This window comes from Panulirus ornatus, chromosome 11, assembly GCF_036320965.1.
Source record: "Panulirus ornatus isolate Po-2019 chromosome 11, ASM3632096v1, whole genome shotgun sequence".
NCBI classification, from domain to species: Eukaryota; Metazoa; Arthropoda; class Malacostraca; order Decapoda; family Palinuridae; genus Panulirus; species Panulirus ornatus.
The window spans coordinates 13,816,787-13,937,328 of NC_092234.1; the positions used below are offsets into that span (position 1 = coordinate 13,816,787).

The 120,542-nt window shown below is 40.7% G+C and overlaps 1 protein-coding gene across 2 annotated transcripts; it reads right to left on the reverse strand.

Annotated features, from left to right (window-relative positions):
• Positions 1–7,018: 7,018 nt before the first annotated feature.
• LOC139751287 (glycine receptor subunit alpha-4-like) lies at positions 7,019–62,991 on the reverse strand. Of its 2 annotated transcripts, none has more exons than XM_071666610.1 (11): positions 62,453–62,991; positions 42,995–43,160; positions 41,253–41,387; positions 40,075–40,161; positions 39,095–39,225; positions 38,742–38,824; positions 36,167–36,298; positions 30,114–30,251; positions 26,788–26,865; positions 11,391–11,563; positions 7,019–8,904 (listed from the first exon to the last, which is right to left on the reverse strand). In XM_071666610.1, the coding sequence occupies exons 1-11, from the start codon at positions 62,530–62,532 to the stop codon at positions 8,713–8,715; spliced, it is 1,395 nt and encodes a 464-aa protein (XP_071522711.1). In that variant the 5' UTR covers positions 62,533–62,991; the 3' UTR covers positions 7,019–8,712. The 2 variants fall into 2 exon arrangements, with proteins under 2 accessions (XP_071522711.1, XP_071522710.1); XM_071666609.1 differs by having other exon boundaries at positions 30,102–30,251.
• Positions 62,992–120,542: the final 57,551 nt, after the last annotated feature.

A 120,542-nucleotide genomic window follows, 5' to 3' on the forward strand; every position in this document is an offset into this window, starting at 1 on the left:
TATTTGTTCAGCAACGCTATTACAGATTATGTCTATTGATAGATTTATAGGTTATCAATTACCATACAGTCATTAAGCTAAATTTCGAACAATATTTGTCATTAATACAAAGGTAACCATAAAATATGACCATTGTATACAGGAATTCAGTGCCTTGTTAGCACATCAGTAAATGTGAACAATATTAACCATTTCGATTTACAAACTCAGAAAAAACCTAAACTCGAAAGTAACCTTACAATTTAGGTATACGAGTGAACTTCCAGTCAAAAGGTCATTTTACCTGCACATGTTAGAGGCTGTGAACAGACCCACGCTCTTCCATACAAAAAAGAATAACTCAGCCATATGGGAACGAGGGAGGATATATTGTATGGATTTATATATCAATTTATACTTCCAAGGAACTATGAGCACAACAGTAACATGTACCACAGGAGTAACATAAATGAATGAAATGTAGTAATGCATTAATATGCCCTGATAGATCATTACTAATAGATGAAATATGACTATGAGCTATCGATGAAAATTGTGAATTTTTTTCCCCTATTTTAAGCATCAAAATTAGAAATATTACTTGATTTCTCTTCCAAACTGGGTCACAGCCAGCCACTCAAGAGGTAGGAACATTCGTAAGGCCATTATAAATCTCTTAAGGTCTTTGGATTTGACATTGAAACTCTTAAATTCCTTAACTTTACTAAATATGTGTACGTTGTGACTTTAGTTTTACATCTGAATTTATCAAATGGTTTAAATTGTACTGCTTTTACGTTAATCAAAGCTTGCGTTAAGCTTTAACGTTTTCACAAGATGTTCATGAATTTCGGAAATTGCACGATTTCAAAATGTGGACGAAATTAGAATGAGGACACACTATTCTACATAATACCTTCATTGTACAATTGGCTAAACCCGTTCGGTTATATAGCAAATAATGACAATCTGTATGAAATCAACTGGAGATCCGGTTACACACATACCTACAATGGTATTGGCATAACACTTTGATGACAGAATGGTCTAGTGTCGTCAGTCCTGGTTTCATGTATTAAACTGTTCTTATTACATTTCTTAACTTATATTTAGGCATATTGTGGCTGATGAATATATGCAAGACGGAACATTATATGCATGTTCCTCAATCGTCTTTTAGTTTACTTTCCAGACAACATCAGACATTACATCCACCTTGCCAGACGAACGATGCATAATAACTACTTTCTATGTTTCATATATATATATATATATATATATATATATATATATATATATATATATATATATATATATATATATTACGAACTTTGGTTCAATGAACTCTGTATCCCTTTACATCAAATATGTGAGGTTCCCTTACTGAAGCCGAGTAATGGTTCATATATTTAATGCATCTTTCTTCAAATGAGTCCTGAATCAAAGGAATATAGACTGTTTCCAAGAAGTAAATGCAGCTAAGTGTTTTGGGAGCAGCTGAGTGTGTCAGCAATATTGATGTAAGAGACCAGGGTATTTGTAATGGGTGATTTAAAGGCGAAGGTAAGTAATGTGGCAATCAATGGTATAATTGAGAGGCATGTGTTCAGTATTATGATTAAAAATGGTGAGCAGCTTGTGGAGTAGTGTGCTGAAGAAGGACTGTTGACTGGGAATCTCTGGTTTAAAAAGAGGGCTTTACAGCCAAGTAGCATGTATGTGAGTAGGAAATAGGGTCAGAGAGCATTATTGGATTACATATTAATGGACTGGCATGTAAAAGAGAAACGTTTGGGTATAACTGTCTTGATAGGGGCAGCTGGTGGAATGTCTGATCACTATCTTGTGGAGGAAAGGGTGAAGATTTGTAGATGTTTTAGGGAAAGAGGAAACAAAATCGGTGAGAAGAGAATGATGAATGTAAGTGAGCTTGGAAGAAAGACTTGTGTGCAGAAATACCAGGAGGAAGTTAGAGTAGAGTGGCAAAAGGTGAGAGTAAATGAGGCAATGGAAGTGGGTGAGGAATGGGAGGTATTTAGGGAAGCAGTGCCAGCATGTGTGAGAAATGCATGTGGCATGCAAAAGGTGTGAGGTGGGCAGATGGGAAAGGGTAGAGTGGTCGGATGAAGATGTAAAGTTGCTAGCAAAAGTGAAAAGAGAAGCATTTGGGTGGTACTTTCAGGGAAGGAGTGCAAATGATCGGGGGATATATAAGAGAAAGTGGCATGAAGTCAAGAGGAAGGAGCAGGGGTTGAAAAAGAGGGCAAATGAGAGTTAAGGTGAGCGAGTATCAGTAAACTTAAGGAAGGGGGGAGGGGAGTAAGATGTTTAGGAAAGAGGTAAATAATATGTTAAAGACAAGAGAACAAATGGGAACAACGGTGAAGATGGCGAAAGAGGAAATGATAACAAATAGTGATGAAGAGAGATGGTGTGAGAATTTTGGAGGACTTAAATCTGTTCCTGGTGCTACCTCGCTAATGTGGAAAATGACGATTAAGCAAGAAAGAAATTATGAAAAGAAAAAAGATATATATATATATATATATATATATATATATATATATATATATATATATATATATATATATATATATATATATATTATCTTTTTATACTTTGTCGCTGTCTCCCTCATTAGCGAGGTAGCGCAAGGAAACAGACGAAAGAACGGTCCAACCAACCCACATACACATGTACATACCTATACATTTCAACGTATACATATACACATATACATACACAGACATATTCATATATATACATACACAGACATATACATATATACACATGTACATAATTCATACTTGCTGCCTTTATTCATTCCCCCTAGGAATAGGGTAGAAAGAATACTTCCCACGTATTCCCTGCGTGTCGTAGAAGGCAACTAAAAGGGGAGGGAGTGGGTGGCTGGAAATCCTCCCTTCTAATTTTTATTTAATTTTCCAAAAGAAGGAACAGAGAAGGGGGCCAGGTGAGGATATTCCCTTAAAGGCCCAGTCCTCTGTTCTTAACGCTACCTCGCTAAGGCGGGATATGGCAAATGGTGTGAAAGTGAAAGAAATCATATATATATATATATATATATATATATATATATATATATATATATATATATATATATATATATATATATATATATATATATTATCCCTGGGGATAGGGGATAAAGAATACTTTCCATGTGTTCCCTACATGTAGTAGAAGGCGACTAAAAGGGAAGAGAGCGGTGGGCTGGAAATCCTCCCCTCTCATGTTTGATTTTCCAAAAGAAGGAACAGAGAAGGGGGCCAAGTGAGGATATTCCCTCAAAGGCTCAGTCCTCTGGGAGCCTTCTCGCTAACGCGGGAGACAGCGACAAAGCAAAATGAATAAATAAATAAATATATATATATATATATATATATATATATATATATATATATATATATATATATATATATATATATGTATATATATTTTTTTTTTTTTTTATACTTTGTCGCTGTCTCCCGCGTTTGCGAGGTAGCGCAAGGAAACAGACGAAAGAAATGGCCCAACCCCCCCCCCATACACATGTACATACGTCCACACACGCAAATATACATACCTACACAGCTTTCCATGGTTTACCCCAGACGCTTCACATGCCTTGATTCAATCCACTGACAGCACGTCAACCCCTGTATACCACATCGCTCCAATTCACTCTATTCCTTGCCCTCCTTTCACCCTCCTGCATGTTCAGGCCCCGATCACACAAAATCTTTTTCACTCCATCTTTCCACCTCCAATTTGGTCTCCCTCTTCTCCTCGTTCCCTCCACCTCCGACACATATATCCTCTTGGTCAATCTTTCCTCACTCATTCTCTCCATGTGCCCAAACCATTTCAAAACACCCTCTTCTGCTCTCTCAACCACGCTCTTTTTATTTCCACACATCTCTCTTACCCTTACGTTACTCACTCGATCAAACCACCTCACACCACACATTGTCCTCAAACATCTCATTTCCAGCACATCCATCCTCCTGCGCACATCTCTATCCATAGCCCACGCCTCGCAACCATACAACATTGTTGGAACCACTATTCCTTCAAACATACCCATTTTTGCTTTCCGAGATAATGTTCTCGACTTCCACACATTTTTCAAGGCTCCCAAAATTTTCGCCCCCTCCCCCACCCTATGATCCACTTCCGCTTCCATGGTTCCATCCGCTGACAGATCCACTCCCAGATATCTATATATATATATATATATATATATATATATATATATATATATATATATATATTAATTTGTTTATGGATGAGGTGGTTAAGGAGGTAAGTGCTAGAGTTTTGGAGAAAGGGGCTAGTATGCAGTCTGTTGGGGATGAGAGGGCCTGGGAAGTGAGTCAGTTGTTGTTCGCCAATGATACAGCTCTGATGGCTGATTTGAGTGAGAAACTGCAAAGGATGGTGACTGAGTTTGGAAAAGTGTGTGAAAGGAGAAAGTTGAGATTAGATGTGAATAAGAGCAAGAATATTAGGTTCAGTAGGGTTGAGGGACAAGTTAACTGGGTTGTAAGTTTAAAGGGAGAAAAATTTGAGGAAGTGAAGTGTTTTAGATATCTGAGAGTGGACTTAGGAGTGAATGTAACCATGGAAGCGGAAGTGAGTCACAGGGTGGGGGAGAGGGCGAAGGTTCTGGGAGCGATGAAGAATATGTGGAAGGTGAGAATGTTATCTTGGAGAGCAAAAATGGGTATGCTTCAAGAAATAGTAGCTCCAAAAATGTCATATGGTTACGAGGCATGGGATATAAATAGGGTTGTACAAAGGAGGGTGGATGTGCTGGAAATGAGATGTTTGAGGACAATGTGTGGTGAGAGATGGTTTGATCGACTAAGTGATGAAAGGGTGAGAGAGATGTGTGGAAATAGAAATAGTGTGGTTGAGAAAGCAGAAGAGGGTGTGTTGAAGTGTTTGGACACGGATAGAATGAGTGAGGAAAGATTGACAAAGAGGATATATGTGTCAGAGGTTGAGGGAACAAGGAAAAACGGGAGATCAAATTGGAGGTGGAAGGAAGGAGTGAAAAAGATTTTGAGTGGTTAGGGCCTAAACATACAGGAGGGTGAGAGGTGTGCAAGGAACAGAGTGAATTGGAATGTTGTGGCATACCGGGGTCAACGTGCTACCATATGGACTGAACCAGGATATGTGAAACGTCTGAGGTAAACCATGAAAAGGTCTGTGGGGCCTGGATGTTGATAGAGAGCTGTGGTTTTGGTGCATTACACATGACAGCTAGAGACTGTATGTGAACAAATGTGACCTATTTTGTCTGTTTTCCTGGCAACAGTATAACATTGTTGGAACTACTGTTCCTTCAAACATACCCATTTTGCTCCCTGAGATAATGTTCTCTCCTTCCACACATTCTTCACCGTTCCAGAACCTTCATCCCTCCCCCACCCTGTGACTCACTTCTGCTTCCATGGATCCATTCACTGCTAAGTCCACTCCCAGATATTTAAAGCACTTCACTTCCTCCAATCTTTTTATATCCTTTATTCAACCTTCAGGAACTATTTATTACTCTGTGGCTATAATATCCATTCTGCAGTGAACCAGTTACAATCTGAAGCACTCTTAATATGATATAAATAATAGAAAAAATGGACAAGAAGCCTGCTTTTGGCCTAAAAGTATTCTGAAGGACCTTGTTTTTAGGCAAATGTATCTCAGATTATAAGAACTCTTCAATGGAGACATATCATGGAACTGTTCCCCCTACATTATAGACAATGAAAATTTTACCACTACCTCAGTATATACTTTGCAACCAGTGCAATATAATGCAGTACCTTTCTCTTTATATCTAATACTAAAAAATATGCGCTTTCTGCTTAACAGCACTCCTATCATATTCCTCACCTACTTAAATATTTATTGACAGTTCTGTTCCACACAATTCTTTAAACATACTGAAACTGAAAAGTAAAATTTCTCCAGTCATTGCAAGTATAACTTAGGATATTAGTCTGTGTATAAGTAGGCAAGTTAGATACTTCATCTGGGGATAATCACAGAAATTAAAACAATAATCTTGTGCACAGCTCCTGAATAACCATCAACAGCCAAACCAGTAATTACAACTCCTCCTGCCTTCTCATGGTGGCACTGATTAAACATAAAAAATTTTCGATCATGGTCTCAGAAACAAAATGTTATAGGTTGTCTTAAGTTTCAGTCTAAAGAAAAATTGCTTCAACTCTTTGCATCTTGAGAGCCTCAATAGTCAGTCTTAGCACTGTGGAGATTGCTATTTTGAAAAATTTCTTCAACTCCTTGCATCTTGAGAGCCTCAATAATCAGTCTTAGCACTGTGCAGATTGCTATTTTGAAAAATGCTTCCACTGTGTCTTGCTACTTTTAGCACATGCTTTTGAATTTTGCTCAACCTGACATTATTGAAATCACGGAGTTCTTGATAACATTGGTAGATTCTTGTCCTACTCCTGACTGGAACCTTTTCTGATGGTTCTTCCTGAAATTCAGTACCTTTTACAAACCCAAGTCTATACAAGATAGTATTTGGTGTGCTGTTTAATGGATGGGGCCAAAACTCCATCTGTGTAAGTACATTTTTTATTGCATAATTGTTATGCTCCAGGTTAAAGGGTGGTTCACTGCTTATTTACACATACATGCAGTAGAGGATGTCATTTTGGGGGACTTCCCATCATGAATTCAGCATGTTATTAAAGGCAAAAGATCTCCATTCCAAATATCCATACCAGTAGTCTGAAAATATCCAAAATCTGAATGACTGCATATCTAAGATTCCAATCAAAATGGCCTATGAGTTTCCAGAGTCTGAATATGAGGCAGTAGAGCTCCACTGTTTTATTCATTCATTTCTTTGGTTTTTCCCCTTAGAATATCATTGGATAAGTGCTCAACCTCCAGCACTTCATTCCTTAAGTAATCATCAAACTCCAACTTTGTCTACTTTACACTTGTCAGATGTGGAGACATGAAAGTTTTTTGGGTAAGTACAACAATGAAATATTTTTCAAATGTTTTATACAGTATATATTTACATATTCTACACGCAAATTATATTCAAAAACTGGAAAATCCCACAATAAGGATCGTTGTCTACAATCTGAATACGTCTGGATATCTTCTATCTGTACGAATTTCTTTCATGTGTCACTGTAGTTACTACATGAATTTACAGGTCACTTACAGAGACAGACTTTTTAAGGTGGTGTTAATTTTGAGACCCATCTTAAAACAAATATGCAAAAATTTAGGCTTCAAATGCAGGGCTATTTGGTGATGAGTGGCTTGTCCTAGTAAAGGCAACATGTTTTCAAGTATGTTCATATTTTGCTCAATTAATAGTCTACAGCACTCCAGTAATAACTTCTAGCACCCTCTTAAGAACTTAAGGTCATATAGAAAAAATTTTACTGGATTAACTTATACAAACCTCTTAAGAATCTCGAGCATTATATGAAACAAATTTTATGAGACTAATTTTAAACATCCTCTTAAGACTCAAGAGCATCTTAGGAAATTAAACTTGACTAGATTCACTTCCAGCACCCTCTTAAGAATCTAGAGCATTACAGGAAAAAAAAATTTGATCAGATTAAACTACAGCATTATAGGAAATGAATTTGATTAGATTAATTCTTAACACACTTTAGAATCTAGAGTGTTATAGAAACAAAACTTACTAGATTATCTTGCAACACCCAATGAAAGAGGCTAAAGATTTGCAGTAAAAAGAAACTTGGCTGGATTATATTATAGTATCCATGTCTCAACTGGAAATGTTACTTAAAATTTAAACTTCATATATTCTATCATATCTTGATCATCACATCTATACCCATCAATCTTTCTCAAGATTATGATGGATGTGATCATCTTGTGAGGTTGCAATGTCCCATTTAACATTCTAGTAACTCTAATCTGGATAATTACCATTACAACTAGGATTTGATAAAAAAAAATGCATTTAGAACACTGTAGCCTCAATTTGACAATGATTAATGCATACACTTAGACTAGATATGTGTCATTAGTATCTCCATAGCATAAATGATAAAAGAATATATTCTGACTTTTATCACCAAAGCTGATGTCAGAGATAAATTGAGTGCAAAAGAAAAACAATGTGAAAGGGGAAAAAATGCTGCCCATAACAGGTACAAGTAACATGTCTGCTGCCTGTCTGTCATGTTTGCTTCCATCGTCCTGGGTATGTATACATCCAAGAGGTGCTTGAAAGCCTATATGAGAGGAGAGGAAATAACTGGAGTAGGTATTAAAGACACTTTGGCTGTTCATGGCTATTCTAAAGCTAATGTGCTTATTTGATGTTCTGTTATTTCATATTGTCATGCATATGACATCCTCTTTGCCTTTTTTAATGTTTAAATCACTGTCACTATAACCAAAGGTAAAACTAATATTCGTGTTCTTCATATATGTTTTCATATATGTTCAAAATTGTTTTTCTACTCATTTAATGAAGTATACAATTTTGTCTCATTAAAACAGGTTGGTCTTCATTTTCCATTACTGTTATCAGTACTAACTCTCGTCTCCACAAACAATCATGGTTATGAAAGAGAAGCACACCTCACTTCTGATTTCATAGCTGTGAGTAAACTCTGTTGCTGTGCTGTGCAGGTGATGAGGATGGATATGAGGGGAGCAGTCCCTACTCCAGTGTCCTCCAAGTGACTACGACTGGCCATCAGATAGTGAACCCTGGTCTTGAGAGCCTGTCAGAAGCACAAAGTATCCAATGACGAAGGAGAAGTAGGTAACAGGGAAGAGGACCCTGGAGGCCTCGTCAATAGCAGTGTCTCCCTTCCAAAACTCCCGCCACGTCTCTGTCCACCTTTGTAACCTGGGACTTGCTAGACTTAGGCCCTGTGGATGGTAAGTGTAAAGTATATATGGCTGGTAATGGTCACTGCAAGTGAAATTTCCAACAAACAAGAGAGGAAACCATTTACATAAAAGGTAGTGGTTACTGAAGTGTGAAAGTTTCAGTACAGGAAAAGGATGCTAACAACTGAAAGTGTTTTTCATGGATGTGAAACTCACTATTCAAACACAAAAATTCCATTATACAAAAGGGATCCCATTTAAATTTTTGGCAGTACCTTTCTTCAAACATTTCTAATTGGAAGACTTATCATTTGTGTTACAAGAGAGAATTACAAGGTCCTGTGATACTTAAATCATAATCAGTGGCTCTTAGCATATGAAACTTTTTGTGATTCCTGCTAAAGGGATGAAAGATTAATAAATAATGAGATATATTGTTTGTACATGAAAAACTCATGAATGTAATGAAGGTAATGGTAAACCCACTTGTACTTGGTATTACGTGTAAATTGTCTACAGATCATTGAAAAAAATTTGTGCTGTATATGCCATGAACATTTCTATATGGCTGTTTCTGAAAAACACAAGATTGAAAAGATTAAAGAGTGGTTATCAAAAGATCTGTTTTCAATACAATTAAACAACACTCCATCAATAAACATCCCCTATGGGAGGAGTGGCTGTGTCTCCATTATTTGGAATACTTTTTGTTTTAAGAATGATATACAAGTGTTGCAAGTAGCTCCATATTCTTGAAAACAAGAGAATATTAGAATAACACACAATGTCTATTTATATATCTAATTTTAAATGTAAGCATTATGGACATACAATGATGGATCATTTGTGACAAATTCATCCAAGATATCTTAAGAACTAAAAACTTATGACCAGGTGTCTGCCTGATGAGTTTGTAACAAACTTACCTAATGCCAACTAACTGAAGAATATCTAGACTGACTAATGACCAACCACCTAAGACATACTAATTCATGACCTTCAGGACTGACATGGGACCAGCCACCGACAATGTACAAAACCATACCATCTGGCCTAACAACTTTCAAAATGTTCTGTCAAAACTACCCTTTGACTCAGATTATGACTTCTGATCAACTCGGGTAAGACCAATTAACTTACATTCATGTAGATAATGACACAGTGACCTGTCTGCTCCTAAACCACATAACATTCTAACTTGTATCCTTCTGCACTGAGTCACTGCCCTATCACAAACTGATACTGAACTATATGACCTATGACTTCCTTAACAATAACCTACTTAACTCTGACCTACTGTCTGTGATTTATCACCTGTAAACTACTAACTCATATCTCAAAGACCTGCACTTACTGCCTGTGATAAACTGTTATGACCAAATATTCTATAATTCACAAACCTATAAGTTACTCTCCTATGATTTTCAACTAGCTGATCTGTGACTTGATGACCTATTACCAACTGAGTTATGACCAAATGACTTGTGCCCATCTACTCTGAGAACTACTAACCTGTGACCCATAACTCAGTGATCTAAAGAACTAAAACTTACTTGTGACCTACCATTATGTGGCTTACTGACCTACCTAACTAGCTTGTAATTAACTGACCTGTGAATACTATTCTGTAGTCCTTTGATTTATCACTTAACAATTTGGAACAATAACATTTTGTGGCTTAATGATTCATGACTTCTTAACCTCTAATCTACCATTCCATTGCTTACGGATCAATGATTTAGTACCTTGACATACGGATCTGTGACAAACTAGCTTAATCCTATTTTTTAACTGACATACTGATATGGGTCAATCTGTGACCTAGGCTGACCTATCTACTTATGACTACTTACATGTGATTCAGAGAAATGTGATCCACTGTCATGTCTCTCCACCTTACAACTAACCTGTAATGACTAGTAAATTCCATGTAACTAATTAAACAGTATACTCCTGAATTATTAAACTTATTAGTTGGATGCCTAATTAGTTCTAATTTGATATGTAGCTATCTTTGTCCTACCATCCTGTGGTTTACTGACTTTTCATGTCATAATCTTTGATTACCTGCAAAATACTAAGACCAACACATCTGAAAGCTAATTGCCAAAGTTTCAGCTGAAAGTGAATTCCGTCCAATAAGAAATGGACCTATAATTTAATAGAGCTATATTTATCCTTCGGAAAGCTTCTAAAGTGAAACCTGTTGTTCTCTTAACTGACTTTTGCCATAATGAATCTGAACTTAATGTTCTTCCAAATGTTGCCCTATGATTTAATGACAGGTGACTGACAAATCTATCACCTCACCTTTGGCCTACTTACCTATGACATGCCATTTTCTATAGTCAGCCCCTCAAAAACCTTTATTTGATTGGCTCAGGCTTTCTGCTGTGTGAAATGCTGTTGCTTCATAAATTCATGCAACATCCTGTTGCATAACTTACTGGTTTGTGAACTAATGTTTTCTAATTTTCATACCTGTTATTACTAGCCTGTGTCCCATTAGCTTAATGACAACCAACCTGTGTGACTTGTGAGGGCCCATTAGTAGTACTAGTGGGGGTGGTGAGGCCAGGGACCTTGTTGATGGTGCGGAGGTAGTGTACATGGTAGACTATGGCAAATTCCAAGAGGGCAGCAAACACATACACCATGCATGTGATCATCCAGATGTCCAGTGATTTGATGTATGATACTGCCAGCACAAAAAAGGAGTAAAATAATGATGATAATAATTCCTTTTTTCATGCCTAATTCCCCTTCCTGTCTTATTGAGGTAGCACCAAGAACAAAAGAACATAATCATATGAACATATCCACTTTCTAGCTGTCATATATAGTGTATTAATGCTGGAGACTACCATCCACAGCCAAGCTTCACAGATAATTCCACAGTTTACTTCAACTTCTTCCTATGTCCTGGTTCAGGCTACAGGTTATACCTCTTTAATCCACCAACCTTGGGACCTGGCCATTGCTGGATCACAGAAAATGCCAGAAAATAGAAACTGACCCCTTTAGAGGCCCTCAGGTGAACACTCTTACCAATAACCACTGGCTTGGATTTATGTGTTCCTACAGCATTGCTGTAGCCAAGAATTATCTTTGGAATCCTTAACCCCAGATGGAGACTCCTCAATATCTTGAGCAAGGGTTTTTCATGGCATACAATGGCAATACAGGGAAGATTCTTCAGCATCCTACACTTGTTCTCGGGCTACAAGAAATCAACAGGACTGTTGATTAGCTTGGCTGCAGTGTAAACAGATTTTGGCACCTTAGCGCTGTTAACAGTACTGCCCTGGTGGCAGATCCACAAACTAATGGTGGCAGATTCAAAACATGCTGGACCATGGGAGTTACCGGACCACAGAGCACCAGATTAGAGAGGTACAACCTGCATTAACAAGTTGTACACCATGAATTGTCTTCAGGCTTTATATTCCCAACACATCCACCCTTCTGTCTCTTGCATTCAAGGCTCAAGACTCACATCCTTTCTACAATGTCGTGCTTACTACTTCTGTAATAGTGCTCATCTTTGTCCTATCCGACAGTGACCTCTCTTTCCACAGGCTCCTTAATGCATTCAAGGCCTCAGCCCTCCATTCCAGCCTAAGACTCACTTGATCCCCTACAGTTCCCTCTGCTGCTATATCCACTCCCATGTACCTAAAACACTCCACTTCCTCCAGGTCCTCCCAAATCAAATTCACATTCAAACCATCCTGATTTAACCCCATGCTGCACATCCTACCTTGCTTTTGTTCACATTTATTCTTAAATGTCCTATTTTTCACAATCTCCCAAACTCTGTTACTATCTTCTGGAGTCTCTCTCTGATGCCTGCCACCAGAACAGTCATCTGCAAACAGCAACAGATTCAGCTCCCATGACCCCCAGTGCAATTTATCCTTGCCACTTCCTCCAAAATCCTGGCATTTACTGCTCTCATCAGCCTATCCATAAAACATCTCAAACCACCACATTATCATTATACAATCAAGATGTAGACCCACCTTCAACATGAACCACTCACCCTCCTCTCTTCCTACTCTTCTTTACTTTCTCAGTACTTTCTTTATCTCCAAGTATTTCTAACACAAATTCTTCAAAGGAAACATCTGGTCCACACATCCACATCTCTCCTGAAGTCACACTGATCCTCCCCAGTCATACCAGGTATACTCGATAATAATAATACTAAATAAATAAAGGCAGCAAGTATGAATTATGTACATGTGTATATATGTATATGTCTGTGTATGTATACATATGTATACGATGAAATGTATAGGTATATTTATGTGCTTGTGTGGACGTGTACGCATATGCATGTGTATGTGGGTGGGTTGGGCCATTCTTTCGTCTGTTTCCTTGCACTACCTCTCTAATGCGGGAGACAGCGACATAGTATAATAAAAAAAAAATAATAATAATAATAATGATAATAATTAACCATGGAAAGTTTTGTGAGGCCTGGATGTGGAAAGGGAGCTGTGGTTTCTGTGCATTACACATGACAGCTTGAGACAGAGTGTGAATGAATGTGGCCTTTGATGTCCTTTCCTAGTGCTACTTCGCGTGCATGCGGGGGGAAGGGGGTGCTGTTTCATGTGTGGCAGAGTGGTGACAGGAATGGATGAAGGCAGCAAGTATGAATATGTACATGTGTATATATGTATATGTCTGTGTATGTATATGAATGTATATGTTGATATGTATAGGTATGTATATGTGTGTGTGTGGGCATTTATGTATATACATGTGTATGTGGGTGGGTTGGGCCATTCTTTCGTCTGTTTCCTTGCACTACCTCGCTAACATGGGGGACAGTGACTAAGTATAATAAAATAAAAAAAATATAAATAATAATAATAATAATAATAATAATAATGAAAATAATATATATTTTTTTCATAATATTCGCCATTTCCCGCGTTAGCAAGGTAGCGTTACGAACAGAGAACTAGGCCTTTGAGGGAAATCCTCACTTGGCCCCCTTCTCTGTTCCTTCTTTTGGAAAATTAAAAATGAGAAGGGAGGATTTCCAGCCCCCCACTCCCTTCCCTTTTAGTCGCCTTCTACACACGCAGGGAATAAGTGGGAACATTCTTTCTCCCCTATCCCCAGGGATAATGATAATAATAATAATAATAAGTATAAAAAAAAAAAAAAAAAAAAAAAAAAAAAATAATAATATATTTTTTTTTTTTTTTGCTTTGTTGCTGTCTCCCGCGTTTGCGAGGCAGCGCAAGGAAACAGACGAAAGAAATGGCCCAACCCACCCTCATACACATGTATATACATACGTCCACACACGCAAATATACATACCTACACAGCTTTCCATGGTTTACCCCAGATGCTTCACATGCCCTGATTCAATCCACTGACAGCACGTCAACCCCGGTATACCACATCGATCCAATTCACTCTATTCCTTGCCCTCCTTTCACCCTCCTGCATGTTCAGGCCCCGATCACACAAAATCTTTTTCACTCCATCTTTCCACCTCCAATTTGGTCTCCCACTTCTCCTCGTTCCCTCCACCTCCGACACATATATCCTCTTGGTCAATCTTTCCTCACTCATTCTCTCCATGTGCCCAAACCATTTCAAAACACCCTCTTCTGCTCTCTCAACCACGCTCTTTTTATTTCCACACATCTCTCTTACCCTTACGTTACTTACTCGATCAAACCACCTCACACCACACATTGTCCTCAAACATCTCATTTCCAGCACATCCATCCTCCTGCGCACAACTCTATCCATAGTCCACGCCTCGCAACCATACAACATTGTTGGAACCACTATTCCTTCAAACATACCCATCTTTGCTTTCCGAGATAATGTTCTCGACTTCCACACATTCTTCAAGGCTCCCAGAATTTTCGCCCCCTCCCCCACCCTATGATCCACTTCCGCTTTCATGGTTCCATCCACTGCCAGATCCACTCCCAGATATCTACAACACTTCACTTCCTCCAGTTTTTCTCCATTCAAACTCACCTCCCAATTGACTTGACCCTCAACCCTACAGTACCTAATAACCTTGCTCTTATTCACATTTACTCTTAACTTTCTTCTTTCACACACTTTACCAAACTCAGTCACCAGCTTCTGCAGTTTCTCACATGAATCAGCCACCAGCGCTGTATCATCAGCGAACAACAACTGACTCACTTCCCAAGCTCTCTCATCCCCAACAGACTTCATACTTGCCCCTCTTTCCAAAACTCTTGCATTCACCTCCCTAACAACCCCATCCATAAACAAATTAAACAACCATGGAGACATCACACACCCCTGCCGCAAACCTACATTCACTGAGAACCAATCACTTTCCTCTCATCCTACACGTACACATGCCTTACATCCTCGATAAAAACTTTTCACTGCTTCTAACAACTTGCCTCCCACACCATATATTCTTAATACCTTCCACATATATATATATATATATATATATATATCCCTGGGGATAGGGGAGAAAGAATACTTCCCATGTATTCCCTGCGTGTCGTAGAAGGCGACTAAAAGGGGAGGGAGCGGGTGGCTGGAAATCCTCCCCTCTCGATTTTTTTTTTAATTTTCCAAAAGAAGGAACAGAGAAGGGGGCCAGGTGAGGATTTTCCCTCTAAGGCCCAGTCCTCTGTTCTTAACGCTACCTCGCAAACGCGGGAAATGGCGAATCATATGAAAAAAAAAAAAAATATATATATATATATATATATATATATATATATATATATATATATATATATATATATATTTTTTTTTTTTCTATTTTCATACTATTCGCCATTTCCCGCGATAGCAAGGTAGCGTTAAGAACAGAGGACTGGGCCTTTGAGGGAATATCCTCACCTGGCCCCCTTCTCTGTTCCTTCTTTTGGAAAATTAAAAAAAAACGAGAGGGGAGGATTTCCAGCCCCCCGCTCCCTTCCCTTTTAGTCGCCTTCTACGACACGCAGGGAATACGTGGGAAGTATTCTTTCTCCCCTATCCCCTATCCCCAGGGATATCCATATATATATATATATATATATATATATATATATATATATATATATATATATATATATATATATATATATTTTTTTTTTTTCATACGATTCACCATTTCCCGCATTTGCGAGGTAGCGTTAAGAACAGAGGACTGGGCCTTAGAGGGAAAATCCTCACCTGGCCCCCTTCTCTGTTCCTTCTTTTGGAAAATTAAAAAAAAAAAAAAAAAAAAACGAGAGGGGAGGATTTCCAGCCACCCGCTCCCTCCCCTTTTAGTCGCCTTCTACGACACGCAGGGAATACATGGGAAGTATTCCTTCTCCCCTATCCCTAGGGATAATATATATATATATATATATATATATATATATATATATATATATATATATATACATATATATGTATATATGTATATATGTATATATATGTATTAATGTATATATATGTGTTAATTGACAGGCGTGCGAAAGAGAGACTTTTGGATGTTAATGTGCTGAGAGGTGCAACTGGAGGGATGTCTGATCATTATCTTGTGGAGGCTAAGGTGAAGATTAGTATGGGTTTTCAGAAAAGAGGAGTGAATGTTGGGGTGAAGAAGGTGGTGAGAGTAAGTGAGCTTGGGAAGGAGACCTGTGTGGGGAAGTACCAGGAGAGACTGTGTACAGAATGGAAAAAGGTGAGAACAATGGAAGTAAGGGGAGTGGGGGAGGAATGGGATGTATTTAGGGAATCAGTGATGGATTGCGCAAAAGATGCTTGTGGCATGAGAAGAGTGGGAGGTGGGCTGTTTAGAAAGGGTAGTGAGTGGTGGGATGAAGAAGTAAGAGTATTAGTGAAAGAGAAGAGAGAGGCATTTGGACGATTTTTGCAGGGAAAAAATGCAATTGAGTGGGAGAAGTATAAAAGAAAGAGACAGGAGGTCAAGAGAAAGGTGCAAGAGGTGAAAAAAAGGGCAACTGAGAGTTGGGGTGAGAGACTATCAGTAAATTTTAGGGAGAATAAAAAGATGTTCTGGAAGGAGGTAAATAGGGTGCGTAAGACAAGGGAGCAAATGGGAACTTCAGTGAAGGGCGTAAATGGGGAGGTGATAACAAGTAGCGGTGATGTGAGAAGGAGATGGAATGAGTATTTTGAAGGTTTGTTGAATGTGTCTGATGACAGAGTGGCAGATATAGGGTGTTTTGGTCGAGGTGGTGTGCAAAGTGAGAGGGTTAGGGAAAATGATTTGGTAAACAGGGAAGAGGTAGTAAAAGCTTTGCGGAAGATGAAAGCCGGCAAGGCAGCAGGTTTGGATGGTATTGCAGTGGAATTTATTAAGAAAGGGGGTGACTGTATTGTTGACTGGTTGGTAAGGTTATTTAATGTATGTATGACTCATGGTGAGGTGCCTGAGGATTGGCGGAATGCGTGCGTAGTGCCATTGTACAAAGGCAAAGGGGATAAGAGTGAGTGCTCAAATTACAGAGGTATAAGTTTGTTGAGTATTCCTGGTAAATTATATGGGAGGGTATTGATTGAGAGGGTGAAGGCATGTACAGAGCATCAGATTGGGGAAGAGCAGTGCGGTTTCAGAAGTGGTAGAGGATGTGTGGACCAGGTGTTTGCTTTGAAGAATGTATGTGAGAAATACTTAGAAAAGCAAATGGATTTGTATGTAGCATTTATGGATCTGGAGAAGGCATATGATAGAGTTGATAGAGATGCTCTGTGGAAGGTATTAAGAATATATGGTGTGGGAGGCAAGTTGTTAGAAGCAGTGAAAAGTTTTTATCGAGGATGTAAGGCATGTGTACGTGTAGGAAGAGAGGAAAGTGATTGGTTCTCAGTGAATGTAGGTTTGCGGCAGGGGTGTGTGATGTCTCCATGGTTGTTTAATTTGTTTATGGATGGGGTTGTAAGGGAGGTAAATGCAAGAGTCCTGGAGAGAGGGGCAAGTATGAAGTCTGTTGGGGATGAGAGAGCTTGGGAAGTGAGTCAGTTGTTGTTCGCTGATGATACAGCGCTGGTGGCTGATTCATGTGAGAAACTGCAGAAGCTGGTGACTGAGTTTGGTAAAGTGTGTGGAAGAAGAAAGTTGAGAGTAAATGTGAATAAGAGCAAGGTTATTAGGTACAGTAGGGGTGAGGGTCAAGTCAATTGGGAGGTGAGTTTGAATGGAGAAAAACTGGAGGAAGTGAAGTGTTTTAGATATCTGGGAGTGGATCTGTCAGCGGATGGAACCATGGAAGCGGAAGTGGATCATAGGGTGGGGGAGGGGGCGAAAATTTTGGGAGCCTTGAAAAATGTGTGGAAGTCGAGAACATTATCTCGGAAAGCAAAAATGGGTATGTTTGAGGGAATAGTGGTTCCAACAATGTTGTATGGTTGCGAGGCGTGGGCTATGGATAGAGATGTGCGCAGGAGGATGGATGTGCTGGAAATGAGATGTTTGAGGACAATGTGTGGTGTGAGGTGGTTTGATCGAGTAAGTAACGTAAGGGTAAGAGAGATGTGTGGAAATAAAAAGAGCGTGGTTGAGAGAGCAGAAGAGGGTGTTTTGAAATGGTTTGGGCACATGGAGAGAATGAGTGAGGAAAGATTGACCAAGAGGATATATGTGTCGGAGGTGGAGGGAACGAGGAGAAGAGGGAGACCAAATTGGAGGTGGAAAGATGGAGTGAAAAGGATTTTGTGTGATCGGGGCCTGAACATGCAGGAGGGTGAAAGGAGGGCAAGGAATAGAGTGAATTGGAGCCATGTGGTATACAGGGGTTGACGTGCTGTCAGTGGATTGAATCAAGGCATGTGAAGCGTCTGGGGTAAACCATGGAAAGCTGTGTAGGTATGTATATTTGCGTGTGTGGACGTGTGTATGTACATGTGTATGGGGGGGGGGGGGTTGGGCCATTTCTTTCGTCTGTTTCCTTGCGCTACCTCGCAAACGCGGGAGACAGCGACAAAGTATAAAAAAAAAAAAAAAAAAAAAAAAAAAAAAAAAAAAAAAAATATATATATATATATATATATATATATATATATATATATATATATAATTTGTTTATGGATGGGGTTGTTAGGGAGGTGAATGCAAGAGTTTTGGAAAGAGGGGCAAGTATGAAGTCTGTTGGGGATGAGAGAGCTTGGGAAGTGAGTCAGTTGTTGTTCGCTGATGATACAGCGCTGGTGGCTGATTCATGTGAGAAACTGCAGAAGCTGGTGAATGAGTTTGGTAAAGTGTGTGAAAGAAGAAAGTTAAGAGTAAATGTGAATAAGAGCAAGGTTATTAGGTACAGTAGGGTTGAGGGTCAATTCAATTGGGAGGTGAGTTTGAATGGAGAAAAACTGGAGGAAGTGAAGTGTTTTAGAGATCTGGGAGTGGATCTGGCAGCAGATGGAACCATGGAAGCGGAAGTGGATCATAGGGTGGGGGAAGGGGCGAAAATTCTGGGAGCCTTGAAGAATGTGTGGAAGTCGAGAACATTATCTCGGAAAGCAAAAATGGGTATGTTTGAAGGAATAGTGGTTCCAACAATGTTGTATGGTTGCGAGGCGTGGACTATGGATAGAGTTGTGCGCAGGGGGATGGATGTGCTGGAAATGAGATGTTTGAGGACAATGTGTGGTGTGAGGTGGTTTGATCGAATAAGTAACGTAAGGGTAAGAGAGATGTGTGGAAATAAAAAGAGCGTGGTTGAGAGAGCAGAAGAGGGTGTTTTGAAATGGTTTGGTCACATGGAGAGAATGAGTGAGGAAAGATTGACCAAGAGGATATATGAGGTGGAGGGAACGAGGAGAAGAGGGAGACCAAATTGGAGGTGGAAAGATGGAGTGAAAAAGATTTTGTGTGATCGGGGCCTGAACATGCAGGAGGGTGAAAGGAGGGCAAAGAATAGAGTGAATTGGAGCGATGTGGTATACCGGGGTTGACGTGCTGTCAGTGGATTGAATCAAGGCATGTGTATGGGGGTGGGTTGGGCCATTTCTTTCGTCTGTTTCCTTGCGCTACCTCACAAACGCGGGAGACAGCAGCAAAAAGAAAAAAAATATATATATATATATATATATATATATATATATATATATATATATATATATATATATATATATATATAATATATATATATATATATGAGTGGATGGGCCATTCTTCATCTGTTTCCTGGTGCTACCTCACTGATGCGGGAAACAGAGATTCAGCATGATAAATTTAATAATATATATAAATAACAGTAATAATAATAATGATAACAATAATAATGATAATGAGAATAATAATATCAAGTATAATAATAATAATAATAATAATAATAATAATAATAATAATAATAATAATAATAAAGGGGATAAGAGTGAGTGCTCGAATTACAGAGGTATAAGTTTGTTGAGTATTCCTGGTAAATTATATGGGAGGGTGTTGATTGAGAGGGTGAAGGCATGTACAGAGCATCAGACTGGGGAAGAGCAGTGTGGTTTCAGAAGTGGTAGAGGATGTGTGGATCAGGTGTTTGCTTTGAAGAATGTATGTGAGAAATACTTAGAAAAGCAAATGGATTTGTATGTAGCATTTATGGATCTGGAGAAGGCATATGAGTTGATAGAGATGCTCTGTGGAAGGTATTAAGAATATATGGTGTGGGAGGCAAGTTGTTAGAAGCAGTGAAAAGTTTTTATCGAGGATGTGGGGCATGTGTACGTGTAGGAAGAGAGGAAAGTGATTGGTTCTCAGTGAATGTAGGTTTGCGGCAGGGGTGTGTGATGTCTCCGTGGTTGTTTAATTTGTTTATGGATGGGGTTGTTAGGGAGGTGAATGCAAGAGTTTTGGAAAGAGGGGCAAGTATGAAGTCTGTTGTGGATGAGAGAGCTTGGGAAGTGAGTCAGTTGTTGTTCGCTGATGATACAGCGCTGGTGGCTGATTCATGTGAGAAACTGCAGAAGCTGGTGACTGAGTTTGGTAAAGTGTGTGAAAGAAGAACGTTAAGAGTAAATGTGAATAAGAGCAAGGTAATTAGGTACAGTAGGGTTGAGGGTCAAGTCAATTGGGAGGTAAGTTTGAATGGAGAAAAACTGGAGGAAGTAAAGTGTTCTAGATATCTGGGAGTGGATCTGGCAGCGGATGGAACCATGGAAGCGGAAGTGGATCATAGGGTGGGGGAGGGGGCGAAAATCTTGGGAGCCTTGAAGAATGTGTGGAAGTCGAGAACATTATCTCGGAAAGCAAAAATGGGTATGTTTGAAGGAATAGTGGTTCCAACAATGTTGTATGGTTGCGAGGCGTGGGCTATGGATAGAGTTGTGGGCAGGAGGATGGATGTGCTGGAAATGAGATGTTTGAGGACAATGTGTGGTGTAAGGTGGTTTGATCGAGTAAGTAACGTAAGGGTAAGAGAGATGTGTGGAAATAAAAAGAGCGTGGTTGAGAGAGCAGAAGAGGGTGTTTTGAAGTGGTTTGGGCACATGGAGAGAATGAGTGAGGAAAGATTGACCAAGGGGATACATGTGTCGGAGGTGGAGGGAACGAGGAGAAGTGGGAGACCAAATTGGAGGTGGAAAGATGGAGTGAAGAAGATTTTGTGTGATCAGGGCCTGAACATGCAGGAGGGTGAGAGGCGGGCAAGGAATAGAGTGAATTGGATCGATGTGGTATACCGGAGTTGACGTGCTGCCAGTGGATTGAATCAGGGCATGTGAAGCGTCTGGGGTAAACCATGGAAAGCTGTGTAGGTATGTATATTTGCGTGTGTGGACGTATGTATATACAAGTGTATGGGAGTGGGTTGGGCCATTTCTTTCGTCTGTTTCCTTGCGCTACCTCGCAAACGCGGGAGACAGCGACAAAGCAAAAAAAAAAAAAAAAAAAAAATAATAATAATAATAATAATAATAATAACAATAACACTGAAAAAGGGTGAATAAGCATAGTAGAAGAAAATCAATAATAATAATAATAATGACAACAATAATGGTATTATCAAAACTAAAAATCCATTCTGCAGAATGAAAATATTGTATAAGTAGATAAAACCAGTACAAAATATATTCCAAACCTTTTGAAGTTATCTTGAACATTGTTAAGGACAATCAAGAAGTCAATGATGAAAAATGTGATTTCTCCTCATAAATTTCTAATCTAGACTTATACTCAGTCATGTATATATATGTATATATGTGTGTGTTTGTGAGTGGATGAACCATTCTTCATCTGTTTCCTGTAGCTACCTCACTGACGCGGGAAATAGTGATCAAGTATATTAAAAGAGAAAAATAATGTATAATGTTAAAAGAGGCTGTCTTTCGTTTATTGATACAGTTTCTTACTTCAAAAAAGAAAAAAGATCATCATACACAACAAAATTACAGATTTGTTGTCCTGTAAATGCAAGTTCCTTCAAGCAAGTGCGTAGCTTTTATTTTTCACACTTTTATTATAAACAATATAAATGAAAGTCACATAAGTAACGTACTAAAATATATTAGCATCCTTATGGAAGAGACTGTAAAGATATTGCTGTAGTACTCATGAGATGCACTATGCTGGATAGGCAATACTCTATGTACTATGCCTTTCTTCATAGCGTTATAATGCACTAATTATCTATCAATGTACAGAAACTAGAGGGCTGTAAAGTATTATGCTGACATTGCTAATTTCCTTACTGCTGCTTTATTACTGGATTCATCAGCTTTTTCTACTAAAGAAATTTTTTTAAATACCCTGTATTGGAATTCATATAAAGAGTGAAAAGTTAATTCTAATCTAATTCATTCTGTCCATCATCAGAGAACTTGTACCCATGACCATCCTGAAATGCAGGGAAGATGCTGGGTTAAAGCAGTCGAACAAATCAACCTTGTCTAATACCCAGCCAGGAAGCTATGCCCCCGGGACCCCCAACTCAAGCCTCCCTCATCATAAACCTATCCTACCTCAGTGTAACCCAGAAAAGGATAACAGTTGGAATTATGTTGACAAAATAACTAAAAGGTACAGTATAACAGAATGATAAAACATGTACAGGATACCCTTAACAATGTATGAGTGCATAAATAACTTGGGTTTTGGATAAAAACCTTCTTGAGCTGCACTACATTGAGGGACAGAAGCTGCTTAATACAAGAATATAATGACATGAGTACATGGAAGGGACAGATATCAGGAGACCTAATGGTTCATGATATAGTTAATTGCTGAAGCACAGTGAAAGTATCATAAGATTACTAATCCTCTTTGAGACAGAGATAGAACAGTAGAGAAGAAACCCTCCCCATCCCTTCTCCCTCTAGCACAATGGTCAGCAAGAAAAATACTAAGAAGGTTTACTACGTAGTACGGAGAGAATATGCTGCTAAGGATATCTTACACAAAAGTGAGAATAGGAATAAAAGCTTAATCAATTTCTGAAGCTGGATAATCTGGAGAGGAGGCTCAAATCTTGGGGGGGGGGATGTGTAAAAGAAATTCTGTATCAAAACCATCCTTCTTGAACAGGATTAAATACTAAAAATTTTTCAATGAGGTATTAGTCTAGCTATGATTAAAAGGTGTTAATAGTCTTTGCACTGGCAACTGGTGGTTAGTATAACATCTTCCTTTTAATTTCACAACATTATTGCATTTCACTGGATTTCTGTCTAATAAGAAGAATCTTTTTTCATATCGTTGGCACTGTTCAATATTATGAAACTTCCATTAGACCTCCTTAGAGTCTGCTTTTTTTTCTTTGAGAGAGAAAATCAATTTAAATCTCTTTCTCAATAAAGCATTTTTAAGAGCAAAAGAATGAATTCTGTTTCCCTTTTTTGTAACTTTAGTTTCCTTCATCTCTGATAAAGGCTGGTAGCCAGAACTGAACCACATAATCCAAAGCATGAGTACTATAGCCGTTCTTTTACAACTATCAAATTTAACATTCTGTTTACTTGACTGCATGCAGCTGAGGGTGTTACTGGACTCTGCCGACAAGATGTTACACTGTAATGAAAAGTCACCTTTGGTGAGGCTGTTCCATAGTCTCATCAAAGAACCCCTTATTCTAAAGGAGTCCAATTTCCCTGCTATAGGAATAGTAACTTAGCAAAGAAGTAACACAGTCTTGGGCTGCATGAGCCTTTAAAAAGAGGTCCTGGGTAATACTGGGACTCTTTCATGTAAATTGTTCTTGGGGTATTTATAAATAAATATGCAGCTATGCAATGCTTTTTGTGTTTCAGTTCATTATAGTACTGATTATCTCAAGGTATTTTTCTTGCTTGACCACTGATAATGGATTACAAAGCAACTTATATGTTTAAAATCAATATTTTTCTTGCCAAAATGCATTTACTTTCCATTAATCAAAATCAAATTCCATTTGCTATGTCTCTGACCATTCCATCAATTTGTCTATGTCATTTTGAATCCTTCCGCAGTCTTCCTTTGGCTGGACTTCATTTCCCTTTTATATGTGATGGACATGTTCTGTAATTCTACAAGAGTCCCATCTCCAGATCCTGGGATCATGCCCTATGTTATCCTACTTATGCTGAGACAGTTGGAGTTGGATGCTTTGCCACTTGATACCACTGAATCATGCTGTATTATCCTACGTGTTATGCTGAGCTAGTTGAATGCATTGCCACTTAATACCAATCTTTCTTTCGTATCTGCGACCAAGTCCATTGTCTTAATACTGATTCTCTTTCCAATTCTGAGGGCTTTAATTTTTTCTAACAATTCTTAAAGTTGTACTTTGTGAAAAGCTTTATGGAGGTGTTGATATATGACATCTGAGGGTATTCTGGAATCCCAGACATAACATATATGACTAAATAACTCTATTATGAGATTTATTGAATATGATCTCTTGTGGCAACACCATACTGATAATCGGTTATATCATTGATAATCAGTACAGGTACAACACCAATTTTCTGGCAACTGATGGTTCGGCACCTCTTTTAGTCTGGACAAAATTAAGCAGGGGAACTTGAAATTATCGTGGCCACCAGACTAGTTTACTGGGCGGCCACAGATGGTGTGTGTAGGGCCCACTTATTTACATTCTTTACACTGCACTTGTTGGTGATGATACCGCAATTCTGGTTAGGTTCTTAGCTTATTTTGCTTAAATTTAACCCTAGCAATGGCTTCTGAAACATATGAAGGTATCAGTCGCGGTGTCAAATGTAAACACCAGTCCATATCAATCCAAGAATAAGTAGAACTGTTGAAAAAATGAACCAGGGTGTTTCAGTGCATAAGCTGTGTGACATCTACAGTATTGGTTCATCAACTGTTTATGATATAAAGAAGCAAAAGGAGAAAATATTGAAATTCTATGAAGACAGCGATTCCAAGAAGCAAATGATGATTAGAAAAACTATGAAAGATGGTAAGAGTACTGAGCACGATCGAGTGATGATGGAATGGTTTTGACAGCATCGGAGTGATGGAGTGGACTTGTCAGGTAGCATGATAATGGACCAGGCTAAGTTGTTCCATAAAGAACTTAAATTACAACATAAGCGTGACTATAGTGAAGGATGGATTCAAAGATTCAAGAAGCGTCATGAAATTTCCATGAACAAAGTGTGAGGAGAAAAGTGGTCTGCAAACCACGACGGAGCTGCCGAGTATGTGGACGAATTTGCAAAACTCATAGCTGACGAGCACCTCAGTCCTGAGCAGGTGTATAATGTATTTCATTTACTCATTTAATTTACATTCAAAATTTGTTTAATTCAAATTTCTAGCGGTCCATGGTATACTTTAGACACATAGGAGATGTATGATTAGTGGGTTAGAGGTGTGTTGATGAATCATTATTACATGACCACGGATGGTCTGGAAAATTGGTTAATTTGGCAAAGGCTTTGGAACCAAGAGTGCCGGAATATCGGTGGTATACCTGTATATCATTACTAGTATGTAACTGCAGGAACCTCTTCTTTAAGGCTGTGCTACAATCAGCAGCAAGGAGAGGTAGAATTCCTTTGGAGCAGAGTGCTTCAACAAGACTGTATAGTACACCAGTAATACAAATTTTCCTAAGGTGTCCTTTTACTCTTGGTGTAACCACAAGCAGGTGGAGTCTAGTAATACCATTATTACTGTATTTCTTTTTATATACAACTTTTCCCACCTTAGTGAGGTAGCATTAAGAACAGATGAACAATGGCCTGATATGCAAACATTCACCCTCATGTTGTCATGTACAATGCACTAAAACTAGATCCTACCATCCAAAGCCAAGCCCCACATTGTACCCCAGGGTTTGCCTTGACCCTTTCACATACTTTGGTATAGACCATCGACAGCATGTTGCCCTTTGTGTATCACATCACTCTAATTCATTTCATCCTATGCATGCCTTTTACAAACTTCCTGTACCCTAAAGCCTTTTTCACTCTATCTTTTCATCTTCTTAGTCTCCTCCTCCTCCTTCTTCCCTTCACTTCTAGTATGGAGATCTTCTTGGTCAGTCTTTCTTCATTCATCCTCTCTATGTGTCTGAACCATTTCAGCATACTCTGTTCAGCTCTTTCAATCACTTAGTGCTTACTACCATACTTTTCTGTAATTCCTTACACAATCAACCCTCCACACTTCACACTCCACACACACTGTCTTCCAAGAATTTTATTTCTAACACGTCCATCCTCTTAAAAGATTCAGCAAAAAAGTTGGAAAGATTATTCTATGTAATACCAGTAGACATAAGAAACATACATGGAACAACTTCAGAAATACTGGTTAGAAAACTAGCTATGTGGTTGAGATCAGTCCCTGATAAACCCAGGAGTGTATCATATAATGTGTATGGCAGCAAAAAGAAACATATTTTATTCATCAAATAGGACATGCAGTGAGTGCTACATGCTAGCCCTGCCTTTTGGGCAGTCACACTGTCGGTCCTCAAGGTTGGTGGGTGTCCCCCTTCCACTAACATACCAGGAGGCAAGTTCTTGGTGGACTGGGAGTACTGAGTGGCCATGGTTAGGATTGATGTTACTCCTAGAGTCACCCGTGCTGAAACAGTAGAATAACATATCATCTACATGTTCAGTATCTACAGTTATCTCAGATTATCCCCCCAACCTTAAATGGTATGTGTAGTTTAGAGTTACTTAAGAGAAGTGGTCATTAAGTTTCTGATTTTTACTTAACAATTGTGAGGTTATTTATGAGATTCAAGAAGGGCATTAGATAACTCATCAGAGCTGGCCTTTAGTTTCTATTTCTTACTTTTTAACTGTTAAATTATCAAATAGATTTAGAGGATGTAATGAATATCCTAATGATATCTATCATAGCTGGGTTTTTTTTATTCTGGTTTTATTAAATATCAGTGTAGCTATTGATGAGATTACCAAGACACAAGGTGTTACTGGACTCCACCTGCTTGTGGTTACACTGCAAGAGAAAAGTCAATTTGGTGAGGCTGTATCATCGTCCGTTGACAAGAGGGAGTACAGTTTCGTCAAGGAACTTCTCTCTCCAAAGGAATTCAGCATTTCCATGCTACTGGAAGCAGTACAGCTTTAAAGGTGCAGGATCCCTTCAGTGAAAGGGATCCTGGTACAATATAATGAAAATAATAATAATAATAATAATAATAATAATAATAATAATAATAATAATAACAATAATAACAATAATAATAATAATAAATACTTTAAAGTGACTTATCACTGTTGGTCTTTTACATTTTACTTTTGTCTCTACATGCATTTAGTTATTTTCAAAAACAACTGATTATTACATTATTAATAGATTTGGAAATCTGAATTAGATTTAATTTCACGAGCAAAATGAATGAGATACTGATTTATGTTCAAAACACAAACTGATGATGACAACCATCCATCAGAGTAAGTTATTTAGATTTAGAATTTCTAATATCATGATTGATTAAATTTACTGAAGGCTGTAGAACTGTTTAGCCTTTAATGACTGATTTAATAACTGATAATCAATGGTATTTTTACTTACTGAATTATTTACCTATTGTAAGCAACAAGTAGTTAATTTCAGTATGTGGAAAATTAATGGTTCAGAGAGCTAAGAACAAAAGGTGATGGAAGAAATATAAGAGAGGGAACTGAGGGAGATAGGAAAAGAGAGAGGGAGAAAATTAACTGCAAAGGAGAAAGGGAAAGAGCATTGGGGAGAGAAGAAAGAAGGGCAATAGGAGGGAGGGAGGTAGGTGGGAGGAAGGCAAGAAGACAGAAGGCAACACACAAAAGTAAGCTAATGGCATGATGTTCCACTCATTGGCTATACTTCAAATTGCTTGGTCAGACCACAGTTACTGGTTTCATTCCCTAAGTAATGTAGAATGATCAAAAGAAAAATCCAGAAACAGGGGGTCATATTAGGTTAAAAAAAAATCATTATATAGTGTTAAAATTGAGATACAAAGAGGGTGTTGATTCCATTTTTTTTCTTAACTTGGAGGCTCCTATCACTGAAAAAAGTCCACATCAAGGCCAGGCCTTAATGGAAATACAGAAAGGTTAATAAAAAAAAAGAAAATGAAGAGACAAGGAAAACTTTTTGTGAATTTAGAAGGATGAGAAAAGCCTGGACTGGTTACAATTATTAGGAAAGACATTAGAGAGTAATGAACTCAAAAGCTTCAAAGTGTAGGGAAAGAAACTGGATATGTATATAAATGTGAAGTTGTAAAACACAGCTGAACTATTTCAAAATTTCTATAGGACTTCACTGAATGATGACTACAATGATGAGCTACATTTTTAATTGATTGCCAATGTTTCCAGGTTCTGTTGTACAGATGTTGATGTCATTCCCGGAGATCTGAACAGCTGACTGAATGAGCCAGAGGGAATAGTACTGTAGCAGGATGATAGTATATACAGCTAAATACCTTTTTTTTCCATCTGTCAACCTAAAAGCTGTAACTAGTGGCAAAAGAGTTGAGTTGTTTGTACAAAGGGAAGTCAAATGTGAGCTGAGATATGGTAAAGAGACCTATTATAAAAGTTTACCTAATAGAGAAATGTGGTGGTGCTGATGACAGTGCACAGCCCTATACACCTAATAAAAAGTTTGCATAGGAAAGCTTCAGTAGAATGAATTGATGATATTAGGAATAATCATACATATTAACAAAGCATCACAAATAAACATGTTACATCAATTATATCAAAGAAATTTATACATGAGCAGTTACAGAAATATGAGTGGAAGATCAGCTGCAAACGTTTATCAAATCTCAAATACTCTGCCATATTGGTGCTAGCACTTCTATTATCATCAAGTTCAAGGCTCAGGTTATGACCAGTGGGTGACCTCTACAAGTATCAGGTCATGGGACTACGTCATGGCTAGCAGTAGACTCTCTTAATGTGATATGTTACAGTTCTCAGAATATGGACAGTGTGAGACCTCTTCAAAGTCTTATGAATTCTATTCTGGCAGGTCATGGAAATATGCCATGGTCTGTGGAAGACCACCATCAGAGATCACAGATCCAAGTCATGGCCAAAGGAGATCTTTTCAAGCAACAAATTGCTGAGTTGAAGTCAAATTAGCTGCCAAGTTTATGGCCAATGAGAGGCTTCTTCAAGTAACAAATAAGGTTAAGAACAAAGCCAACAGACCTTCCTAAGCAAGAAACTAGCTGCTAATTGAAGTTCAAGGCTGGCAAAAGGCCTTTCTAAGCAACAACTCACTGCTGGAGTGAGGTCATCACCAATGGGAAACATTTTCATGCAACAAACTAGCTTATGGGTCAAGTCTTGGTAAACAGGAATCCCTTCCAAGACAAAAAAATAACTACTGGTCAAAGTTATGGCCAGGGGAAGCTTCTCCACACAATAAAGTAACTACCTGGTTAAGGATAAGGCCAGACAATCTCTCCAAGCAACAGGCTAGCTGCCAGGTCCTGGTCATGGGTAATAGGAAGCCTTATCAAGCAACAAACTAGCAGCTGGGTCAATTTCAAGGCTGGTAGGAAAACTTACTGCTGGGTTAAGTTCATCATCAGTTGGTGTCCTCTTCATGCAAAATACCTGCTTTTGAGTCAAGTTCTTGACCAAAGGGAGACCTCTCCAAGCACAAAACTAGCAGCCAGGATGAGGTCAAGGCCAGTGGGAGGATTCTTCAAGCAACAAAATTAGTTGCTCTATTAAGGTCAAGTGTAGCAGGAGGCCTCTTCTATGAACAGGCTAGCTCCTGGGTTATGGTCATAACCAACAGATGTGCAAAACTGATGAAATAGCTGCCATGTCCGGGTCTACCTGTGGTTGTACCTGGCGTGGCGTCCGGGGCAATCCAGAAAGACATCCACGAAAGGATGACGATGAGGACAGTAGGTACGTAGGTGTGGAGGATGTGGAAGTCTGGGTGGCGAACCAACACAAACACCGCCTTAACACATGGGTACTCATCTGAGGGAGGATAAGCACAGCTGAGGGGAGGAGGGATAAGAGACATCTAGTACAATAAAAAGACAGTAATATCATGTGTAGTGCAAATCTAAATGAAACTTCACCTTCAGAATGTTAATCTAATGTTTAAAGAATAGGATCCAGGGCAAAAAATTATAAGCACATTTCCATACTGTAACTGACTACATTTAAAGTGCACTTTGATTAGGATTAGTGGAGTCTTACCATCTAAAATTTTTACATTTTTACTCTGCAAAATATGTAATAACTTAGTACCCCACCATTGTCCAGACAACAAGGTTACCAACATGACAAAGAAATTCATTCATACAGATCATCCACTAATGCAAATGCATTAGCATTCAATACTATGAATAGAGACCAAAGAAATTCTACCTTGACTAAAGACCTTTCTGCTATTGGGTGTGAGGTTAAATTGAAACCATGAAGTGATACAATTATATCAGCATGACAAGAGAGAAAATATATAGATATAAAAAATTAATCCAGATATGAAAAGCATGGACAAATAATAATAATAGTCATAGCTGCCAAAACAGAACTAGATCCATTCCCTTAAACATGAATGAAGGGAAGACAATACCAATAACTGAACACTACTGTGATATAGATGAAACAAATTTAAGGCAGTTCAATAAAAGACTAAAAGCACTATCCTACAGGAGCAACATGGCTGAAATTATTCAAGAAAAATCATAGAGGCACTATGGTACAGTGGTATAAATACAATGAACTTAAAATTATTTCATAAAAATTAATGTGCAGTTTAGAAATAAGAAATACCCAACCTTTAGACATGTACAAGTACAACACTGTTAAAATACCGTATATTAGCATCAACAAGTCAGGAAATATATAATTTGAAATTAATAAAAAAAGAAGACACTCATAGCATCATTAATATACTGAGAGAATATAATTAATTTGGTTATGAAGACTAATGATATTAAATATGAAACTAACATCAAGGAACAAGAACTGTAAGCTATACAAAAGTCAATGAAAAATTATGAAGTAGGTAGTAGTTGAAGGCAGCCAACATTATGAGAGGTATGTTACCAGTACCACCTGCCTAGGTACCAGGAGGGTAAATGACATCTGCTTAGAGAGCCAGCACTTTAGTGGTTGTAAAGTTGCACTCCTCTAACCCAGGTAACTGTCTTTTCTTCCTGCCTCACTAACATTTGGACTACTGACATTCTGTCCACAAACATACAATCTCTCCTTGTTATATGTAACATTTGACAAAGCTTAACTCACTCAGCCCATTATTTTTAACTCTAGATTTTCCTGCGGTGAGCACTATGTGCTAGCCCTGCCTTTTGGCAAAACGGTAGGAGCAGTAGATAGAAAAAGAAGGTAGGAGCATTTTGGCAGGAAGCATTAGGTAGAAGTAGCAGTTAGGAGCATTAAATGTACGTAGTCACTGGGAACATTAAACAGGAGCCTCTGCAAACACTGCACTAGACATATCCTCAGCCAGTGGCCTGTTAAGGGTAAGGCAATGAAGGATAAGAAGTGGCACTGGAGTTCTTTAGTTATGGAGACTCTGTTGCCTTGGCCACCCCTTTAAGGGAGTTCCAACTGGAACAGGTTTCAGAGATATAGAAATATGGACAGAAAAATTATGAAAGAAAAGAGAACTAAACTGACACCTGACATAAAATTTCAGATTTTGAGGACAAAAGAGGAAAGAAATAGAAATCAGAAATCTAATAGCAATATACTCAATAACAAAAAAACAGATAATTTGAGAGGAATAGTAATAATGATTCAAAGATCAGGAATACTGACATAAACTTAGGGAACTGAAAAGCCAAGAACAAAGGACTAAAGTAACACATGAAGAAATCTGAGAGACAGAAAAATGGAATGAAAGAATAAAGAACAGGGAAATATAGAAAGAAAGGCAAGAAACCCGCAAATCAAAAACAAAAACAAGGCATTACGCTATAGAGGACAGGAAGGTTGAAAGCTATGAACTAGGTAACTGATGAAAAAGAATATTAAACAGAAGAATACCTTACAGGAATTAGAGAGCAAGGAACTATACAACCATGAATTAACAGCTCCAAAGACTAGAAGAATACCAGTACAAAGGAAAATGGTTTTATGAATACACATAGTTGCCCATGCCATTTCTACTAACATAAAAGAAAATATCTAGAAAAAATAAAACAAACCTAAAGTGAGGAACTAAAAATCCAAAACAAACAACACAATATATCATATTTATTTATTTTCTTTGTCGCTGTCTCCTGCGTTAGCGAGGTAGCGCACGGAAACAGACGAAAGAATGGCCCAACCCACCCACATACACATGTATATACATACACATCCACACACGCAAATATACATACCTATACATCTCAACGTATACATATATATATACAGACACAGACAAGTACATATATACATATGCACATAATTCATGCTGTCTGCCTTTATTCATTCCCATCGCCACACCGCCGATGTCCAAAACAAACAACACAATATATCATATTTATTTATTTTGCTTTGTCGCTGTCTCCTGCGTTAGCGAGGTAGCGCACGGAAACAGACGAAAGAATGGCCCAACCCACCCACATACACATGTATATACATACACATCCACACACGCAAATATACATACCTATACATCTCAACGTATACATATATATATACAGACACAGACAAGTACATATATACATATGCACATAATTCATGCTGTCTGCCTTTATTCATTCCCATCGCCACACCGCCACACATGAAAATAACCACCCCCTCCCACCAAATGTGTGCGAAGTAGCGCTAGGAAAAGACTGCAAAGGCCACTTTCATTCACACTCAGTCTCTAGCTGTCATGTAATAATGCACCGAAACCACAGCTCCCTTTCCACATCCAGGCCCTACAGAACTTTCCATGGTTTACCCCACATGCTTCACATGACCTGCTTCAATCCATTGACAGCACATCATCCCCAGTATACCACATCATTCCAATTCACTCTATTTCTTGCATGCCTTTCACCCTCCTGTATGTTCAGGCCCAGATCACTCAAAATCTTTTTCACTCCATCCTTCCACCTTCAATTTGGTCTCCCACTTCTCTTTCCCTCCACCTCTGACACTTATATCCTCTTTATCAATCTTTCCTCACTCATTCTCTCCATGAGACCAAACCATTTCAATACACCCTCTTCTGCTCTCTCAACCACACTCTTTTCATTACCAAACACCTCTCTTACCCTTTCATTACTTACTCGATCAAACCACCTCACACCACATATTGTCCTTGAACATCTCATTTCCAACACATCCATCCTCCTCCGCACAACCCTAGCTATAGCCCATGCCTCAAAACCATATAACATTGTTGAAACCACTATTCCTTCAAACATATCCATTTTTGCTCTCCAAGATAACGTTCTTGCCTTCCACACATTCTTCAATGCTCCTAGAACCTTTGCCCCCTCCCCAACCCACTTACACTTCCATGGTTCCATCCGCTGCTAAATCCACTCCCAGATATCTAAAACACTTCACTTCCTCCAGTTTTTCTCCATTCAAACTTACCTCCCAATTGACTTGTCCCTCAAACCTACTGAACCTAATAACCTTGCTCTTATTCACATTTACTCTCAGCTTTCTTCTTTCATACACTTTACCAAACTCTGTCACCAACTTCTGCAGTTTTTCACCCGAATCAGCCACCAGCACTGTATAAACAGTGAAATACAACTGACTCACTTCCCAAGCCCTTTCATCCACAACAGACTGCATACTTGCCCCTCCCTCTAAAACTCTTGCATTCACCTCCCCAACAACCCCATCCATAAACAATTAAACAACCAACTTGAAAGTCAAACATCTAGATATGACAACTTGAAATCTGAGAATCAATAACTTTAATAAACTAAACCTAAAACAAAAGAAGTAGAAATTTGAAATATATAACTTAGAACCAAATCTATGCAATGGAAAACCAAAGAAATTAACTAAAAACAAAAAATATCAACATTTTCCAAAATGAGCTAGAAACCCAAAACAGATATCTAAAAAATGTAAAAAAACAAATACAGGGGATGAAATGTGTTTATTAGGAGCAGAAAATATTGGGCTAAAACACCTGAATTTAGAGACCCAACAAGAGAAAGTTAAAAACACTGTGAAAGATAACCAGAAACTCAACGGAAGAGTAACAGATGTATAACAAGAAAGCAATTACAGACCTAAAATGGGATATTGCCTGAAGCAGAGCTTGCACACACTGCTCACCTCATTTCTTGCATGCTTCACAATAGTTCTTTTCTGCAGCCATGTACATTGCATAGTTCTCTATTCTGGGTTCATCCAGAACTGCTTTTAGCCTAGTGCAGATTCTTCTTTTGAAGGTTTCAGTGTTTAAAATACTGAAGAGTCAGTCCATATTCCTTGCTGGCTCTCAAATATTCTTGTTTTGTGCCCTTTTGGTACATTCTGAGGAATACTTCTAAATCTTATCATTATTTCTTCAACCTTTTCGGTACATTCTGAGGAATACATCTAAATTTTATTTCTATTTCTTCTAGTTGTGGTATCCTCAAAAATTTTCTTTGATTTCTTCTATCAGTTGCTATACATAAGCTACCATGTATAGGCAAATTTTTTGCGATCTTACATGATACATCTTGTGCTTTATTCTCTTAATTTCTTTTGTATAAGTATTTCTGAATTTCTCTGCAGCTTATTAGTCTCAGTTTGCCTTGCTGTTGATCATACAACACAACAATATTCAATTTTGTATTGTTGATCATACAACACAATATTATTCAATTTTGCTTCTTAAATAAACTCTTTAAATTTTCATAAGCCAGTTTCTGTCTCTTGAAGTTCTCACTGTCACAACACTGATTACCTGAATAGATAGTATAATCATTTCAGTGTGGTCTTCAAATTGTGCTTTTCATTTATCATGACCCCATGGTCTTTGAATTTACTTCATTTTCAGTCTCCTTCCCTGCTGGGACCTTATAAAATATCTGTTATGCTGTTAGTGATTTCATGACTTAGTTGTTCAAATTTTTCCTCATTATATTTCATCATGTTCTCTTCAACCCATTTAAATATTACTGGATATCAAAGTATTTAAATATTTTTCACTGTCATCTAATCCTCTCTTTCTACAGACTCTGGCCCCATCATAACTAGAAAAAAAGAGAGAGAGAGAGAAAGACAGACCCAGCTCAATAAAACTAGGAACCCAACAAGAGAACCAACCAGAGACCTAACTAAAGGGAACTAAAGATGAGACAAAAGAGAGCATGAGACTTAAAGAAAGAGAAGATAAAACCCAACACAAGAGAACTAGCAGGTCAACAGAAGAGATCTACAAATCTGGCAGAGGAGACAGAAAGACGCAATGGAAGCCAATTAAGCCAACACAGCATAGATCAAGAGACAACAAAAGAGAACGAGAGAATCAGAGGCCCAAGTGAAGAGAATTAGAGAGAGAATCAGAGACAAAATTAAAAACAAGAGACCCAAATTACAAGAGTTAGAAAAACCCAAGATAAGGAAAACAGAAGTAATGAAAGAAAATGAAAGACCCAAAGACTAGAATCAGATATACCCATTAAGATAGTCCCAGCAGAAGAGAAACAGAAACTCTATAGGAAAAAAAGAGACCCCAAGCAAAGATCACCGTGCACAAAACAAAACAACTTAAAATCTGAAAAAAAAGAGACCCAGAGACTCCCAACAAAAGAAAAGTAGAAACCCAACAGAACAGTTATAGAGATTTAATAAAACAGACCACATACAACTACAGGCCCTAGATCCACAGAAGACTACTAGAGACCCAAGAAAAGAACTAGAAAAACCAAACAAGAAAACTAAAGGCCACAGAGTCATAAACATTTCAAGGATAGACTCACCATTGCACACCTTATGCTCATATTTTGCAAGGGTGAAGTGGGGCAAAGAGAAGATGTCATGGTCGAGCTTGCTGCTGGCATGGGCCCAAGTTTCACACCATTCGAACTGCACCAGGTCTGACTTGTAAGACACTGAGGAAGAGCCAGAAGGGAGAAGGAAGAGTGTACAGGTGAGGAGGATTATTTCCACAAAAGCATTTGGTTTTGTGAAAGGGTTCACTGCTGTAGGGTATTTAATGCCATGCAAATGTTTTATTTCGTGAGGGGATTCTTGACTGCAAAAGCATTACTGCCACATATACCATGTTTTCATATAAAAATCAGGCCTTACATAAGAATTACTGACAGGAAAGTTTTTGTTTACATGAAGGGATCTGTAGATGTATGATTACTAATCTTATACAGGTACACCACCGATTTTGCGGCACCCTTGGTTCCATAGCCTTGCCAGATTAACCATTTTGCCAGACCAACTGTGGTCATGCAATAATAATTCATCAACACACCTCTAACCCACTAATTATACATCTCCTATGTCTAAAGTATACCATGGACTGCTAGAAATTTCAATTAAACAAATATGAAATGTAAATTAAATGAATAAATGAAATACAGGTACTTATACTCTATCACTCTGGCACTGATGAAACCATTCCATCATCACTCGATCGTGTTCAGTACTCTTACCATCTTTCATAGTTTTTCTGATCGTCATTTGCTTCTTGGACTTGCTATCTGCATAGAATTTCAATACTTTCTCCCTTTGCTTCTTTATATCATAAACAGCTGATGAACCAATACTGTAGATGTCACACAGCTTACACATCAAAACACCATGGTCAATTTTTTTCCACAGTTCTGCTTTATCTTGGATTGGAATGGACTGGTGTTTACGTTTGACACCACAACTGACACTCATATGTCTTAGAAGCCATAGCTAGGGTTATATTTAAGCAAAATAAGCCAAGAACCTTACAGAATTGTGGTATCACCACGAACAAGTGTGGTGTAAAGAATGTAAATAAGCACACCCTACACACAACACCATCTGTGGCCGCCTAGTAAACTAGTCTGGTGCTGTGGTAATTTCAAGTTCCCTCATGTAATTTTGTCCAGACTAAAGGAGGTGCTGAACCATTTGCTGCCGGAAATTTAGTGGTGTACCTGTATAAGTGTACAGTTTAGAGAAGAGAATAGATGTTGTAAGAGTATTATCGCAGCAAATTTTTTTTTCTGGGAATATATCAGTTTATATAACAGGATTTACAAATGTATAGGTATCTAGCTTCATTAAGTGACCTGTTTATATTGAAGAATTACAGTAGTGAAAGCATTCTAAAAAATCTGATGTGAAAAGATTATGGTAGTTGTTTGAAGTATGTCAGCTCTGAAATTTTCTCTGATACTGTAAAGGTATCAGTAATGATAGAATATAGTTTCATGAAGGGATTCAATGCTGCTATCAAATTATGGCCAAGTTCATTCCCAAACTTTTACAGTGATATGATCGTACAACAGAGCAAAGTTCATTCCTAAGTTCTTCCAGTAATGTGATCATACAACAAAGCCAAGCTCACTCCCAAGCTCCTACAGTGGTATGACTTTACAAAACAGATAAGTTATTCCTATATTGCTACTTCACAGCACAGCAAAATTCATTGACAAACTCGAGCAGTTGTATGACTTTATAAAGTTACTAAGTTTATTTCTAGGCTCCTGCAGGAGTTTGAGTTTACAAAACAACATCCATTCTCATTCTTTTTATCTTTGCATAACTCTCCTTGGTTAAATGCAAAGCAATGACATCTCGTTGCAAAATAACATTACAACTGCTAAAACCACCTTTGTTAAAACTATCAAGAATAATGCAAAGAAGTATACAGCTGTGTATTATGACAATACAGTATGTACTGCAAAAAGCATTACTGTTGCAATTATCAGTTGAAAAAATAAACCAATGGATGCAAGACATGTGCCCTAGTTCAGAAAAAAAGTGCAGAAATGGGTGGGTGCGGTGGAAATGCAATGTGTGAGGACAATATGTGGCATGAGGATGGTTGATTGAATAAGAAATGACAGGATAAGAAAGAGGTGTGGTAGTAAGAGGAATATGTATGAGAGAGCTGAAGAGGGTATAATGAAATGATTTGGACATATGGAGAGGATGACTGAAGAAATGAAAAAAAGGGCACATGTATCAGAAGTGGAGGGTACAAGGAAAATGGAGAAACTGAGGAGGAGGTTGAAAGATTGAGTGAAATACACTTTGAGTGTTCAGATGATAATGGTAAAGATAAAATTGTAGAGGGAAGGGCAAGTTGATCACACTGCTCCTATGACCCTATTAAAACAGCCTTGGGGAAGGGCTTGCCATCTAGCTTATTTCTGTCTTCTAATATTCAGCCAAGCATATCCTAGTAAAATCAAATTACGTGTATATCAATAATAGAACATTGAAAACTATGAAAACTCTCATCAAAATAGTCAAACTGCACATCATGCAAGAATCATGCAAGACAGGTATTACAGAGTACAAATACTTCAGCATGTAAAAATACACAAGTGCAAAACTCACAGCTCTGGATCAGCATCTCACATTTTTGCTGATCATGTGGGTAGTGATGGAAGTCAAAGTGACACATGAGCGTGATGCTCATCCTGCCGCATGGGAGAGTGAGAGAGAGTTTTTGAAAAGGATGAAAGGTGGTGGTAAAAAAGGGAAGGAAAGCTAGTCTGATTGAGGTTATGCGAATGGTGACTGCACAAGAGAGCAGCTACACACAATTCTGAGAAATGTAATAGATGAATTACCCTTCAATGATGAAATAGGGTAGTATTTAAGAAATGAATGTATCTTCAGCTACAACTTCTGATGGAAGTCATAAAAGATGAGAGGCAAGAATGGGTGGTAAAGCAAATCTAACCAACCTGCTGAAGAGGCGGATATGGCCGTCACTAGTGTAGAAGGCTAGGTACTCATTGGCAACCCAATCCTTGTGAATGGACGAGCGGATGCCATTCTTGAAGAAGGCATCTGGCTGCCAGATATTCTCCAGGAACTGTCGACAAGTAAGGAACACTGTAAGAGAACATTCTGAAGTCAAGGGGAAGGCAAGAGGCTGCATCTTCATGTTATGAAGATCTAAGAAAATATTAAGCTGACAGATGGGGAGCATACATCTTTTCTTCTCTTTAGGTCTGAAGTTAAACCAAAATGTATTTGACAAGAGGAAGATTGATGGGGAGGGGGTTATTTTCATACCTAATTAAATATTTCAAAAGGAGAGGCAATTGAAAAGGCCTAACTGTAAATCACTTCTGAAAAAACAAACCATGAAAAGGATATTTTTCCATCTAAGACCACATTATGAACTAAAGTAAACTTAGAGAAATTTGATATTCATTATATAAGAGAAGTTCATAGAACATTTTACTCAGCTAGGATGAAATACTTTTCTTTTTTTATTTTATGAAAAAGTAATATAACAAGGCTCAAAAGAGATTTGGTATTTTGGTGATATTAACAAAGAAAGAACATAAAGTTAAAAAAATATTGACATGAATAAAAAACTGAAAAGAAACCAAAAAATAGATAAGGAATGAAGTATAGTCAAATCAAATAACTGATTAAGAGCAATAAGATATAGAGCAAAGTGAGAATTACATGAACCCCTGACAAAAGAGAAATAAAAGAAGAATAAAAGGGTACAGTAAAGACAAAACAGAGAAAATATGAACATGAAAAATAAAAGGAGTCTAGTGGAGATCAAAGAAATAATGAATGAACAGATATAAGGGCATGGAAGAAGAGATTAAGCAATATGTGAGCAAAAATGAAAGATAACCAGGAAAGAATACATACAATATAAATATGGAAACAGAGCAGATGAATAATCTATCAAACACACCTGGAGAGGTAGGATCAGTCGCCTGGTGGGAGATGGGTCGTTGGCCACACAACGGGCAATGGTAGCCGTGTAATTACCCGTACATACCTGTAGGGTAAGATGCTGTTTGTTATACACTTTTTACAACTCCTTCGTTACAACCTCATATTCCTCCTAACAAACTCTCACACAGTCTTAACTCATAATTGCTACTGTGGGATGAATGATGTTCTATGCATCATAAAATAATGAAACCAAATAAAACCACCACACTACAACCCCTACATATCTAAATCCTTCACTCATCAAACAGTGAGAGTCCCCCTACACATCCATCTCTTTAACCATCTACAATAACCACTAACTCCTCAACTCCATCGTCCAACAGCTCAATGACACAATTACTACCCACTGCCTTACACACACAACTCCTATAATCATCAAAACCAGTATAATACACAATGTGTTTCTACAACCCCCAGCTCCACCAGCAGTCACCACAACCACTATTCTTAACTTTCCCAAACAACCACTCCCCACTACAACAACAACAACTTCTACTACTACTACTACTAGTACTACTACCTCTAACTATTATTCCTGCTAATACTGCTAATATTACTGATACTGTTAACACTGCTTCTACTACTCTACCCTTTTCTTTACTCCTACTACTATATCTACAAGTACTACTATAACACTTAAATTACCATTATTAGTACTACCACCACCTCAACCTTCATTGATCATAAGAAGAACAACAACTTGATTGCAACTTAGGTTTGTAATCAAGTCTGATGACGAAGAGTGGACATTTTTTCAAAGGATGCAGAGATAGAGCAATCAGAGGCTATAGAATGAAATTTAGCAAGACACTTGTCAGATATGGTATCAAGAATGTAGAAAGCACTCTTATAGTAGAAGAGCTGTGGATGAATGGAATAAACCAAAAATGTAAGTGTGAAAGCAGATAGCAATAAACTGAATGAATCACTGTGGATGTAGACAACATACAGAAATTTCCAGAGTTCAACGATAGAGAAAAGTCAAGAGATGGGACCCTATAGTGTAGAACTTCCTCCCAATACAGTACAAATTGGTAATTTCAAGAAAATCTCACACATAAAATACAACCTGCAAGGCTCAGGACACCAACACCACATCACCCAGAGAATTAGTTAAGATCAAGGTTATCTAACCTGTGAGAACCGAAGAGGCCTGGATAAGTTGAGTGGCTCAGGGTTCCAACAGGGGTCCAAGTCAGGACGTTCCAGTGGCCAGCGAAGCCTCCAGTCCTTCCATCGGTACGTCACAAAGGACTCCACGCTAAACGTCTGCAACCATTAGGGGAATTGAGATGTATGACCATGTGACATAACAGAAAGTTCTGAAAGGCGGAAACATTTGAGTGGGACATGAATGTTTGATGGACAGAAACGTTTGACCGGAAACATTTGAGTGGGACATGAATGTTTGATGGACAGAAACGTTTGACCGGAAACATTTGAGTGGGACATGAATGTTTGATGGACAGAAATGTTTGACCGAGCCATGAACATTCGACAGAAAGAAACATTTCATTAAGACATGACTGTTTGACTTTGACAGACAGAAATATTTGACTAGGACTTGAATGTTTAACAGACAAAAACATCTTCCTGGACATGAAGGTTTGACAGACCGAAACATCTGACTGGTGCATACAGTCTGACAGATGGAAATGTTTGAATTAGAAATAAATATTTCATACACATGAGAATGTGATCCAGTGAAGTGCCTGAATCACGTTTCACACAATACTAATGTTCACAATAAGTTATTAACATTTAAGACAAAATACTAAGGAGTGGGACACGCTGCTGACACATTACCAAGTCCTCACAAATACTATCATATAACACAAAATAGTAACATGCATCATAAGCATTTACGGCAAAATACTGATTCCTGAAAAAACATTTGAAATGTCTGATACAAACAATGCCTGATTCAAATAATTAAGTCTCCAACAACTCAAGATACTCATTGTATTCTCCCATTACTAAGGAACTCACTTCCAATGCCCAGCAGCCAGGACCAAACTCATTATTTCTCACCATTCTCCTCTACCACCAGGCACCAACCTACTCCCAACCCCAAGAAACTCATCAGTACATCCTGGCACCACCACTACAACCCCAACAGTACCTCCTTTCCAACCCCACTGGCACCTCCTGGTAACATCCCAACCCCACTAGCATTTCTTGGCACCATCCCAATCCAGCCAGTATCTCATGGCTCCACTTTCAACCCCAGCAGTACTTCCTGGCACCAGCCCCAACACCACCAGTATCTCCTGGCAGCACCATCCCAACCCCACTAGTATCTCTTGGAACCATCCCGATCCAACCAGCACCTCAAGGCTCCACCTTCAACCTAAGCAGTACTTCCTGGTACCACCACAAGTATCTCGTGGCTTGGTACCACATCCACCAGTACCTCCAGGGACCACCTCTCTGACCCTCACCAGTATCTCGTGGCTTGGTACCACCTCCACCAGTACCCTCAGGCACCACCTCTCTGACCCTCACCAGTACCTCCAAGCACCACCTCCACGACCCTCAAGAGTAACTCCAGCCGCCACCTTCCATGAACCTCATCAGTACCTTCAGGCACCACCTCAACGACCTTCACCAATACCTCCAGGCATCACCTCCACGACTTTCAACAGCCCCTCCAAGCACCACCTCCACGACCCTCACCAGTACCTCCAGGTACCACCTCTACAACCTTCACCAGTCCCTCCAAATATCACCACGATATTCACCAGCCCCTCCTAGCACCTAACCCCACAATACTCACAAGTAACTCATAGACCACCCCTAACCCCACCCACACCTCCTGTCATCTAACCCCTTTTACGCACACCAGTACCTCCTGACACCACCGTCACGACCCTCACCATATCATTTTCGTTGATGGAGCTGATGTCGAGGAGCTTCATGTCGAAGTAGACGATGGCGGGACTGGTGTCGCTGGCTGGGGAGATGTACTTGTCGTAGAAGGGAGGCACCATCGACTTGTACACGTCCGAACTCAACGACCGCGCCATCTCTGTGTGACGACCTCTGTTGAGGGTATGGGAAAAAGGGAGTTAATCTTTTCTTGGGGAGGACTCCTACAGAAGCCATGGTGAAAGAAGTGACTCCTGCAAGCAAATAGGAGGGAGGAGATTTGTCTCCTTCACGTTGCGTCTCCAACAGAAGGTAAGGTGATAGATGTAAGAGAAGGAGGGGTTAAACATTTTTGGTATAAGTACTCCTGTTTTAAGATATGGATGGTACTTGTCCATGTACAACTGCAGTTGCTGAGAATGGCACATGAACACTTCCAATAAGTACATGTGAGGAGATTTTAGTTACAAAGTGTGTGAAAAATCAACTCTCTTCTAAAAGAGAAAGGAAGAGAGTTTGGTTTTTTGATGACTCACAATTTTCATTTCTAAGTTTATGTCATCGATAACACTTCTGGTCAAAACAATGACGTCGGGATAACCAATGTTCAGCCGGGCATGAGCCAGGACGGAGAGGGGTCATAGGGAAAGTAACTATGTCAATACCGTGTTGGGTTGGGTCGGGATGAGGTGAATCAAAAGTGTGGCTCACATCGGTACTGGGGACGCCTCTGGTGGTGAGACCCGACGTCAGACGGCACAGCACCGAAGACCACGACGCCCATGAGTGGCGCCCCCTCCTCGTTACGACTAACGAGGCTTCCTCTGACCGTCCCGTGAGTATCATGCAGGTCCCGCCCGTCCCGCCCCGCCATTACTGTGAGCTCCTTCTGAGTTACGAAAGCTCAAGGTCTAGCTGCCTCCGTAACCTGGATAACAAGTTATGAAACCTTACGAAATCAATATCTGAGAGAGAATCTGGAGTACTGACTGGATGAATTTAAGAACCAAGTCATTTACTAAAGTCAAAATAGAATCATAGGTCTTCCATCTTCACACTGACTCTCTTGAAATTATGATTCATCGGCAAAACACAAAATGATGTTTGCCTTTTTCACTTTCAGGTACAGCGGGATTAAGAAGAGGACTTCGGGGGGATTTGACCAATAGTCGAGTGTAAGTCAGTCTTCATGAACATCAATGTATCCGGATATTAACGAGGGGAAGGGTTGTAAGGAGTTCACTAAAAATCCTTCAAGATCCAATTTTCATATGCTTGATGTGGAAGCAATCATTATTTTGCATTTACAAAGCAAATAGTAAAGATACTAAAATTCAGTAAAGAGGTTGTTGGAAGATGGCGACAGTCGTCTCCTCAACCCCACACCGTGGGAGGAGATGGTCGGAGGCAAGACGATTCATCTTCAGGTTTGCTTTCAGTGACAGTTGTCTTCGGTTTAGCGTCACTCCAGCACCACAGGGAGAGAGAGAGACACTGGTCCGCCGCTGGGGCACTCCTGCACCACGCTGGTGCACCACAGGGTCACTAGGCTGCCGCAAAGGAATTGCTGCACCACAGGGACGCTGCTGTACACAGCTGCACTACAGGGACACCGTGGAACCACAAAGATTTTGCTTCACTACAGAGACACCGTCGAACCACAAAGACTTTGCTTCACTACAGAGACACCGTCGAACGACAAAGACTTTCCTTCACTACCTTCTACAGGGACACTACCACACAAGAACACCACCACCACACAACAGAGGCACTGCATTGTGGCACCAGAGGGACACTGCCACACCACTACTGCCTCACTACGGAGACACTGCCACGTAACAGGGACACCGCTGCACCACAGGGACACTGGGGGTGTTAGAGGGACACTCGCACCACAAGGACTGGTGTGGCAAACGTCCAGTACCACTGGCATCCTGCCACCGAAGCATGGAAGCACTGTGGTGAGTAGCAAAGAAAAGATACATCTGCATCATAAGCAAGTGGTGGGACGGTGGTGTCTCGCTATGATGAGGGCCAGGTGATGAATCATGGTGAAGGTCAGGAGATGAATAATGATTAGGGCCAGGTGATGAATAATGATGACGGCCAGGAGATGAATCATGATGAGGGCCAGGTGATGAATAATGATGACGGCCAGGAGATGAATAATGATGAGGGCCTGGTGATGACTGATGATGAAGGCCAGGAGATGAATAATGATGAGGGCCAGGAGATGAATAATGATGAGGGCCTGGTGATGACTGATGATGAAGGCCAGGAGATGAATAATGATGACGGCCAGGAGATGAATAATGATGAGGGCCTGGTGATGACTGATGATGAAGGCCAGGAGATGAATAATGATGAGGGCCAGGAGATGAATAATGATGAGGGCCAGGAGATGAATAATGATGAGGGCCAGGTGATGAACAATGACGAAGGACAGGAGATGAATAATGATGAGGGCCTGGAGATGAATAATGATGAGGGCCAGGAGATGAATCATGATGAAGGACAGAAGATGAATAATGATGAGGGCCAGGTGATGAATTATGGTGAAGGCCAGGAGATGAATAATGATGAGGGAATGGAGATGAACAATGATGAGGGACAGGAGATGAATAATAATGAGGGCCTGGAGATGAATGATGATGAGGGCCTGGAGATGAATGATGAGGGCCAAGAGATGGATAATGATGAGGGCCAGATGAATAATGATGAGGACCAGGAGATGAATAATGATGAAGATCAGGAAATGAAAAATGATCAGGGCCAGGAGATGAATAATGATGAGGGCCAGGTGGTGAATGATATTAATGAGGGGCCAGGAGATGAATAACTGGCCAGAACATTGAATAACCATGAAGGCTGGAGATGAGTGAGTGATAGGGAAGGATGAACAACAGACTCTCCCAAGTTGAGGAGAGAGGGAAGCTAAGGATCTTACGTCACCAGTGATGGGACGTGGTGGGTAAGTGGCGAGGGGCGCCGTGTGGTGCAGAGTTAACCTGTAACAGCCCCATTACTGACGCCCGGGACCCCCGCCGGTGTCGCCTCCGCGCTCCTACAACAATCATTTTTTACAATTACGTGGCACCGGTGCCAAAAGCTAACGACCTGTTGAGTCATTATGGGGCAGTTAGCCTGGCGAGGGGAAGCTACTGCCAGGGCTATGGTTGTTAAGGGCCCGGGTTAGCTCACTCCAGTGGTTGGTGATGGAGTTTGGATGGTGAGGACGAAGATACGACGCATGGGGAGGACAGAGATAGGACGCATGGGGAGGACAGAGATAGGACGCATAGGGAGGACAGAGATAGGACGCATAGGGAGGGAGAGTGTACGCATGGAGGAGACAGAAACAGGACGCATGGGGAAGACAGGATAGGACGCATGGGGAAGACAGAGATAGGACGTATGGGGAGGAAGGAGAGTGTATATATGGGGAAGACAGAAACAGGACGCATGGGGAAGACAGGATAGGACGCATGGGGAAGACAGAGATAGGACGTATGGGAAAGAGAGACAGGATGCATGGGGAAGACAGAGACAGAACGCATGAGGAGAAAGGAGACAGAATGCATGGGGAAGACAGAAACAAGACGCATGGGGAAGACGGAGATAGGACGCATAGGAAGGAAGAAATAGAACGAATGGGAAAGACAGAGATAAGACGCATGGGAAAAACGGAGGTAGGACGCATGGGAGGAAGGAAATAGAACGCATGGGGAAGACAAAGGTAGGACGTATGGGGAGGAAGATAGCACACATGGGGAAGACAGAGATGGGATACATGAGGAAAACGGAGATAGGACGCATTGGGGAAGACAGAGATAGGACACATGGGGAAGACGGAGATAGGACGCATGGGGAAGACAGAGATAGGACGCATGGGGAAGACAGAGATAGGACGCATGGGGAAGACAGATAGGACACATGGGGAAGACAGAGATAAGACGCATGGGGAAGACGGAGATAGGACACATGGGGAAGACGGAGATAGGACGCATTGGGGAAGACAGATAGGACACATGGGGAAGACAGAGATAAGACGCATGGGGAAGACGGAGATAGGACACATGGGGAAGACGGAGATAGGATGCATGGGGAAGACGGAGATAGGACACATGGAGAAGAAGGGGAGAGTACGTATGGGGAAGACAGAGATAGGACGCATGGGGAAGACAGAGATAGGACGCATGGGGAAGACAGAGATAGGACGCATGGGGAAGATGGAGATAGGACGCAAGGGGAGGAAGAAGATAGGACGCATTGGAAAGGAATGAGATAGGACGCATGGGGAGGAAGGATACAGGATGCATGGGAAGGAGAGAGTGAGGACGCATGGGAAGGAGAGAGTGAGGACGCATGGGAAGGGAAGGGAAGAGAAGAGAGAGAGAGAGAGAGAGAGAGAGAGAGAGAGAGAGAGAGAGAGAGAGAGAGAGAGAGAGAGAGAGAGAGGACGCATGGAGATGAAGGAGATAGGACGCATGGGGAAGAGAGAGACAGGACGCATGGGGAGGACAGAGAAGTATATAGGACGCATGAGGAGGACAGAGATACATAGTAACCATGGTGAGGACACAGGAAGCGTAGTGAAGACAAAGGAAGGAAGCTTGGTGAGGACACAGGAAGCGTAGTGAAGACAAAGGAAGGAAGCTTGGTGAGGACACAGGAAGCGTAGTGAAGACAAAGGAAGGAAGCTTGGTGAGGACACAGGAAGCGTAGTGAAGACAAAGGAAGGAAGCTTGGTGAGGACAAAGGAAGGAAGCGTGGTGAGGACACAGGAAGCGTAGTGAAGACAAAGGAAGGAAGCTTGGTGAGGACAAAGGAAGGAAGCGTAGTGAAGACAAAGGAAGGAAGCTAGGTGAGGACAAAGGAAGGAAGCGTGGTGAGGACAAAGGAAGGAAGCGTGGTGAGGACAAAGGAAGGAAGCGTGGTGAGGACAAAGGAAGGAAGCGTGGTGAGGACACAGGAAGCGTGGTGAGGACAAAGGAAGGAAGCGTGGTGAGGACAAAGGAAGGAAGCATGGTGAGGACACAGGAAGGAAGCGTGGTGAGGACAAAGGAAGGAAGCGTGGTGAGGACAAAGGAAGGAAGCGTGGTGAGGACAAAGGAAGGAAGCGTGGTGAGGACGAAGGAAGGAAGCGTGGTGAGGACAAAGGAAGGAAGCGTGGTGAAGACAAAGGAAGGAAGCGTGGTGAGGACAAAGGAAGGAAGCGTGGTGAGGACAAAGGAAGGAAGCGTGGCGAGGACAAAGGAAGGAAGCTTGCTGAAGACAAAGGAAGGAAGCATGGTGAGGACAAAGGAAGGAAGCGTGGTGAGGACAAAGGAAGGAAGCTTGCTGAAGACAAAGGAAGGAAGCGTGGTGAGGACAAAGGAAGGAAGCTTGCTGAAGACAAAGGAAGGAAGCATGGTGAGGACAAAGGAAGGAAGCATGGTGAAAACATAGGAAGGAGGAAGAGGTGAGTACAAAGGAAGGAATCAAGGCGAGGACAAACAAGAGATGTATAGTAAGACGTAGGAACAAGTAGAAGGGAGGTAGTTCTATGCGAGTCATCCCCGACCATTTCTGATGACAGTGATGTGAACAACGACCAGACAGAGTACCACAGGAAGAGGCACGACCCCTGCTTGAGGGACGGACCTGGATGGTGGTGACACATCAAGTCCAGCTGGTCCACCACACAGTCGCCCTGAGGGATCGTAACAGAGGGCACATCATCCTTTTGGCCTAGCTTAGAAATGCACTGACATTTCACAGACGACAGACCAAACGTATATTCGACACCAAAATGGAATCTATTGCTTAAGTCCGGTGCCCTGGCCAGTGGCTTTGACACAGACGCGTCCAGGAAGGCCAGGTAGAGTGGGCACGGAATGAGGAGTGTTAGAGAAGGAACTGAAAAAAACGCAGCGAGGATGGGACCACCAAAGAAATTGAGTGGAGTGAGTTCCGAGGAGGAGGAGGAGAGAGAGAGAGAGGGAAGCCCTTGACCCGGATACATGGGAAGAAAGGAGGACGAAGACGAGACATGAGAACCACTAATAAATTCCCAGGGGTGCGCCATGACAACATGGCCCGCGTCTTGCAGGCCACAAGAGACGCCATAACAAGAAGGCACACCAAGAAGCCAGGCAAAGAGGCGTGTCACCAGACACGTGGGCAAGAACAAAGTGCAACGGAGGAGCAGATATCAGGAACACGCGAAGCCAAGGGAGAATGCGAAAAGCTCTCTAAAATTCAAGAGCCTTTGCGAGAGAAATGTCATGTTAATAGATTGGCCCCACGAGAGCCAAGCTCCTAGACCACTACCCTCCAACGAAAAGTAATTCATCCTACTGTCCACCAGTGTGGCTGCTGGGGACTTACTTTACCGGGTCCGTTTCTTAATGACCTGGACATCATAATGTAGATAATTGCCTCCCTCGCTGGTTACCTTGGCGGAGTCAGCACTGGTGTGTGTGTGTGTGTGTGTGTGTGTGTGTGTGTGTGTGTGTGTGTCGCACTCAGTGCCCTCACCTGGCGGTGGACACGAGGCAGAGCTTAAATCACAGCCTTCACCGTTCTCCAGTCATGATACGATCCTTAGTGCTCACATGGGGGGGTTATAGGGTGCAACTCCTCCACACCCCACAACAGAGGTGTTCCAAGATGGCATCCACGGCAGGTGGTTCACAGCGACCAGGTGGACTGAACCAAAGTATACCATTGATGGCAGAAAATATAACAGTCTTAAATCGGCTGGGTGAAGCATCCTTCTAAATGTCTTCCCTTAAGCATGATGGTTGAGCTGTATCTTCAAAAATGTTCTCTCTCTCTCTCTCTCTCTCTCTCTCTCTCTCTCTCTCTCTCTCTCTCTCTCTCTCTCTCTCTCTCTCTCTCTCTCTGTATATATATATATATATATATATATATATATATATATATATATATATATATATGTGTGTGTATAAACTTTATGTTCCTGTGGTAAAATGACATTTATGGTCGTGTGTTGACATGATTCCACAGGTTAGCGAAGGTGAGAGCCGAGGTGGGAGTGTGGCAAGAATCATTTCCTGGGGTTGTCAGGGCTGGAGGTGTCCAATATCCTGGCCTCCTCCCCCTTGCACGCAGGATGAAAATCCCTCAGTGAACTCCTACATATCAAGAGATCCCAGCCAAGTAACAGTAAATTCACAGAACAATATTTAAATAGGTATTGAGAATATGCAAAATGCGTCTCAACCTTTTGTACACTTTGATGTTTGGTGTTAATATTTGCACACAGTTAGAGCCAACTTGGTACTGCAGCGAATCACATTATCTGGGCCTAAACTTTAAAGACTCTAATATCACGCAACTCATACGTATATCCTTTAGAAAGTATATCGGTTGCATGTTGACTTTCAAATACTTATAAAGCCTGATGCCTGTATGTCAGACTCAGTCAGTCAATCAGAGATAGATCGATAGATAGATAGATGGAGAGAGAGAGAGAGAGAGAGAGAGAGAGAGAGAGAGAGAGAGAGAGAGAGAGAGAGAGAGAGAGAGAGAGAGAGAGAGAGAGACGTTAGGTTTGCATGATAGGAGATAAGATTGCAGCAAACTCATCTCAGTTACAGAGGTTTCATTAGGCTGTATTCTATATTAACGACAATAATCATGACCTAAGTTCCTGTGTTACAATAACTTACAAAATACCCCACGAGACATGTTCTGCGGGAGATCCTGACAGAGTAACGTCCCCATTTTCTTCCAGACAAGTTAGAAATAGCGTTGAAAATACTAATGTTATTTCCTCATATCAAATCTTGACCACCCTTGCCCCTTATCTCTCCGTGTACATAACTATGTTTTGTGGTCTGGACCTCACGCCATATTCCATCTCCTTATCACTCTCTTATGTAATTGCTATTTTTATTTGAGCTTTTACAGGGAGAGTTTTACATTCGTGTTGCCCCTGTCTTCTTGACTATGTATTTATGTACCATGTCTTTACTCTTGTGTATGTATGCATACACACACAAACACACACTACCGACCAGCCCATATAGAGGTAGATGAACACTGGTTGGCCTTTGGACCAGCTGCCACGACCAGCATTCGAACCAAAGCGGTTTTGATAGCAGGCGGCCATGTGCATGCAAGATGGTCACAACGCTAACCTCTACACCTCGGAGGTGTGGAAAACAACGATGTCTACACCTATAAACTCTTTTCGTTTCCTAATAATGATAGAAAGAGGAAGAAAATAGTGTGGTGTGTGTGCAGGGATTCTTGGTTGTCATCGGGAAACAATATTGTCCTGTACCCTGAGGGAGTGACCCCGCCACCTCCCTTTGTTTACATCTTCACCCGGCCACTCAGTGAGTGTTTTCATTAAGCCAATTTGGTGAGCTTGCGGCCCAGCCTAGTGAGTGTAGCCGCTGGGAATGACGACAAACATTTTCATCCCGAAAATAAAACACATTTTACTGCTTTCACTTGTTGGCGCAAGTCGTTTTTACGCGCTTGCGCTGTCGTCGCCCGTCGTTCACGTGGTATTTAAGAGGAATGAAGTTCAAGGTTACTGTGGAGACACATGAAACCTGTAGTCCAGTTTCATCATAATTAGCAACCCTAAATTGTCACTTGTGGAAGAAGATGGAGTCTCAGTTGCTTACTTTTGTACATAGTTTTATTAACGTATTCTTCATGTTTGTATATTTAAAGTGGTGTAGAGAGGTGAAATACCATTCGGGGCAAAACTTCGAATTACCCCTCTCCCACTCTCTTTTGTGGCAGATTAAGAAGTGTATTGTCTAAAGTTGAGAGTGAAAATTAATGTTCTTTTTATACCAAAAAGTCCTTCATTTATACATCTACAATACCTTTCTTGACATAAAGGTCTAGTGTGATATTCTTCGCCAAACTTCGGGTTGAACCCTAGCCTAGATCGTGAGATGTGAACGCAGTTTGTATTCCTAACCATCAGAGTTTTATGTGAATTGTGTGTTATCATAAAATGTGTATTAGTCCAACAGTTTATGGGTTTCTGGTGTATTTTGCCCTAAAGCGAAAATGGTCCTTTGAAACAACAAACTTTGGGATGCTGTCGCAAAGGCGTACGGTCGTTTACTGGGCCGATTTCCTCAGCATATCAACAGATATTAAAAAAAAAAAAAAAAAAAAATCCCCATACGAATATTGACATGGAAATTTGAAGAAATGGATGAACAGGAAACACTCGGAAGAAGTGTTTTAGCCGCTAAGTAATCATTCTTAAACAGGCTTATCCACTCATAATTGTTGCATCATTAAAATATCTGTCTAGCTTAGATGCAAATATAAATGTTGGCCTTGACAGCATCTGGTAGTGATAATGTTCCAGTAACTCCATTGCTTATACAGAAAAATTATTTACCTATATTTGTAATATATCTTCTGCATTCTAACCTTATATTATCAACTCTGGTCTGACATGGAAAGACTGAAACAAGGTTGGATGGCTTTCATGAGTTACATCATTTACAGGTAAATATATGTGAACTGTCTTTTCTAGTATTGCAGATGAATTGCCCTTACCACTACAGAGGCGAAATACACACCCCTCAGTTTCCATACTCAAAGACCTTAACCGTAATAATTCAGTATTTCCAAAGTATAGAAAATGAAAGAAGAAAACAGTTATTTATTTCGATAAACAAAACATTTCAGAAAATTTGGCTCACTCGCCCATGTAGGCCATATTCTTTCAGACACACACATAATATATATATATATATATATATATATATATATATATATATATATATATATATATATATATATAAGATTAAAGTATATAAACAAAGTTAGCTCTCTTTACAGGAGCTATGTGAAGACCCGAATGTTGACCAAACAATGTTGACAATGACCTTGGCTGGGAAACGGAAACGCTTGAGTCAATACTCTCGGTTGCCCAGGTTATCTTGGCAAACCTCAACCCATGGTCAATAACCCTGGCTGCCCTGTTTACCCTGGCAAACCTCAGTCCATGGTCAATAACCCTGGCTGCCTAGGTTACCTTGGGAAACCTCAGTCCATAGTCAATAACCCTGGCTGCCCAGGTTATCTTGGAAATCCTTTACCCAGTAGTCAATACAACAGTCAACGCAAAACCAAACCTGAGAGAGACCGATATACATTACTGGAAACGTGTTTCTACCTAATGTCCCAACTCCCTCCTTCACCCCCCTTAATCAGCCCACTCCATATTTCTTACCTTACCCTCTCTAGTGTCCCTACTTCTTCCCTAGCGTACTCTCTCCCTCTATTACCCTCTTTAGTGTCCCCACTTCCTCCCTTATTCTCCCTAGTGTTTCAGCTCCCTCGCTCACTCTTCCCTAGTGTCTCAGCTCCCTCCCTTACCCTCTAAAGTGTCCCATTTCCCTCCCTAGTGTCCCTACTCCCTCCCTTACCCTGGATACGGTTCCTACCCCCTCCCTTACCTTCCCACGTATCCTCCGCTCCCTTCCTAACGTCCCCCCCACACACTTCCTCCCTTCATCAAAGCCAAAGTTCACGAGGAAGGCGATCGAATCTGCGTTTGGATGGCGGATGGGCTCTGAGAACGGAGACAGAGAATGGTATTGAATGGGGGAAGCATCCGACTGGCTTCACGTGACTTGTGGAGTTCCATGAGACTCAGTCCAAAGATTTATAACTCCCATCATCTACACGAATGACCTAGAGGTAAAACTCACTGTTAAAATCTCAAAATCTGCTGACGGCATGAAATCAGGAAACATAGCCTAGTCCAGGCATATCGCCTGATGATTCAAAGGGAGATTTAGACGAAGTAGAGTGGACAAACCTATGGCAGATGGATTTCACCATAGACAAATGCAAAGTGATGCACTATGGCGCCAGCAATATATATCATGAATACAGTAGGCTAGGCAAACTACTAATGTTAGTTATACAAGAGAGACGTTGGAAAGATATGCGATGACCTTAATTGTGGTAAACAATGCTTAGCTGCATGCAATAAAGGTATAGGCTAGAAATATGAACTCCAAAACAAAGGACACAATAATCACTTTTCTTACAGTGTCCTTGTTAGACCTCGCTTAGAATAAGCTGTTCAGATCCGGTCACCAAACTGATCAAAGATGAAGGGAAACTAGAGGTGACCATACCTATCCTTTCACTCAATTATTCTCTCCAGAAATGCGTAGGGTTCGAGGATTAGAAAACACTGAATAAATTCGACAACATATCGTACAAAAATGTCTTCACTGTAGACAGAGATTCAATGACGAGAAGTAATGGTGTAAAGATAAGTGGAAGGATGTGAAAGATTAAGGCAGGCATAAGTTTTTCACATATGTAGAGATGTTGAACACTGGAATAAAAGGCCTCCCGATGTAATATATACAAATGCTATATAAACAACTTCAAATCAAGGCCAGACAAATACATCACTGATATATGTTATCAGTTAATATAATAATCCAGTGGACCACTAGTAATACATTTTTTTTCTTTTTCTTTTTGAGCTCACCATGTAAGCTCCCTATTTCCACCCCTCGCTTGTATCTCCACTCACTTTCTCTCTTGCTGCTCCCGTTCCCACACTCGCTTACCCTCCATGGTGTCCCAGCTCCCCCTATTACTCTCCCTAGTGTCCCCACTTCCCCTCTTTTTCCCCTAATGTCCCCACTTCCCCTCTTTTTCCCCCTAATGTCCCCGCTACCCCTCCCTAGACTCCTCAGTAACTCCACATAATACACAATTAGTAATCACACACACACACACACACACACCCACACACACACACACACACACACACAGCTGCGTACAAGAGGGACATATGTACCACCTACACCAAGAATAACACACTCACAACGCTCCCAGCATCGCCTCTGTTGAGAACCTGCAACACGAACTCTCTCTCTCTCTCTCTCTCTCTCTCTCTCTCTCTCTCTCTCTCTCTCTCTCTCTCTCTCTCTCCACTCTAAAGAATCTTCCAACAAACCCCTCCTAAAGTTAACTCCCACAGCTCGTCCCTCCAGTCAATACTCAAAAAAAAAAAAAAAAAGAAAATCCAAATCCTCCTCAAATCACTCACCTTTGACAACCCTTCCAATCAACAACAAAGAAAAGCTATCGATGTATTTGCCATCTGCACCTGCACTTCGACCAAGACCACCTCGCAAGTCTTAATTAACAGCGACGTTATAAAGAGGGTGTAGCAAGCTGTGCTAACACTATAACAAGCTATTCTAAGAATGCAGCGAGCTGTGCTAACACCGTTGCAAGCTGTGCTAACTCTCACCATATTTCAGTGATATTGAGTTTAAGTCTCTTGCGGGTAAATGATGAAGGTGACCTTCCAATAACTTGTCAATATAAGAAAATTGGAAAGAAGGGTATTATTGAAAGCCCTTTCCTCAGGGGAGACATATCCACCTACCTGACGTTTGAAAACTACCAGATATTTCGAGCAACATCTTTACACATATGATTTAGTAACACATGGAATCACTGTAGATATTTCCAAGCTCTGTCTTCATCTCTCTCTCTCTCTCTCTCTCTCTCTCTCTCTCTCTCTCTCTCTCTCTCTCTCTCTCTCTCTCTCTCTCATTACTTTTCATTATACCAATTTTAGAGGCCTTGTTTAAAGTTACACTGACCTTATCAAAGCAGTTTTCTTTGACGCTTTAACTCCCCCCCCCCCCGGGGGTCGCTGGCGATGCTCTCCTCGACCCCGTCCCAAGCGCGGGATCAGAACCCTCACATTCGTATTCCAAACCCAACTAACACTCCTTAAACAACACTAAAGCTCCAATTCTAATGCCCTCCGAGTTCCCTCTTAAATCCTTACTTGTTGACGTGTATGCCTCGGGGTCACTTATATACAACATCAAAGTTGCGCCATAACAGCAAAATCGGAGGAGATAAATCTGAACCTTACTACAACAACACCAAGCTATCCTGAACTTCAAACTTCATTGATACAGTATGTTGTTGGAGAGTTGGTGTATTGGTAGATGGTGGTGATGTGATGGAGACGGTGGTATAAGGATAATGGTGGGGGTATGTTGGAGACTGTGGTATAGGTATAAAGATAATGGTAGGGGTATGTTGGAGACGGTGGCATAAGGATAATGGTGGGGGTATGCTGGAGACGGTGGTATAAGGATAATGGTGGGGGTATGTTGGAGACGGTGGTATAAGGATAATGGTGGGGGTATGTTGGAGACGGTGGTATAAGGATAATGGTGGGGGTATGTTGGAGACGGTGGTATAAGGATAATGGTGGGGGTATGTTGGAGACGGTGGTATAAGGATGATGGTGGGGGTATGTTGGAGACGGTGGTATAAGAGTAATGGAGGTGTGGTACGAAGGAATCCTTGTTAAGAGACGAAGAACGAAACAGTACATTCCTAGGTCATGTCCCTCCCTACCTCCCCAGCAGGTACAACACAGCTGAACCTAACACAGGAGACCTCCTGATGTTCAGTGGCAGCTAGGCTAACAGTGATCATCGCAGGCTACACCACCACTGCATGATACTGACCCTACTCACCTAACATACACAATTTCCTTCTTTGAAAACTAATAAAAGTATTCAAAGGAATAATGGACGTTAGGTTAAGATAACACCTTGAATAGAACATCTGTTGACTACGGGCACTGTAGGCTTCCGGGAGAGGCAGCAGCGCCACCTCCTTGCAGTAGCCAGCCATCGCTGCGGGACACAGATAGGAACAGCGAGAGGCTGAGGACGACAGTGGACAGTCAGACAGAGACAAGTAAATTCTCTGACATACTGCAAATGAGCAGCCACAGTTTGGGTTGTGAATTAGAGGGGGGCCCCAGTACGAATTGCTACAATTAAGACATAATATGGAGAAATACGTGACCCTAATCGTGGCCACTGTGGGTGTGAGGTAAACTGATGATTAAGAGGGAAAAAAATAATCTCAACTCTTTAGGCGTTTGTGGACCTGAGTGTCAGGGGGGGGGAAAAAAAAAAGTTGTGAATGACAGGAACTCGAATGGGATGAAATGCCGCAGCTTCGCTGTTTGAGGATAGAGAGAGAGGATTATAAACGGTCTATCCTAGTATGGTTGGTCTACACACACAAACTTTGGGAAACAGCAGCCAGTTGTGTATGACTAGGAAACGTTATCTCTCTCTCTCTCTCTCTCTCTCTCTCTCTCTCTCTCTCTCTCTCTCTCTCTCTCTCTCTCATACTATTCGCCATCTCCCGCGATAGCGAGGTAGCGTTAAGAACAGAGGACTGAGCCTTTAAGGCAAATCCTCACTTGGCCCCCTTCTCTGTTCCCTCTTTTGCAAAATTAAAAAACGAGAGAGGAGGATTTCCAGCCCCCCGCTCCCTCCCCTTTCAGTCGCCTTCTAACACACGCAAGGGAATACGTGGGAAGTATTTTCTGCCCTATCCCCAGGTATAATATGTATATATATATATATATATATATATATATATATATATATATATATATATATATATATATATATATATTCATACTATTCGCCATTTCCCGCGATAGCGAGGTAGCGTTAAGAACAGAGGACTGGGCCTTTGAGGGAATATCCTCACCTGGCCCCCTTCTCTGTTCCTTCTTTTGGAAAAAAAAAAAAAAATATATATATATATATATATATATATATATATATATATATATATATATATATATATATATATATATATCACTAGCCTATTCTACCTAACTTGAGCCTGGCTAGGATGATTTTGATTTTGTGGGGACAGATCGGAGGCTGTTTTCACGACATTTTAACCTTCATTATCGAATCATGTTCACATTGTCATCTTCACTGCCTCCCACCTTCACCAAGGCCGGCCATGAACCTTAGCTTCGATCGTTCTGTGGTCAATATCCTCATTCAGCATGATAGCTAGACCATTAAACAAGGTTCAAGGCCAAGCCTTCATCATAAAACCCTCATATTCACAATCCCCTATTATCTTCAATAAGCAAGGGTTCACTGTTCTTATCTTCACTATATCCTCATATTCACATATCCTCATATCAACATAACATCATCCTGATATTCACATAACATTATCCTGATATTCGCATATCATATTCACATAACATTACCCTGATATTCGCATATCCTGATATTCGTATAACATTATTTCCACAAAGGTTGGTTGACGGCTGGCCTGGAGCCTAGCTCACAACACTTTTCTTCATCACACCCTCATCTTCAGTGCAACGGCTACCACTACACCTTAACTACACCCTCATTTTCCTTGCCAGCGTCATCATCACTACACCCTTGATGCCAGTGGCTTTTGACCTAATCATTACGACTGTGGTCAAAGGCTAACTTTTTCCACACACACACACACACACACACAAACACTATTATCATCATCATTTTCAGCATTATCATTATTATTATTATTATTATTATTATTATTATCATAATTATTAATTATAATTATTATCATTATTATTACTATTATTATTATCATTATCATTATTATCATTATTAGTATCAATCATCATTATTAGTAATCATTATCATTATTATTATTATTATTATTATTATTATTATTATCATTATTATTATCATTATTATACATAAAAGATAAATTTATTTTTAATCCCTTTTGATAAGGGATTCCATGAACTTCCAGATGTCATTAGACGGTGCCATGAGACAAGACATGTCAGGTCAGATTACCGTGGGTAGGAAGTGTACAGCTGTACGTTTCATACACCCACCCCCTAGGGAGCTGCCATGACCCAGCCCAGGTGGACTGACTGTACGTTGAGAACACCGAGGGAGCAATGGCCATGGGTTGGCGAGAGACGCTACCTCCTCGGACATTGTCAAGTACTGGTAACTTAGGATCTTAGAAAACAACAGACTTGGGGGGAGGAAACTTAGACCCGCATAAGAGACACACACATTCCTGGGAAGGTATACAAGAGAAGCTCCTTGCATCAGGCAGGTCACTGAATGTATTAGAACCAGCGGGGAGGGATAAGCCATCTCCTAGCGGACCTTGTCTTCACGCACCGCAAGACTGGAGAAAGAGCATGCCAAGTATGACGCTCCTACAAGGAAGAGTGATCATGCAGTGCCTGGTTCTGTGTATATATATGAGGTGGTGGGAGGAGGCAAGGAGGGGTGGGATCAGAGTGGACACAGGATCCAAGGAGGAAGGACAGTCAGGGTAACGAAGCAGAACTGATCAAGTTCTATGAGAATGTTGATCACAAGATGGAGGAGTCCTGTGATGGTTGTACGGACCAGCACTACAGAAGGTTTTGTGAAGTCTTCATATGAAGTGGTTAGGATATGGGTAACCCCTGGTGACCAGTAGAGAAGCAAGAAATTGGAGAGAAATATATGGATTCAACGAGGTCATAAAGCGAGAGAGCTCAGGGGATGCACGATGGAGGAGATATAAAGGACATTCTATTCAGCCAGCATGTGAAAGATACAGGAGAGAGAGAGAGAGAGAGAGAGAGAGAGAGAGAGAGAGAGAGAGAGAGAGGAATGAGCACTGCACGTGAGGAGAGCGAGAGGCAGAGAGACTTTGAAACGACGGAGCAAAAAGAATCAAAAACTATTCATAAATCAAAGGTTAAACTGTCCAGTACACCAATCATGCTCAGGGAATTATCAAGTATGATGACGAAATATGTATGATGATGTGATAGACATGATGACGTAATATATATGATGATATAATGCGCAAGATGACGTAATATATATGACGATGCGATATGTATGGAACAAATTGATGAATCTAAAAGTGTTTCTACGGTGAGGACAAATAACGGAACCAGACTACCAAGGTGTGTGGGGCGAGGTGTTGAAGGGTAAAGTAACCTGAGAGACCAAACCTGACCCGTATTAACCCCACGGTTCTGATGTAGGCTCCTCGTCATACGTATATAGTGTCACTAGAGGAAAAAGTATTTCCAAAGATGTGGAAGAGAGCAGAAGTTGTGCCGATATTTAAGAAAAGGTAATCGGGAAATCCACACAGAGCTACAGTGCAGTCTCGCTAGCAAGTGTGGCTTGTAAGACATGGGGAAAAAGATCATCAGAAAAGCACATAACTGACGGATTTCAAATGAAAGAACGATATATAATTTTTAGGCAACACGGTGTCAGGGAACGCAGGAGACGGTCATCCATAACCCATTTTTCTACACTTCTGTAACTGGGTGAACCTACATTTTGAGATCGAATAGGGATGAGGCTGATTGTGTTCTTGGAGTGCCACTTGGCCTCAGGCACTCAGGCACCCTGCTGGAGGGTCATAAGACTAAGGGAAGGACACACTCCACTGGATAGATCTCCTCAGTAGAATCTTGTCGCAGTCGCTTCTTGCATCTGCAGTGGTGGATGCTGTGCCCACTAGGCGGTGGTGCCGACATGACGACGGCAGAATATCCACCTCGTATATCTTAACACCCCCCCCCCCCCAACCCCCGCACCCTCTTTTTTTTTAGTGTCCCAAGAGAAAAAAAAATCCAATATCCATAACTATTTCCCATAACAATCAACGTCACAGGAACATGAAATATAGGTCCTCATATAGAAACTTTGTCTCGTCACATACAAAAAAGAAGAAAAAATAATGGCTGCTGACCTAATGCCCTGCAGAGATCGCTGGCCGTTAAACCGAGCAAACAACAACTTAGTAGATGAGCACAAGGGACATAGGTACGAGGCACAACCTCCAAGTGGCCTTGGAGGAGGGTTACAAGCGGTGTGCCACAGGCCTCGATCCTGGGCCCACTGCTGTTCTTCGGGTATATATAGATGATTTGTCTGAGCGACTAGACTCAGCCTGCACGGGGGGCCAAGACAAACTCCGTGAATCCAAATAAGTGTGAGGTAATGGGTTCAGAATGGAAGGTCTCGATGCGATTTTCACCAAGCGAGCGAGAGGCAAATTGCAAGCATCTTTATGTGAAGATCTTAAGGGTCGACACTGAGCCTAGCCTGTCGCCAGAGATATAGATCAGGACGACTGTAAAAGTAAACTGTCTGATGGCAAATATAGGACTCACACTGAAGTATATGGGGCAACATAAGCGTATTGGTGTAAAGCAGCTCATCCGTTCCATGATGAGAACGTAATGAATGATATAACCATGTTCAAAAAGCCTAGTATTCCAATGCCAGGCTAAGGGTTAGTAATGTGAAAATACCCAGTGTATTATCATGAAGTGGGAACTCCACAGTAAATGAGAGAGTTTGTTGTAGGGTTGACTGACAGAGCGAGAGAGTTGTGTTATGTCCTCAGCTCGGAGCACAGCACGGGATGGCTCTAAGTGTCAGTCCAAGAGAAGGCTTATGAAGCCGTCTGTGGCTGACAATATCAAGAAAATCTTCCTTGTGTTGTGAACTGAAGACAGTGATGTTACGATGTGTCTTGAGCGCACTGCACTCGGAAGAATTGCCGTGACGTCTGTCCATAACATGTGATGGGTATGCTGTGAGTGGTAACACTAAAGAGGGTTCTGTAGTTTGGTGAGGTTAACATATAGGAAAGGTTTGAGGTAAACTAAGGTCCATTCCCAGTCATAACTCCTTCAATCATCACTATCACCTCGATACAAGAACCAAAGAGGCCTGTCTTAAGCCAGATGTAAACTTCGGTCTTATTATAACAAGAAATGTCCTTCTGTCCGTCATGCTTCCGAAGGGTCGATTGCAGCCTAGCTGTGCTAAGGGACCAGCCACATCTAGCATCATCAAGTACTGACAGATGGAGTACCGTAGAACCAAACACTCTCAAGGCGAACATAATATCAGGACTACATACTGTGATATTGTAAGTCAGGGTTAGAATTGTGTAGATACATCTGGATGTCAGGGAGACAGAGTGATGGTGCAATAGATGCAGCTCGGTGTAAACTATCTGGTGCACACACAAGCACACGCCTTAATACCACATAATTCAATGTCCCTTTATCGCCCAACTTTGGACCTCTGTACCTCATTCATGTGATCATTTGTAATCCTCAATAATCACCAACTTGTCTTAGGTACTACTCTCCTGTCTACATTAATGTGTGGTAACCTTACATACATTGTGTATGTTCCTGAAGTGAACATGGATGGTCGTCTGCCTACCTTATGAACATATCCAGCAGGTCCTACACTACTGCCTTCAGCCTACGTCTATACCTTGCATCATATCTGTATCTCTATACACACAAGATTGTTAAATATATGAAATGTCTTGCCTACACCGTAGTGTGTGGGGATGGTAAGTAGTGACTGAGCTAAATCGACAGTTGGCGAGTGGCTGTGAGCGGCGGCGACACCGTCCTGACAGGGTCCTGGTGTCGTGAGGTCGTCACCACACGGGAGGGGAGGGAATGTGTGGTGAGATCAAGAAGCCACAGCTGAGGGAAGGAGGGTTCCTCCCCCGTCAGGTGACAGGAAACGGGACGAGATCGTGTACAATGGGAGTCGACCAGACCTTACCTTACGTGAGGCACCAGAGCTAGGCTGATGACTACGGTCACCACGTCACAGTAACATCTGCCCGCCTTCCACCACCCCATCTTGATGACTGCTGCCACCACCTTCCTTCGACACTGCAGCCACCACTAGCCTCACCACAAGGCACCACCACCTTAATCTTGCGAGGGGTGCAGGGTGCGGCTACCCACCCATGCCGGTGGTATGTGGTGCAGAGTGGAGGCCCAGGGGCGGCTCCCCGGGCGGGGCCATAAACGAGGGGCGGGCAGCAGCAGCTGGAGGGGCGGCACGGGCGGCAACAGGCTGGAGGGGCGGCAGGGGCGTTACTAGCAACTTGGCCGGCGGTGAGGGTGGGCGAGGGAGTGAGGCAGGTGGGCGAACCTCACAGATGAAGAGTCTCAGTCGCTAGACGGTAAGGAGGGGCGTGGGGCGCGGCACCCAGCCAGGGGCATCATGACGGTAAGAGCCACTGGAGAGGAGGAGCAGGAGGAGTGAGAGCGACCGTCGCCTGTCTTGCCTCACCACACGCCTGCACCGGTCTGGCCGAGGTGGCCGGCTGGGGGAGCCGTGGGCCTCCTGACCCATCACACCCCCCCCCCCCCTTCCCCGCTCACCCCACCCTCCTACCATCCACTCCCCATCCCCCCCCCCCCATCCTCATCAGAGTGACAGGTACGAAACAAACTGGTACTGAGCGAGGACAGAAGTCCACATCGAGGCCTGGCCCTAACTGAAACGTGAAAAGGGATAAGGGAAAAGAGAAAGGAAAGAGGAGGAAAATAAACCAAAGAAAACGGAAATCTTTTGATGTAAGGTCAGGTTGCAGGTTTGAAAGAAAACATGAGGACGTAAGAGCTCTAAAGCTTAGCGGTGTAAGGAAAGAAGCAGACATCACAACAGCCTTGTTGTGCCAACAGCCAAAGAGTCTTCACGTAACGCAGTACCTCGCCGAATATCACATGATTAAGTTAATAGCGGGGGTACAACACAAGCACCCACCTCTCGGGAGCACATACCGAGGTAATAATATCCATACAAGAGGAAGAGTGAACCAACATTGCAAACCGCGGCAGGTGGATCAGGTTTCGGTGCTTAGACTAAGAGGGTTTACAAGTCGGATTGCTTTGCAGTCGACTCTGTCAAAGTATGTTTCTGAACCTTCGTGGAGGGGCAGTTAGCGATGCTGACCGCGACGCATTCACCGGCCGCCCGGGGTCGAGTCCACTCAGGTTCGAATGCTGTTCGTGGCAATCGGTCCACAGTTCACCCCGCAGTTCATCCTCGCGTAAGGGCTATTCGATATATTGAGTACTTGGTTTAGGGTATGATATATATATATATATATATATATATATATATATATATATATATATATATATATATATATATATATGTATATGCTGTGGTTTCGGTGTATTATACACGAGAGCTAGAGACTAAGTGTGAACGAATGTAGCCTTTGTTGTCTTTTCCTAGCGCTACCTCGCGCGTGCGCGGAGGGAAGGAGTTGTCATTTCATGTGTGGCGGGGTGGCAACAGAAATTAATAAAGGCAGCATGTATGAATTATGTACATGTGTATCTGTCTGTGTGTGTATGAATATGTACACGTTGAAATGTATAGGTGTGTATATGTGCGTATGTGGACGTGTATGTATATACATGTGTATGGGGGTGGGTTGAGCCATTCTCTCGTCTGTTTCCTTGCGCTACCTCGCTAACGGCCGCGGGAGACAGCAACAAAGGGGGAAGTGAACTCTGTACTGGTCAGGCTGATCTCGTTGGAACGTATGACTTAGAAATGTAACCCCGTTTTCTACAGTATCACTCGCGCAGCCATTTAATTCCCATTCCTGTGTTTTTCTACATCAAGCCTCTGCAACATTTTCTTTATATTCCCATTATTTTCTATATCACTCGAGTGTTTGTACAATTTTCTTTCACGTTCGTTTCCATGGTAACTCTAAATCCTTTTTCCCACCAGTGTCTCTCATTAATGCTCCTCGCCCGTTCCTCAGCGAGGCACAGACGTCGGGCGGCCGGGAAAATACTCTCGTGGTAAAGATCTGTCGGTGTGTTGACGGTGGCAAACCCTCCAGAGGATGACGGATGGCGGAGCTGTAAACACGGAGGAATGGACACGGGGCGTGTGCGGTTGGCTGATACACACACACACACGCACACACACACACGAGAGAGAGAGAGAGAGAGAGAGAGAGAGAGAGAGAGAGAGAGAGAGAGAGAGAGAGAGAGAGAGAGAGAGAGAGGACCGGAGCAGAGCGTTCATCACACACACACACACACACACACACACACACACACACACACACACACACACACACCTCCTCCGGCTATACTTACGCCCTTAATGATATAATCTTCGTGTGACCTAACGATTCCCACGGACATGACCTTGATCCCACAGCTCACACCGTCATAGTTCCGTAACCTAACGTTGACACAGACACAATAACTTCTAAATACTCTTGTATTGGATGAGATGAAGACGTCTACCACACACACACTGCTGCCTCGTCAACCTCCCAGACTTCATCTATTACAACCTATAGAGAGACATGTGTGACTATACTGTTCAATGATTTCAATAACGCTCTCGAGCTACGGTATATATATATATATATATATATATATATATATATATATATATATATATATATATATATATATATATATATATATATATATATTCGCTTTGTCGCTGTCTCCCGCGTTTGCGAGGTAGCGCAAGGAAACAGACGAAAGAAATGACCCAACCCACACACATACACATGTATATACATACACGTCCACGCACGCAAATATACATACCCATACATCTCAATATACACATATATATACACACACAGACACATACATATATACACATGCACACAATTCACACTGTCTGCCTTTATTCATTCCCATCGCCACCTCGCCACACATGGAATAACATCCCCCTCCCCCCTCATGTGTGCGAGGTAGCGCTAGAAAAAGACAACAAAGGCCCCATTCGTTCACACTCAGTCTCTAGCTGTCATGCAATAATGCCCGAAACCACAGCTCCCTTTCCACATCCAGGCCCCACAGAACTTTCCATGGTTTATATATATATATATATATATATATATATATATATATATATATATATATATATATATATATATATATATATATATCCCTGGGGATAGGGGAGCAAGAATACTTCCCACGTATTCCCTGCGTGTCGTAGAAGGCGACTAAAATGGGAGGGAGCGGGGGGCTGGAAATCCTCCCCTCTCGTTTTTTTTTAATTTTTCAAAAGAAGGAACAGAGAATTGGGCCAGGTGAGGGTAGTCCCTCAAAGGCTCAGTCCTCTGTTCTTAACGCTACCTCGCTAATGCGGGAAATGGCGAATAGTTTGAAAGAAAAGAAAGAAAAAGATATATAGATATATATATATATATATATATATATATATATATATATATATATATATATATATACATATATATATATATATATATATATATATATATATATATATATATATATATATATATATATATATATATATATATATATATAACCCTAGCCTGAGCCAGGCACCTATTTTATCGACCAACCGCAAGGGGTGGATAAACAGCTGGGTTGACTGGGGACCGACAGCCGCAAACAGGATTCGAACCTATGTGTTCAACCCTGGGCGGCCCGACAATGCTACCCGCTACACCACGGAAGTCCATACAGCATATCAGTATCTATGGCAAAAAGCTTTCTTTCCTCAAGATTGGTCAATTCTGCAGTGGAAAGTTAGTGTTTGAGTTTGGAAACGATGATATCATTTTGTACTTAAATTGGCGCCAAATTTCACTCGCTCGAAGTGGAAGGTAAAGAACATTGTACACACAGTCGACCTGTGTCAACTGTCGCTAATATGTAGCGGACAGCCCCTGGGCAAGGAGGTACCGTATGACCCGCCTGGGTACTGGGATGGGTGAGGGATGGCGACGTTGTGAGGCAGCAATACAGTGGCTGTTGAGTTCCCATCTTCCTGGTCCAGGCTGGTGTCTTTTCGTTCTGCCTTACACACACACACACACACACACACACACACACACACACACACACACACAGACACACACACACACTCCATCTTACAACTCTCGACACTGTTATATCACAACTTTATCCTTTACATCCTTAGCTGTAATATTCCTACGACATAAGTACAAGAAAGAAAGCAACAACACTTGGATCTCATGTGACAGTCCAGGAAGAAGCCAGCCACCCACCCACTCCCGCCACCGTCAGCTTCCGACACCGGAGATCCCTCGCCCCCGCGTTGCATTTCGACACCACGACCGGATCGAACCTGAAGTCAGCTTAAAACAGCTACCATCCCAACCACTGTGAACACTTTGTTACATAACCATAATTTCTGAGTAAAGACGGTCTCTCACAGCCTTTACCCTTATCATATAACCGTTACATCATCATCATCATCATCATCATCATCATCATCGCTATCATCATCATCATATGGATTCTCTCTACATATTTTCAGCCTTTGGCTTATGTATCATCAAAAACCGTATCCCGGACCAGTGCTTATGTCACCTTACCTCCCTGTCGCTCAGTATACCTCGTACACAACCACTGTCTCCAGTAATGTATTCATCACCTGAAGACATTACTTATGTTCGCTTTATGCCCGTTTTTTCTTTCCTCCAGCCACTGAAACACTTTCATTAAATTCGCGTCTCTCGCTTGCTAGCCTTCAGGAGTATAGAGAAATCGGGAAACAACCCCACAAACCGTGGTGCTAGTACAGGGTGTGTATATATATATATATATATATATATATATATATATATATATCCCTGGGGATAGGGGAGAAAGAATACTTCCCACGTATTCCCTGCGTGTCGTAGAAGGCGACTAAAAGGGGAGGGAGCGGGTGGCTGGAAATCCTCCCCTCACGTTTTTTTTTTTTTTCTTTTTTAATTTTCCAAAAGAAGGAACAGAGAAGGGGGCCAGGTGAGGATTTTCCCTCTAAGGCCCAGTCCTCTGTTCTTGGCGCTACCTCGCAAACGCGGGAAATGGCGAATCGTACGAAAAAAAAAAAAATATATATATATATATATTAGAGAGGATCACAATTTTGCGCGTGATCAAGATGTTCCTATGAGTCCACGGGGAAAATGAAACACAAGTTCCCAAGTGCACTTTCGTCTCTTCGATGTATAACAACTGACTGTTAAATTTCACTCTTGTGTCTCCCCTGATGATGTGATTATTACACGAAAGTGCACTTGGGAACTTTTCGTGTTTCATTTTCCCCGTGGACTCATAGGAATATATATATGTGTGTGTGTGTGTGTGTGTGTGTGTGTGTGTGTGTGTGCGTGTGTATAATATTATCTGTCGTCACAAGGTCACGTCGGGTCGAGACTTTGGGTTGATTCAGAGATAAGGAGGGGTCAGAGTAAATCAACGTCGATCCTACTAGGTCACCAGAGGTCAGCAAAGGTCAATGTCGGGTCTAAGGGAACCCCCCACCCCTTCCCTCCGGGTCATGGGGGTGACCATCAGAACCTGGCTGGGGTCATGCACGGCGCGTCACGAGGGGGGGAGGGGGTTAGGTCGGGGGATAACAAGGCTGCCGACGACGGCTCCAAAGCCCCGGACACCCGAGACCCGGCGGGCGGCCGCTGGGGTGGTGGTGCTCCTGCTGGTGGTGCTCCTGCTGGTAGTGACCTTCCTGGCGGAGGAATATTGTGTTCCAGCCTGAGGTGCCGTCCAGCAGGCGGCCGTGCCCTGCAGACTCTCTCTCTCTCTCTCTCTCTCTCTCTCTCTCTCTCTCTCTCTCTCTCTCTCTCTCTCTCTCTCTCTCTCTCTCTCTCAACGAAGGCCACAAACCATGGGCAAGAGACTGTTTGCCTTCAAAGCCAAATTAGCTGAAAAGGTAAGAACTAAGTGCTTGCTTGGAAGAGAAATATATATATATATATATATATATATATATATATATATATATATATATATATATATACATACAACGGAGATTAATTCCGAGTCCCTCAACGTATTCACGCATCCGACCCTTTAAACTGAGAGAGAGAGAGAGAGAGAGAGAGAGAGAGAGAGAGAGAGAGAGAGAGAGAGAGAGAGAGAGAGAGAGAGACGAAAGGAGGAATGGCATGCAACAGCTTCACAGTTCGAGGAGAGGCAGGTCTACCATAACGAGTAATTACCGGGTGACTGCTGTCTTCACAGAAACCTTGGGAAGATGATAATATCTGTCCTGATATATTCATCTACACCAACGTTCTTCTCCTCCAAATCACGCATTCTAAATACAACTGAGGATACAAAATAAGGCTTTACGATTCGTTACAAATCGAAAACATCGTAACAAACACCGCAGAACAGCACGAACGATTAAAGATTAAACCAGATGGTTCATACTAGAGAGAAACGGCCAAAAGAATATGGCAGAGACTCGCAGACAACGATAATGCAGAGTACAGACAGATCCGAGAACTGAACAACAGTACAAATATGAAACATTCTTGGTTCCCTCGAAGTCTCAAAGCACTCAGGGAGGTTCCAGTCATCTATCGATACACACAGTTAACAATGTTTACCTTAGTGAGTCAAAAAATAAAGATACAACACGAATATATACAAAACCCCAATATGCCAAGGGTATATAATTAAAACCAAACACACGCTTCCAGATAATCTACCACAAGCATAAATAAAAACAAATTTGCACCATACACTTGCACATAGTTCAATCTTCTCTTCCAAACTATCTCCTTTCCTGCCCATATCTTACTATCTTCTAACTGCCATATTTACAAAACAAAACAAAAAAATCACGGAGGACAAAGACGGACGGCCATGCATTCTTGTTTTAGCAATGACTTACCATCTTTTAAAAGTACACTGACGAGTTACTCGCTGACAGCCCAACAATGCACATATTTTTGGTCTTGCTGTCGACGTTGCACGGGCAAGAGTGTGTGTCCCAGTTACGAACATACAGACTGGAAAGAAAAATGACGAGTATTAATTAAGAAAGAAAAGAAAAATAATACGACAGAGATATAATTTGAGATCATGTGTTTTATACCTGATTCTGGAAGGTTAAAATGGTAGAATTATAAAATCCAAGTCTCAGGTGAACCTGTTTCGTTCACCTGGGCAATACCTTAGTGGCCACAGAGGTTAACTGATCAGCATGAAATGAAGGAATCACCACTCATCAATTATTTCTCTAAAATCATAGTTCAGTTTGCCCTGTGGTATCCATTTCTTTTTTTTTTTTTATTATTTATTTCTACTAGAGACCATTTTGCCTTGTAGTAGCCCCATATCAGAAGCTGGACCGACATGAAGTGAGAAAACTTGATAAAGAACCATTCACAAATCATTTCTGCAACATTTTCGGTCCAAATGACTCATTGATATGTGATATCAAACGGTGAGAATTTAACTGAGAGATAACACATGACAGACGGTGATGGTGGACGCAAAAAGTGATGTCAATAGCTCATCAGATGAGCTAAAGATATGAATGACAAAAGAATAATAATAACGCCACAGCTTGACCGTAGGAGGAAAGGAGAAGGCATCACAGCAGTCGATCCCGATGAAATTGATCACACACACACACACACACACAAAAAAAATAAGAAGCTGTAACTAGTCGCTAGTAGCTACATTTTACCACATTGGTACTGATGAGTTTCCTTCAACCACAGGTTTTATAATGTCGCTCCTTACGCCTCCTCGCTTTCAGGTCATTTATTCAACAAACAAGACCACTCTCATGCAAAACGAACTATCAATGCCACATTTGTGTAACAACTAACCAGGAAGGGAAAATGTAGGCCTCTTATGATTACGCACGTCACTCTAAGAGCATCAAGAGCTGAAACAGGCAATGTCGGTGTCAACGAGGCCCCAGCGTCTTACTCAACCCTTCTGCCCGGGTGCTGGCGCGGTACTATGATACTGCTATGCCAACGGTCACAGTCGACCTGGAAGCCGTTGTGAACTATACTTTCATGACGCCAGTGGTGGGAAAGAGCAATTAAGATATTATTCTGTATCTTCGCATGACCTTGACTAGTTTTAGACGTTCAAAGAAAATCCAGTTTATGGACTTGATAACCATTTCATATCTGCTGCTATATAAGTAAGATACTTGATCACGGAAGCAGATTAACAAGTTAACTTACAACTACTCCAAGAATAATAATTCCTAATGGCACTTTCAAAAAATCACGCCTAGCTCCAGCTGTTATGGTTCAACATGAATGAAAAACTTTTAATGTGGTATGAGAATCGTTACTATTCATTAGCACTTACACAAAAATAATAGTCTGCATTGGAAGCACATGTTTTACTTTGCATGAAATTAATTTATTAGAATTAAAATCGACGACTGAACAGTCGGGAAATCGGGCATGAAGCGAAGGCTCGTACTGTTAGGAAAATCCACAACTGAATCAGCGGACGATAATTTACTGAAACTGAGGGAGGACTAGAACCTCAGTTGGCCCCTTAAAACTGAGGGAGGACTAGAACCTCGGTTGGCCCCTTAAAACCCCAGATGACAGTCAGTCTGCCACGATTTCACCCCAGCTTTAATAGCATTCCTCATATTCTTCAAGCTATGAGCGGGGTTCACAAGGTGACCTTGCTTCAAGCAAGATTAATAAGCTCCCTAGCTACGAACGAGCCTACGCTAATTTGATGATAAGCAAGGATAAAGAGCTAATAGTTAAAAGCGAGCCTGAAAAGCTAACTCTACTAGATGTGCCAGTTTGCCTCTACTATAGATTTATGGATTCCTTTAGTACAAGATGAAATGGACGTCACTACCATGTAAACTCGCCTCTCTTATTGGTAAAAGGTCTGGGATCTTATCGTCAAATGCACTGTAATATAAACATGCTTGTAGGATTTATCATCATCAAACCTATTCTAAAAGGCGTCACTCACGGAAATTCGCCACCCAAAATTTATATACCACAAGCTAAGGAAAGCTCATTAGGGCTTTATATATCTGAAATAGAATATTTTAATCAAGCGTTGTTTGACATTTTTGTACCGAAGGGGTCACTCACAACTTCATTCGTTACAGTGAATGCCGTAATGGATGCATGAATTGCCAGAATAAACCAATTCATGCTATGACTTCACCTATCGTTCGTATGGTCTTATATGCTGTATATTACAGTGCAATCTTTACCAAACCATTCAATTTCATTCAACCCATAATCGAAATGCTTGGCCCCACAATAGCTCAGGGGTAATGCAATCCAACCCGTTGTCAAGATACACCATGTGAAAGACTTGTGATGTCTTGTGTCACTGTCCTTTCCAGCAACTCACAGAGACTAAAGATTGCTTAGAGCTTTGTCCTGGGTGACGAACTGCCCTAAGTGACGGGATGGCGACCATGGTGACGGTAGTGCACTTCGCCTACAATCAGTCAGTACAGGTGTCAAATAATCCTCTTAATACGTACCTGCTTTACAGTCGGAATTTGCGCTAGTGCTGTTTTATGACTTCTTTCATCCAAGTGAGCTTCTAGTTCATCCAATGCACATGGGATTCAGTACAGACGTCTTCAAATCCTATTTACAGGATATCTTAGAAAATTTACATGTCCACAGTACAATAAATAAGGCTCACGTTGCAATACAAACACGTACGATCTGTCACTAATTTCCCACTTCAAGACGGTTCTTCAATTACCGACGTCTTTCGTAATTTTTTTTTCCCGTAACATGACTCATGACTGTTCTTTTAACAATAGAAATTTCAGACCAATATGCACCCCACCACAAACAAGGATACGTCATCCATTCGTTAACTGAGACAATCCAGCGTTCGACTGAAAGGGCGGTCAATGTTAGACAACCGTAGTAGTTTCTTTTGTAATGACCGCAGCTAACTCTTGTAATGTACTGGACGTTAAACCTACAAGCTTCAGGATTTCAAAATTCAGTAGCCAGTGACTTTAGACGTTCATGGGAAACGTAATATCTCGACTGAATCACCTTTTGCGCACCTAGTAAACGGAGGGTCGAGGTAATGGTAATGATGGTGTGAGGATAAAGTGTGTTATGAGTGAGAGGTTTAAATTAGATTTGGAGAGTGTTGATGTTATGTTATGCTTTTAAGAATGAGGCACTATGAGGGACAACAGTTTAACTGACCACAATAATCGTTGAGCAGTAGCACACTAATTGCGTGTAAACTATCCTATTCTATATCCTGAATCAGAGGAGGAATTGGGGACAGTGGTAGGTCTCTCTGATACAGTATAGTTGAAGGATACTGAATAGATGATTATGATTTTTTTTCTTTTTGAAGATATGATGTTACAGTGTGGTTGCTTATTTATTCCAAATTTGAACATGATGCCACGATCCATTGGTAAGACTCGTGGTTTGACATTTGGCCTGACTGTGACTCTTAACTGCCAGACCATCACACTTAAAGGGCATACCTCCATGTGCAAGAGGTTAATGATTAGATATTAATTAGATCTGGTATTTTGGAATCTATGATCAGTCAGAACAACATACGGAAAAAGCGAATTTGAGTAGTCATGTACTATATAAAGATTGACGTCCAGTGAAAGCTCTGGTGAGTTACAAGTTTAGCAACTCAGTGTTGTCCCACAAAGTGTCACCTTATGATACATCCACTCTCTTCTAACTCTCATTTGTAATGCATCACAACTAGAGCGATAGAAGCCCTACAGACCTTCCCTTGGTTTTCTCTGACATGAAGTTACTTGTGTAATACATTGCTACAATTCGTTGCCCCGTGCATGCACATTTATTCTCTCTCCCTCTGTCTCTGAAACACACGTGCTCAAGGCTGTTTCTTTGCACTATCTGATCTTCAGCTATAAATTCTATCATTGTTTCCTCTCCAAAACGTGTACCTTGTGCCTATTCTTTGTATAACACCTATTGCTCGCCTCTTGGATTTTTTTTTTTTTATCGCACTTTGATGACATCTGGCCCAAAATCTCTGAACCCTCTGTCACTTTGCCTTTATGGTTAGTTAATTTCCCGCCCAGTTTCTCCAACTATATCAAGCTCTTCGACTTCTTGGCATAAGGCTTTGCTGTCTTCACATCCCTGTGTCAAGATCCTCCATGCAGGAGATTTCATTGTATATAAGCATTGGTTACGCATTACCGGGATGATACTGGTGGAGCCGAGGCCTCTTCCTTTTTTCCCCTTAACTCTCTGGAACAGTTCGGTAGACATTCTGCCCATTTTCCTGACTGTCGCGAGCATTCCTAAAACAACCTGTTTATTGACTTCTGAACTCTCCCACTATTTAAACACCAATTCTGTCACCTTAAGAGTCTCATGTAACCTCCAAATCGACACGACCATCCGCTATCCACCTCATCTCGGACTTGCGCAACATTTCAGACCTTGATAAATTTAATACAGTTGTACCAAAATGCAATAGCACCCTACATCTTAATCTAAGAATCATTTGTTTCCCTGTTCACTTTCAAAACACCTCAATATAACCCTCTAACAACATACATTTTAGACATAACCATATCTCCACTCTCATACAAGCCTCACATAGTCATCATCACAAAGCTGTTAGTTTTATATTGTTGCTGTACTTAATTTTCTCTTGATTAGCTATTTCATACCTGCAGGAGTTATATTCATCAAAGAATGGGATGCTGCTCACACAGCTGAGGTGGCCCATCCTTTCTTTGAGTGGGTTCAAAAGCCTTCCATCTCATTGTTTCTCTTGGCATTACTACTCTTCAACCTTCCCTTTCCCTGCACTTTGCTGTTAGTAGTCTCTTTCTATTCGAAGGATATTGGCTGTCGTTCTTATGAACTGTCTGCATCCCAAAGCTTCGGACCCCTTGGCACATGTTTGGCTACTGCTTCCAACAAGTTTTCTCTAAATACCAGCCAATTAAAGATTGGCTGTTATGTTACCTATTTCTTTCCTCTAACTGCCAAGCTATGGAATTCTCTTCCTTCTTTTGTGTCTCTCTTCATATAACCTTTCTCCTTTGAAGAGTCTGGTCAACAAACACTTGCAGAGCCCAGATTAACTTGTAATCTGCTTTTTCTTTCACATATTTCTTTTGAGATGGCCTTGAGTGGTCCATGTTATGCCCATGTCATGTTGGTCACTATAAAAAGAAAAAATCTATAAAGAATATTATACAGAACATTGAAATAGCAATGACTAGGAACTTATATTTTTACCACTTTCCTTCTTGAAATGGGTTTCATTTTTACAGCTGCAGAAGTTGGAGTTTGAGTTTAGAAGAGTGTGTCAAAGGAAGAATCTCTGAGTAAATGTGAATAAAAGTAAGTTTATTAGGTTTTGCAGTGCATAGAAGGGTGAGTTGGGATGTGAGTTTGGATGGTGAAAACTTGGAGAAATTTGGTGTTTTAGATACCTGGAAAGAGAGGTTGCTATCTGGGAGGGCAATAATGTTTGTTTGAAGGTATATTAGTTCTAGCAATGTTGTGTGGATGTGAGGCATGGGTTACATATGAGAATGTACATAGATAGGCACATTTGCTGGAAGTGAAATGTTTGAGGAGAACATATGGTGTGAGCAGAGTTGTTCAGTACTATAATGATACAGCAAGACAAAGGTGAGATCATAAGAGGAGTGTGGCTGAGAAAGCTGAAGAGGATGTGCTGAAATGGTTTGGACAAGTGGAGAGAGTGACTGAGGAAAGGTAGACAAAGAGGATATATGAGATACAAGAGGAAGGAACAAGAAGGGGGAGAACAAATTGGCAATGGAAGGATAGAATAAGAAAAGATTTTGAGAGCTCAGGGCTTGAACATACAGAAAGGTGAAAGGCATGCATGGGATAGAATGAAATGAAGCAATGTGGTATATATGGGGACAGTGTACTAACAATGGACTGGAGCAGCTAGGTAAACCACAGAAAGGTCTGCGGGGCCTGGTTGTGGTTAAGGAGCTGTGGTTTCAGTGCATTACAAATGACAGCAAGAGAATGGAAGTGAGCAAATGGGGCCTTTCCTCCATCCATTGCTGATACTACCTTACTGTAGATATGAAACTGAATAAGTTTGGAAGAAAGAAAAAATTGGTCAGCTCCTGAAGGCTTCAAACTTTAAGCTTTACTTACCTAGCTGTCTTAAATTGATAATGCTTACATCTCATCAGTATTCTACATAATGTTAAGAACACACCATGTGACTATTCATAAACTTTATTTCTATATTCTCGTATAAATACAGGTATCACTCCCATGCATCAGCGAACCCCAAAACTCGGCGCTAACAAAAGATGGACGTGAAGGTGGATATGAAACAGAAGAGGAGAATGTAAGGCAAGTCAGAATGTTTACGTAATGCTACCAGAGCTGACAGTGGATGTTTTGACTGCCATAAAAGTTAGTCACTAAAATGTTTGTGTTATTTTTTTTCTCTTTTGCTCTGATGTGAATGACCATCACCATAATGCCTTTTCAGTGCCAATGGCAGTATGAGCAACTTTCTCTTACAGAACATATCATTTTGTTCAACATTACGTAGTTGTTACCTTTTCACATCATTACCAGTCAGAAGCCAGTCAGAAGCATCACAAAACTTGCAAAGTCTGGTACCACATGTAAATACATAATTGTTCTCTTACACCCATCATATTCAATTGATAGTCAAGCTAATCACCATCATACATTACAATCAATTTCATAATAAATAAATATATCAATATTTATATATAAACTATTATCAACATAAGGCATTCATATCTCATTTTAAGACTATTAAAGATCTAATCATCTGAAGGAAATATATCAGTATGGTCTACCATTCTTAACATTTCTCACAATAGTGCAAATATAAGCATGAATACAGTGTACATTATCAGCCGAGGATTTAAGAACCGTAATATATAACTTTCATTTCATGAAGTGTATTTAACCTGTACTCTTCTATGATTTGGAGCTATCAAAGACTATTTAATGTAAAGTCACCACTATATACATCCAGATTTCCACACCAACAGTATCACATACACCTTGTTCCTCTATCAGGTTTTCCAAATCAAACTAAGTTTCCCAACTAAGCACAGCTTGCTTTACAGAAATGCAGCCTCTAGAGAACTGCCAGTCTTCCCAATAAGTTATACAGCATTTCTCAAATGCACTGAAAGAGTTCCTTTCCTTTATTCTTATCACTTTCATCTGTAACTATATAATGTATGAAAACATACATACACACACACACACACACATATATATAATGAAGGCTCAGTTGTTTGTTCCTGATGCTACCTTGCTAAGCAAGTTGAAGAAAAATATACACTTAGACATACATGCAATGCAGTCTGTGTAAGGTGTGGGAGCTGGAACACAGAGAAATGAGGTTAGGTATTTACTAAGAAATCTGTGGAATATATTACTAGAATTTGCGTATGACAGTAACTTAGGATTTTACAGAGTATCCAGCCTGTCACCAAAATGAAAAAAAAAAGAAAAAGAAAATGTTAAGCATGTATCCTATGCATTTCTCAAAGGTCAAAACTGCCCTTGAGTATATGGATAAGATGCTCAAAAACATGCATGGCATATATTAGACACAAATTAGAGTATGCATATCTAGTTCCAGTTATCCCACTGTAAATACCATACTTACTCCCAAAGATCTTACAATGGACAAAAAAGATTGCTGTTCAGAAGGAGAAAAAGGACTGCAACTACAGATCTACCAGCGTGAGAAGAAAGAATGGGAGATGTGGCTACAATTTCTAAAGTTTCTACCTTAATTTGACAATGCTGATATAAAGCAGTTCTAAGAAATAAGGAGCAAAAGATCAGTTAAAAGATGAACAAGGAAACTATGGAAAACATCATGAGTGAAAAAATTAAGAATTACTTTTGAAGTAATAGAGGTGCTGGATTTGTGGAGCTAGCTAAGTGAAGAAACAGTAAATACAGTTATCATCTGAAACTAAAATAAAAATTGTATGGACACACACACACACACACACACACACACACATGAAAGGGAGCACAAAATTAGCTCAGTAAAATCAGGAGAGAAGAGGAACTTTGAAAGAAATATCATGGACAAGGCAAGTGCCAATCTAAACCTGTTCATCCCATGTGAGGAGATGAACTAGTATTATGTTCCAAATTGTATTCCTAGTGGATGCATTATCCCTAACACCACTGAAATGGAACTGGGAAGAGATAACTGATAGCATGAAGATTTTTCACAGTATATGAGACATCGGAAACTTTTGACATATGAATTGCCTGAACCTTACAAATCTCTACGTGTGTATTCAAGAATGTATAGAAACACTTGACAGATCCACCTGAGATATTCAAACAGTGGATGGAAGATGTATCAGTGTCAGGGAATAGGAAGGAGCATGCTTTGAAACTAACTTTAGAAGATGAAGAGGGAGAATACATTAATACATAATGGACTTCTGTGGTGTACCAGTTTGGGTTGCTGATTGTGATGCATTCACAGGCCACCTGGGATCAAGCATATAGATTCAAATCCTAGTTGCAGCAATCACTTTCCTTGTCTACTTAATTGTTCATCCTCCCATTTGGACTGGTCAATAAAATGGGTATCTAGCTTATGCTAGGGTACAGGTACCTCTTGATTTACATGAAAATGGTTAGGTAAATCAAATATTGTACATAGTGGAGATAAGGGGGCTTCATTATTAATGAGACAGCACTGAATATCATACAGTGAAAAACTACATAGTACATGTACCAGGAAATATAAAATACTATGATTCACATATTGCACAGTGAACTCTAATAAATGAAATTAGAAAATAACATATTAAATCCAACACTAATGTTTACTGCTGTTCCTGAATTGCTGGTGCTGATGAAGGACATACTGGGGAAGGGGTTCATCCGGGTCAGATGATGTAGTTGGCAAAGATGGCGATGATGGTTGAGTGGGTTCAGCTATTATGTCACCAGTGGTTGATGGGTGGTCCTTTTTGAGTGTCCTTTTTCTTGAAAAAAATAATCTAGCATTACCTGTTTAGCCTTCATCATCTCATGGGGTTTTTTTTTTTTTTAAAGAACCTAATGTCAGTTAGGAAATTTTGGGCTACCTTCGAAATGTGTTCTCTGTTTGGATCATCCTCATCAGATATATAAAGAACAAGGTCAGTGTCGTGAAATGCTTCAGCTAACCTCTTGCTGATAAGAGAACAAACATGCACGACTTCCTCTTCTTCTGCCCCCTCCTCCTCCTGGCATTCCTTCTCCAGTTGGTGAAGATCTTCATTAGCTCTCCTTTATGCAATCCTAGTGACTCCACATCACCCTCATGAAAACCAATGTTCTTTTGCTATTTTCACAGCGTTTTCATATGTTCTTGATACATCGGTGTTGACATCAAAAACCCGGAATCCACATACAAACAAAGGACAAAGCTTCCACTACACTCTGTTCATATTAACACTAGTGATTTCCATCCAGGCCTTACTGATTGTGATGCTATCCCTGATGGTGATGGATTTCCAGAATTCCCTCACAGTCATGTGGTCATTCTCTATAACCTTCATGAGCTTTGCAAATATTCTTCGTAAATAGTAGAGTAGACCTTGAAATTAGATATCATACCCAGGTCCAATGACTGGATTAGATGTAGCACTGGGCAAAGAAAGATGAGTTTGATGTTCTCACCACACTCCTGCACTGAAAGTGGATGTCCAGCAGCATTATTAATAGGTAGAAGAATCTTGAAACTTTTGTTCTCCTTCACATAGTATTTCTTCAGCTCTACATAAAGCTTTGCAGCAAAATAATCACAGAAAACTCTGCTTATTATCCACCCCTTCAACTACATACAGAATGTAGTCAAGAATGGGATCGAAAAACTTTATGAATTGCTTGCATATTGTCTCCATGAAACATATTGTGCTGCATATAATGAAAATATATATATTATTTATGTATATTTATTATACTTTGTCACTGTTTCCTGCGTTAGTGAGGTAGCGCAAGGAAACAGACAAAAGAATGGCCCAACCCACCCACATACACATATACATGCACATCCACAGACGCACATACACATACCTATACATCTCAATGTATACATATATATACACACAGACGTATACATATATACACATGTACATAATTCATACTTTCTTTCTTTCTTTCATACTATTCGCCATTTCCCGCATTAGCGAGGTAGCGTTAAGAACAGAGGACTGGGCCTTTGAGGGAATATCCTCACCTGGCCCCCCTTCTCTGTTCCTTCTTTTGGAAAATTGAAAAAAAAACGAGAGGGGAGGATTTCCAGCCACCCGCTCCCTCCCCTTTTAGTCACCTTCTACGACACGCAGGGAATACGCGGGAAGTATTCTTTCTCCCCTATCCCCAGGGATAGAATTCATACTGTCTTCCCTTATTCATTCAAGTCGCGACCCTGCCACACATGAAAATGACAACCCTTTTCCCCCGCATGTGCGCGAGGTAGTGCTAGGAAAAGACAACAAAGGCCACATTCATTAATTCATACTGTCTTCCCTTATTCATTCAAGTCGCGACCCTGCCACACATGAAAATGACAACCCTCTTCCACAGCATGTGCGCGAGGTAGCGCTAGGAAAAGACAACAAAGGCCACATTCATTCATTCATTAACACTCATCCTCTAGCTGTCATGTGTAATGCACCAAAACCACAGCTCCCTTTCCACATTCAAGCCCCACAAAACTTCCCACAGCCCACCCCAGAAGCTTCACATGCATTAGTTCAATCGACTGACATATATATATATATATATATATATATATATATATATATATATATATATATATATATATATATTATGTAGAAAGCTGAGATTAAATGTGAATAAGAGCAAAGTTATTGGGTACAGTAGGGTTGAGGGTCAAGTCAATTGGGAGGTAAGTTGGAATGGAGAAAAACTGGAGGAAGTGAAGTGTTTCAGATAACTGGGAGTGGATTTGGCAGCGGATGGAACCATGGAAGCGAAAGTGAATCATAGGGTGGGGGAGGGGGGGCGAAAGTTCTGGGAGCGTTGAAAAATGTGTGGAAGGGGAGAATGTTATCTTGGAAAGCAAAAACGGGTATGTTTGAAGGAATAGTAGTTCCAACAATGTTATATGGTTTCGAGGTGTGGGCTATAGATAGAGTGGTGCAAAGGAGGGTGGATGTGCTGGAAATGAGATGTTTGAGGACAACATGTGGTGTGAGGTGGTTTGATCGAGTAAGTAATGAAAGGGTAAGAGAGATCTGTGGTAATAAAAAGAGTGTGGTTGAGAGAGCAGAAGAGGGTGTTTTGAAATGGTTTGGTCACATGGAGAGAATGAGTAAGGAAAGATTGACAAAGAGGATATATGTGTCAGAGGAGGAGGGAACGAAGAGAAGTGGGAGACCAAATTGGAGGTGGAAAGATGGAGTGAAAAAGATTTTGAGTGATCGGGGCCTGAACATGCAGGAGGGTGAAAGGCATGCAAGGAGTAGAGTGAATTGGAATGATGTGGTATACCGGGGTCGATGTGCTGTCAGTGGATTGAACCAGGGCATGTGAAGCGTCTAAGGTAAACCATGGAAAGTTTTGTGGGGCCTCTTTTTCTCCATTCAAACTTACCTCCTAATTGACTTGACCCTCAACCCTACTGTACCTAATAACCTTGCTCTTATTCACATTTACTCTTAACTTTCCTCTTTCACACACTTTACCAAACTCAGTCACCAGCTTCTGCAGTTTCTCGCATGAATCAGCCACCAGCGCTGTATCATCAGCGAACAACAACTAACTCACTTCCCAAGCTCTCTCATCCCCAACAGACTGCATACTTGCCCCTCTTTCCAAAACTCTTGCATTCACCTCCCTAACAACCCCATCCATAAACAAATTAAACAACCATGGAGACATCACACACCCCTGCCGCAAACATACATTCACTGAGAACCAATCACTTTCCTCTCTTCCTACACGTACACATGCCTTACGTCCTCGATAAAAAACTTTCCACTGCTTCTAACAAATTGCCTTCCACACCATATATTCTCAGTACCTTCCACAGAGCATCTCTATCAACTCTATCATATGCCTTCTCCAGATCCATAAATGCTACATACAAATCCATTTGCTTTTCTACGTATTTCTCACATACATTCTTCAAAGCAAACACCTGATCCACACATCCTCTACCACTTCTGAAACCACACTGCTCTTCCCCAATCTGATGCTCTGTACATGCCTTCACCCTCTCAATCAATACCCTCCCATATAATTTACCAGGAATACTCAACAAACTTTTACCTCTGTAATTTGAGCACTCACTCTTATCCCCTTTGCCTTTATACAATGGCACTATGCATGCATTCCGCCAATCCTCAGGCACCTCACCATGAATCATACATACATTAAATAATCTTACCAAACAGTCAACAATACAGTCACCCCCTTTTTTTTTATTAACTCCACTGCAATACCATCCAAACCTGCTGCCTTGCCGGCTTTCATCTTCCGCAAAGCTTTTACTACCTCTCCTCTGTTTACCAAATCATTTTCCCTAACCCTCTCACTTTGCACACCACCTCGACCAAAACACCCTATATCTGCCACTCTATCATCAAACACATTCAACAAACCTTCAAAATACTCACTCCATCTCCTTCTCACATCACCACTACTTGTTATCACCTCCCCATTAGCCCCCTTCACTGAAGTTCCCATTTGCTCCCTTGTCTTACGCACTTTATTTACCTCATTCCAGAACATCTTTTTTATTCTCCCTAAAATTTAATGATACTCTCTCACCGCAACTCTCATTTGCCCTCTTTTTCACCTCTTGCACCTTTCTCTTGACCTCCTGTCTCTTTCTTTTATACATCTCCCACTCATTTGCATTTTTTCCCTGCAAAAATCGTCCAAAAGCCTCTCTCTTCTCTTTCACTAATAATTTTACTTCTTCATCCCATCACTCACTACCCTTTTTAATCAACCCACCTCCCACGATTCTCATGCCACAAGCATCTTTTGCGCAAGCCATCACTGCTTCCCTAAATACATCCCATTCCTCCCCACTCCCCTTACCTCCTTTGTTCTCACCTTTTTCCATTCTGTACTCAGTCTCTCCTGGTACTTCCTCACACAAGTCTTCTTCCCAAGCTCACTTACTCTCACCACCCTCTTCCCCCCAACATTCTCTCTTCTTTTCTGAAAACCCATACAAAGCTTCACCTTCGCCTCCACAAGATAATATATATATATAAATATATATATATATATAAATATATGGTGTGGGAGGCAAGTTGTTAGAAGCAGTGAAAAGTTTTTATCGAGGATGTAAGGCATGTGTACGTGTAGGAAGAGAGGAAAGTGATTGGTTCTCAGTGAATGTAGGTTTGCGGCAGGGGTGTGTGATGTCCCCATGGTTGTTTAATTTGTTTATGGATGGGGTTGTTAGGGAGGTAAATGCAAGAGTCTTGGAAAGAGGGGCAAGTATGAAGTCTGTTGGGGATGAGAGAGCTTGGGAAGTGAGTCAGTTGTTGTTCGCTGATGATACAGCGCTGGTGGCGGATTCATGTGAGAAACTGCAGAAGCTGGTGACGGAGTTTGGTAAAGTGTGTGGAAGAAGAAAGTTAAGAGTAAATGTGAATAAGAGCAAGGTTATTAGGTACAGTAGGGTTGAGGGTCAAGTCAATTGGGAGGTGAGTTTGAATGGAGAAAAACTGGAGGAAGTGAAGTGTTTTAGATATCTGGGAGTGGATCTGTCAGCGGATGGAACCATGGAAGCGGAAGTGGATCATAGGGTGGGGGAGGGGGCAAAAATTTTGGGAGCCTTGAAAAATGTGTGGAAGTCGAGAACATTATCCCGGAAAGCAAAAATGGGTATGTTTGAAGGAATAGTGGTTCCAACAATGTTGTATGGTTGCGAGGCGTGGGCTATGGATAGAGTTGTGCTCAGGAGGATGGATGTGCTGGAAATGAGATGTTTGAGGACAATGTGTGGTGTGAGGTGGTTTGATCGAGTAAGTAACGTAAGGGTAAGAGAGATGTGTGGAAATAAAAAGAGCGTGGTTGAGAGAGCAGAAGAGGGTGTTTTGAAGTGGTTTGGGCACATGGAGAGAATGAGTGAGGAAAGATTGACCAAGAGGATATATGTGTCGGAGGTGGAGGGAACGAGGAGAAGAGGGAGACCAAATTGGAGGTGGAAAGATGGAGTGAAAAGGATTTTGTGTGATCGGGGCCTGAACATGCAGGAGGTGAAAGGCATGCAAGGAGTAAGTGAATTGGAATGATGTGGTATACCGGGTCGATGTGCTGTCAGTGGATTGAACCAGGGCATGTGAAGCGTCTAAGGTAAACCATAAGGAAAGTTTTGTGGGGCCACTTTTTCTCCATTCAAACTTACCTCCTAATTGACTGACCCTCAACCCTACTGTACCTGATAACCTTGCTCTTATTCACATTTACTCTTAACTTTCCACTTTCACAAACACTTATAACCCAAAACTCAGTCACCAGCTTCTGCAGTTTTCCTCATCTCTTTCTCATCAATTCTCCGCATGAATAGCCACCAGCGCTGTATCATCAGCGAACAACAACTAACTCACTTCCAAGCTCTCTCATCCCCAACAGACTGCATACTTGCCCCTCTTTCCAAAACTCTTGCATTCACCTCCCTAACAACCCCATCCATAAACAAATTAAACAACCATGGAGACATCACACACCCCTGCCGCAAACATACATTCACTGAGAACCAATCACTTTCCTCTCTTCCTACACGTACAACATGCCTTACGTCCTCGATAAAAAACTTTCCACTGCTTCTAACAAATTGCCTTCCACACCATATATTCTCAGTACCTTCCACAGAGCATCTCTATCAACTCTATCATATGCCTTCTCCAGATCCATAAATGCTACATACAAATCCATTTGCTTTTCTACGTATTTCTCACATACATTCTTCAAAGCAAACACCTGATTCACACATCTTCTACCACTTCTGAAACCACACTGCTCTTCCCCAATCTGATGCTCTGTACATGCTTCACCCTCTCAATCAATACCCTCCCATATAATTTACCAGGAATACTCAACAAACTTTTACCTCTGTAATTTGAGCACTCACTCTTATCCCCTTTGCCTTTATACAATGGCACTATGCATGCATTCCCATTTCTTTCCGCCCAAACCTCAGGCACCTCACCATGAATCATACATACATTAAATAATCTTACCAAACAGTCAACAATACAGTCACCCCCTTTTTTTTTATTAACTCCACTGCAATACCATCCAAACCTGCTGCCTTGCCGGCTTTCATCTTCCGCAAAGCTTTTACTACCTCTCCTCTGTTTACCAAATCATTTTCCCTAACCCTCTCACTTTGCACACCACCTCGACCAAAACACCTTACATCTGCCACTCTATCATCAAACACATTCAACAAACCTTCAAAATACTCACTCCATCTCCTTCTCACATCACCACTACTTGTTATCACCTCCCCATTAGCCCCCTTCACTGAAGTCCATTTGCTCCCTTTCTCCCTTGTCTTACGCACTTTATTTACCTCATTCCAGAACATCTTTTTATTCTCCCTAAAATTTAATGATACTCTCTCACCGCAACTCTCATTTGCCCTCTTTTTCACCTCTTGCACCTTTCTCTTGACCTCCTGTCTCTTTCTTTTATACATCTCCCACTCATTTGCATTTTTTCCCTGCAAAAATTGTCCAAAAGCCTCTCTCTTCTCTTTCACTAATAATTTTACTTCTTCATCCCATCACTCACTACCCTTTTTAATCAACCCACCTCCCACGATTCTCATGCCACAAGCATCTTTTGCGCAAGCCATCACTGCTTCCCTAAATACATCCCATTCCTCCCCACTCCCCTTACCTCCTTTGTTCTCACCTTTTTCCATTCTGTACTCAGTCTCTCCTGGTACTTCCTCACACAAGTCTTCTTCCCAAGCTCACTTACTCTCACCACCCTCTTCCCCCCAACATTCTCTCTTCTTTTCTGAAAACCCATACAAAGCTTCACCTTCGCCTCCACAAGATAATATATATATATAAATATATATATATATATAAATATATGGTGTGGGAGGCAAGTTGTTAGAAGCAGTGAAAAGTTTTTATCGAGGATGTAAGGCATGTGTACGTGTAGGAAGAGAGGAAAGTGATTGGTTCTCAGTGAATGTAGGTTTGCGGCAGGGGTGTGTGATGTCCCCATGGTTGTTTAATTTGTTTATGGATGGGGTTGTTAGGGAGGTAAATGCAAGAGTCTTGGAAAGAGGGGCAAGTATGAAGTCTGTTGGGGATGAGAGAGCTTGGGAAGTGAGTCAGTTGTTGTTCGCTGATGATACAGCGCTGGTGGCGGATTCATGTGAGAAACTGCAGAAGCTGGTGACGGAGTTTGGTAAAGTGTGTGGAAGAAGAAAGTTAAGAGTAAATGTGAATAAGAGCAAGGTTATTAGGTACAGTAGGGTTGAGGGTCAAGTCAATTGGGAGGTGAGTTTGAATGGAGAAAAACTGGAGGAAGTGAAGTGTTTTAGATATCTGGGAGTGGATCTGTCAGCGGATGGAACCATGGAAGCGGAAGTGGATCATAGGGTGGGGGAGGGGGCAAAAATTTTGGGAGCCTTGAAAAATGTGTGGAAGTCGAGAACATTATCCCGGAAAGCAAAAATGGGTATGTTTGAAGGAATAGTGGTTCCAACAATGTTGTATGGTTGCGAGGCGTGGGCTATGGATAGAGTTGTGCGCAGGAGGATGGATGTGCTGGAAATGAGATGTTTGAGGACAATGTGTGGTGTGAGGTGGTTTGATCGAGTAAGTAACGTAAGGGTAAGAGAGATGTGTGGAAATAAAAAGAGCGTGGTTGAGAGAGCAGAAGAGGGTGTTTTGAAGTGGTTTGGGCACATGGAGAGAATGAGTGAGGAAAGATTGACCAAGAGGATATATGTGTCGGAGGTGGAGGGAACGAGGAGAAGAGGGAGACCAAATTGGAGGTGGAAAGATGGAGTGAAAAGGATTTTGTGTGATCGGGGCCTGAACATGCAGGAGGGTGAAAGGAGGGCAAGGAATAGAGTGAATTGGAGCGATGTGGTATACAGGGGTTGACGTGCTGTCAGTGGATTGAATCAAGGCATGTGAAGCGTCCGGGGTAAACCATGGAAAGCTGTGTAGGTATGTATATTTGCGTGTGTGGACGTATGTATGTACATGTGTATGGGGGGGGTTGGGCCATTTCTTTCGTCTGTTTCCTTGCGCTACCTCGCAAACGCGGGAGACAGCGACGAGGTATAAAAAAAAAAAAAAAAAAAAAAAAAATATATATATATTACATGCAGCACAATACGATAATGAGTGGATGGGCCATTTCTTTGTCTATTTCCTGGCACTACCTCACTGACTCGGGAAACAGCGATTACAATATATATTTATTCATTTATGTAGTGAGGTAGGCTCAAAATCTTTTTTACTCCATCCTTCCACCTCCAATATGGTCTCCCACTTCTCCTCATTCCCTCCACCTCTGAGACGTATATCCTCTTGGTCAATCTTTCCTTACTCATTCTCTCCATGTGACCAAACCATTTCAATACACCCTCTTCTGCTCTCTCAAACACACTCGTTTTATTACCACACATCTCTTACCCTTTCATTACTTACTCGATCAAACCACCTCACACCACACATTGTCCTCAAACATCTCATTTCCAACACATCCACCCTCCTCCGCGCAACCCTATATATAGCCTAATATAGCCCATGCCTTGCAACCATACAACATTGTTGGAACCACTATTCCTTCAAACATACCCATTTTTGCTTTTCAAGATAATGTCCTCCCCTTCCACACATTTTTCAATGCTCCCAGAACTTTCGCCCCTCCCCCACCCTGTGACTCACTTCTGCTTCCATGGTTCCATCCACTGCCAAATCCACTCCCAGATATATAAAACACTTCACTTCCTCCAGTTTTTCTCCTTTCAAACTTACCTCCCAATTAAGTTTTCACTCAACCCTACTGTACCTGATAACCTTGCTCTTATTCACATTTACTCTCAGCTTTCTTCTTTAACACACTTTACCAAGTTCAGTCACCAACTTCTGCAGTTTCTCACCCGAATCAGCCACCAGCACTGTATCGTACATGGACAACAACTGACTCACTTCCCAAGCCCTCCCATCCACAAGACTGCATACTTGCCCCTGTCTCCAAAACTCTTGCATTCACCTCCCTAAAAACCCCATCCATAATCAAATTAAACAACCATGGACACATCACACACCCCTGCTGCAAATCAACATTCACTGGAAACCAATCAATTTCCTCTCTTCCTACTCGTACACATGCTTTACATCCTCGATAAAAACTTTCTACTGCTTCCACCAGCTTGTCTCCAGCACCATAGACTCTTAACACCTTCCACAGAGCATCTCTATCAACTCTGTCATATGCTTTCTCCAGATCCATAAATGCTACATACAAATCCATTTGTTTTTCTAAGTATTTCTCACAAACATTCTTCAAAGCAAACACCTGATTCACACATCTTCTACCACTTCTGAAACCACACTACTCTTCTCCAATCTGATGTTCTGTACATGCCTTCATCCTCTCGATCAATACCCTCCCATATAATTTCCCAGGAATACTCAACAAACTTATACCTCTGTAATTTGAACACTCATCTTTATCCCCTCTGCCTTTGTACAATGGCACTATGCATGCATTCTGCCAATCCTCAGGCACTTCACCATGAGCCATACATACATTAAATATCCTCACCAACCAGTCAACAACACATTCACCCCTTTTTTAATAAATACCACTGCAATACCATCTAATACTGCCGCCTTGCCGGCTTTCATCTTCTGCAAAGCTTTCACTAACTCTTCTCTGTTTACCAAATCATTCTCCCTGACCCTCTCATTTCAAACACCACCTCGACCAAAACACCTTACATCTGCCACTCTATCATCTAACACATTCAACAAACCTTCAAAATACTCACTCCATCTCCTCACATCACCACTACTTGTTATAACCTCCCCATTAGCCCCCTTCACCAATGTTCACATTTGTTCTCGTCTTACGCTTTTTATTTACCTACTTCCAAAACATCTTTTCATTCTCCCTAAAATGATACTCTCTCACCTCAACTCTCATTTGCACTCTTTTTCACCTCTTACACCTTTCTCTTGACCTCCTGCCTCTTTCTTTTATACATTTCCCAGACATTTGCGCTATTTCCCTGCAAAAATTGTCCAAATGCTTCTCTCTTCTCTTTTACTAATAATCTTACTTCTTCATCCCACCACTCACTACCCTTTCTAATCTGCCCACCTCCCACGCTTCTCATGCCACAAGCATCTTTTATGCAAGCCATCACTGCTTCCCTAAATACATCCCATTCCTCCCCCACTCCCCTTGCGTCTTTTGCTCTCACCTTTTTCCATTCTGCACTCAGTCTCTCCTGATATTTCCTCACACAAGTCTCCTTCCCAACCTCACTTACTCTCACCTCTCTCTTCACCCAAACATTCTCTCTTCTTTTCTGAAAACCTTTACAAATTGTCTTCTTCGCCTCCACAAGATAATGATCAGACATCCCTCCAGTTATGCCTCTCAGCACATTAACATCCAGGTAGAGGATGTGTGGATCAGGTGTTTGAAGAATGTATGTGAGAAATACTTAGAAAAACAAATGGATTTGTATGTAGCATTTATGGATCTGCAGAATGCATATGATAAGAGTTGATAGAGATGCTCTGTGGAAGGTATTAAGAGTATATCGTGAGGGAGGCAAGTTCCTGGAAGCAGTGAAAAAGTTTTTGTCGAGGATGTAAGGCATGTGTACGAGTAGGAAGAGAGGAAAGTGATTGGTTCCCAATGAATGTCAGTTTGTGGCAGGGGTGTGTAATGTCTCCATGATTGTTTAATTTGTTTAGGGATGGGGTTGTTAGGGAGGTGAATGCAAGAGTTTTGGAGAGAGGGGCAAGTATGCAGTCTGTTGTGGATGGGAGGGCTTGGGAAGTGAGTCAGTTGTTGTCCACATACGATACAGTGCTGGTGGCTGATTCGGGTGAGAAACTGCAGAAACTGATGACTGAGTTTGGTAAAGTGTGTGAAAGAAGAAAGCCGAGAGTAAATATGAATAAGAACAAGGTTATTAGGTACAGTAGGGTTGAGGGACAAGCCACTTGGGAGGTAAGTTTGAATGGAGAAAAACTGGAGGAAGTGAAGTGTTTTAGATATTTTGAAGTAGATTAGGCAACGGATGGAACCATGGAAGTGGAAGTGAAGCACAGGGTGGGGGAGGGGCGAAAGTTCTGGGAACATTGAAGAATGTGTGGAAGGCGAGATCATTATCTTGGAAAGCAAAAATGGGTATGTTTGAAGGAATAGTAGTTCCAACAATGTTATATGGTTGCGAGGCGTGGGCTATAGATAGGGTAGTGCGGAGGACTGTGGATGTGTTGGAAATGAGATGTTTGAGGACAATATGTGGTGTGAGGTGGTTTGATTGAGTAAATAATGAAAGGGGAAGATAGATGTGTGGTAATAAACAGTGTGTGGTTGAGAGAACAGAAGAGGGTGTATTGAAATGGCTTGGTCACATGGAGAGAATGAGTGAGGAAAGATTAACAAAGAAGATATATGTGTCAGAGGTGGAGGGAATGAGGAGAAATGGGAGACCAAATTGGAGGTGGAAGGATGGAGTGAAAAAGATTTTGAGCAATCGGGGGCCTGAACATGCAGGAAGGTGAAAGGTGGGCAAGGAATAGAGTGATTGGAATGATGTGTTATACCGGGGTCGATGTGCTGTCAATGGATTGAACCAGGGCATGTGAAGCGTCTGAGGGGCCTGGATGTGGAAAGGGAGCTGTGGTTTCTGTGCAATATACATGAGAGCTAGAGACTGAGTGTGAACGAATGTAGCCTTTGTTGTCTTTTCCTAGCGCTACCTCGCGCACGTGCAGGGGGAGGGGGGTGTCATTTCATGTGTGGAAGGGTGGCGACAGGAATAAATAAAGGCAGCAAGTATGAATAATGTACATGTGTATATATGTATATGTCTGTGTATGTATATATATGTATATGGTGAAATGTATAGGTATGTATATGAGCATGTGTGGACATGTATGTGTACACGTGTATGTGGGTGGGTTGGGCCATTCTTTCGTCTGTTTCCTTGTGCCACCTCGCCAAAGCAGGAGACAGCGACAAAGCACGATAAATAATAAATATAAACAAATGTGTGTGTGCGTGTGTGTGTGTGTTTATATGAGTGGATGGGTCTTTCTTCATGTTTCATTTGTGCTACCTCACTGACGCAGGAAACGGTGATCAATTATAATCAATGAATGAATATAAGAAATACGGCTGTCCATATCTGATTTTCTTTTTCACATAATAATATCTTTTTATCCAATACTTCCAACCACTGTGTCCATGCGTGTTATGTATTATTCCCAATAGGGTCAACTACAACTTACATCATTCCTATAAGCCTCTTTCAGTTACATCCAGTGACTTCTAGAAAAAAATGCAAAAAGAAAGTATTAATTACACTTAAAGTAAAACATGAATGTGCAACAAAATGGACCAGGGATAAACAAACAAATTCAGTGAATTTCATTTTGCCTCATACCGTATTTAATATTCTTGTTCCTTATTCATCAAAAGAAATATCAACTATGGCTTAACAAAAACCAGTATTTAGACATACCTATACTGAATCATGTCTATTTAATGATTACCATGAAATCATGTGTATATGAGTCACAAACAATTCAGCTCACATCTGGCTCTTGTATTACGATGAGATTACAGTCCTGGAGATCCATCTGTCATTCTTGCTATACGTCATCATATGACTTATTGAAACCCATATTATAAGGGATTGCGTTCCTGACAAAAAATTTCCCCATCTAACTTTTATGTGCAGATAATAACTAAAATAGCTTACCATCAGTATACCACACTCTAAGATGACATAATCTATAATGTCTGATTCAACAAGTCATCATATGTAAATCAGATGAAATTTAATGAGACTTACTGAGAATGCTGATGAGGAGGACTTGGGTCAGTGGTGGAGTAGGAGAAAGGTAGAGTGAGGGTTACTGGGGAGGAGGAGGAGGAAACTATGTCACAGCTCAAAAAGGGCCCCTCTGTATTTATTTTCAGACTTTCACTACTGAACAAAACCCAAGTAACTGTATGCTTAAATTCTGGTCATCAATGACTCTTATTTCTTCAGTGACTGGGCAAGTAATATTCTTCTTTACCTTCTGTTAGTGTATTTTCTAATAGGCAAAATATTTTCAATAAAAATTACCTCCTAATACCAATTTTTTTTTTTCATTTGGTACTCCACTAGAACTGACACTGCCTATCATAAACATATGCACTTCCTAGGTATGAGAATTTTGCCGATAATTTCATGAGAACAATACCATTTAGAATCTTAATTCAACTCTGTAAAGGCTTACAGCATTTTGGGTTCACATGACAAACATTTTATACCTTAAGACTGGCTCTTTGATAGCAATGACCAAGCACAAACATTTGAACAATAGTGTTCTTTGTAAATGTTAGACAAACATCCTATCAAGAATTGACAAACCTTCACAAAACAATACTGTACACTTATTCCTTGAAATCTAGTGAGTTAAATACCTAATGTTCTCTATTATAACACACACCACATATCCATTCAATGGTCAATCAAAAATTTTGATATATTTTTGAACTGAGAGTAAAACAGCTTTGGGCTGTTAGAAAATGGCTATTTTATCAAGCAGATGGTTTACTGCTAGCCGTTGTTATCTCCAATCAAATTTATTATGCTAGTAAACTGCATTTATCTTTTTTTGTTTAAACCTAATAAGTTATAAATGCATATTCTCTACAAATCTCATTATTTTGAATCAACCCTGAATACTGTCGTGTCAGTATTATATAAAACTACTCAACACTTACCAGATGGAGTAAACAATCACTTATCCCAGTATGCCCTTGGATGAAGTGAAACCTAATTTGTTTGATTACAGTTAATTATTCAAACACTAGAAATTCAAAAGCATTTAAAGTAAACTTTTGAGAAATGGACTTTAATAGTGGTTCTGTGGGTCAAATGTACTGAATGGTTCTGAATCCTGGTTTCTAGGGCCATTATTGTGGAAAAGACTCCTTAAATGTTAAAACCCAACCTTAATCAGGGCTCTCAAAAAGAGGCAGTGGATGCTCATACCTTGTTTCCATTGATTGAGGAGGCAAGACTTTTGGTGGGAAGGAATGAGTTAGACTTTGCAGATATTATTTTAAAAAATGAGACAGGTATTAAAATAAAAAAAATCTTATCTATACAAAAGTATTGCTTCAGTAACACTAAAACAAACCTTGAAAACTATGTAAAATTTACAAATTTAGAGCCAAGTGGCAACACTAACTTCTAATTGCAGTGACTTTAAAGTCAGTAGTTTTTAATCTTATAACCTGGAAACAAAATCAGTGACAACAACAGAACTGCAGTGACATGCAGCATGATGAATGGTCTAACACAGTAAATTATTGATAATGAATGTGGGAAGCTCAGAAAAACACCCTACATAGGCCTTGATAAGGTAGATTCTTGAACTGAAAAGCATCCATAATCATGTACCGTGTCTTAATAACAAAAATCAATTTTTACTTAAGAAACCCAACATCTTCATATCATGTTGATCAACTGACATATAATGAACACTTTTCTAAAATTTTATAAAATATTTAAATAAGGTTTGTACACCATCAAACAGTTCAAGAAAACAAAAAACTATATCATATTATGCCTTAAACTTTTGAAAGAAGTGCAATTAAGATTTCTCTGAAAGGAGCTTAAGACTTCATTTCACTAGTTACTCTGCAATGTTCCTAACAAACGTGAAATACAGTGTTCATCTAGGCTACAACAATAAATTTGCTTGGAAACAGTTTAAGTACAAAATACTGTTAGTATATAAAATAACAGTGTTTGCAAGTGATTATTTCTTTTAACCTTTCTTACTCTTTACAAGACACTGATCATTATCGATGATCAACATGCAACATAGGACTCAGCCTTAGAATATTCACACACCACAAAGAATAATAGTCACTTGAAAGGCTTATCTTCCAGCAAAATAAGTCACTGCCATGTAGTTTCACAATTACAAGAGATTGCATGCCTCTTCTTAAGTCTGGGCCTCATCATATTACAGGGACCGATTCTAATATCACCTTAGTGAGAAGTTGCAGTACACATATATGATTTGACCATCAAATCTCCTCATTACAAAGGACACTCAACATTCATTTGCTCTGAAAGGAACGTAAACAACTAAACAGCAACCTGTCCAGTTTCATATGAACAATTCTGCCTTTGTTCATTTGTCAAAGAAAACTATGAGTGTTAATATTCACACTTCAAATTTTGCCTTTTCCATTAAGGGCATTTCAGCACGAGACAATTTAGCCTAAGTGATAAAACATTTATGATCAAACCATTGCACAAATTCCCTGAATATGTTGATAGTATTTATTGCATCAGCTGTTCACATGAGCACATTACCTTTTATTTTTTCCACAAAATTGGGCAGAGGTCACTTTTACATTAATATTGTTGTATTCACAGTAATTCATGTTGCACCTCTTTAATTGGAAAAATAATTCTGGTTGAGAAAAAGAAACCCCTAGCAGTATTCTTTGCTTCCATTGTAAAACTTTCAGTAAAATATTAGCGTCTGAAAGAGATAGCTCTATCTCTGATTTTAATTAATCTTTTAATATAGTAATCAGGAGTTTTACATAGAGAAAAATGATACAGTACATCTTTAATTTTTTCATTTCTCTCTAGATGTCCTCATTATAAAAATAAAATCAATATCATTGTAACAAGTCTCCCAAGATGGAAAGAATCTAATGAAACATACACTTAGCAAAAAAAGAAGTGAATAGAGAAAAAAAAAGGTTATCTGTGTATTACACATCCCACTGGGAAGTATATACATGTACTGAACTATAGACCTGTTTGTACTCTTGAAAAACCTGAGTGATATAAGGTCTGAACTTCTAGCATCTCTATCCCACATGTGTACATTACTTATACAGCAATAATGCAGCAAATTCTAAGGGTGCAATGCCCATAATCAAATTCCTCAAAAAAAAAATCTAGTCATGCCCAAATTCAGCATAAGGGTTCAGAAAAATTCTTAACCAGTTAAGATATGCAAATACCAATAACTCAACAGCACAAAAAAATGACCTATAACTACATACTTGCAGGCTATTAATCAAGCAAAATGTCTACTGTGATATTTAGTCATAATCCACAATTCCACCTATATATCACAGACTAAACAATGTCTACAGAAACTAGACAACTCTTTGCATAGGATGCAATATGATGCTTGTCAGAAATCTGTTTACCTGTTCCAAAGACCGTCCTTATTTTTACATATGCTTTAACTTGTATGCTGTACAGAATAAAACATTACAAATGCACTGTTTAATTTGAGGTCTCTCTTCCTTTCTTACTTTCATTATCAATTATGTAACTACATGTTTTAAGCGTTGCTTTCCTACAAGCTCAGGACATGTTTCATCACCATGAGACCTGCATGTTTTAAAGGGATTAGAATATTTTGGTGCATCACAATCTGAAAATTCGAAGAACATTGGGCAAACAACCCAAGGCTTATTTCTTCTACGAAAAAAAAGTATATTCATATTTTGAAACTATTACTTCTTAAATGAAAAGTGTAAATCAAGGGTCAACTAAAATTTGATCTGCAAAGCATTTTCACACACCAGTGATTTCCTGGCAGGGAATATCCTTAACCAATTATCTATTTGTAGTCTTAGAGCATATTCAAACCGATAGTTTTGTAGCATTAAAGAAAAGGCCAAGCAGCTTAAAGCAAAATACTTCATTTGAAAATCAATGTAGTTCATTTCCAAACATTAGTACTGCATTACCATTACATAAATCTTTTAATTCTGAAACAGACTCTTAGTTTGAACCATAACTAGAACTACTGTAGAACAGTCTGAAGTAGAACATAGGTGCTCATATTGTGTAATATAAAGACACAAGTATGAACAAATATGCAAAAATAACAGCTCTTTGGTTGCATCTGACAAACTTTAATTATCACAGCTTCTAGTTTATCAGAATTAAAGTAATTATCATCAAACAACTGCCATGATTTGACTGAGAAAGTACCAAACTTTTGAGTAATTTTTCTCAATAATGCTTTTAGTAAGAGTCTGTAGTGAATTTCTTTGAGCAAATTACACTTAGTTCATTAGTGGTTTTATTTAGGGATTACAGATGTTACCTAATAATCTTCCTCTCCATGGCCTAGCTTTCATTCCATATTCACTTTCCTATTTACATCCATGCAAACAATATGTTATACTTCAATTCAACAGTCTTCCTCATTCCTAATTCACCATAATGACAGCCACACCAGACTCATGAATGAGCAACAATGAGCAACATTGGGTTCAAGCAAATAATTTTTACTTATTTTCCTACTTCCCTTCTCCTTTCTCTCACTTTATTCATCTCACATCCTTACTCCAAGCACATTTTTTGATAGTCTCAGTTAAAATGCTGTGAACAAAAAGCAACTTTTTATATGCATGAAAATCAACCAATGTATGTTCCAAGATCTTATGTTCAGTCTCTCAAACTGGAGCGTTAAAGAGTATGAGGAAACTAGATTTAGTACATGCTAACTTTCTTCAGATATAAAAGAATGCCTTATATGGTACTGACATACTTACAGGGAAAAGGATGATAGCAGCAAAAAATTAAGATGTTAAACTCTAAAGAATAATGGCCGTTCTTAGTCGGTGGAGTGATTTCTCTGTTTAATTCCAATAACAAACAAGACTCTAGCCTATTAACTGGCTGACGGATCTCCAGATAAAGAATAATAAGAGTGTATAAATAAGATTAATAACAAGGAACTGGAAATAGAATAAACACATGAATAAACACATCAAAGTGGAAGAAAAATTAAGATTAACGTAAATAATAAAATGTTCATCTTTTTATTTATAATAACCATATGACCAATTTCTTTTAAGTAGTGCTTTGTTAAACAGGACCTTTATAAAGGCTCCTGCAGCCCAAGGATGTGCTGCTTCCAGTAGCAGAGAAAAGTGCACTCCTCTGGAGTGAAAAATTCTTGGATAAGACTACTCCCAGTGATACAGCCTTACTAGTAGTGTAACCTCTTACAGGTGGAGCTCAGCAATACCAAAATGATGAAACGAAATGGCTAAACATATAGACAAGAGACCTCAGTGCATAGCACAGACAAAAGTGTGTCTCAGATCTCCTTTGGAAAATCCTTTAACGAGACTAGTTCCTCATGAGACTGCTTTGGTAAAATGAAAATATTTCTTGTTTCATTTACTAATACTAAAAACTATGAGGGAATGACAAGTTGATAAAAACACTGAGAATAATGTGAGAGTAAAATGTTTGAAAACTTTGTATGAGAGAAACACTGCAATATAACTTCATTATAGCTGCTGATGTGGACACACAGTATCAACACTTTGAAAGGAAGGAAAAGTGAAACATTGACACAAGTGATTTGTTCTAAAACAAAGTTCTAATGCTGGTAGTACATGTATGGTATAGGAACTTTGAACCATAACGAAATAACACTTTGAATTACACTACAAAGGAAATGATAACACATGCTGAAAGTATCTTGAACTGTTAAGTTACAAACATTACTCAATCTGAAGCATTTACGAGATGCAGTTCAATGAAAATATTGAGGAACTTGGAACCTGGTATCTTATAAAAAAAAATTGCTCGATTTGGAAACAGTAGATGGAGAAGACTGGAACAGCCAGAAGTTATTTTGATATATAGACTCCTACCTTGATATAACACTAATGTGCACTGACCATCACTTACTTCAAATCATAATATTATACAATGAAATCCTAAAATTCATAAAATGGTTCACCAGTTTTTTGCAAAATATAACTTTTGTGCCTTAATTGTTTCCATATTTTCTACAACTAACATACACTTAACTTTGCTGATGTTTCCTCTTTGTTGCAAAACTGAAAACCTGTCACAAAAATTCCACAGTGCATCATGAAAATATGCACTTTGTATTGTACTTAACTTTAAAATATAATCCTCACATGTTTCCATGTTTCTCAAGCATATGTCAAGCATCTGCATCACTAAGAGAACTTGAAAACTTACTGTCCTCATCATCTGGGTATTACTAAATATTCTAGTGTTATTTCTTGTAATATAATTTCTAAAAGTTTCTCATGTAAACTCAGCATCAATGGAAATTCCTTAATTTTAGGTTAAATCTTAACACTTGTGATACACCCACTAAAGTATATCACTACACTATGCTCTCTTATTTCTACGTACACTAAATATCTCAAAATAACACTTTCACTTTTACAATTTCATGAACACTGTTAGTCAATACTATTATGATGTTTAAGCTTAAAAAACAAACATTCTTTAACACTCAGAATCACATTAAGATAAGTATGTAAGTCACCATGGTGTCCTTCTCTAAACATTCATCTCACTTAAACATATGCACATGACATGTAATTTAACTACATTAATGACGTTTTCCTCTTATTTGACATGGGACAAGTCTCAAGAGGCATCTTTTTATATACCAAATTGAAAGTAGAAATAAAGATGAAACATCCTGAAACCCAATATGGGCCTCTGGCTGAAAGTAAGCATTGTTTTATACCACATCAATACTCATGTAAGGTGAAAGGATTAATAGAGGTTTATGTAAATTAGCAGAAATATGCAAAGGTCAAAGTCTGTGTTGGAAGTTTTTGCTTGAATCATAGTATCATACAATGGGATATAGATACTGAAAAATAAGACTGACAAACAGAGAATATGCTTAACTTTTAATCTTATTTTTCCTATGTGCATGGCTGCTATCTAGAGTGCACTTTACTATCTGAAATTAACACAAACAATGTATGAACCTCAAGGCTTTGTAATCTTTATGATTTGAAGCATGTGACAAAAATATCAAAAGCACAAAAGGCATTTTGAAGACACATTCCAACTGCCACATTTCAATTCTTGATAAAGCAAACAATAAACGTCACAAATTAATAAAATCAATCACTTTGCATGTCAACAAATATGTTTCTTCCATCAATATGATACCATTTCACTGAAAAAACAGTGTTATCATCCAGTATTTTTCTTTATCCATTTGAAATTTTTCAAATTGGGTTATTTCATACTACCATCCTTAAGGCAGTGGTTTTCAACCATTTTCAGTCATGTACCACTGACCTGTCTTTCCACTACTTTGTGGACCAACTTACAAAAAAAAAAAAAAAAAAAAAACGAAATTTGCCATACTAAAATACTTTCAACTTGAATAAGTCTTACATTTATTACATTACTTAGCATAAAAGTGTGTAAAATATTGTCCCACATTCCTTAGCATAAAAAATGTATTCATATTCTTTTTTAACTTTTGATTGGAATCTCCAAGTCTTCCTCCATGTACATCTGGACGGCTTTTACATAAAATTAGTGATGCTTGTACCACCAGTTGGGAACCACTGCTCTAAGGTGTACGGCCAATGATTCTTGAAGTCTAACCCAAAAAAAGTTGTAGTTGAGGTTTACAGAACCCTCTCTATCCCTGCAAGATGATCTGATGCATGGATAACAAATACTGGGGATGACTGCCAAGACTCACTACTGAACCTAATCTGGGTAAATCAGAGGTACCTGTGCTTCAAACCCCCTCTCCCCAACACAACAAAACTAATACTATATTCTATTAAGTACATACAAAGCAGCAAGAACTTGCAATTTACTTTTAATTCAGTATCTTGACACAGAGATGTTTATATGGAGCCAATGAGATGGATCTGCTCTATATTAGGAACTCTAACCCCAAACTAGAGCAAAACAAAGGCTAATTTACAAAAAGGATGGATACAGTAATCCTGGATGTGCTCTGCCAGCTCATCACAAATCACCAAATGCAAGACCCATTTAACAATCAAATTATCAAAACGGATTCTCTAACTGAAATCCCCTTAGCTTAGCCTACTCATACAGGAATGAATCGTATACACATCATTATACCCAAGAGAAACAGGTTTCAGCTGTTATGTTCCACCTGATCCAGCCAATATGCCTTCACAGAAATGCACATAAACTATTTTTCATCTGCTACCTTGGAAAAAAAAAAATAATTTCTACCCTCTACATCTAGCAGCAGACTTTGGAAATACACCATGGGCCAGCTTCAAACCCTGGGCAGGGCAACCAGCTACCTAACCTCTACACAGAGGTTAAAAGACACAAACACGGGACTTCTAGTGTTTTACGTGTGTCCCACAAGAAGTCTAGTGTGTGTCTTTTAACCTTCGTGTGGCAGAGGTAGCCAGACACCCTGCCCAAGGTTCAAAGCTGACCTGTGGTGCATATACATTTGTCTATCCATCAACTTTTGATATGTTGTAAACATTTCTCAAGTTCATTCCAAGGCCACATGAACTCTGCAGAGGTGTTTCTAATATTTACTCACTTTTTAACCAATCCTTTCCTTAACTGTACACTGACTAGTGGTTTCCTTCCACATCAGGTGCAGAACTAGGCAAACCTGAGGCTTCACTATAGCCAACCAGCCAACTTATTTTTATTTTGCTGTCTCCAAAAATACTTCACATATTTCTACACAATATGGGCAACCAAATGTAAAGACCCAGTTTGCAAGGCATCAATATACTCAACTGAGTACAATCAGTGAAAACATAAGGCTAATGTGCACTTGCCTCTCTATGAATATGTACAAACCAACACTCTAATGCTGTTTACAAGCCTGAGCAATGACTTTCTCCTTCCTTCTGAAACATGATGGTATTTCATGGGCTTGGTCACACTTTACTGAAAATTCTACATGTAATGTTCAGAAAACATGAATTTTAGACATGAGGCGTAAGCACTAGAATCCTTGGTCTCCTTTCACCCTTAAAAAGGGAGAGAAGAAAAGGGAAAAAGGGACAGTTATGTATGTTTTCCTTTCATACTTCACCATTTCCCACAACAGCATGGTAGCAATGGGAACAAAGAAAAGCCTTATTTACTCACATCAACTCTATAGCTGTTGTGTAATACATCAAAACCAGAGCACCCTTTCCAACCAAGTTCCAGACCTTTTTGTGATTACCCAACCATTTCATATACCTTGGTTCATCCCAAAGACAACACACTGCCCCCTGTATGCCATATCACTCCAGTATGCTCTTCCCCATGCACACCTCACACCCTCTTCAAGCCCCAAACACTGAAGGTCTCTTTCACTCCATCATTCCATCTCCTACTTTGTTTTCCCCTTTTCCTTTTCCCTTCATTTCTGATATGTATACCCTCTCAGTCATCCTCATCTGACTCAGCCTCTCTGTATGCCCAACAAAACATTTCAGCATACCCTCTTCAACTCTCTCATAGATACTCCTCATATCACCACACCTCTTTTGTACATTATATCTAATTTGATCAACCATTCTCTCACCACACAGGGTCCTCAATCATTTCATTTCCATCACATCCACACTCTTCTGTACTTGTTTATCTAGGGCCCATTCCTTGCATCTTTACAACATCATTGGAACTATATCATCACACATCCAAGACAGATAATGCCCTCTCTTTCCATACAATCTTCAATATGCCCATGAACTCAGCACCCCCTTCCAACCTATGGCTCACTTCAGCTTCCAAGGTTCCATTTGCTACTATGTACTTTCCCAGGAATCTAAAACAGCCCACCTCCTCCATGTTCTCTCCATTCAGCCTTAAACTCCAACTGACTAATATTTCATGACTGCTTAAAACTAATAATCTTGCTTTTCTTCTCATTTCCTTTCAACATTCTCCCAAACTCAGACACTAGCTTCTACAGCTCTCACTCGAATCTAGCACCAACACAGTGTCATCAGCAAAAAACAACCAACTCACTTCCCAGATAACCCCCCCCATTCCCAGCAAACTGCTGACCTACCCCTCTCTCCAAGACCCTTGCATTCACCTTCCTCCCCACCCTATTCAAAAACAAATTAAACAGCCATGGTGACATCACGCATCCCTGCAGCAGATCCATATTCACATGGAACCACTCACCCTCCTCTCTCTATTCACACACATGCATTACTTCCTTGATAAAAACTCCTCCCAGCTTGTAGCAGCTTTCCCCTCACACCATATTTTCATAACATCTTTCTCAGAGCATTTCTATCAACACTATCATATACTTTCTACAGATCCATAAACACCATATATAAAACCTATTTTTCTAAGTATATACAGCAAACATTCTTCTGAGCAAACACTTGACCTACACATGCCTCTACCACTCCTGAAGTAACACTGTTCATTCCTAATAACAAGTTCTGTGCATACCACCACCCTCTCAATTACTGTTCCCCAATAAAACTTATCCGGTACATCCAACACATTTATGCCTATGAAATTTGAACATTCACTATAGTTCCCTTAGTCTTTGTACAATGGCACAACACAGGCATTCTCCCAATCATCAGGCACCTCACCATGAGCAATACAAACATTAAAGGTCCCAACTAGCCAATCAACAACACAATCAACATTCCCGCATGGACGCAAATGTAGAGAAGACAGCGAACATGTTAGATATGAAATGATAGGGTTAGGAAAGGTGTGGTATAAGAAGAGTACGGTTGAGAAAGCTGAAAAGGGTGTGCTGAAATGGTTGGACATACAGGAAAAGTAAGAGGAGAGGTTGCCAAGGAGGGTATACATCAAAATGGGAGAAGACAAGGAGAAGGGGAAGATTAAAATGAAGATGGACAGATTAAATGAAAAAGGTTTGAGTGCTTTGGGCCTGAATACACTGGAGGCTGTAAGATGTGCCTCAGATATTGTGAATTTTAGTGATGTGGTATAAAGGGGATGACGTGCTGTCACTGGATTGAACTACTGCATATGAAGCACTTAAGGAAAACCATGGAAAGGTCTGTAGGGTCTGGTTGTGGATAGGGGTCTGTGATTTTAGTGCATTTCACACAAAAGCTAGAGTGGAGGTGAGCAAATGAGGCCATATCTTTGTCCATTTTTCTTTCCCATGTGAGCAAGATAGCATCCTAAATAGATGACTGAGCCTTAGAGCAAAATTTCCTCTCTACTGGTTCCATCCTCTCTTCCCTCTTTTGGAAAGTAATACAAGAGACAATACCCAGCCTGAAGCCCCTGCTCCTCTTAGTTGCCTTCTACTACACACAGGAGATAATTGGGCATTATTCATTCTCTCTATGCCTATAACAAATATGATGAAGCTGAAAACCATACAAAATAGAGCACACAGAACAATCACTTACTGCATAACAACCACAAGCACTCAACAGTTACAGAATGAAACAAACATCCTTCCAATACAATCCCATCTCAACATGCTCAGCATTCATATCCATACAACAGCATCAGACCTCTTCCACTCAAACCACTCCATAACTAACCACCAACCCCCAAAGAAGAAATAAAAAGCCTACCCCTGCCTTATGCTTCAGCAACCGTTAGTCACAGATCCTCCTACACCCAGCATACATAACAGAAGCAAAACACATACACATTGAAATGACCAAACAAGCACTCAACATCCACTCTCTCAACTCAGGCTTAAAAAAAAAAGGTCTGTAGTGGCCATAGCTAATTTGCTAAGATGAAACTTGCAAAATAATAAAGCACCATTTGATCATTCCTGTTAACTTTCAGATCAACTGAATTACTTCTGACTAAATAACTTTTAAATCTTGTCAGAACTAAGCACAGGCTGTGGTGCCCATACTGGATGTCACATCAGCATAAAATGAGGACACTTGATAGTGGCTCACCCAACATTCATTTCTGTAAAGTATTGGTCCAATGTGATTAATGGTTTCTGACAAGATTTTAGAGAAGTAAGCTTGAAAACATTCTGTCCTATGGCCACCATTTCAGATGTTAGATCAGCATGAAATGAGGAAACTTGACAAAGGATCATCCATTGATCACTTCTGTAAAGCACTGGTTCTACAGATCATGATGTTGCTAAAGCAATAACAAATAAAAAGTTTACAAACATGATGTAAAGCCATATATCATTATGTCCAAGGCAGTCATACTGGAAGCTGCAATGGCACTTGATAAAAACCAACCAGATATGCAATAATTTCACATCAATTGACCATAATGGTTTCTGAAGAGATACAAATGTTAGAAGTTTACAGACTCATGACAATGGACACAAAGAGATGACAATCATTCACCAAGTGAGCAAATGAGGTATATATAAGCTGGTTATGATGGATGAACAATTTCTATGTATTTCAAGATAAATTTGTATTATATGAAATCTGTGATTAGTATGTAATGGATAAGATTCATCACTAAGATTGATGAGAATAATATATATATATATATATATATATATATATATATATATATATATATAATGGTAACATCGACAAAAGGGGCAAGAGGGAAGTAATAACAGGTAGTGATGAAGTGAGGAGATGGAGTGAGTATTTTGAAGGTTTGTTGAATGTGTTTGATGCTAGAATGGCAGATGTAGGGTATTTTAGTCAGGGTGGTGTGCGAAGTGAGAGGATTAGGGAGAATGATTTGGTAAACAGAGAAGAGGTAGTGAGAGCTTTGTGGAAGATGAAATCTGGCAAGGTGGCATGTTTGGACGGTATTGCAGTAAAATTTATCAACAAAGTTGGTGACTATTGTTGATTGGTTGGTAAGGAAATTCAGTGTATGTAAGGATAATGGTGAAGTGTCTGAGGATTGGCAGAATGCATGCACAGTGCCACTGTACAAAGGCAAAGGGGATAAAGGTGAGTGTTAAACTACAGAGGAATAAGTTTGTTGAGTATTCTTGGGAAACTGTATGGGAGGGTATTGATTGAGAAGGTGAAGGTATGTACACAGTGTCACATTGGGGAGGAGCAGTGTGGTTCCAGAAGTGGTAGAGGATGTGTGGATCAGGTGTTTGCTATGAAGAATGTGTGAAAAATACTCAGAAAAACAGATGGATTTGTATGTAGCATTTATGCATCTGGAGAAGGCATATAACAGGGTTGATAGAGATGCTTTGTGGAAGGTAGTAAGAGTATATGGTGTGGGAGGTAAGCTGCTAGAAGCAGTGAAAAGTTTCTACCAAGGATGTAAGGGATGTGTGCAAGTAGGAAGAGAGGAGAGTGATTGGTTCTCAATGAAGGTCAGTCTGCAGCAGGGGTGTGTGATGTTCCCATGGTTGTTTAATTTGTTCATGAATGGGGTGGTTAGGGAGGCAAGTGCTAGACTTTTGGAGAGAGGGGGTGAGTATGCAGTCCGTTGGGGATGAGAGGGCCTGGGAAGTGAGTCAGTCATTGTTGGCCAGTGATAAAGCTCTGGTGGCTGATTCGAGTGAGAAACTGCAGAGGTTGGTGACTGAGTATGGAAAAGTGTGTGAAAGGAGAAAGTTGAAAGTAAATGTGAATAAGAGCAAGGTTATTAGGTTTAGAAGGGTTGAAGAACAAGTTAACTGGTATGTATGTTTCAATAGAGAATAATTCGAAGAAGTGAAGAGTTTTACAAATCTGGGAGTGGACTTACCAGCGAATAGAACCATGGAATTGGAAGTGAGTCACAGGGTGGGGGAGGGGGCAAAGGTTCTAGGAGCGATGAAGAATGTGTGGAAGGCGAGAACATCTCGGACAGCAAAAATGGGTATGTTTGAGGGAATAGTAGTTCCAACAATTTCACATGGTTGTGAAGCATTCACTATAGATAGGGTTGTACAGAGGAGGGTGGATGTGTTGGAAATTAAATGTTTGGGGACGATATGTGGCGTGAGGTGGTTTGATCGAGTAAGTAATGAAAGGGTAAGAGAGATGTAAGGAAATAAAAAGATTGTGGTTGAGAGAGCAGAAGAGGGTGTGTTGAAATGGTTTGGACAAGTGGAGAGAATGAGAGAGGAAAGATTGACAGAGAGATAATATGTGTCAGAGGTGGAGGGAACAAGGAGAAGCGGGAGACCAAATTAGAGGTGGAAGGATGGAGTGAAAAAGATTTTGAGTGAATGGAGCCTGAACATACAGGAGGGAGAGGCGTGCAAGGAATAGAGTGAATTGTAATGATGTGGTATACTGGGGTTGATGTGCTGTTAATGGATTGAATCAGGGCATGTGAAAGGTCCGGTGTAAACCATGGAAAGGTCTGTGGGACCTGGATGTGGATACAGAGTTGTGGTTTCCGTGCATTACACATGACAGCAAGAGACTGAGTGTGAATGAATGTGGCCTTTTTTGTCTGTTTTCCAGGGGCTACCTTGCTGAAGCAGGGGGTAGTGATGCTGTTTCCTGTGGGACTGGGTAGCACAAGGAATGGATGATGGCAAGAGTGTATGAATATGTACGTGTATATATGTATATGTCATTTGTATGTGTATGTATATGCATGTATACATTGATATGTATATGTATGTATATGTGTGTATGGGCATATATGTATATATTTGTGTATACGAGTGGATGGGTCATTCTTCGTCTGTTTTCCTTGCGCTAACTCGATGAAGTTGGGGGTTGTGAAGCTGTTTCCTGTGAGGTGGGGTAGTGCCAGGAATGTATGAAGGCAAGCATGTATGAATATGTACATGTGTTGGAAATGAGACATTTGAGGACAATATGTGGTGTGAATTGGTTTGATCGAATAAGTAATGAATGGGTAACAGAGATGTGTGGTAATAAAAAGAGTGTGGGTGACAGAGCAGAAGAGGGTGTACTGAAATGGTTTGGTAACATGGAGAGAATGAGTGAAGAAAGATTGACAAAGAGGATATACGTGTCAGAGGTGGAGGGAACGAGAAGTGGGAGACCAAATTGGAGGTGGAAGGATGGAGGTGGAATAGATGGAGAAATCAGGGCCTGAACATGCAGGAGGGTGAAAGGCGTGCAAGGAATAGAGTGAATTGGAACGATGTGGTTTACCAGGGTCAACAGGCTGTCAATGGACTGAACCAGGGCATGTGAAGCATCTGGAGTAAACCAAAGTTTTGTGGGGCCTGGATGTGGAAAGGGAGCTGTGGTTTCGGTGCATTATACATGACAGCTAGAGACTGAGTGTGAACGGATGTGGCCTTTGTTGACTTTTCCTAGTGCTACCTCGCGCGTGTGCGGGTGGAGGGGGTTGTCATTTCATGTGTGGCAGGGTGGCGACAGGAATAAACAAAGGCAGCAAATGTGAATTATGTACATGTGTAAATATGTATATGTCTGTGTGTGTATATATATATATATATATATATATATATATATATATATATATATATATATATATATATATATATATATATATATGTATACATTGAAATGTATAGGTATGTATACGTGTGTGTGAGGACATGTATGTATATACATGTGTATGTGGGTGTGTTGGGCCATTCTTTCATCTGTTTCCTTGCGCTACCTCACTAACGCGGGAGACAGCGACAAAGTATAATAAAGAAAAAACAATAGCATATATATATATAAACGAAAGTGGGTGGCAAGAGATGGGCGATTGTTAATGCTTATGCACTTAGCCATGAGAAGAAAGATCATGAGAGGCAAATGTGAGAGCAGCTGAGTATGTCAGCAGTTTTGATGCAAGAGACTGCAAAGGTGAGTAATGTGACAGTTGATGGTATAATTGGGGGCATGGGGTATTCAGTAAAAAGAATGGAAATGGTGAACATCTTGTGGAGTTGTGTGCTGTAAAAAGGATCGGTGAATGGGAATACTTGGTTTAACAAGATGGAAAACTCAAGCATAAATATAAGAGTAGGAAAGATAGTCAGCAAGCATTACTGGATTATATTTACATGAACCTGTGTGTTCTATGTGTGTCTATGTTGAAGATAATGTATGTTAAAGGTATGCCATTTGGTGACCTGGGGTCTCAACAGATTCTTTGGCTGCTCCAATGCTGCCTGGAATTTCATACCCCATGTTGAATGGTCATTCAGGTCATGCCCCATCACATAGGCCTGTTAATTTTTCCTTGCGTGTGGTGCCAACTGGCCAGGGTCAGCCACAAAGTCTTGCGTGGGAAAGGTCGCCTCCCATCATCATTTCACCGGCAAGATGCAAGGCCAGGCCTTAAGTGGAATGAGGGCCAAACCTTGGGCCTCCAGCCAATCACAGTTGGGATATGGGCATGATCAGTCTGCTGACCAATCAAGAGTAATTGTATGTGTTCATTCCTCCCAATCATAGTCAAGATGAAGCAGGTCAGGGCAGGGCTGGCTGCTCCTGGATGGCTGCCCCTTTAATAAAAGCCCCTGACGACTGCCTCCCGTGATTCCTTCAGCCATCACGTGCCCAGCAGGTAATATGGGCTTCCCTTTGTTACAAACCATTGCCACCATGATCCACTCTGATCACTGAGTAATGCAATGCTACACTAAATCTTAAGATGTTAGAGTACGTCATTCTGGTTCCAAGTGTAGAAATGTACAGTAACTTGTCACAATATATCAAATGACCAGTGTGTATAAGAGACTTCTGGTTGTGAATGTGCATAGAGGGGCAGGTGGTAGGATGTCTCATCAGTACCATGTGGAGGCGAGGGTGAAGATTAGTAGAGCTTATCTGAAAAGAGGACACATAATCGGTGAAAAGAGAGTGGTGACAGTGTGAGCTTGGGAGAAAAAGGACTTGTGTGAAGAAATACTAGGAGAGATGGGTGTATATGGCAAAAGGTGAGAGTAAATGAAGCATGGTGAGTAAGTGAAGAATGAGAGGTATTTCAGAAAGTAGAGCTGGTGTGTGCAAAAGATGAATGTGGCATGCGAAAGGTGGGAGGTAAGAAGATTAGGAAAGGAAGTGACTGGATGGATGAAGAAGTAAAGTTGTTAGTGAAAGAGAAATGAGAGGCACTTGGGCTGTACTTACAGGAAAGAAATGGGAGATGTACAAGAGAGAGTGGCAGGATTTCAAAAGAAAAGTGCAGTTGAAAATGAGGGTAAATGATTGTTTGGGTGATCAAGTATGAATAAACTTTAAGGAGAATTAAAAGATTTTTGGAAGGAGGTCAATAATGTGCCAAAAACAAGAGAACAAATATGGACATTGTTGAAAGAGGCAAAAGGGGATGTGGTAACAGGCAGTGATGAAGAGAGAAGGGGATGGAGTGAGCATTTTGAGGGACTGTTGAATGTGTTTGATGACAGGGTGGCAGATGTAGGGCATTTGGGTCAGAGGTACATGGAGTGAGACAATCGTGGTGAATGGTTTGGTGAACAATGAGGCGGTGAAAGCCTTGCGTAAGATGAAATGTGGCAAGTCAACTATAATGAATGGCACCACAGTTAAATTTTTGAAGGGGGTGAATGTGTTGTTGATTGGTTAGTTTGAAATTTCAATGTTTGGATCACTGTAAGTTGCCTGAGGAATGGTAGAATACATATATAATACTATTGTATGAAGGCAAGCGGGATGAAGATGAGTGTTCAAATCATAGAGGTATAAGTTTGTTGCGTGTACCTGGTAAGTTGTAAGGGAAAGTAATGAATAAGAGGGTGTGTACTGTCCAATGGCATCACATTGGAGAGAAACACTGTGGTTTCAGCAGTGGTAAAGGATGTACAGATAAGGTGTTTGCCTTGAAGAATGTTTGTGAGAAATACTTAGAGAAACAGATGAATCTGTAAATGGCATTTCTGGATCTGTTGAAAGCATATGATAAAGTTGATACAGATGCTTTGTGGAAGGTATTAAGAATATATGGTGAGGGAGGAAAGCTGTTTAAAGTCGAGAAGTTTTATTCAAGTGTGTACGGCATGTCAACGGTTCCAAGTGAAGATAAATCTGTGGTTAGGGTGTGTGATGTTACAATCGATTTAATTTGTTTATGCATAGTGTGGTGGGGGAGATAAATCCAAAAGCCTGGGAGAGAGGGATAAGCATGCATTCTGCTGGGGATGAAAGGGCCAGGGAAATGAGTCGGTTGTTTCTGATGATGAAGCACTGGGGAGCACATATGAGTAAAAAAACTGCAGTTGGTGACTGAGTTTGGGAGTGTATGTGAAAGGAGGAAGTTGTGAGCAAATATGGGTAAAAGCAAGTTTGTTAGATTTATCAGAGTTGAGGGACAAGTTAGTTGGGGTGTGATTCCAAACAGAAAAATTGGAGGAAATGAAGTGCTTTAGATACCAGACAGTGGACATGGCAACAAATGGAACCATGTAAGTGGAAGTGAGTCATAAGGCGGGTGAGGGGGTGAAGGTTCTGCAAGCACATTAGAATACGTGGAAAGAGAAATCATCATCTGGGAGGTCAAAAGGTATAGTTAAGGTAGTACAGGTTGTACCTCTCTAATCCGGTGCTCTGTGGTCCAGCAACTCCCATGGTCCGGCATGTTTTGGAACAGCTATCATTAGTTTGTAGATCTGACACCATGGTGGTGCCATTATTAAGTTAGCAGTGCTAAGGCACCAAAATCTGCTGACACTCCAGCCGAGCCGATTAACAGTCCAGTTAAATTTCTTATATTCAGCTGTATTTTAGCCTTTCAGGATATCATCCAAGAGACCAAGAGGTGCAGAAGATGGTGCTACTACTAACAAGTGTAAGCATAAATCCTTATCTATGCTTGAAAAGGTGGAGTTACTAACAAAATTTGGTAGAGGAACTTCTGTAAAGACTGTGGGAGTATTATGACATCGGATCATCAACTGTGTATGACTTAGGGGTCAATTTCTATTTTCCTGCATTTTCTGTGGTTCGGCAATGGACAAGTCCTAAGGTTGCCAGATTAAAGAGGTACAACCTGTAGTTGGTAGGCAGCCAATGACCAGACAGGGATGTTACCAGTACTACCTGCCTGAGTATCGAGAGGTTAGTGACAGTTGTGTATTGAGACAGCAATTTAGTGGTTATCAAGTTGCACTCCTCTGACCCAGGTAGCTGTCTTTCCTTTCTGCCTCACCCACACATGGACTACAGGCTTTTTGTCCACAAACATACAATCTCTCTTGTTACACATAACACACGACAACTCTTAACTCACACAGCTCATTGTTCATAACTCTAGAGTTTCCTGCAGTGAGCACGATGTGCTAGCCCTTCCTAATGGCAAAATGGCAGGAGCAGTATATACAGCAGTAAGTAGGAGCATTTAGGTAGGAACATTAGGTAGAAGTACTGGGAAGCAGTATTAGGTAGACACATTAAGTAGTAGTAGTAGTCAGTAGGAACATTAGGTAAGAACCTCTGCAAACATTGAGCAAAAGTTGCCCTCTGCCAGTGGCCTGTTAAGACTGAGGCATTAAAGGCTAAGATGGTGGCACTGGAGTCCACTAGTTATGGGGACTACTGTCATGGCCACCCCATTTAGGGAGTTCCAGTTGAATCAGGCATCAGAGATACAGATGGCCTGATAGATAGATTGAAGGTAAAGTAGTCCCAACAATATAATAAGGATGCATGGCATGGGTTATAGATGAGGATGAGTGGAGGAGGGTGGATGTGCTGGAAATGGAATGTTTAAGGGCAATATGTGGTGTGAGGTGGTCTGATCAAGTAATAAAAGGGTAAACAAGAGGTGTGGAAATAAAAGTGTGGTTGAAAGAGCTTAAAGAGTATGCTAAAATGGTTTGGAAATATAGAGGGAATGAGTCAGGAAAGGTTAACCAAGTGGATATATGGGTCAAAAGTGGAGGGAACAAGGAGAGGAGGGAGACCAAACTGGAGATGGAAGGATGAAGTGAAAAAGATTTTTTGAGTGACTGGATCCTGAACATGCTGGTGGATGAAAAATATGCATGGGAGACAGTGAACTGGAACAATATAGTATATCGGGGAAATGTGCTGTCAACGGACCAAACAAGGGCATGTAAAGCAGCAGGGGTAAACCATGAAAAGGTCTGTGGGGTATGGTTGTGGACAGGGAGATGTGTTTTTGGCACATTACACATGACAGACAGAGAACTGGTGTGAGCAAATGTGGCCTTTCTCTGTCTGTTTCCTGGCATTAACTCGCTAATGCAGGGGACAGCAATCAGGTGTGGTGGAGAAGAGAATGTATACGTTATCTTTTTTCCTTTTCTTCATGCATTCTGTGCTGTTTCCTGTTGGGAATGGCTGAAGGCGAGTAAGTATGAATATGTATTCCCTGTGTGTCATAAAAGGCTACTAAAAGGGGAGGGAGCGGGAGGTTGGAAATCCTCCCCTTCCATTTTTCATTTTCCAAAAGAAGGAACAGAGAAGAGGGCCAAGTGAGGATATTTCCTCTAAGGCTCAGTCCTCTGTTCTTAACACTACCTTTTATGACACACAGGGAATATGTGGGAAGAATTCTTTCTCCCCTTAGTTTATGGATGGGGTTGTTAGGGAGGTGAATGCAAGAGTTTTGAAAAGAGGGGCAAGTATGCAGTCTGTTGTGGATGAGACGGCTTGGGAAGTGAGTCTGTTGTGGATGAGACGGCTTGGGAAGTGAGTCTGTTGTTCACTGATGATACAGCGCTGGTGGCTGATTCGAGTGAAAACTGCAGAAGCTGGTGACTGAGTTTGGTAAAGTGTGTGAAAGAAGAAAGCTGAGAGTAAATGTGAATAAGAGCAAGGTTATTAGGTACAGTAGGGTTGAGGGACAAGTCAACTGGGAGGTAAGTTTGAATGGAGAAAAACTGGAGGAAGTGAAGTGTTTTAGATATCTGGGAGTGGATTTGGCAGTGGATAGAACCATGGAAGCAGAAGTGAATCATAGGGTGGGGGAGGGGGCGAAAGTTTTGGGAGCATTGAAAAATGTGTAGAAGTCGAGAACGTTATCTTGGGAAGCAAAAATGGGTATGTTTGAAGGAATAGTGGTTTCAACAACGTTATGTGGTTGCGAGGCGTGGACTATAGATGAAGTTGTGCGGAGGAGGGTGGATGTGCTGGAAATGAGATGTTTGAGGACAATATGTGGTGTGAGGTGGTTTCATCGAATAAGTAATGTAAGGGTAAGAGAGATGTGTGGTAATAAAAAGTGTGGTTGAGAGAGCAGAAGAGGGTGTTTTGAAATGGTTTGGTCACATGGAGAGAATGAGTGAGGAAAGATTGACAAAGAGGATATATGTGTCAGAGGTGGAGGGAATGAGAAGAAGTGGGAGACCAAATTGGAGGTGGATGGAGTGAAAAAGATTTTGAGCGATCGGGGCCTGAACATATAGGTGGGTGAAAGGCGTGCAAGGAATAGAGTGAACTGGAACGATGTGGTATACTGGGGTTGACGTGCTGTCAATGGATTGAATCAGGGCAGGTGAAGCGTCTGGGGTAAACCATGGAAAGTTTTGTGGGGCCTTGATGTGGAAAGGGAGCTGTGGTTTCGGTGCATTATACATGACAGCTAGAAACTGAGTGTGAATGAATGTGGCCTTTGTTGTCTTTACCTAGTGCTACCCCACGCACATGCGGGGGGAGGGGGCTGTCATTTCATGTGTGGCGGGGTGGCAATGGCAATGGGAATGAATAAGGGCAGACAGTATGAATTATGTACATGTGTGTGTGTGTGTGTGTGTATATATATATATATATATATATATATATATATATATATATATATATATATATATATATATATATATATCCCTGGGGATAGGGGAGAAAGAATACTTCCCACGTATTCCCTGCGTGTCGTAGAAGGCGACTAAAAGGGGAGGGAGCGGGGGGCTGGAAATCCTCCCCTCTCAATTTTTTTTAATTTTCCAAAAGAGGGAACAGAGAAGGGGGCCAGGTGAGGATATTCCCTCAGTGGCCCAGTTCTCTGTTCTTAACGCTACCTCGCTAACGCGGGAAATGGCGAATAGTTTGAAAAAAAAAAAAAGGTAAGGTAAGGTTATTTAATGTATGTATGACTCATGGTGAGGTGCCTGAGGATTGGCGGAATGCGTGCATAGTGCCATTGTACAAAGGCAAAGGGGATAAGAGTGAGTGCTCAAATTACAGAGGTAAAAGTTTGTTGAGTATTCCTGGTAAATTATATGGGAGGGTATTGATTGAGAGGGTGAAGGCATGTACAGAGCATCAGATTGGGGAAGAGCAGTGTGGTTTCAGAAGTGGTAGAGGATGTGTGGATCAGGTGTTTGCTTTGAAGAATGTATGTGAGAAATACTTAGCAAAGCAAATGGATTTGTATGTAGCATTTATGGATCTGGAGAAGGCATATGATAGAGTTGATAGAGATGCTCTGTGGAAGGTATTAAGAATATATGGTGTGGGAGGAAAGTTGTTAGAAGCAGTGAAAAGTTTTTATCGAGGATGTAAGGCATGTGTACGTGTAGGAAGAGAGGAAAGTGATTGGTTCTCAGTGAATGTAGGTTTGCGGCAGGGGTGTGTGATGTCTCCATGGTTGTTTAATTTGTTTATGGATGGGGTTGTTAGGGAGGTAAATGCAAGAGTTTTGGAAAGAGGGGCAAGTATGAAGTCTGTTGGAGATGAGAGAGCTTGGGAAGTGAGTCAGTTGTTGTTCGCTGATGATACAGCGCTGGTGGCTGATTCATGTGAGAAACTGCAGAAGCTGGTGACTGAGTTTGGTAAAGTGTGTGGAAGAAGAAAGTTAAGAGTAAATGTGAATAAGAGCAAGGTTATTAGGTACAGTAGGGTTGAGGGTCAAGTCAATTGGGAGGTGAGTTTGAATGGAGAAAAACTGGAGGAAGTGAAGTGTTTTAGATATCTGGGAGTGGATCTGGCAGCGGATGGAACCATGGAAGCGGAAGTGGATCATAGGGTGGGGGAGGGGGCGAAAATTCTGGGGGCCTTGAAGAATGTGTGGAAGTCGAGAACACTATCTCGGAAAGCAAAAATGGGTATGTTTGAAGGAATAGTGGTTCCAACAATGTTGTATGGTTGCGAGGCGTGGGCTATGGATAGAGTTGTGCGCAGGAGGATGGATGTGCTGGAAATGAGATGTTTGAGGACAATGTGTGGTGTGAGGTGGTTTGATCGAGTGAGTAACATAAGGGTAAGAGAGATGTGTGGAAATAAAAAGAGCGTGGTTGAGAGAGCAGAAGAGGGTGTTTTGAAGTGGTTTGGGCACATGGAGAGGATGAGTGAGGAAAGATTGACCAAGAGGATATATGTGTCGGAGGTGGAGGGAGCAAGGAGAAGAGGGAGACCAAATTGGAGGTGGAAAGATGGAGTGAAAAAGATTTTGTGTGATCGGGGCCTGAACATGCAGGAGGGTGAAAGGAGGGCAAGGAATAGAGTGAATTGGAGCGATGTGGTATACCGGGGTTGACATGCTGTCAGTGGATTGAATCAAGGCATGTGAAGCGTCTGGGGTAAACCATGGAAAGCTGTGTAGGTATGTATATTTGCGTGTGTGGACGTATGTATATACATGTGTATGGGGGGGGGGGGTGGGCCATTTCTTTCGTCTGTTTCCTTGCGCTACCTTGCAAACGCGGGAGACAGCGACAAAGTATAAAAATATATATATATATATATATATATATATATATATATATATATATATATATATATATATATATATATATATATATATATATTTTTTTTTTTTCATACTATTTGCCATTTTCCGCGTTAGCAAGGTAGCATTAAGAACATAGAACTGGGCCTTAGAGGGAATATCCTCACCTGACCCCCTTCTCTGTTCCTTCTTTTGGAAAATTAAAAAAAACAAGAAAGGGGAGGATTTCCAGCCACCCGCTCCCTCCCCTTTTAGTCGCCTTCTACGACACGCAGGGAATACGTGGGAAGTATTCTTTCTCCCCATCCCCAGGGATAATATATATATATATATATATATATATATATATATATATACACAGACATATACATATATACACATGTACATAATTCATAGTCTGCCTTTATTCATTCCCATCGCCACCTTGCCACACATGGAATAACATCCCCCTTCCCCCTCATGTGTGCGAGGTAGCGCTAGGAAAAGACAACAAAGGCCCCATTCGTTCACACTCAGTCTCTAGCTGTCATGTAATAATGCCCGAAACCACAGCTCCCTTTCCACATCCAGGCCCCACACAACTTTCCATGGTTTACCCCAGACGCTTCACATGCCCTGATTCAATCCACTGACAGCACGTCGACCCCAGTATACCACATCGATCCAATTCACTCTATTCCTTGACCGCCTTTCACCCTCCTGCATGTTCAGGCCCCGGTCACTCAAAATCTTTTTCACTCCATCTTTCCACCTCCAATTTGGTCTCCCACTTCTCCTCGTTCCCTCCACCTCCGACACATATATCCTCTTGGTCAATCTTTCCTCACTCATTCTTTCCATGTGCCCAAACCATTTCAAAACACCCTCTTCTGCTCTCTCAACCACGCTCTTTTTATTTCCACACATCTCTCTTACCCTTACATTACTTACTCGATCAAACCACCTCACACCACATATTGTCCTCAAACATCTCATTTCCAGCACATCCACCCTCCTGCACACAACTCTATCCATAGCCCACGCCTCGCAACCATACAACATTGTTGGAACCACTATTCCTTTAAACATACCCATTTTTGCTTTCCGAGATAATGTTCTCAACTTCCACACATTCTTCAAGGCTCCCAGGATTTTCGCACCCTCCCCCACCCTATGATTCACTTCCGCTTCCATGGTTCCATCCGCTGCCAGATCCACTCCCAGATATCTAAAACACTTTACTTCCTCCACTTTTTCTCCACTCAAACTTACCTCCCAATTGACTTGACCCTCAACCCTACTGTACCTAATAACCTTGCTCTTATTCACATTTACTCTTAACTTTCTTCTTCCACACACTTTACCAAACTCAGTCAACAGCTTCTGCAGTTTCTCACATGAATCAGCCACCAGTGCTGTATCATCAGCGAACAACAACTGACTCACTTCGCAAGCTCTCTCATCCACAACAGACTACATACTTGCCCCTCTTTCCAAAACTCTTGCATTCACCTCCCTAACAACACCATCCATAAACAAATTAAACAACCATGGAGACATCACACACCCCTGCCGCAAACCTACATTCACTGAGAACCAATCACTTTCCTCTCTTCCTACTCGTACACATGCCTTACATCCTCAATAAAAACTTTTCACTGCTTCAAACAACTTGCCTCCCACACCATATATTCTTAATACCTTCCACAGAGCATCTCTATCAACTCTATCATATGCCTTCTCCAGATCCATAAATGCTACATACAAATCCATTTGCTTTTCTAAGTATTTCTCACATACATTCTTCAAAGCAAACACCTAATCCACACATCCTCTACCACTTCTGAAACCACACTGCTCTTCCCCAATCTGATGCTCTGTACATGCCTTCACCCTCTCAATCAATACCCTCCCATATAATTTACCAGGAATACTCAACAAACTTATACCTCTGTAATTTGAGCACTCACTCTTATCCCCTTTGCCTTTGTACAATGGCACTATACACACATTCCGCCAATCCTCAGGCACCTCACCATGAGTCATACATACACTTAAATAACCTTACCAACCAGTCAACAATACAGTCACCCCCTTTTTTAATAAATTCCACTGCAATACCATCCAAACCTGCTGCCTTGCCAGCAGAAAGGGTCGTGAGTGGTGGGATGAAGAAGTAAGATTATTAGTGAAAGAGAAGAGAGAGGCATTTGGATGATTTTTGCAGGGAAAAAATGCAATTGAATGGGAGATGTATAAAAGAAAGAGACAGGAGGTCAAGAGAAAGGTGCAGAGGTGAAAAAAAGGGCAAATGAGAGTTGGGGTGAGAGAGTATCATTAAATTTTAGGGAGAATAAAAAGATGTTCTGGAAGGAGGTAAATAAAGTGCGTAAGACAAGGGAGCAAATGGGAACTTCAGTGAAGGGCGCAAATGGGGAGGTGATAACAAGTAGTGGTGATGTGAGAAGGAGATGGAGTGAGTATTTTGAAGGTTTGTTGAATGTGTTTGATGATAGAGTGGCAGATATAGGGTGTTTTGGTCGAGGTGGTGTGCAAAGTGAGAGGGTTAGGGAAAATGATTTGGTAAACAGAGAAGAGGTAGTGAAAGCTTTGCGGAAGATGAAAGCCGGCAAGGCAGCAGGTTTGGATGGTATTGCAGTGGAATTTATTAAAAACGGGGGTGACTATTGTTGACTGGTTGGTAAGGTTATTTAATGTATGTATGACTCATGGTGAGGTGCCTGAGGATTGGCGGAATGCGTGCATAGTGCCATGGTACAAAGGCAAAGGGGATAAGAGTGAGTGCTCAAATTACAGAGGTATAAGTTTGTTGAGTATTCCTGGTAAATTATATGGGAGGGTATTGATTGAGAGGGTGAAGGCATGTACAGAGCATCAGATTGGGGAAGAGCAGTGTGGTTTCAGAAGTGGTAGAGGATGTGTGGATCAGGTGTTTGCTTTGAAGAATGTATGTGAGAAATACTTAGAAAAGCAAATGGATTTGTATGTAGCATTTATGGATCTGGAGAAGGCATATGATAGAGTTGATAGAGATGCTCTGTGGAAGGTATTAAGAATATATGGTGTGGGAGGCAAGTTGTTAGAAGCAGTGAAAAGTTTTTATCAAGGATGTAAGGCATGTGTACGTGTAGGAAGAGAGGAAAGTGATTGGTTCTCAGTGAATGTAGGTTTGGGGCAGGGGTGTGTGATGTCTCCATGGTTGTTTAATTTGTTTATGGATGGGGTTGTTAGGGAGGTAAATGCAAGAGTTTTGGAAAGAGGGGCAAGTATGAAGTCTGTTGGGGATGAGAGAGCTTGGGAAGTGAGTCAGTTGTTGTTCGCTGATGATACAGCGCTGGTGGCTGATTCATGTGAGAAACTGCAGAAGCTGGTGACTGAGTTTGGTAAAGTGTGTGGAAGAAGAAAGTTAAGAGTAAATGTGAATAAGAGCAAGGTTATTAGGTACAGTAGGGTTGAGGGTCAAGTCAATTGGGAGGTGAGTTTGAATGGAGAAAAACTGGAGGAAGTGAAGTGTTTTAGATATCTGGGAGTGGATCTGGCAGCGGATGGAACCATGGAAGCGGAAGTGGATCATAGGGTGGGGGAGGGGGCGAAAATTCTGGGGGCCTTGAAGAATGTGTGGAAGTCGAGAACATTATCTCGGAAAGCAAAAATGGGTATGTTTGAAGGAATAGTGGTTCCAACAATGTTGTATGGCTGCGAGGCGTGGGCTATGGATAGAGTTGTGCGCAGGAGGATGGATGTGCTGGAAATGAGATGTTTGAGGACAATGTGTGGTGTGAGGTGGTTTGATCGAGTGAGTAACGTAAGGGTAAGAGAGATGTGTGGAAATAAAAAGAGCGTGGTTGAGAGAGCAGAAGAGGGTGTTTTGAAGTGGTTTGGGCACATGGAGAGGATGAGTGAGGAAAGATTGACCAAGAGGATATATGTGTCGGAGGTGGAGGGAACAAGGAGAAGAGGGAGACCAAATTGGAGGTGGAAAGATGGAGTGAAAAAGATTTTGTGTGATCGGGGCCTGAACATGCAGGAGGGTGAAAGGAGGGCAAGGAATAGAGTGAATTGGAGCGATGTGGTATACCGGGGTTGACATGCTGTCAGTGGATTGTATCAAGGCATGTGAAGCGTCTGGGGTAAACCATGGAAAGCTGTGTAGGTATGTATATTTGCGTGTGGACGTATGTATATACGTGTGTATGGGGGGGGTTGGGCCATTTCTTTCGTCTGTTTCCTTGCGCTACCTCGCAAACGCGGGAGACAGCGACAAAGTATAAAAAAAAAAAAAATATATATATATATATATATTATATGTGTATGGGGGGGGGGGGGGTTGGGCCATTTCTTTCGTCTGTTTCCTTGCGCTACCTCGCAAACGCGGGAGACAGCGACAAAGTATAATAAAAAAAAAATAAAAAATAATATATATATATATATATATATATATATATATATATTATATTTTATTATTATACTTTGTCACTGTCTCCCGCGTTTGCGAGGTAGCGCAAGGAAACAGACGAAAGAAATGGCCCAACCCACCCCCATACACATGTATATACATACGTCCACACACGCAAATATACATACCTACACAGCTTTCCATGGTTTACCCCAGACGCTTCACATGCCCTGATTCAATCCACTTACAGCACGTCAACCCCGGTATACCACATCGATCCAATTCACTCTATTCCTTGCCCTCCTTTCACCCTCCTGCATGTTCAGGCCTCGATCACACAAAATCTTTTTCACTCCATCTTTCCACCTCCAATTTGGTCTCCCACTTCTCCTCGTTCCCTCCACCTCCGACACATATATCCTTTTGGTCAATCTTTCCTCACTCATTCTCTCCATGTGCCCAAACCATTTCAAAACACCCTCTTCTGCTCTCTCAACCATGCTCTTTTTATTTCCACACATCTCTCTTACCCTTACATTGCTTACTCAATCAAACCACCTCACACCACACATTGTCCTCAAACATCTCATTTCCAGCACATCCACCCTCCTGCACACAACTCTATCCATAGCCCACGCCTCGCAACCATACAACATTGTTGGAACCACTATTCCTTCAAACATAACCATTTTTGCTTTCCGAGATAATGTTCTCGACTTCCACACACTCTTCAAGGTTCCCAGGGTTTTCGCCCCCTCCCCCACCCTATGATTCACTTCCGCTTCCATGGTTCCATCCGCTGCCAGATCCACTCCCAGACATCTAAAACACTTTACTTCCTCCAGTTTTTCTCCATTCAAACTCACCTCCCAATTGACTTGACCCTCAACCCTACTGTACCTAATAACCTTGCTCTTATTCACATTTACTCTTAGCTTTCTTCTTTCACACACTTTACCAAACTCAGTCACCAGCTTCTGCAGTTTCTCACATGAATCAGCCACCAGTACTGTATCATCAGTGAACAACAACTGACTCACTTCCCAAGCTCTCTTATCCCCAACAGACTTCATACTTGCCCCTCTTTCCAAATATGAGATGTTTGAGGACA

Excerpts from the sequence above, each read along its gene's own strand:
- LOC139751287 (XM_071666609.1), bottom strand. The coding sequence starts at position 62,532 with ATGGGGTGGTGGAAGGCGGGCAGATGTTACTGTGACGTGGTGACCGTA. Across the intron at positions 36,299-38,741 it reads TGAGATGCTGATCCAGAGCT|TGTCTTACAAGTCAGACCTG; the intron begins GTGAGTTTTGCA and ends GCTCTTCCTCAG. Across the intron at positions 11,564-26,787 it reads CACCAAGAACTTGCCTCCTG|TATCATACATCAAATCACTG; the intron begins GTATGTTAGTGG and ends TTGTGCTGGCAG.